The following is a 144,179-nucleotide window of genomic DNA, read 5'->3' as shown; positions in this document are numbered from 1 at the left end:
AGTTGCAAAATGTTTAATTCACATTGCAAAACGTTCTAACGGGTCTCAAAACGTTTATTATAGTCTGATAAGTAAATAATAAAAGTATAACAGTCAACCAATGAAAGGTTTCTCTGTTATCGTTAAAAGAACTTAACTAAAACATTTGCACTATACATTAGTTATATAGGTCCTAAAAAGTGCCTTGTGAACTATATGGTGCAAAATGTTTAATTCACATTGCAACAAGTTTGAACGGGTCTCAAAATGTTTATTAGAATCTAATAAGTAAATAATAAAAGTATAACAGTCAACCAATATAAGATTTGTCTGTTATCGTTAAAAGAACTTAACTAAAACATTTGCACTATACATTAGTTATATAGGTCCTAAAAAGTGCCTTGTGAACTACTGTATATGGTGCAAAATGTTTAATTCACATTGCAAAAAGTTCTAACGGGTCTCAAAATGTTTATTAGAGTCTAATAAGTAAATAATAAAAGTATAACAGTCAACCAATGAAAGGTTTGTCTGTTATCGTTAAAAGAACTTAACTAAAACATTTGCATTATACATTAGTTATATAGGTCTTAAAAAGTGCCTTGTGAACTACTTTATTATTTGCCAAATGTTTAATTCACATTGCAAAAAGTTCTAACGGGTCTCAAAATGTTTATTAGAGTCTTATAAGTAAATAATAAAAGTATAACAGTCAACCAATGAAAGGTTTCTCTGTTATCGTTAAAAGAACTTAACTAAAACATTTGCACTATACATTAGTTATATAGGTCTTAAATAGTGACTTGTGAACTACTGTATATGGTGCAAAATGTTTAATTCACATTGCAAAACGTTCTAACGGGTCTCAAAACGTTTATTATAGTCTGATAAGTAAATAATAAAAGTATAACAGTCAATCAATGAAATTTTTCTCTGTTATCGTTAAAAGAACTTAACTAAAACATTTGCACTATACATTAGTTATATAGGTCCTAAAAAGTGCCTTGTGAACTATATGGTGCAAAATGTTTAATTCACATTGCAAAAAGTTCTAACGGGTCTCAAAATGTTTATTAGAGTCTATTAAGTAAATAATAAAAGTATAACAGTCAACCAATGAAAGGTTTGACTGTTATTTTCAAAAGAACCTAACTAAAACATTTGCACTATACATTAGTTTTATAGGTCCTAAAACTTGACTTGTGAACTTGTATATGGTGCAAAATGTTTAATTCACATTGCAACAAGTTTGAACGGGTCTCAAAATGTTTATTAGAATCTAATAAGTAAATAATAAAAGTATAACAGTCAACCAATCTAAGATTTGTCTGTTATCGTTAAAAGAACTTAACTAAAACATTTTCACTATACATTAGTTATATAGGTCGTAAAAAGTGCCTTGTGAACTACTGTATATGGTGCAAAATGTTTAATTCACATTGCAAAACGTTCTAACGGGTCTCAAAACGTTTATTATAGTCTGATAAGTAAATAATAAAAGTATAACAGTCAACCAATGAAATTTTTCTCTGTTATCGTTAAAAGAACTTAACTAAAACATTTGCACTATACATTAGTTATATAGGTCTTAAAAAGTGACTTGTGAACTACTTTATTAGTTGCAAAATGTTTAATTCACATTGCAAAACGTTCTAACGGGTCTCAAAACGTTTATTATAGTCTGATAAGTAAATAATAAAAGTATAACAGTCAACCAATGAAAGGTTTCTCTGTTATCGTTAAAAGAACTTAACTAAAACATTTGCACTATACATTAGTTATATAGGTCCTAAAAAGTGCCTTGTGAACTATATGGTGCAAAATGTTTAATTCACATTGCAACAAGTTTGAACGGGTCTCAAAATGTTTATTAGAATCTAATAAGTAAATAATAAAAGTATAACAGTCAACCAATATAAGATTTGTCTGTTATCGTTAAAAGAACTTAACTAAAACATTTTCACTATACATTAGTTATATAGGTCCTAAAAAGTGCCTTGTGAACTACTGTATATGGTGCAAAATGTTTAATTCACATTGCAAAAAGTTCTAACGGGTCTCAAAATGTTTATTAGAGTCTAATAAGTAAATAATAAAAGTATAACAGTCAACCAATGAAAGGTTTGTCTGTTATCGTTAAAAGAACTTAACTAAAACATTTGCACTATACATTAGTTATATAGGTCTTAAAAAGTGCCTTGTGAACTACTTTATTATTTGCAAAATGTTTAATTCACATTGCAAAAAGTTCTAACGGGTCTCAAAATGTTTATTAGAGTCTATTAAGTAAATAATACAATTATAACAGTCAACCAATGAAAGGTTTGACTGTTATTTTCAAAAGAACCTAACTAAAACATTTGCACTATACATTAGTTTTATAGGTCCTAAAACGTGACTTGTGAACTTGTATATGGTGCAAAATGTTTAATTCACATTGCAACAAGTTTGAACGGGTCTCAAAATGTTTATTAGAATCTAATAAGTAAATAATAAAAGTATAACAGTCAACCAATCTAAGATTTGTCTGTTATCGTTAAAAGAACTTAACTAAAACATTTTCACTATACATTAGTTATATAGGTCCTAAAAAGTGCCTTGTGAACTACTGTATATGGTGCAAAATGTTTAATTCACATTGCAAAACGTTCTAACGGGTCTCAAAACGTTTATTATAGTCTGATAAGTAAATAATAAAAGTATAACAGTCAATCAATGAAATTTTTCTCTGTTATCCTTAAAAGAACTTAACTAAAACATTTGCACTATACATTAGTTATATAGGTCCTAAAAAGTGCCTTGTGAACTATATGGTGCAAAATGTTTAATTCACATTGCAAAAAGTTCTAACGGGTCTCAAAATGTTTATTAGAGTCTATTAAGTAAATAATACAATTATAACAGTCAACCAATGAAAGGTTTGACTGTTATTTTCAAAAGAACCTAACTAAAACATTTGCACTATACATTAGTTTTATAGGTCCTAAAACGTGACTTGTGAACTTGTATATGGTGCAAAATGTTTAATTCACATTGCAAAAAGTTTGAACGGGTCTCAAAATGTTTATTAGAATCTAATAAGTAAATAATAAAAGTATAACAGTCAACCAATCTAAGATTTGTCTGTTATCGTTAAAAGAACTTAACTAAAACATTTTCACTATACATTAGTTATATAGGTCGTAAAAAGTGCCTTGTGAACTACTCTATATGGTGCAAAATGTTTAATTCACATTGCAAAACGTTCTAACGGGTCTCAAAACGTTTATTATAGTCTGATAAGTAAATAATAAAAGTATAACAGTCAACCAATGAAATTTTTCTCTGTTATCGTTAAAAGAACTTAACTAAAACATTTGCACTATACATTAGTTATATAGGTCTTAAAAAGTGACTTGTGAACTACTTTATTAGTTGCAAAATGTTTAATTCACATTGCAAAACGTTCTAACGGGTCTCAAAACGTTTATTATAGTCTGATAAGTAAATAATAAAAGTATAACAGTCAACCAATGAAAGGTTTCTCTGTTATCGTTAAAAGAACTTAACTAAAACATTTGCACTATACATTAGTTATATAGGTCCTAAAAAGTGCCTTGTGAACTATATGGTGCAAAATGTTTAATTCACATTGCAACAAGTTTGAACGGGTCTCAAAATGTTTATTAGAGTCTAATAAGTAAATAATAAAAGTATAACAGTCAACCAATGAAAGGTTTGTCTGTTATCGTTAAAAGAACTTAACTAAAACATTTGCATTATACATTAGTTATATAGGTCTTAAAAAGTGCCTTGTGAACTACTTTATTATTTGCCAAATGTTTAATTCACATTGCAAAAAGTTCTAACGGGTCTCAAAATGTTTATTAGAGTCTATTAAGTAAATAATAAAATTATAACAGTCAACCAATGAAAGGTTTCTCTGTTATCTTCAAAAGAACCTAACTAAAACATTTGCACTATACATTAGTTTTATAGGTCCTAAAACGTGACTTTTGAATTTGTATATGGTGCAAAATGTATAATTCACTTTGCAACAAGTTTGAACGGGTCTCAAAATGTTTATTAGAATCTAATAAGTAAATAATAAAAGTATAACAGTCAACCAATAAAAGATTTGTCTGTTATCGTTAAAAGAACTTAACTAAAACATTTTCACTATACATTAGTTATACTGTATAGGTCCTAAAAAGTGCCTTGTGAACTATATGGTGCAAAATGTTTAATTCACATTGCAAAAAGTTATAACGGGTCTCAAAACGTTTATTATAGTCTAATAAGTAAATAATAAAAGTATAACAGTTAACCAATGAAATGTTTTCCTGTTATCGTTAAAAGAACTTAACTAAAACATTTGCACTATACATTAGTTATATAGGTCCTAAAAAGTGCCTTGTGAACTATATGGTGCAAAATGTTTAATTCACATTGCAAAAAGTTCTAACGTGTCTAAAAATGTTTATAAGAGTCTAATAAGTAAGTAATAAAAGTATAACAGTCAAGCATTGAAAGTTTTGTCTGTTATCCTTAAAAGAACTTAACTAAAACATTTGCACTATACATTAGTTATATAGGTCCTAAAAAGTGCCTTGTGAACTATATGGTGCAAAATGTTTAATTCACATTGCAAAAAGTTCTAACGGGTCTCAAAATGTTTATTAGAATCTAATAAGTAAATAATAAAAGTATAACAGTCAACCAATGAAAGGTTTGTCTGTTATCGTTAAAAGAACTTAACTAAAACATTTGCACTATACATTAGTTATATAGGTCTTAAAAAGTGACTTGTGAACTACTGTATATGGTGCAAAATGTTTAATTCACATTGCAAAAAGTTCTAACGGGTCTCAAAATGTTTATTAGAGTCTTATAAGTAAATAATAAAAGTATAACAGTCAACCAATGAAAGGTTTCTCTGTTATCGTTAAAAGAACTTAACTAAAACATTTGCACTATACATTAGTTATATAGGTCTTAAATAGTGACTTGTGAACTACTATATATGGTGCAAAATGTTTAATTCACATTGCAAAACGTTCTAACGGGTCTCAAAACGTTTATTATAGTCTGATAAGTAAATAATAAAAGTATAACAGTCAATCAATGAAATTTTTCTCTGTTATCCTTAAAAGAACTTAACTAAAACATTTGCACTATACATTAGTTATATAGATCTTAAAAAGTGCCTTGTGAACTATATGGTGCAAAATGTTTAATTCACATTGCAAAAAGTTCTAACGGGTCTCAAAATGTTTATTAGAGTCTATTAAGTAAATAATACAATTATAACAGTCAACCAATGAAAGGTTGGTCTGTTAATTTCAAAAGAACCTAACTAAAACATTTGCACTATACATTAGTTTTATAGGTCCTAAAACGTGACTTGTGAACTTGTATATGGTGCAAAATGTTTAATTCACATTGCAACAAGTTTGAACGGGTCTCAAAATGTTTATTAGAATCTAATAAGTAAATAATAAAAGTATAACAGTCAACCAATATAAGATTTGTCTGTTATCGTTAAAAGAACTTAACTAAAACATTTTCACTATACATTAGTTATATAGGTCCTAAAAAGTGCCTTGTGAACTATTTGGTGCAAAATGTTTAATTCACATTGCAAAAAGTTCTAACGGATCTCAAAATGTTTATTATAATCTAATAAGTAAATAATAAAAGTATAACAGTCAACCAATGAAAGGTTTTACTGTTTTCGTTAAAAGAACTTAACTAAAACATTTGCACTATACATTAGTTATATAGGTCTTAAAAAGTGACTTGTGAACTACTGTATATGGTGCAAAATGTTTAATTCACATTGCAAAACGTTCTAACGGGTCTCAAAACGTTTATTACAGTCTGATAAGTAAATAATAAAAGTATAACAGTCAACCAATGAAATTTTTCTCTGTTATCGTTAAAAGAACTTAACTAAAACATTTGCACTATACATTAGTTATATAGGTCTTAAAAAGTGACTTGTGAACTACTTTATTAGTTGCAAAATGTTTAATTCACATTGCAAAACGTTCTAACGGGTCTCAAAACGTTTATTATAGTCTGATAAGTAAATAATAAAAGTATAACAGTTAACCAATGAAAGGTTTCTCTGTTATCGTTAAAAGAACTTAACTAAAACATTTGCACTATACATTAGTTATATAGGTCCTAAAAAGTGCCTTGTGAACTATATGGTGCAAAATGTTTAATTCACATTGCAAAACGTTCTAACGGGTCTCAAAACGTTTATTATAGTCTGATAAGTAAATAATAAAAGTATAACAGTCAACCAATGAAAGGTTTGTCTGTTATCGTTAAAAGAACCTAACTAAAACATTTGCACTATACGTTAGTTTTATAGGTCCTAAAACGTGACTTGTGAACTACTGTATATGGTGCAAAATGTTTAATTCACATTGCAACAAGTTTGAACGGGTCTCAAAATGTTTATTAGAATCTAATAAGTAAATAATAAAAGTATAACAGTCAACCAATATAAGATTTGTCTGTTATCGTTAAAAGAACTTAACTAAAACATTTTCACTATACATTAGTTATATAGGTCCTAAAAAGTTCCTTGTGAACTACTGTATATGGTGCAAAATGTTTAATTCACATTGCAAAAAGTTCTAACGGGTCTCAAAATGTTTATTAGAGTCTAATAAGTAAATAATAAAAGTATAACAGTCAACCAATGAAAAGTTTATCTGTTATCGTTAAAAGAACTTAACTAAAACATTTGCACTATACATTAGTTATATAGGTCCTAAAAAGTGATTTGTGAACTACTGTATATGGTGCAAAATGTTTAATTCACATTGCAAAACGTTCTTACGGGTCTCAAAATGTTTATTATAGTCTGATAAGTAAATAATAAAAGTATAACAGTCAACCATTGAAATTTTTCTCTGTTATCCTTAAAAGAACTTAACTAAAACATTTGCACTATACATTAGTTATATAGGTCCTAAAAAGTGCCTTGTGAACTACTGTATATGGTGCAAAATGTTTAATTCACATTGCAAAAAGTTCTAACGGGTCTCAAAATGTTTATTAGAGTCTAATAAGTAAATAATAAAAGTATAACAGTCAACCAATGAAAGGTTTGTCTGTTATCGTTAAAAGAACTTAACTAAAACATTTGCATTATACATTAGTTATATAGGTCTTAAAAAGTGCCTTGTGAACTACTTTATTATTTGCCAAATGTTTAATTCACATTGCAAAAAGTTCTAACGGGTCTCAAAATGTTTATTAGAGTCTTATAAGTAAATAATAAAAGTATAACAGTCAACCAATGAAAGGTTTCTCTGTTATCGTTAAAAGAACTTAACTAAAACATTTGCACTATACATTAGTTATATAGGTCTTAAATAGTGACTTGTGAACTACTGTATATGGTGCAAAATGTTTAATTCACATTGCAAAACGTTCTAACGGGTCTCAAAACGTTTATTATAGTCTGATAAGTAAATAATAAAAGTATAACAGTCAATCAATGAAATTTTTCTCTGTTATCCTTAAAAGAACTTAACTAAAACATTTGCACTATACATTAGTTATATAGGTCCTAAAAAGTGCCTTGTGAACTATATGGTGCAAAATGTTTAATTCACATTGCAAAAAGTTCTAACGGGTCTCAAAATGTTTATTAGAGTCTATTAAGTAAATAATAAAAGTATAACAGTCAACCAATGAAAGGTTTGACTGTTATTTTCAAAAGAACCTAACTAAAACATTTGCACTATACATTAGTTTTATAGGTCCTAAAACTTGACTTGTGAACTTGTATATGGTGCAAAATGTTTAATTCACATTGCAACAAGTTTGAACGGGTCTCAAAATGTTTATTAGAATCTAATAAGTAAATAATAAAAGTATAACAGTCAACCAATCTAAGATTTGTCTGTTATCGTTAAAAGAACTTAACTAAAACATTTTCACTATACATTAGTTATATAGGTCGTAAAAAGTGCCTTGTGAACTACTGTATATGGTGCAAAATGTTTAATTCACATTGCAAAACGTTCTAACGGGTCTCAAAACGTTTATTATAGTCTGATAAGTAAATAATAAAAGTATAACAGTCAACCAATGAAATTTTTCTCTGTTATCGTTAAAAGAACTTAACTAAAACATTTGCACTATACATTAGTTATATAGGTCTTAAAAAGTGACTTGTGAACTACTTTATTAGTTGCAAAATGTTTAATTCACATTGCAAAACGTTCTAACGGGTCTCAAAACGTTTATTATAGTCTGATAAGTAAATAATAAAAGTATAACAGTCAACCAATGAAAGGTTTCTCTGTTATCGTTAAAAGAACTTAACTAAAACATTTGCACTATACATTAGTTATATAGGTCCTAAAAAGTGCCTTGTGAACTATATGGTGCAAAATGTTTAATTCACATTGCAACAAGTTTGAACGGGTCTCAAAATGTTTATTAGAATCTAATAAGTAAATAATAAAAGTATAACAGTCAACCAATATAAGATTTGTCTGTTATCGTTAAAAGAACTTAACTAAAACATTTTCACTATACATTAGTTATATAGGTCCTAAAAAGTGCCTTGTGAACTACTGTATATGGTGCAAAATGTTTAATTCACATTGCAAAAAGTTCTAACGGGTCTCAAAATGTTTATTAGAGTCTAATAAGTAAATAATAAAAGTATAACAGTCAACCAATGAAAGGTTTGTCTGTTATCGTTAAAAGAACTTAACTAAAACATTTGCACTATACATTAGTTATATAGGTCTTAAAAAGTGCCTTGTGAACTACTTTATTATTTGCAAAATGTTTAATTCACATTGCAAAAAGTTCTAACGGGTCTCAAAATGTTTATTAGAGTCTATTAAGTAAATAATACAATTATAACAGTCAACCAATGAAAGGTTTGACTGTTATTTTCAAAAGAACCTAACTAAAACATTTGCACTATACATTAGTTTTATAGGTCCTAAAACGTGACTTGTGAACTTGTATATGGTGCAAAATGTTTAATTCACATTGCAACAAGTTTGAACGGGTCTCAAAATGTTTATTAGAATCTAATAAGTAAATAATAAAAGTATAACAGTCAACCAATCTAAGATTTGTCTGTTATCGTTAAAAGAACTTAACTAAAACATTTTCACTATACATTAGTTATATAGGTCCTAAAAAGTGCCTTGTGAACTACTGTATATGGTGCAAAATGTTTAATTCACATTGCAAAACGTTCTAACGGGTCTCAAAACGTTTATTATAGTCTGATAAGTAAATAATAAAAGTATAACAGTCAATCAATGAAATTTTTCTCTGTTATCCTTAAAAGAACTTAACTAAAACATTTGCACTATACATTAGTTATATAGGTGCTAAAAAGTGCCTTGTGAACTATATGGTGCAAAATGTTTAATTCACATTGCAAAAAGTTCTAACGGGTCTCAAAATGTTTATTAGAGTCTATTAAGTAAATAATACAATTATAACAGTCAACCAATGAAAGGTTTGACTGTTATTTTCAAAAGAACCTAACTAAAACATTTGCACTATACATTAGTTTTATAGGTCCTAAAACGTGACTTGTGAACTTGTATATGGTGCAAAATGTTTAATTCACATTGCAAAAAGTTTGAACGGGTCTCAAAATGTTTATTAGAATCTAATAAGTAAATAATAAAAGTATAACAGTCAACCAATCTAAGATTTGTCTGTTATCGTTAAAAGAACTTAACTAAAACATTTTCACTATACATTAGTTATATAGGTCGTAAAAAGTGCCTTGTGAACTACTCTATATGGTGCAAAATGTTTAATTCACATTGCAAAACGTTCTAACGGGTCTCAAAACGTTTATTATAGTCTGATAAGTAAATAATAAAAGTATAACAGTCAACCAATGAAATTTTTCTCTGTTATCGTTAAAAGAACTTAACTAAAACATTTGCACTATACATTAGTTATATAGGTCTTAAAAAGTGACTTGTGAACTACTTTATTAGTTGCAAAATGTTTAATTCACATTGCAAAACGTTCTAACGGGTCTCAAAACGTTTATTATAGTCTGATAAGTAAATAATAAAAGTATAACAGTCAACCAATGAAAGGTTTCTCTGTTATCGTTAAAAGAACTTAACTAAAACATTTGCACTATACATTAGTTATATAGGTCCTAAAAAGTGCCTTGTGAACTATATGGTGCAAAATGTTTAATTCACATTGCAACAAGTTTGAACGGGTCTCAAAATGTTTATTAGAGTCTAATAAGTAAATAATAAAAGTATAACAGTCAACCAATGAAAGGTTTGTCTGTTATCGTTAAAAGAACTTAACTAAAACATTTGCATTATACATTAGTTATATAGGTCTTAAAAAGTGCCTTGTGAACTACTTTATTATTTGCCAAATGTTTAATTCACATTGCAAAAAGTTCTAACGGGTCTCAAAATGTTTATTAGAGTCTATTAAGTAAATAATAAAATTATAACAGTCAACCAATGAAAGGTTTCTCTGTTATCTTCAAAAGAACCTAACTAAAACATTTGCACTATACATTAGTTTTATAGGTCCTAAAACGTGACTTTTGAATTTGTATATGGTGCAAAATGTATAATTCACTTTGCAACAAGTTTGAACGGGTCTCAAAATGTTTATTAGAATCTAATAAGTAAATAATAAAAGTATAACAGTCAACCAATAAAAGATTTGTCTGTTATCGTTAAAAGAACTTAACTAAAACATTTTCACTATACATTAGTTATACTGTATAGGTCCTAAAAAGTGCCTTGTGAACTATATGGTGCAAAATGTTTAATTCACATTGCAAAAAGTTATAACGGGTCTCAAAACGTTTATTATAGTCTAATAAGTAAATAATAAAAGTATAACAGTTAACCAATGAAATGTTTTCCTGTTATCGTTAAAAGAACTTAACTAAAACATTTGCACTATACATTAGTTATATAGGTCCTAAAAAGTGCCTTGTGAACTATATGGTGCAAAATGTTTAATTCACATTGCAAAAAGTTCTAACGTGTCTAAAAATGTTTATAAGAGTCTAATAAGTAAGTAATAAAAGTATAACAGTCAAGCATTGAAAGTTTTGTCTGTTATCCTTAAAAGAACTTAACTAAAACATTTGCACTATACATTAGTTATATAGGTCCTAAAAAGTGCCTTGTGAACTATATGGTGCAAAATGTTTAATTCACATTGCAAAAAGTTCTAACGGGTCTCAAAATGTTTATTAGAATCTAATAAGTAAATAATAAAAGTATAACAGTCAACCAATGAAAGGTTTGTCTGTTATCGTTAAAAGAACTTAACTAAAACATTTGCACTATACATTAGTTATATAGGTCTTAAAAAGTGACTTGTGAACTACTGTATATGGTGCAAAATGTTTAATTCACATTGCAAAAAGTTCTAACGGGTCTCAAAATGTTTATTAGAGTCTTATAAGTAAATAATAAAAGTATAACAGTCAACCAATGAAAGGTTTCTCTGTTATCGTTAAAAGAACTTAACTAAAACATTTGCACTATACATTAGTTATATAGGTCTTAAATAGTGACTTGTGAACTACTATATATGGTGCAAAATGTTTAATTCACATTGCAAAACGTTCTAACGGGTCTCAAAACGTTTATTATAGTCTGATAAGTAAATAATAAAAGTATAACAGTCAATCAATGAAATTTTTCTCTGTTATCCTTAAAAGAACTTAACTAAAACATTTGCACTATACATTAGTTATATAGATCTTAAAAAGTGCCTTGTGAACTATATGGTGCAAAATGTTTAATTCACATTGCAAAAAGTTCTAACGGGTCTCAAAATGTTTATTAGAGTCTATTAAGTAAATAATACAATTATAACAGTCAACCAATGAAAGGTTGGTCTGTTAATTTCAAAAGAACCTAACTAAAACATTTGCACTATACATTAGTTTTATAGGTCCTAAAACGTGACTTGTGAACTTGTATATGGTGCAAAATGTTTAATTCACATTGCAACAAGTTTGAACGGGTCTCAAAATGTTTATTAGAATCTAATAAGTAAATAATAAAAGTATAACAGTCAACCAATATAAGATTTGTCTGTTATCGTTAAAAGAACTTAACTAAAACATTTTCACTATACATTAGTTATATAGGTCCTAAAAAGTGCCTTGTGAACTATTTGGTGCAAAATGTTTAATTCACATTGCAAAAAGTTCTAACGGATCTCAAAATGTTTATTATAATCTAATAAGTAAATAATAAAAGTATAACAGTCAACCAATGAAAGGTTTTACTGTTTTCGTTAAAAGAACTTAACTAAAACATTTGCACTATACATTAGTTATATAGGTCTTAAAAAGTGACTTGTGAACTACTGTATATGGTGCAAAATGTTTAATTCACATTGCAAAACGTTCTAACGGGTCTCAAAACGTTTATTACAGTCTGATAAGTAAATAATAAAAGTATAACAGTCAACCAATGAAATTTTTCTCTGTTATCGTTAAAAGAACTTAACTAAAACATTTGCACTATACATTAGTTATATAGGTCTTAAAAAGTGACTTGTGAACTACTTTATTAGTTGCAAAATGTTTAATTCACATTGCAAAACGTTCTAACGGGTCTCAAAACGTTTATTATAGTCTGATAAGTAAATAATAAAAGTATAACAGTCAACCAATGAAAGGTTTCTCTGTTATCGTTAAAAGAACTTAACTAAAACATTTGCACTATACATTAGTTATATAGGTCCTAAAAAGTGCCTTGTGAACTATATGGTGCAAAATGTTTAATTCACATTGCAAAACGTTCTAACGGGTCTCAAAACGTTTATTATAGTCTGATAAGTAAATAATAAAAGTATAACAGTCAACCAATGAAAGGTTTGTCTGTTATCGTTAAAAGAACCTAACTAAAACATTTGCACTATACGTTAGTTTTATAGGTCCTAAAACGTGACTTGTGAACTACTGTATATGGTGCAAAATGTTTAATTCACATTGCAACAAGTTTGAACGGGTCTCAAAATGTTTATTAGAATCTAATAAGTAAATAATAAAAGTATAACAGTCAACCAATATAAGATTTGTCTGTTATCGTTAAAAGAACTTAACTAAAACATTTTCACTATACATTAGTTATATAGGTCCTAAAAAGTGCCTTGTGAACTACTGTATATGGTGCAAAATGTTTAATTCACATTGCAAAAAGTTCTAACGGGTCTCAAAATGTTTATTAGAGTCTAATAAGTAAATAATAAAAGTATAACAGTCAACCAATGAAAAGTTTATCTGTTATCGTTAAAAGAACTTAACTAAAACATTTGCACTATACATTAGTTATATAGGTCCTAAAAAGTGATTTGTGAACTACTGTATATGGTGCAAAATGTTTAATTCACATTGCAAAACGTTCTTACGGGTCTCAAAATGTTTATTATAGTCTGATAAGTAAATAATAAAAGTATAACAGTCAACCATTGAAATTTTTCTCTGTTATCCTTAAAAGAACTTAACTAAAACATTTGCACTATACATTAGTTATATAGGTCCTAAAAAGTGCCTTGTGAACTATATGGTGCAAAATGTTTAATTCACATTGCAAAAAGTTCTAACGGGTCTCAAAATGTTTATTAGAGTCTATTAAGTAAATAATAAAATTATAACAGTCAACCAATGAAAGGTTTGTCTGTTATCTTCAAAAGAACCTAACTAAAACATTTGCACTATACATTAGTTTTATAGGTCCTAAAACGTGACTTGTGAACTTGTATATGGTGCAAAATGTTTAATTCACATTGCAACAAGTTTGAACGGGTCTCAAAATGTTTATTAGAGTCTAATAAGTAAATAATAAAAGTATAACAGTCAACCAATATAAGATTTGTCTGTTATCGTTAAAAGAACTTAACTAAAACATTTTCACTATACATTAGTTATATAGGTTCTAAAAAGTGCCTTGTGAACTACTGTATATGGTGCAAAACGTTTAATTCACATTGAAAAAAGTTCTAACGGGTCTCAAAATGTTTATTAGATTCTAATAAGTACATAATAAAATTATAACAGTCAACCAATGAAAGGTTTCTCTGTTATCGTTAAAAGAACTTAACTAAAACATTTGCACTATACATTAGTTATATAGGTCTTAAAAAGTGCCTTGTGAACTACTGTATATGGTGCAAAGTGTTTAATTCACATTGCAAAACGTTCTAACGGGTCTCAAAACGTTTATTATAGTCTGATAAGTAAATAATAAAAGTATAACAGTCAACCAATGAAAGGTTTGTCTGTTATCGTTAAAAGAACTTACTAAAACATTTGCACTATACATTAGTTATATAGGTCTTAAAAAGTGACTTGTGAACAACTTTATTAGTTGCAAAATGTTTAATTCACATTGCAAAAAGTTCCTACGGGTCTCAAAATGTTTATTATTGTCTAATAAGTAAATAATAAAAGTATAACAGTTAACCAATGAAAGGTTTGTCTGTTATCGTTAAAAGAACTTACTAAAACATTTGCACTATACATTAGTTATATAGGTCCTAAAAAGGGCCTTGTGAACTATTTGGTGCAAAATGTTTAATTCACATTGCAAAAAGTTCTAACGGGTCTAAAATTGTTTATTAGAGTCTAAAAATAAATAATAAAAGTATAACAGCTAACCAAAAAAAGATTTGTCTGTTATCGTTAAAAGAACTTAACTAAAACATTTGCACTATACATTAGTTATATAGGTCCGAAGAACTTCCTTGTGAAGTATATGGTGCAAAATGTTTAATTCATATTGCAAAAAGTTCTAACGTGTCTCAAAATGTTTATTAAAGTCTAATAAGTAAATAATCAAAGTATAACAGTTAACCAATGAAAGGTTTTTCTGTTATCGTTAAAAGAACTTAACTAAAACATTTGCACTATACATTAGATATATACGTCTTAAAAAGTGACTTGTGAACTACTGTATATGGTGCAAAGTGTTTAATTCACATTGCAAAACGTTCTAACGGGTCTCAAAACGTTTATTATAGTCTGATAAGTAAATAATAAAAGTATAACAGTCAACCAATGAAAGGTTTGTCTGTTATCGTTAAAAGAACTTACTAAAACATTTGCACTATACATTAGTTATATAGGTCTTAAAAAGTGACTTGTGAACTACTTTATTAGTTGCAAAATGTTTAATTCACATTGCAAAAAGTTCTAACGGGTCTCAAAATGTTTATTATAGTCTAATAAGTAAATAATAAAAGTATAACAGTTAACCAATGAAAGGTTTGTCTGTTATCGTTAAAAGAACTTAACTAAAACATTTTCACTATACATTAGTTATATAGGTCCTAAAAAGTGCCTTGTGAACTACTGTATATGGTGCAAAATGTTTAATTCACATTGCAAAAAGTTCTAACAGGTCTCAAAATGTTTATTAGAGTCTAATAAGTAAATAATAAAAGTATAACAGTCAACCAATGAAAAGTTTCTCTGTTATCGTTAAAAGAACTTAACTAAAACATTTGCACTATACATTAGTTATATAGGTCCTAAAAAGTGCCTTGTGAACTACTGTATATGGTGCAAAATGTTTAATTCACATTGCAAAAAGTTCTAACGGGTCTCAAAATGTTTATTAGAGTCTAATAAGTAAATAATAAAAGTATAACAGTCAACCAATGAAAAGTTTCTCTGTTATCGTTAAAAGAACTTAACTAAAACATTTGCACTATACATTAGTTATATAGGTCCTAAAAAGTGATTTGTGAACTACTGTATATGGTGCAAAATGTTTAATTAACATTGCAAAACGTTCTTACGGGTCTCAAAATGTTTATTATAGTCTGATAAGTAAATAATAAAAGTATAACAGTCAACCAATGAAATTTTTCTCTGTTATCCTTAAAAGAACTTAACTAAAACATTTGCACTATACATTAGTTATATAGGTCCTAAAAAGTGCCTTGTGAACTATATGGTGCAAAATGTTTAATTCACATTGCAAAAAGTTCTAACGGGTCTCAAAATGTTTATTAGAGTCTAATAAGTAAATAATAAAAGTATAACAGTCAACCAATGAAAAGTTTCTCTGTTATCGTTAAAAGAACTTAACTAAAACATTTGCACTATACATTAGTTATATAGGTCCTAAAAAGTGCCTTGTGAACTACTGTATATGGTGCAAAATGTTTAATTCACATTGCAAAAAGTTCTAACGGGTCTCAAAATGTTTATTAGAGTCTAATAAGTAAATAATAAAAGTATAACAGTCAACCAATGAAAAGTTTCGCTGTTATCGTTAAAAGAACTTAACTAAACATTTGCACTATACATTAGTTATATAGGTCCTAAAAAGTGATTTGTGAACTACTGTATATGGTGCAAAATGTTTAATTAACATTGCAAAACGTTCTTACGGGTCTCAAAATGTTTATTATAGTCTGATAAGTAAATAATAAAAGTATAACAGTCAACCAATGAAATTTTTCTCTGTTATCCTTAAAAGAACTTAACTAAAACATTTGCACTATACATTAGTTATATAGGTCCTAAAAAGGGCCTTGTGAACTATATGGTGCAAAATGTTTAATTCACATTGCAAAAAGTTCTAACGGGTCTCAAAATGTTTATTAGAGTCTATTAAGTAAATAATAAAATTATAACAGTCAACCAATGAAAGGTTTGTCTGTTATCTTCAAAAGAACCTAACTAAAACATTTGCACTATACATTAGTTTTATAGGTCCTAAAACGTGACTTGTGAACTTGTATATGGTGCAAAATGTTTAATTCACATTGCAACAAGTTTGAACGGGTCTCAAAATGTTTATTAGAGTCTAATAAGTAAATAATAAAAGTATAACAGTCAACCAATATAAGATTTGTCTGTTATCGTTAAAAGAACTTAACTAAAACATTTTCACTATACATTAGTTATATAGGTTCTAAAAAGTGCCTTGTGAACTACTGTATATGGTGCAAAACGTTTAATTCACATTGAAAAAAGTTTTAACGGGTCTCAAAATGTTTATTAGAGTCTAATAAGTACATAATAAAATTATAACAGTCAACCAATGAAAGGTTTCTCTGTTATCGTTAAAAGAACTTAACTGAAACATTTGCACTATACATTAGTTATATAGGTCTTAAAAAGTGACTTATGAACTACTGTATATGGTGCAAAGTGTTTAATTCACATTGCAAAACGTTCTAACGGGTCTCAAAACGTTTATTATAGTCTGATAAGTAAATAATAAAAGTATAACAGTCAACCAATGAAAGGTTTGTCTGTTATCGTTAAAAGAACTTACTAAAACATTTGCACTATACATTAGTTATATAGGTCTTAAAAAGTGACTTGTGAACTACTTTATTAGTTTCAAAATGTTTAATTCACATTGCAAAAAGTTCCTACGGGTCTCAAAATGTTTATTATTGTCTAATAAGTAAATAATAAAAGTATAACAGTTAACCAATGAAAGGTTTGTCTGTTATCGTTAAAAGAACTTACTAAAACATTTGCACTATACATTAGTTATATAGGTCCTAAAAAGGGCCTTGTGAACTATTTGGTGCAAAATGTTTAATTCACATTGCAAAAAGTTCTAACGGGTCTCAAATTGTTTATTAGAGTCTAAAAATAAATAATAAAAGTATAACAGCTAACCAAAAAAAGATTTGTCTGTTATCGTTAAAAGAACTTAACTAAAACATTTGCACTATACATTAGTTATATAGGTCCGAAGAACTTCCTTGTGAAGTATATGGTGCAAAATGTTTAATTCATATTGCAAAAAGTTCTAACGTGTCTCAAAATGTTTATTAAAGTCTAATAAGTAAATATTCAAAGTATAACAGTTAACCAATGAAAGGTTTTTCTGTTATCGTTAAAAGAACTTAACTAAAACATTTGCACTATACATTAGTTATGAACGTCTTAAAAAGTGACTTGTGAACTACTGTATATGGTGCAAAGTGTTTAATTCACATTGCAAAACGTTCTAACGGGTCTCAAAACGTTTATTATAGTCTGATAAGTAAATAATAAAAGTATAACAGTCAACCAATGAAAGGTTTGTCTGTTATCGTTAAAAGAACTTACTAAAACATTTGCACTATACTTTAGTTATATAGGTCTTAAAAAGTGACTTGTGAACTACTTTATTAGTTGCAAAATGTTTAATTCACATTGCAAAAAGTTCCTACGGGTCTCAAAATGTTTATTATTGTCTAATAAGTAAATAATAAAAGTATAACAGTTAACCAATGAAAGGTTTGTCTGTTATCGTTAAAAGAACTTACTAAAACATTTGCACTATACATTAGTTTTATAGGTCCTAAAAAGTGCCTTGTGAACTATATGGTGCAAAATGTTTAATTCACATTGCAAGAAATTCTAACGGGTCTCAAAATGTTTATTAGAGTCTATTAAGTAAATAATAAAATTATAACAGTCAACCAATGAAAAGTTTCTCTGTTATCTTCAAAAGAACCTAACTAAAACATTTGCACTATACATTAGTTATATAGGTCTTAAAAAGTGACTTATGAACTACTGTATATGGTGCAAAGTGTTTAATTCACATTGCAAAACGTTCTAACGGGTCTCAAAACGTTTATTATAGTCTGATAAGTAAATAATAAAAGTATAACAGTCAACCAATGAAAGGTTTGTCTGTTATCGTTAAAAGAACTTACTAAAACATTTGCACTATACATTAGTTATATAGGTCTTAAAAAGTGACTTGTGAACTACTTTATTAGTTTCAAAATGTTTAATTCACATTGCAAAAAGTTCCTACGGGTCTCAAAATGTTTATTATTGTCTAATAAGTAAATAATAAAAGTATAACAGTTAACCAATGAAAGGTTTGTCTGTTATCGTTAAAAGAACTTACTAAAACATTTGCACTATACATTAGTTATATAGGTCCTAAAAAGGGCCTTGTGAACTATTTGGTGCAAAATGTTTAATTCACATTGCAAAAAGTTCTAACGGGTCTCAAATTGTTTATTAGAGTCTAAAAATAAATAATAAAAGTATAACAGCTAACCAAAAAAAGATTTGTCTGTTATCGTTAAAAGAACTTAACTAAAACATTTGCACTATACATTAGTTATATAGGTCCGAAGAACTTCCTTGTGAAGTATATGGTGCAAAATGTTTAATTCATATTGCAAAAAGTTCTAACGGGTCTCAAAATGTTTATTAAAGTCTAATAAGTAAATATTCAAAGTATAACAGTTAACCAATGAAAGGTTTTTCTGTTATCGTTAAAAGAACTTAACTAAAACATTTGCACTATACATTAGTTATGAACGTCTTAAAAAGTGACTTGTGAACTACTGTATATGGTGCAAAGTGTTTAATTCACATTGCAAAACGTTCTAACGGGTCTCAAAACGTTTATTATAGTCTGATAAGTAAATAATAAAAGTATAACAGTCAACCAATGAAAGGTTTGTCTGTTATCGTTAAAAGAACTTACTAAAACATTTGCACTATACTTTAGTTATATAGGTCTTAAAAAGTGACTTGTGAACTACTTTATTAGTTGCAAAATGTTTAATTCACATTGCAAAAAGTTCCTACGGGTCTCAAAATGTTTATTATTGTCTAATAAGTAAATAATAAAAGTATAACAGTTAACCAATGAAAGGTTTGTCTGTTATCGTTAAAAGAACTTACTAAAACATTTGCACTATACATTAGTTTTATAGGTCCTAAAAAGTGCCTTGTGAACTATATGGTGCAAAATGTTTAATTCACATTGCAAAAAATTCTAACGGGTCTCAAAATGTTTATTAGAGTCTATTAAGTAAATAATAAAATTATAACAGTCAACCAATGAAAAGTTTCTCTGTTATCTTCAAAAGAACCTAACTAAAACATTTGCACTATACATTAGTTTTATAGGTCCTAAAACGTGACTTGTGAACTTGTATATGGTGCAAAATGTTTAATTCACATTGCAACAAGTTTGAACGGGTCTCAAAATGTTTATTAGAGTCTAATAAGTAAATAATAAAAGTATAACAGTCAACCAATATAAGATTTGTCTGTTATCGTTAAAAGAACTTAACTAAAACATTTTCACTATACATTAGTTATATAGGTTCTAAAAAGTGCCTTGTGAACTACTGTATATGGTGCAAAACGTTTAATTCACATTGAAAAAAGTTCTAACGGGTCTCAAAATGTTTATTAGAGTCTAATAAGTACATAATAAAATTATAACAGTCAACCAATGAAAGGTTTGTCTGTTATCGTTAAAAGAACTTACTAAAACATTTGCACTATACATTAGTTATATAGGTCCTAAAAAGGGCCTTGTGAACTATTTGGTGCAAAATGTTTAATTCACATTGCAAAAAGTTCTAACGGGTCTCAAATTGTTTATTAGAGTCTAAAAATAAATAATAAAAGTATAACAGCTAACCAAAAAAAGATTTGTCTGTTATCGTTAAAAGAACTTAACTAAAACATTTGCACTATACATTAGTTATATAGGTCCGAAGAACTTCCTTGTGAAGTATATGGTGCAAAATGTTTAATTCATATTGCAAAAAGTTCTAACGTGTCTCAAAATGTTTATTAAAGTCTAATAAGTAAATAATCAAAGTATAACAGTTAACCAATGAAAGGTTTTTCTGTTATCGTTAAAAGAACTTAACTAAAACATTTGCACTATACATTAGTTATATACGTCTTAAAAAGTGACTTGTGAACTACTGTATATGGTGCAAAATGTTTAATTCACATTGCAAAACGTTCTAACGGGTCTCAAAACGTTTATTATAGTCTGATAAGTAAATAATAAAAGTATAACAGTCAACCAATGAAAGGTTTGTCTGTTATCGTTAAAAGAACTTACTAAAACATTTGCACTATACATTAGTTATATAGGTCTTAAAAAGTGACTTGTGAACTACTTTATTAGTTGCAAAATGTTTAATTCACATTGCAAAAAGTTCCTACGGGTCTCAAAATGTTTATTATTGTCTAATAAGTAAATAATAAAAGTATAACAGTTAACCAATGAAAGGTTTGACTGTTATCGTTAAAAGAACTTACTAAAACATTTGCACTATACATTAGTTATATAGGTCCTAAAAAGGGCCTTGTGAACTATTTGGTGCAAAATGTTTAATTCACATTGCAAAAAGTTCTAACGGGTCTCAAATTGTTTATTAGAGTCTAAAAATAAATAATAAAAGTATAACAGCTAACCAAAAAAAGATTTGTCTGTTATCGTTAAAAGAACTTAACTAAAACATTTGCACTATACATTAGTTATATAGGTCCGAAGAACTTCCTTGTGAAGTATATGGTGCAAAATGTTTAATTCATATTGCAAAAAGTTCTAACGTGTCTCAAAATTTTTATTAAAGTCTAATAAGTAAATAATCAAAGTATAACAGTTAACCAATGAAAGGTTTTTCTGTTATCGTTAAAAGAACTTAACTAAAACCTTTGCACTATGTATTAGTTATATAGGTCTTAAAAAGTGACTTGTGAACTACTGTATATGGTGCAAAATGTTTACTTCACATTGCAAAAAGTTCTTACGGGTCTCAAAATGTTTATTATAGTCTAATAAGTAAATAATAAAAGTATAACAGTTAACCAATGAAAAGTTTTTCTGTTATCGTTAAAAGAACTTAACTAAAACCTTTGCACTATACATTAGTTATATAGGTCTTAAAAATTGACTTGTGAACTACAGTATATGGTGTAAAATGTTTAATTCACATTGCAAAAACGTTCTAACGGGTCTCAAAATGTTTATTAGGGACTAATAAGTAAATAGTAAAAGTATAACAGTCAACCAATGAAAGGTTTGTCTGTTATCGTTAAAAGAACTTACTAAAACATTTGCACTATACATTAGTTATATAGGTCTTAAAAAGTGACTTGTGAACTACTTTATTAGTTGCAAAATGTTTAATTCACATTGCAAAAAGTTCCTACGGGTCTCAAAATGTTTATTATTGTCTAATAAGTAAATAATAAAAGTATAACAGTTAACCAATGAAAGGTTTGTCTGTTATCGTTAAAAGAACTTACTAAAACATTTGCACTATACATTAGTTATATAGGTCCTAAAAAGGGCCTTGTGAACTATTTGGTGCAAAATGTTTAATTCACATTGCAAAAAGTTCTAACGGGTCTCAAATTGTTTATTAGAGTCTAAAAATAAATAATAAAAGTATAACAGCTAACCAAAAAAAGATTTGTCTGTTATCGTTAAAAGAACTTAACTAAAACATTTGCACTATACATTAGTTATATAGGTCCGAAGAACTTCCTTGTGAAGTATATGGTGCAAAATGTTTAATTCATATTGCAAAAAGTTCTAACGTGTCTCAAAATTGGATATTAAAGTCTAATAAGTAAATAATAAAAGTATAACAGTTAACCAATGAAAGGTTTTTCAGTTATCGTTAAAAGAACTTAACTAAAACATTTGCACTATACATTAGTTATATACGTCTTAAAAAGTGACTTGTGAACTACTGTATATGGTGCAAAGTGTTTAATTCACATTGCAAAACGTTCTAACGGGTCTCAAAACGTTTATTATAGTCTGATAAGTAAATAATAAAAGTATAACAGTCAACCAATGAAAGGTTTGTCTGTTATCGTTAAAAGAACTTACTAAAACATTTGCACTATACATTAGTTATATAGGTCTTAAAAAGTGACTTGTGAACTACTTTATTAGTTGCAAAATGTTTAATTCACATTGCAAAAAGTTCCTACGGGTCTCAAAATGTTTATTATTGTCTAATAAGTAAATAATAAAAGTATAACAGTTAACCAATGAAAGGTTTGTCTGTTATCGTTAAAAGTACTTACTAAAACATTTGCACTATACATTAGTTATATAGGTCCTAAAAAGGGCCTTGTGAACTATTTGGTGCAAAATGTTTAATTCACATTGCAAAAAGTTCTAACGGGTCTCAAATTGTTTATTAGAGTCTAAAAATAAATAATAAAAGTATAACAGCTAACCAAAAAAAGATTTGTCTGTTATCGTTAAAAGAACTTAACTAAAACATTTGCACTATACATTAGTTATATAGGTCCGAAGAACTTCCTTGTGAAGTATATGGTGCAAAATGTTTAATTCATATTGCAAAAAGTTCTAACGTGTCTCAAAATGTTTATTAAAGTCTAATAAGTAAATAATCAAAGTATAACAGTTAACCAATGAAAGGTTTTTCTGTTATCGTTAAAAGAACTTAACTAAAACCTTTGCACTATGTATTAGTTATATAGGTCCTAAAAAGTGACTTGTGAACTACTGTATATGGTGCAAAATGTTTAATTCACATTGCAAAAACGTTCTAACGGGTCTCAAAATGTTTATTAGAGTCTAATAAGTAAATAATAAAAGTATAACAGTTAACCAATGAAAGGTTTCTTTGTTATCGTTAAAAGAGATTAACTAAAACATTTGCACTATACATTAGTTATACTGTATAGGTCCTAAAAAGTGCCTTGTGAACTATATGGTGCAAAATGTTTAATTCACATTGCAAAAAATTATAACGGGTCTCAAAATGTTTATTATAGTCTAATAAGTAAATAATAAAAGTATAACAGTCAACCAATATAAGGTTTCTCTGTTATCGTTAAAAGAACTTAACTAAAACATTTGCACTATACATTAGTTATATAGGTCTTAAAAAGTGACTTGTGAACTACTGTATATGGTGCAAAGTGTTTAATTCACATTGCAAAACGTTCTAACGGGTCTCAAAACGTTTATTATAGTCTGATAAGTAAATAATAAAAATATAACAGTCAACCAATGAAAGGTTTGTCTGTTATCGTTAAAAGAACTTACTAAAACATTTGCACTATACATTAGTTATATAGGTCTTAAAAAGTGACTTGTGAACTACTTTATTAGTTGCAAAATGTTTAATTCACATTGCAAAAAGTTCCTACGGGTCTCAAAATGTTTATTATAGTCTAATAAGTAAATAATAAAAGTATAACAGTTAACCAATGAAAGGTTTGTCTGTTATCGTTAAAAGAACTTACTAAAACATTTGCACTATACATTAGTTATATAGGTCCTAAAAAGGGCCTTGTGAACTATTTGGTGCAAAATGTTTAATTCACATTGCAAAAAGTTCTAACGGGTCTCAAATTGTTTATTAGAGTCTAAAAATAAATAATAAAAGTATAACAGCTAACCAAAAAAAGATTTGTCTGTTATCGTTAAAAGAACTTAACTAAAACATTTGCACTATACATTAGTTATATAGGTCCGAAGAACTTCCTTGTGAAGTATATGGTGCAAAATGTTTAATTCATATTGCAAAAAGTTCTAACGTGTCTCAAAATGTTTATTAAAGTCTAATAAGTAAATAATCAAAGTATAACAGTTAACCAATGAAAGGTTTTTTTGTTATCGTTAAAAGAACTTAACTAAAACATTTGCACTATACATTAGTTATATACGTCTTAAAAAGTGAATTGTGAACTACTGTATATGGTGCAAAGTGTTTAATTCACATTGCAAAACGTTCTAACGGGTCTCAAAACGTTTATTATAGTCTGATAAGTAAATAATAAAAGTATAACAGTCAACCAATTAAAGGTTTGTCTGTTATCGTTAAAAGAACTTACTAAAACATTTGCACTATACATTAGTTATATAGGTCTTAAAAAGTGACTTGTGAACTACTTTATTAGTTGCAAAATGTTTAATTCACATTGCAAAAAGTTCCTACGGGTCTCAAAATGTTTATTATTGTCTAATAAGTAAATAATAAAAGTATAACAGTTAACCAATGAAAGGTTTGTCTGTTATCGTTAAAAGAACTTACTAAAACATTTGCACTATACATTAGTTATATAGGTCCTAAAAAGGGCCTTGTGAACTATTTGGTGCAAAATGTTTAATTCACATTGCAAAACGTTCTAACGGGTCTCAAAATGTTTATTATAGTCTAATAAGTAAATAATAAAAGTATAACAGTTAACCAATGAAAAGTTTTTCTGTTATCGTTAAAAGAACTTAACTAAAACCTTTGCACTATACATTAGTTATATAGGTCTTAAAAATTGACTTGTGAACTACAGTATATGGTGTAAAATGTTTAATTCACATTGCAAAAAGTTCTTACGGGTCTCAAAATGTTTATTATAGTCTAATAAGTAAATAATAAAAGTATAACAGTTAACCAATGAAAAGTTTTTCTGTTATCGTTAAAAGAACTTAACTAAAACCTTTTCACTATACATTAGTTATATAGGTCTTAAAAATTGACTTGTGAACTACAGTATATGGTGTAAAATGTTTAATTCACATTGCAAAAACGTTCTAACGGGTCTCAAAATGTTTATTAGAGTCTAATAAGTAAATATTAAAAGTATAACAGTTAACCAATGAAAGGTTTCTTTGTTATCGTTTAAAGAGATTAACTAAAACATTTGCACTATACATTAGTTATACTGTATAGGTCCTAAAAAGTGCCTTGTGAACTATATGGTGCAAAATGTTTAATTCACATTGCAAAAAGTTATAACGGGTCTCAAAATGTTTATTATAGTCTAATAAGTAAATAATAAAAGTATAACATTTAACCAATAAAAAATTTTTCTGTTATCGCTAAAAGAACTTAACTAAAACATTTGCACTATACATTAGTTATATAGGTCCTAAAAAGTGCCTTGTGAACTATATGGTGCAAAATGTTTAATTCATATTGCAAAAAGTTATAACGGGTCTCAAATTGTTTATTATAGTCTAATAAGTAAATAATAAAATTATAACAGTCAACCAATGAAAGGTTTGTCTGTTATCTTCAAAAGAACCTAAGTAAAACATTTGCACTATACATTAGTTTTATAGGTCCTAAAACGTGACTTGTGAACTGCTGTATATAGTGCAAAATGTTTAATTCACATTGCAACAAGTTTTAACGTGTCTCAAAATGTTTATTAGAATCTAATAAGTAAATAATACAAATATAACAGTCAACCATTAAAATATTTGTCTGTTATCGTTAAAAGAACTTAACTAAAACATTTGCACTATACATTAGTTATATAGGTCCTAAAAAGTGCCTTGTGAACTATATGGTGCAAAATGTTTAATTCACATTGCAAAAAGTTCTAACAGGTCTCAAAATGTTTATTAGAGTCAAATAAGTAAATAATAAAAGTATAACATTCAACCAATGAAAGATTTCTCTGTTATCGTTAAAAGAAATTCACTGAAACATTTGCATTATACATTAGTTATATAGGTCTTAAGAAGTGCCTTGTGAACTATATGGTGCAAAATGTTTAATTGGCATTGCAAAAAGTTCTAACGGGTCTCAAAATGTTTATTAGAGTCTAATAAGTAAATAATAAAAGTATAACAGTCAACCAATGCAAAGGTTTGTCTGTTATCTTATAAAGAACTAACTAAAACATTTGCACTATACATTAGTTATATAGGTCCTAAAACGTGCCTTGTGAACTACTGTATATGGTGCAAAATTTTTAATTCACATTGCAAAAAGTTCTAACGTGTCTCAATATGTTTATTAGAGTCTAATAAGTAAATAATAAAGTATAACAGTGAACCAATAAAAGAATTGTCTGTTATCGTTAAAAGAACTTACTAAAACATTTGCACTATACATTAGTTATATAGGTCTTAAAAAGTGACTTGTGAACTACTTTATTAGTTGCAAAATGTTTAATTCACATTGCAAAAAGTTCCTACGGGTCTCAAAATGTTTATTATTGTCTAATAAGTAAATAATAAAAGTATAACAGTTAACCAATGAAAGGTTTGTCTGTTATCGTTAAAAGAACTTACTAAAACATTTGCACTATACATTAGTTTTATAGGTCCTAAAAAGTGCCTTGTGAACTATATGGTGCAAAATGTTTAATTCACATTGCAAAAAATTCTAACGGGTCTCAAAATGTTTATTAGAGTCTATTAAGTAAATAATAAAATTATAACAGTCAACCAATGAAAAGTTTCTCTGTTATCTTCAAGAGAACCTAACTAAAACATTTGCACTATACATTAGTTTTATAGGTCCTAAAACGTGACTTGTGAACTTGTATATGGTGCAAAATGTTTAATTCACATTGCAACAAGTTTGAACGGGTCTCAAAATGTTTATTAGAGTCTAATAAGTAAATAATAAAAGTATAACAGTCAACCAATATAAGATTTGTCTGTTATCGTTAAAAGAACTTAACTAAAACATTTTCACTATACATTAGTTATATAGGTTCTAAAAAGTGCCTTGTGAACTACTGTATATGGTGCAAAACGTTTAATTCACATTGAAAAAAGTTCTAACGGGTCTCAAAATGTTTATTAGAGTCTAATAAGTACATAATAAAAGTATAACAGTCAACCAATGAAAGGTTTGTCTGTTATCGTTAAAAGAACTTACTAAAACATTTGCACTATACATTAGTTATATAGGTCCTAAAAAGGGCCTTGTGAACTATTTGGTGCAAAATGTTTAATTCACATTGCAAAAAGTTCTAACGGGTCTCAAATTGTTTATTAGAGTCTAAAAATAAATAATAAAAGTATAACAGCTAACCAAAAAAAGATTTGTCTGTTATCGTTAAAAGAACTTAACTAAAACATTTGCACTATACATTAGTTATATAGGTCCGAAGAACTTCCTTGTGAAGTATATGGTGCAAAATGTTTAATTCATATTGCAAAAAGTTCTAACGTGTCTCAAAATGTTTATTAAAGTCTAATAAGTAAATAATCAAAGTATAACAGTTAACCAATGAAAGGTTTTTCTGTTATCGTTAAAAGAACTTAACTAAAACATTTGCACTATACATTAGTTATATACGTCTTAAAAAGTGACTTGTGAACTACTGTATAAGGTGCAAAGTGTTTAATTCACATTGCAAAACGTTCTAACGGGTTTCAAAACGTTTATTATACTCTGATAAGTAAATAGTAAAAGTATAACAGTCAACCAATGAAAGGTTTGTCTGTTATCGTTAAAAGAACTTACTAAAACATTTGCGCTATACATTAGTTATATAGGTCTTAAAAAGTGACTTGTGAACTACTTTATTAGTTGCAAAATGTTTAATTCACATTGCAAAAAGTTCCTACGGGTCTCAAAATGTTTATTATTGTCTAATAAGTAAATAATAAAAGTATAACAGTTAACCAATGAAAGGTTTGTCTGTTATCGTTAAAAGAACTTACTAAAACATTTGCACTATACATTAGTTATATAGGTCCTAAAAAGGGCCTTGTGAATTATTTGGTGCAAAATGTTTAATTCACATTGCAAAAAGTTCTAACGGGTCTCAAATTGTTTATTAGAGTCTAAAAATAAATAATAAAAGTATAACAGCTAACCAAAAAAAGATTTGTCTGTTATCGTTAAAAGAACTTAACTAAAACATTTGCACTATACATTAGTTATATAGGTCCGAAGAACTTCCTTGTGAAGTATATGGTGCAAAATGTTTAATTCATATTGCAAAAAGTTCTAACGTGTCTCAAAATTTTTATTAAAGTCTAATAAGTAAATAATCAAAGTATAACAGTTAACCAATGAAAGGTTTTTCTGTTATCGTTAAAAGAACTTAACTAAAACCTTTGCACTATGTATTAGTTATATAGGTCCTAAAAAGTGACTTGTGAACTACTGTATATGGTGCAAAATGTTTAATTCACATTGCAAAAAGTTCTTACGGGTCTCAAAATGTTTATTATAGTCTAATAAGTAAATAATAAAAGTATAACAGTTAACCAATGAAAAGTTTTTCTGTTATCGTTAAAAGAACTTAACTAAAACATTTGCACTATACATTAGTTATATAGGTCCGAAGAACTTCCTTGTGAAGTATATGATGCAAAATGTTTAATTCACATTGCAAAACGTTCTAACGGGTCTCAAAACTTTTATTATAGTCTGATAAGTAAATAATAAAAGTATAACAGTCAACCAATGAAAGGTTTGTCTGTTATCGTTAAAAGAACTTACTAAAACATTTGCACTATACATTAGTTATATAGGTCTTAAAAAGTGACTTGTGAACTACTTTATTAGTTGCAAAATGTTTAATTCACATTGCAAAAAGTTCCTACGGGTCTCAAAATGTTTATTATTGTCTAATAAGTAAATAATAAAAGTATAACAGTTAACCAATGAAAGGTTTGTCTGTTATCGTTAAAAGAACTTACTAAAACATTTGCACTATACATTAGTTATATAGGTCCTAAAAAGTGCCTTGTGAACTATTTGGTGCAAAATGTTTAATTCACATTGCAAAAAGTTCTAACGGGTCTCAAATTGTTTATTAGAGTCTAAAAATAAATAATAAAAGTATAACAGCTAACCAAAAAAAGATTTGTCTGTTATCGTTAAAAGAACTTAACTAAAACATTTGCACTATACATTAGTTATATAGGTCCGAAGAACTTCCTTGTGAAGTATATGGTGCAAAATGTTTAATTCATATTGCAAAAAGTTCTAACGTGTCTCAAAATGTTTATTAAAGTCTAATAAGTAAATAATCAAAGTATAACAGTTAACCAATGAAAGGTTTTTCTGTTTTCGTTAAAAGAACTTAACTAAAACATTTGCACTATACATTAGTTATATACGTCTTAAAAAGTGACTTGTGAACTACTGTATATGGTGCAAAATGTTTAATTCACATTGCAAAAAGTTCTAACGGGTCTCAAAATGTTTATTATAGTCTAATAAGTAAATAATAAAAGTATAACAGTTAACCAATGAAAAGTTTTTCTGTTATCGTTAAAGAAACTTAACTAAAACCTTTGCACTATACATTAGTTATATAGGTCTTAAAAATTGACTTGTGAACTACAGTTTATGGTGTAAAATGTTTAATTCACATTGCAAAAACGTTCTAACGGGTCTCAAAATGTTTATTAGAGTCTAATAAGTAAATAATAAAAGTATAACAGTTAACCAATGAAAGGTTTCTTTGTTATCGTTAAAAGAGATTAACTAAAACATTTGCACTATACATTAGTTATACTGTATAGGTCCTAAAAAGTGCCTTGTGAACTATATGGTGCAAAATGTTTAATTCACATTGCAAAAAGTTATAACGGGTCTCAAAATGTTTATTATAGTCTAATAAGTAAATAATAAAAGTATAACAGTCAACCAATATAAGGTTTCTCTGTTATCGTTAAAAGAACTTAACTAAAACATTTGCACTATACATTAGTTATATAGGTCTTAAAAAGTGACTTGTGAACTACTGTATATGGTGCAAAATGTTTAATTCACATTGCAAAACGTTCTAACGGGTCTCAAAACGTTTATTATAGTCTGATAAGTAAATAATAAAAGTATAACAGTCAACCAATGAAAGGTTTGTCTGTTATCGTTAAAAGAACTTACTAAAACATTTGCACTATACATTAGTTATATAGGTCTTAAAAAGTGACTTGTGAACTACTTTATTAGTTGCAAAATGTTTAATTCACATTGCAAAAAGTTCCTACGGGTCTCAAAATTTTTATTATTGTCTAATAAGTAAATAATAAAAGTATAACAGTTAACCAATGAAAGGTTTGTCTGTTATCGTTAAAAGAACTTACTAAAACATTTGCACTATACATTAGTTATATAGGTCCTAAAAAGGGCCTTGTGAACTATTTGGTGCAAAATGTTTAATTCACATTGCAAAAAGTTCTAACGGGTCTCAAATTGTTTATTAGAGTCTAAAAATAAATAATAAAAGTATAACAGCTAACCAAAAAAAGATTTGTCTGTTATCGTTAAAAGAACTTAACTAAAACATTTGCACTATACATTAGTTATATAGGTCCGAAGAACTTCCTTGTGAAGTATATGGTGCAAAATGTTTAATTCATATTGCAAAAAGTTCTAACGTGTCTCAAAATGTTTATTAGAGTCTAATAAGTAAATAATAAAAGTATAACAGTCAACCAATGAAAGGTTTGTCTGTTATCTTCTAAAGAACTTAACTAAAACATTTGCACTAAACAATAGTTTTAGTGGTCCTAAAACGTGCCTTGTGTACTACTTTATATCGTGCAAAATGTTTAATTCACATTGCAAAACGTTCTAACGGGTCTCAAAATGTTTATTAGAGTCTAATAAGTAAATAATAAAAGTATAACAGTCAAGCATTGAAAGGTTTGTCTGTTATCTTCAAAAGAACTTAACTAAAACATTTGCACTATACATTAGTTTTATAGGTCCTAAAACGTACCTTCTGTACTACTTTATATGGTACAAAATGTTTAATTCACATTGCAAAACGTTCTTACGCGTCGCAAAATGTTTATTAGAGTCGAATAAGTAAATAATAAAAGTATAACAGTTACCTAATGAAAGGTTTCTTTGTTATCGTTAAAACAACTTAACTAAAACATTTGCACTATACATTAGTTATATAGGTCCAAAAAATTTCCTTGTGAACTATATGGTGCAAAATGTTTAATTGGCATTGCAAAAAGTTCTAACGGGTCTCAAAATGTTTATTAGAGTCTAATAAGTAAATAATAAAAGTATAACAGTCAACCAATGCAAAGGTTTGTCTGTTATCTTATAAAGAACTAACTAAAACATTTGCACTATACATTAGTTATATAGGTCCTAAAACGTGCCTTGTGAACTACTGTATATGGTGCAAAATTTTTAATTCACATTGCAAAAAGTTCTAACGTGTCTCAATATGTTTATTAGAGTCTAATAAGTAAATAATAAAGTATAACAGTGAACCAATAAAAGAATTGTCTGTTATCGTTAAAAGAACTTAACTAAAACATTTGCACTATACATTAGTTATGTAATAAATGATGCCGTTATTCTTAGCTTTATTTAACGTAAATCATTCACCTGAAATATTAGAATAATAGTAAAACAATTATAGTAGAAAAGTCACACAAACTCACAGCTCAAAGGATGTTCGTTTGTGACAATACGAACCGTGGAGTAATCTTAGTCTACAACTAAGGAATGTGCGAAGCAGACAAACACAAGTAATCAAGATAAACGAGGCGAGTTTAACACAGGAATTTTCATTAGATTCACCTGGCCCATAATAATTTTTGTCTAATACTGTGATTGTACATTGGACATGGTATGATACATTGGCTTGGGCTTGCAATAAGCACGTACACAAAATAACATATACTGAACACGTATCGTATACGTGCTGATAGGTAACACAAGTTAGTCTACAAACGAAATATTTCACTGTTCGCCATAACGAGCTGGAGTTACCCCTTTGTTGGTTCGGCTTGATCGGCGAAGATTTCTTTCTGTCGGCATGTTCTCTATTTCTGGTTCGTCCGTGACAGGGGCATCGTTTTCAACTTCAATGTTTGGTGAAGGACTGCTTATAAAATTTTCTGCGACGGGTATTTCGTCCCTGTTTGGCGCTTCTTGAGGGCATGGAGAGAGATCGTTCAAAGACACTGTAGATTCCTGTCCGTCTGGCCGTCGGACGCGTGCATACGTTGGATTTGTATCTATCAATTCAACTTCGTCTACCAAGGGATCGTATTTACTGTTGCGTACAAAACGTCGGAGGTACACTTTATTGGGAGGGATCAGCCACGATGGCATTGAAGGTCCCGAGGTAGAGCGTCGGTCAAAGGAGAAAAATCTTTGGTGAAGAGTCACGTTTGATGCCGTGCAGAGCAGCGATCTTATGGAATGCAGGGCTTCAGGTAGCACTAGTTCCCACTGGGGTAATGGAAGTTTCCTTGACTTGAGTATTAGCGTTTTCTGTTTTCCATTGACTGTTTTCCAGATGATACCGTTGTATCTCTCCACTTGGGAATTTCCAGTGGGGTGATAAGAGGTTGTTGATGAACTTGTTACAATTCCCAAGTTTCGAAGGTGAGTACGAAGTTCGTGTGATATAAGAGAGGGTCCACGCCTCCACGGTCAGAGTGAATATAACTGGGTAATCCAGTGAGGGTAAACAGTTGATTCAGGCCCTGAATCACTGTTGTCGAGTTCATATTTGGACACGGCACAGCGAACGGAAATCGTGAGTACTCGTCGATTATGGTTAAGATATACTTGTTCTTAGATGATGAAGGTATCGGTCCTTTGAAGTCGATGCTAATTCGTTCCATTGGCTTTGTAGCTTTTATTAACGCCGTCTCGGGAGCTCTGTAAAATCGTGGTTTATTTTCAGCGCATATCTTACAGTTCGAACATACCTTCCGTATTTCGTCGGTTGAAAAAGGTAAATTCTTCATGCGAATAAAGTGCAACATTCTGGTGACTCCAGGATGGCCCAGGTTATTATGGATGTCTTCTAGTTGACTTGGTTGATAGATAGAGGCGCTGGTTGATCTTGAGAGACAGTCTGCGACCGGGTTCATTTTGCCAGGACGGTAGCGAATTGAGTAATTAAGAGCGGCAAGTTCCAAACGCCAAGTTTGGATTTTATTGTTTTTGATTTTCGTGCGACGACGATTGTCAAGCATGTAAGCTACGGATCGCTGGTCAGTTACTAGTTCGAAGCTTTGGCGTTGTAAAAGATCTTTCCATTTCCGAGTAGCTTCGATGATTGCAGTCGCTTCTTTTTCTATAGCTGGATACTTCAATTCACTTCCGTGCAACTTACGTGACATGAAAGCGACCGGTCGTCCACCTTGATTTAGAGATGCTGATATCGCAACATCTGAAGCGTCACACTCTACAACAAATGGCGTAGTCTCATCAATGGATTGTAATGAGGTAGTGGCCAGTTCCGTTAGAAGCTGGTGAAACGCTTGCTCCGCCTCTTCACTGAGGGGAAAGGACTGGACTGTCGTTAGTGGTTTCACTTTGTCGGAAAACCGTGGAATCCACTTCGAATAGTAAGACAAGAAGCCAAGAAGGCGTTGTAGAGCCTTTTTGTTCTGTGGGAGAGTATAATCTTGAAGTGGCTGTAGTCGGTCAGGATCTGGTTTGATTGTTTTGTGTTGGACTTGGTAACCAAGAACGTTGATTTGAGAAATCGATTTGACAGTCTTGCTTTCATTGAATGTTAAGTTTCGGCGTTTGAATACGCTAAGCAGTTTTTGGACATTATCGTCATGTTCTTGTTGTGTCCTGCCACAGACCGTGACGTCATCTTGGTATGCGAAAACGTCGTTCAGATTTTCTTCATCAATGATGCGGTTAATTGCTCTCTGGAAGTTGATCCCTCCGTTTGTGACACCATATGGAATTCTTTTGTATTGCCATAACTTGCCATTAGCTTCAAACGCTGTGTAGACACGGTCGGTTTCCAATATCGGAATCTGATGATATGCGGATTTCAAGTCGAATTTTGAGAAGACGGAATACTTAGCAAGTTTATTTATCAGGTCATCTATCCTTGGAAATGGATATGCATCTACGTGAGTGTAAAGGTTAATCGTTTGCGAGTAGTCCACATACATTCGGGTTTTTCCTTCAGTGCGAACAACTACTATCTGTGCTCGCCACGGAGACCGACTGAGTTCAATTACACCATCATCTTGCATTTTGTTGATTTCTTCTCGAATAAATTGTTCATCAGGTTTGCTATAGCGCCGTGATTTGACTGCAATAGGTTTGCAAGACTTTGGTAACTGTGGAAATAAGGTTTCCATTGCAATAGTGGCCGCTGGTAGGCCTAAAGCACAGACTATGGGTCTGGATAAGGTAAAGTCTTCCTCAATACCACCATATTTGATTATAAGCCGATTATGCCGTTTCTGGAATGCTTGACCTAAGATCACGTCGCTGCATAAGTTGTCCATGACACCGAGTTGAACGTTTTCGTATTTGCGGTTGTTAACGACGATGTTGGTTGTGCAGGAACCTAACATTGTAGATCTTAAGCTGCTTTGTGCCATGGATACTTCTTGGCGTGTTGGGGTTATTGGAAGATTCAGTGATTTTGCGGTGACGGCATTGATGTAGTTATCGGAACTTCCAGAGTCAACCAGAGCGCATAGGTTTTGATCACGTATTGATATCATTAACGCCGCTTCAAGTAGGTTGTGCGGATAAATGGCGCACAAGGTCGGTGTAGCTTTTGTTACTGTAGCGACGCTTTTCGAAGGGTATTTACTTTTACATACCTTGAGGAAATGTCCAATTTTTCCACATTTGTTGCACGTGAGATTTCGCGCTGGACAAGATCTCCTGTCATGAAAGTCATAACCGCAAAAGTAGCACTTTTTCTTTTTGAAAGAAGCTGCGATGTACGTCGTTGTCTCGAGCTCTCCTCTATTCTCTATTTCAATTTTACTATGAAGACTTTGCGGGCTTGTGGAGGCCGATGAGCATGTTGTATGCGGAGGCATTCTTGATTGCCATGTCTAACGCATTTGCTTGGTCTACTGCTGATTCGAGCGAAAGGGTTGTATTCTCTAGAAGTCTTTGACGGATCGAGGGAGATGCGAGACCGTTAATAAATGCATCTCTACAGAGTTCTTTGCGATATTGTTCCGCAGTCACATCTTTGCACTGGCAGTTTTTTCTGAGTATTTGCAACTTTTGCATAAACTGCGATGGGGACTCGCTTGGTTGCTGCTTTCTCGTTGCCAATAAGTGGCGAGAAAAGATTTCGTTCGGTTTCTTGACGAGTAAATTTTGTAGGATTTCAACAGTAGAGTCGTACGTATTGCAATCTTCTATGAATTCAAATATCTCCGCCGACACGAAATTCGTCAATAGTTGAAGTTTGTTGATGGGAGGAGCTGTAGAAGTTTGTTCTCGTTTTGTTCTCAGGTTATAGGTCCTAAAATGTGCCTTGTGAACTATATGGTGCAAAATGTTTAATTCACATTGCAAAAAGTTCTAACGGATCTGAAAATGTTTATTATAGTCTAATAAGTAAATGATAAAAGTTTAACAGTTAACCAATGAAAGGTTTCTCTGTTATCGTTAAAAGAACTTAACTAAAACATTTGCACTATACATTAGTTATATAGGTCTTAAAAAGTGACTTGTGAACTACTGTATATGGTGCAAAATGTTTAATTCACATTGCAAAAGGTTCTAACGGGTCTCAAAATGTTTATTAGAGTCTAATAAGTAAATAATAAAAGTATAACAGTTAACCAATGAAAGATTTCTCTGTTATCGTTAAAAGAACTTAACTAAAACATTTGCACTATACATTAGTTATAAAGGTCTTAAAAAGTGACTTGTGAACTACTGTATATGGTGCAAAATGTTTAAATCACATTGCAAAAAGTTCTTACAGGTCTCCAAATGTTTATTATAGTCTAATAAGTAAATAATAAAAGTATAACAGTTAAACAATGAAAAGTTTATCTGTTATCGTTAAAAGAACTTAACTAAAACATTTCCACTATACATTAGTTATATAGGTCATAAAAATTGACTTGTGAACTACAGTACAGTATATGGTGCAAAATGTTTAATTCACATTGCAAAAAGTTCTAACGGGTCTCAAAATGTTTATTAGAGTCTAATAAGTAAATAATAAAAGTATAACAGTTAAACAATGAAAGGTTTCTTTGTTATCGTTAAAAAAGCTTATCTAAAACATTTGCACTATACATTAGTTATATAGGTCCTAAAAAGTGCCTTGTGAACTATATGGTGCAAAATGTTTAATTCACATTGCAAAAAGTTCTTACGGGTCTCAAAATGTTTATTATAGTCTAAAAAGGAAATAATAAAAGTATAACAGTTAACCAATGAAATGTTTTTCTGTTATCGTTAAAAGAACTTAACTAAAACATTTGCACTATACATTAGTTATATAGGTCCTAAAAAGTGCCTTGTTAACTATATGGTGCAAAATGTTTAATTCACATTGCAAAAAGTTCTAACGAGTCTAAAAATGTTTATTAGAGTCTAATAAGTAAATAATAAAAGTATAACAGTTAACCAATAAAAGGTTTGTCTGTTATCGTTAAAAGAACTTAACTAAAACTTTTGCACTATACATTAGTTATATAGGTCCAAAAAACTTCCTTGTGAACTATATGGTGCAAAATGTTTAATTCACATTGCAAAAAGTTCTAACAGGTCTCAAAATGTTTATTAGAGTCTAATAAGTAAATAATAAAAGTATAACAGTTAACCAATAAAAGGTTTGTCTGTTATCGTTAAAAGAACTTAACTAAAACATTTGCACTATACATTAGTTATATAGGTCTTAAAAAGTGACTTGTGAACTACTGTATATGGTGCAAAATGTTTAATTCACATTGCAAAAAGTTCTTACGGGTCTCAAAATGTTTATTATAGTCTAATAAGTAAATAATAAAAGTATAACAGTCAACCAATGAAAGATTTGTCTGTTATCGTTAAAAGAACTTAACTAAAACATTTGCACTATACATTAGTTATATAGGTCCAAAAAAGTGCCTTGTGGACTACTTTATATGGTGCAAAATGTTTAATTCACATTGCAAAAAGTTCTTACGGGTCTCAAAATGTTTATTATAGTCTAATAAGTAAATAATAAAAGTATAACAGTCAACCAATGAAAGATTTGTCTGTTATCGTTAAAAGAACTTAACTAAAACATTTGCACTATACATTAGTTAGATAGGTCCAAAAAAGTGCCTTGTGGACTATATGGTGCAAAATGTTTAATTCACATTGCAAAAAGTTCTTACGGGTCTCAAAATGTTTATTATAGTCTAATAAGTAAATAATAAAAGTATAACAGTCAACCAATAAAAGATTAGTCTGTTATCATTAAAAGAACTTAACTAAAACATTTGCACTATACATTAGTTATATAGGTCTTAAAAATTGACTTGTGAACTACAGTATATGGTGCAAAATGTTTAATTCACATTGCAAAAAGTTCAAACAGGTCTCAAAAAGTTTATTAGAGTCTAATAAGTAAATAATAAAAGTATAACAGTTAACCAATAAAAGGGTTGTCTGTTATCGTTAAAAGAACTTAACTAAAACATTTGCACTATACATTAGTTATACTGTATAGGTCCGAAAAAGTGCATTGTGAACTATATGGTGCAAAATGTTTAATTCACATTGCAAAAAGTTCTAAGGTGTCTCAAAATGTGTGTCAATTAAATAGTCTAATAGGTAATAAAATGTGCCTTGTGAACTATATGGTGCAAAATGTTTAATTCACATTGCAAAAAGTTCTAACGTGTCTCAAGATGTTTATTAGAGTCTAATAAGTAAATAATAAAAGTATAACAGTTAACCAATAAAAGGTTTGTCTGTTATCGTTAAAAGAAATTAACTAAAACATTTGCACTATACATTAGTTATATAGGTCCAAAAAACTTCCTTGTGAATTATATGGTGCAAAAAGGTTTAATTCACATTACAAAAAGCTCTAACGGGTCACAAATTGTTTATTAGAGTCTAATAAGTAAATAATAAAAGTATAACAGTTAATCAATAAAAGGTTTCTTTGTTATCTTCTAAAGAACTTAACTAAAACATTTACACTAAACATTAGTTTTATAGGTCCTAAAACGTGCTTTGTGCACTACTGTATATGGTGCAAAATGTTTAATTCACATTGCAAAACGTGCTAACGGGTCTCAAAATGTTTATTAGAGTCTAATAAGTAAATAATAAATGTATAAGAGTTACCTAATGAAAGGTTTCTTTGTTATCGTTAAAAGAACTTAACTAAAACATTTGCACTATACATTAGTTTTATAGGTCCTAAAACGTGCCTTATGCACTACTCTATATGGTGCAAAATGTTTAATTCACATTGCAAAAAGTTCCTACGGGTATCAAAATGTTTATTATAGTCTAATGGTCTAATGGTCTATAGGGTCTCAAAATGTTTATTATAGTCTAATAAGTAAATAATAAAAGTATAACAGTTAACCAATAAAAGGTTTCTCTGTTATCTTCTAAAGAACTTAACTAAAACATTTACACTAAACATTAGCTTTATAGGTCCTAAAACGTGCCTTGTGCACTACTGTATATGGTGCAAAATGTTTAATTCACATTGCAAAACGTGCTAACGGGTCTCAAAATGTTTATTAGAGTCTAATAAGTAAATAATAAAAGTATAACAGTTACCTAATTAAAAGTTTCTTTGTTATCGTTAAAAGAACTTAACTAAAACATTTGCACTATACATTAGTTATATAGGTCCTAAAAACTTCCTTGTGAACTATATGGTGGAAAATGTTTAATTCACATTGCAAAAAGGTCTAACGGGTCTCAAAATGTTTATTTGAGTCTAATAAGTAAATAATAAAAGTGTAACAGTTAACCAATAAAAGATTTGTCTGTTATCATTAAAAGAACTTAACTAAAACATTTGCACTATACATTAGTTATATAGGTCCGAAAAACTTCCTTGTGAACTATATGGTGCAAAATGTTTAATTCACATTGCAAAAAGTTCTAACGTGTCTCAAGATGTTTATTAGAGTCTAATAAGTAAATAATAAAAGTATAACAGTTAACCAATGAAAGGTTTGTCTGTTATCGTTAAAAGAACTTAACTAAAACATTTGCACTATACATTAGTTATATAGGTCCTAAAAACTTCCTTGTGAACTATATGGTGCAAAAAGGTTTAATTCACATTACAAAAAGCTCTAACGGGTCACAAAATGTTTATTAGAGTCTAATAAGTAAATAATAAAAGTATAACAGTTAACCAATAAAAGGTTTCTCTGTTATCTTCTAAAGAACTTAACTAAAACATTTGCACTAAACATTAGTTTTATAGGTCCTAAAACGTGCCTTGTGCAGTACTGTATATGGTGCAAAATGTTTAATTCACATTGCAAAACGTTCTAACGGGTCTCAAAATGTTTATTAGAGTCTAATAAGTAAATAATAAAAGTATAACAGTTAACCAATGAAAGGTTTCTCTGTTATCGTTAAAATAACTTAACTAAAACATTTGCACTATACATTAGTTATATAGGTCCTAAAAAGTGCCTTGTGAACTATATGGTGCAAAATGTTTAATTCACATTGCAAAAAGTTCTAACGTGTCTCAAAATGTTTATTAGAGTCTAATAAGTAAATAATAAAAGTATAACAGTCAACCAATGAAAGGTTTGTCTGTTATCTTCTAAAGAACTTAACTAAAACATTTGCACTAAACATTAGTTTTATAGGTCCTAAAACGTGCCTTGTGCAGTACTGTATATGGTGCAAAATGTTTAATTCACATTGCAAAACGTTCTAACGGGTCTCAAAATGTTTATTAGAGTCTAATAAGTAAATAATAAAAGTATAACAGTTAACCAATGAAAGGTTTCTCTGTTATCGTTAAAATAACTTAACTAAAACATTTGCACTATACATTAGTTATATAGGTCCTAAAAAATGCCTTGTGAACTATATGGTGCAAAATGTTTAATTCACATTGCAAAAAGTTCTAACGTGTCTCAAAATGTTTATTAGAGTCTAATAAGTAAATAATAAAAGTATAACAGTCAACCAATGAAAGGTTTGTCTGTTATCTTCTAAAGAACTTAACTAAAACATTTGCACTAAACAATAGTTTTAGTGGTCCTAAAACGTACCTTCTGTACTACTTTATATGGTACAAAATGTTTAATTCACATTGCAAAACGTTCTTACGCGTCGCAAAATGTTTATTAGAGTCGAATAAGTAAATAATAAAAGTATAACAGTTACCTAATGAAAGGTTTCTTTGTTATCGTTAAAACAACTTAACTAAAACATTTGCACTATACATTAGTTATATAGGTCCAAAAAACTTCCTTGTGAACTATATGGTGCAAAATGTTTAATTCACATTGCAAAAAGTTCTAACGTGTCTCAAGATGTTTATTAGAGTCTAATAAGTAAATAATAAAAGTATAACAGTTAACCAATGAAAGTTTTCTCTGTTATCGTTAAAAGAACTTAACTAAAACATTTGCACTATATATCAGTTCTACTGTGTAGGTCCGAAATATTGCCTTGTGAACTATAGTATATGGTGCAAAATGTTTAATTCATATTGCAAAAAGTTCTAACGTGTCTCAAAATGTGTATTAAAGTCTAATAAGTAAATAATAAAATTATAACAGTCAACCAATGCAAGGTTTGTCTGTTATCTTCAAAAGAACTTAACTAAAACATGTGCACTATACATTAGTTTTATAGGTCCTAAAACGTGCCTTGTGTACTACTTTGTATGGTGAAAAATGTTTAATTCACATTGCAAAAAGGTCTAACGGGTCTCAAAATGTTTATTATAGTCTAATAAGTAAATAATAAAAGTATAACAGTTAACCAATGAAATGTTTTTCTGTTATCGTTAAAAGAACTTAACTAAAACATTTGCACTATACATTAGTTATATAGGTCCTAAAAAGTGCCTTGTGAACTATATGGTGCAAAATGTTTAATTCACATTGCAAAAAGTTCTTACGGGTCTCAAAATGTTTATTATAGTCCAATAAGTAAATAATAAAAGTATAACAGTTAACCAATGAAATGTTTTTCTGTTATCGTTAAAAGAACTTAACTAAAACATTTGCACTATACATTAGTTATATAGGTCCTAAAAAGTGCCTTGTTAACTATATGGTGCAAAATGTTTAATTCACATTGCAAAAACGTTCTAACGGGTCTCAAAATGTTTATTAGAGTCTAATAAGTAAATAATAAAAGTATAACAGTTAACCAATAAAACCTTTGTCTGTTATCGTTAAAAGAACTTAACTAAAACATTTGCACTATACATTAGTTATATAGGTCTTAAAAAGTGACTTGTGAACTACTGTATATGGTGCAAAATGTTTAATTCACATTGCAAAAAGTTCTAACGGGTCTCAAAATGTTTATTATAGTCTAATAAGTAAATAATAAAAGTATAACAGTCAACCAATGAAAGATTTTTCTGTTATCGTTAAAAGAACTTAACTAAAACATTTGCACTATACATTAGTTATATAGGTCCAAAAAAGTGCCTTGTGGACTACTTTATATGGTGCAAAATGTTTAATTCACATTGCAAAACGTTATTACAGGTCTCAAAATGTTTATTAGAGTCTAATAAGTAAATAATAAAAGTATAACAGTTAACCAATGAAAGGTTTCTTTGTTATCGTTAACAGAACTTAACTAAAACATTTGCACTATACATTAGTTATATAGGTCCTAAAAACTTCCTTGTGAACTATATGGTGCAAAATGTTTAATTCACATTGCAAAAAGGTCTAACGGGTCTCAAAATGTTTATTTGAGTCTAATAAGTAAATAATAAAAGTGTAACAGTTAACCAATAAAAGATTTGTCTGTTATCATTAAAAGAACTTAACTAAAACATTTGCACTATACATTAGTTATATAGGTCCGAAAAACTTCCTTGTGAACTATATGGTGCAAAATGTTTAATTCACATTGCAAAAAGTTCTAACGTGTCTCAAGATGTTTATTAGAGTCTAATAAGTAAATAATAAAAGTATAACTGTTAACCAATGAAAGGTTTGTCTGTTATCGTTAAAAGAACTTAACTAAAACATTTGCACTATACATTAGTTATATAGGTCCAAAAAACTTCCTTGTGAACTATATGGTGCAAAAAGGTTTAATTCACATTACAAAAAGCTCTAACGGGTCACAAAATGTTTATTAGAGTCTAATAAGTAAATAATAAAAGTATAACAGTTAACCAATAAAAGGTTTCTCTGTTATCTTCTAAAGAACTTAACTAAAACATTTGCACTAAACATTAGTTTTATAGGTCCTAAAACGTGCCTTGTGCAGTACTGTATATGGTGCAAAATGTTTAATTCACATTGCAAAACGTTCTAACGGGTCTCAAAATGTTTATTAGAGTCTAATAAGTAAATAATAAAAGTATAACAGTTAACCAATGAAAGGTTTCTCTGTTATCGTTAAAATAACTTAACTAAAACATTTGCACTATACATTAGTTATATAGGTCCTAAAAAGTGCCTTGTGAACTATATGGTGCAAAATGTTTAATTCACATTGCAAAAAGTTCTAACGTGTCTCAAAATGTTTATTAGAGTCTAATAAGTAAATAATAAAAGTATAACAGTCAAGCATTGAAAGGTTTGTCTGTTATCTTCTAAAGAACTTAACTAAAACATTTGCACTAAACAATAGTTTTAGTGGTCCTAAAACGTGCCTTGTGTACTACTTTATATCGTGCAAAATGTTTAATTCACATTGCAAAACGTTCTAACGGGTCTCAAAATGTTTATTAGAGTCTAATAAGTAAATAATAAAAGTATAACAGTCAAGCATTGAAAGGTTTGTCTGTTATCTTCAAAAGAACTTAACTAAAACATTTGCACTAAACAAAACATTGCAAAACGTTATTACAGGTCTCAAAATGTTTATTAGAGTCTAATAAGTAAATAATAAAAGTATAACAGTTAACCAATGAAAGGTTTCTTTGTTATCGTTAACAGAACTTAACTAAAACATTTGCACTATACATTAGTTAGATAGGTCCAAAAAAGTGCCTTGTGGACTATATGGTGCAAAATGTTTAATTCACATTGCAAAAAGTTCGAACTGGTCTCAAAATGTTAATTTGAGTCTAATAGGTAAATAATAAAAGTATAACAGTCAACCAATAAAAGATTAGTCTGTTATCATTAAAAGAACTTAACTAAAACATTTGCACTATACATTAGTTATATAGGTCTTAAAAATTGACTTGTGAACTACAACATATGGTGCAAAATGTTTAATTCACATTGCAAAAAGTTCAAACAGGTCTCAAAATGTTTATTAGAGTCTAATAAGTAAATAATAAAAGTATAACAGTTAACCAATAAAAGGGTTGTCTGTTATCGTTAAAAGAACTTAACTAAAACATTTGCACTATACATTAGTTATACTGTATAGGTCCGAAAAAGTGCATTGTGAACTATATGGTGCAAAATGTTTAATTCACATTGCAAAAAGTTCTAAGGTGTCTCAAAATGTTTATTAGAGTCTAATAAGTAAATAATAAAAGTATAACAGTCAGCCAATGCAAGGTTTGTCTGTTATCTTCAAAAGAACTTAACTAAAACATTTGCATTATACATTAGTTTTATAGGTCCTAAAACGTGCCTTTTGTACAACTTTATATGGTGAAAAATGTTTAATTCACATTGCAAAAAGTTCAAACGGGTCTCAAAATGTTTATTAGAGTCTAATAAGTAAATAATAAAAGTATAACAGTTAACCAATAAAAGATTTGTCTGTTATCATTAAAGGAACTTAACTAAAACATTTGCACTATACATTAGTTATATAGGTCTGAAAAACTTCCTTGTAAACTATATGGTGCAAAATGTTTAATTCACTTTACAAAAAGTTCTAACTGGTCTCAAAATGTTTATTAGAGTCTAATAAGTAAATAATAAAAGTATAACAGTCAACCAATAAAAGATTTGTCTGTTATCTTCTAAAGAACTTAACTAAAACATTTGCAATAAACATTAATTTTATAGGTCTTAAAACGTGCCTTAGGCACAACTCTATATGGTGCAAAATGTTTAATTCACATTGCAAAAAGTTCTAACGGGTATCAAAATGTTTATTAGAGTCTAATAAGTAAATAATAAAAGTATAACAGTCAACCAATGAAAGGTTTCTCTGTTATCGTTAAAAGAACTTAACTAAAACATTTGCACTATACATTAGTTATATAGGTAATAAAATGTGCCTTGTGAACTATATGGTGCAAAATGTTTAATTCACATTGCAAAAAGTTCTAACGTGTCTCAAGATGTTTATTAGAGTCTAATAAGTAAATAATAAAAGTATAACAGTTAACCAATAAAAGGTTTGTCTGTTATCGTTAAAAGAAATTAACTAAAACATTTGCACTATACATTAGTTATATAGGTCCAAAAAACTTCCTTGTGAACTATATGGTGCAAAAAGGTTTAATTCACATTACAAAAAGCTCTAACGGGTCACAAATTGTTTATTAGAGTCTAATAAGTAAATAATAAAAGTATAACAGTTAATCAATAAAAGGTTTCTCTGTTATCTTCTAAGGAACTTAACTAAAACATTTACACTAAACATTAGTTTTATAGGTCCTAAAACGTGCTTTGTGCACTACTGTATATGGTACAAAATGTTTAATTCACATTGCAAAACGTGCTAACGGGTCTCAAAATGTTTATTGGAGTCTAATAAGTAAATAATAAAAGTATAACAGTTACCTAATGAAAGGTTTCTTTGTTATCGTTAAAAGAACTTAACTAAAACATTTGCACTATACATTAGTTATATAGGTCCTAAAAAGTGCCTTGTGAACTATATGGTGCAAAATGTTTAATTCACATTGCAAAAAGTTCTAACGGGTCTCAAAATGTTTATTTGAGTCTAATAAGTAAATAATAAAAGTGTAACAGTTAACCAATAAAAGATTTGTCTGTTATCATTAAAAGAACTTAACTAAAACATTTGCACTATACATTAGTTATATAGGTCCGAAAAACTTCCTTGTGAACTATATGGTGCAAAATGTTTAATTCACATTACAAAAAGTTCTAACGGGTCTCAAAATGTTTATTAGAGTCTAATAAGTAAATATTAAAAGTATAACAGTCAACCAATAAAAGATTTGTCTGTTATCCTCTAAAAAACTTAACTAAAACATTTGCAATAAACATTAGTTTTATAGGTCCTAAAACGTGCCTTATGCACTACTCTATATGGTGCAAAATGTTTAATTCACATTGCAAAAAGTTCCTACGGGTATCAAAATGTTTATTAGAGTCTAATAAGTGAATAATAAAAGTATAACAGTCAACCAATGAAAGGTTTCTCTGTTATCGTTAAAAGAACTTAACTAAAACATTTGCACTATACATTAGTTATATAAGTCCTAAAAAGTGCCTTGTGAACTACTATGGTGCAAAATGTTTAATTCACATTGCAAAAAGTTCTAACGGGTCTCAAAATGTTTATTTGAGTCTAATAAGTAAATAATAAAAGTGTAACAGTTAACCAATAAAAGATTTGTCTGTTATCATTAAAAGAACTTAACTAAAACATTTGCACTATACATTAGTTATATAGGTCCGAAAAACTTCCTTGTGAACTATATGGTGCAAAATGTTTAATTCACATTACAAAAAGTTCTAACGGGTCTCAAAATGTTTATTAGAGTCTAATAAGTAAATATTAAAAGTATAACAGTCAACCAATAAAAGATTTGTCTGTTATCCTCTAAAAAACTTAACTAAAACATTTGCAATAAACATTAGTTTTATAGGTCCTAAAACGTGCCTTATGCACTACTCTATATGGTGCAAAATGTTTAATTCACATTGCAAAAAGTTCCTACGGGTATCAAAATGTTTATTAGAGTCTAATAAGTGAATAATAAAAGTATAACAGTCAACCAATGAAAGGTTTCTCTGTTATCGTTAAAAGAACTTAACTAAAACATTTGCACTATACATTAGTTATATAAGTCCTAAAAAGTGCCTTGTGAACTACTATGGTGCAAAATGTTTAATTCACATTGCAAAAAATTCTAACGGGTCTCAAAATGTTTATTATAGTCTAATAAGTAAATAATAAAAGTATAACAGTTAACCAATAAAAGATTTGTCTGTTATCATTAAAAGAACTTAACTAAAACATTTGCACTATACATTAGTTATATAGGTTCGAAAAACTTCCTTGTGAACTTTATGGTGCAAAATGTTTAATTTACATTGCAAAAAGTTCTAACGTGTCTCAAGATGTTTATTAGAGTCTAATAAGTAAATATTAAAAGTATAACAGATAACCAATAAAAGGTTTGTCTGTTATCGTTAAAAGAAATTAACTAAAACATTTGCACTATACATTAGTTATATAGGTCATAAAAACTTCCTTGTGAACTAAATGGTGCAAAATGTTTAATTCACATTACAAAAAGCTCTAACGGGTCACAAATTGTTTATTAGAGTCTAATAAGTAAATAATAAAAGTATAACAGTTAACCAATAAAAGGTTTCTCTGTTATCTTTTAAAGAACTTAACTAAAACATTTACACTAAACATTAGCTTTATAGGTCCTAAAACGTGCCTTGTGCACTACTGTATATGGTGCAAAATGTTTAATTCACATTGCAAAACGTTCTAACGGGTCTCAAAATGTTTATTAGAGTCTAATAAGTAAATAATAAAAGTATAACAGTTAACCAATGAAAGGTTTCTCTGTTATCGTTAAAATAACTTAACTAAAACATTTGCACTATACATTAGTTATATAGGTCCTAAAAAGTGCCTTGTGAACTATATGGTGCAAAATGTTTAATTCACATTGCAAAAAGTTCTAACGTGTCTCAAAATGTTTATTAGAGTCTAATAAGTAAATAATAAAAGTATAACAGTCAACCAATGAAAGGTTTGTCTGTTATCTTCTAAAGAACTTAACTAAAACATTTGCACTAAACAATAGTTTTAGTGGTCCTAAAACGTACCTTCTGTACTACTTTATATGGTACAAAATGTTTAATTCACATTGCAAAACGTTCTTACGCGTCGCAAAATGTTTATTAGAGTCGAATAAGTAAATAATAAAAGTATAACAGTTACCTAATGAAAGGTTTCTTTGTTATCGTTAAAACAACTTAACTAAAACATTTGCACTATACATTAGTTATATAGGTCCAAAAAACTTCCTTGTGAACTATATGGTGCAAAATGTTTAATTCACATTGCAAAAAGTTCTAACGTGTCTCAAGATGTTTATTAGAGTCTAATAAGTAAATAATAAAAGTATAACAGTTAACCAATGAAAGTTTTCTCTGTTATCGTTAAAAGAACTTAACTAAAACATTTGCACTATATATCAGTTCTACTGTGTAGGTCCGAAATATTGCCTTGTGAACTATAGTATATGGTGCAAAATGTTTAATTCATATTGCAAAAAGTTCTAACGTGTCTCAAAATGTGTATTAAAGTCTAATAAGTAAATAATAAAATTATAACAGTCAACCAATGCAAGGTTTGTCTGTTATCTTCAAAAGAACTTAACTAAAACATGTGCACTATACATTAGTTTTATAGGTCCTAAAACGTGCCTTGTGTACTACTTTGTATGGTGAAAAATGTTTAATTCACATTGCAAAAAGGTCTAACGGGTCTCAAAATGTTTATTATAGTCTAATAAGTAAATAATAAAAGTATAACAGTTAACCAATGAAATGTTTTTCTGTTATCGTTAAAAGAACTTAACTAAAACATTTGCACTATACATTAGTTATATAGGTCCTAAAAAGTGCCTTGTGAACTATATGGTGCAAAATGTTTAATTCACATTGCAAAAAGTTCTTACGGGTCTCAAAATGTTTATTATAGTCCAATAAGTAAATAATAAAAGTATAACAGTTAACCAATGAAATGTTTTTCTGTTATCGTTAAAAGAACTTAACTAAAACATTTGCACTATACATTAGTTATATAGGTCCTAAAAAGTGCCTTGTTAACTATATGGTGCAAAATGTTTAATTCACATTGCAAAAACGTTCTAACGGGTCTCAAAATGTTTATTAGAGTCTAATAAGTAAATAATAAAAGTATAACAGTTAACCAATAAAACCTTTGTCTGTTATCGTTAAAAGAACTTAACTAAAACATTTGCACTATACATTAGTTATATAGGTCTTAAAAAGTGACTTGTGAACTACTGTATATGGTGCAAAATGTTTAATTCACATTGCAAAAAGTTCTTACGGGTCTCAAAATGTTTATTATAGTCTAATAAGTAAATAATAAAAGTATAACAGTCAACCAATGAAAGATTTTTCTGTTATCGTTAAAAGAACTTAACTAAAACATTTGCACTATACATTAGTTATATAGGTCCAAAAAAGTGCCTTGTGGACTACTTTATATGGTGCAAAATGTTTAATTCACATTGCAAAACGTTATTACAGGTCTCAAAATGTTTATTAGAGTCTAATAAGTAAATAATAAAAGTATAACAGTTAACCAATGAAAGGTTTCTTTGTTATCGTTAACAGAACTTAACTAAAACATTTGCACTATACATTAGTTATATAGGTCCTAAAAACTTCCTTGTGAACTATATGGTGCAAAATGTTTAATTCACATTGCAAAAAGGTCTAACGGGTCTCAAAATGTTTATTTGAGTCTAATAAGTAAATAATAAAAGTGTAACAGTTAACCAATAAAAGATTTGTCTGTTATCATTAAAAGAACTTAACTAAAACATTTGCACTATACATTAGTTATATAGGTCCGAAAAACTTCCTTGTGAACTATATGGTGCAAAATGTTTAATTCACATTGCAAAAAGTTCTAACGTGTCTCAAGATGTTTATTAGAGTCTAATAAGTAAATAATAAAAGTATAACAGTTAACCAATGAAAGGTTTGTCTGTTATCGTTAAAAGAACTTAACTAAAACATTTGCACTATACATTAGTTATATAGGTCCAAAAAACTTCCTTGTGAACTATATGGTGCAAAAAGGTTTAATTCACATTACAAAAAGCTCTAACGGGTCACAAAATGTTTATTAGAGTCTAATAAGTAAATAATAAAAGTATAACAGTTAACCAATAAAAGGTTTCTCTGTTATCTTCTAAAGAACTTAACTAAAACATTTGCACTAAACATTAGTTTTATAGGTCCTAAAACGTGCCTTGTGCAGTACTGTATATGGTGCAAAATGTTTAATTCACATTGCAAAACGTTCTAACGGGTCTCAAAATGTTTATTAGAGTCTAATAAGTAAATAATAAAAGTATAACAGTTAACCAATGAAAGGTTTCTCTGTTATCGTTAAAATAACTTAACTAAAACATTTGCACTATACATTAGTTATATAGGTCCTAAAAAGTGCCTTGTGAACTATATGGTGCAAAATGTTTAATTCACATTGCAAAAAGTTCTAACGTGTCTCAAAATGTTTATTAGAGTCTAATAAGTAAATAATAAAAGTATAACAGTCAAGCATTGAAAGGTTTGTCTGTTATCTTCTAAAGAACTTAACTAAAACATTTGCACTAAACAATAGTTTTAGTGGTCCTAAAACGTGCCTTGTGTACTACTTTATATCGTGCAAAATGTTTAATTCACATTGCAAAACGTTCTAACGGGTCTCAAAATGTTTATTAGAGTCTAATAAGTAAATAATAAAAGTATAACAGTCAAGCATTGAAAGGTTTGTCTGTTATCTTCAAAAGAACTTAACTAAAACATTTGCACTAAACAAAACATTGCAAAACGTTATTACAGGTCTCAAAATGTTTATTAGAGTCTAATAAGTAAATAATAAAAGTATAACAGTTAACCAATGAAAGGTTTCTTTGTTATCGTTAACAGAACTTAACTAAAACATTTGCACTATACATTAGTTAGATAGGTCCAAAAAAGTGCCTTGTGGACTATATGGTGCAAAATGTTTAATTCACATTGCAAAAAGTTCGAACTGGTCTCAAAATGTTAATTTGAGTCTAATAGGTAAATAATAAAAGTATAACAGTCAACCAATAAAAGATTAGTCTGTTATCATTAAAAGAACTTAACTAAAACATTTGCACTATACATTAGTTATATAGGTCTTAAAAATTGACTTGTGAACTACAACATATGGTGCAAAATGTTTAATTCACATTGCAAAAAGTTCAAACAGGTCTCAAAATGTTTATTAGAGTCTAATAAGTAAATAATAAAAGTATAACAGTTAACCAATAAAAGGGTTGTCTGTTATCGTTAAAAGAACTTAACTAAAACATTTGCACTATACATTAGTTATACTGTATAGGTCCGAAAAAGTGCATTGTGAACTATATGGTGCAAAATGTTTAATTCACATTGCAAAAAGTTCTAAGGTGTCTCAAAATGTTTATTAGAGTCTAATAAGTAAATAATAAAAGTATAACAGTCAGCCAATGCAAGGTTTGTCTGTTATCTTCAAAAGAACTTAACTAAAACATTTGCATTATACATTAGTTTTATAGGTCCTAAAACGTGCCTTTTGTACAACTTTATATGGTGAAAAATGTTTAATTCACATTGCAAAAAGTTCAAACGGGTCTCAAAATGTTTATTAGAGTCTAATAAGTAAATAATAAAAGTATAACAGTTAACCAATAAAAGATTTGTCTGTTATCATTAAAGGAACTTAACTAAAACATTTGCACTATACATTAGTTATATAGGTCTGAAAAACTTCCTTGTAAACTATATGGTGCAAAATGTTTAATTCACTTTACAAAAAGTTCTAACTGGTCTCAAAATGTTTATTAGAGTCTAATAAGTAAATAATAAAAGTATAACAGTCAACCAATAAAAGATTTGTCTGTTATCTTCTAAAGAACTTAACTAAAACATTTGCAATAAACATTAATTTTATAGGTCTTAAAACGTGCCTTAGGCACAACTCTATATGGTGCAAAATGTTTAATTCACATTGCAAAAAGTTCTAACGGGTATCAAAATGTTTATTAGAGTCTAATAAGTAAATAATAAAAGTATAACAGTCAACCAATGAAAGGTTTCTCTGTTATCGTTAAAAGAACTTAACTAAAACATTTGCACTATACATTAGTTATATAGGTAATAAAATGTGCCTTGTGAACTATATGGTGCAAAATGTTTAATTCACATTGCAAAAAGTTCTAACGTGTCTCAAGATGTTTATTAGAGTCTAATAAGTAAATAATAAAAGTATAACAGTTAACCAATAAAAGGTTTGTCTGTTATCGTTAAAAGAAATTAACTAAAACATTTGCACTATACATTAGTTATATAGGTCCAAAAAACTTCCTTGTGAACTATATGGTGCAAAAAGGTTTAATTCACATTACAAAAAGCTCTAACGGGTCACAAATTGTTTATTAGAGTCTAATAAGTAAATAATAAAAGTATAACAGTTAATCAATAAAAGGTTTCTCTGTTATCTTCTAAGGAACTTAACTAAAACATTTACACTAAACATTAGTTTTATAGGTCCTAAAACGTGCTTTGTGCACTACTGTATATGGTACAAAATGTTTAATTCACATTGCAAAACGTGCTAACGGGTCTCAAAATGTTTATTGGAGTCTAATAAGTAAATAATAAAAGTATAACAGTTACCTAATGAAAGGTTTCTTTGTTATCGTTAAAAGAACTTAACTAAAACATTTGCACTATACATTAGTTATATAGGTCCTAAAAAGTGCCTTGTGAACTATATGGTGCAAAATGTTTAATTCACATTGCAAAAAGTTCTAACGGGTCTCAAAATGTTTATTTGAGTCTAATAAGTAAATAATAAAAGTGTAACAGTTAACCAATAAAAGATTTGTCTGTTATCATTAAAAGAACTTAACTAAAACATTTGCACTATACATTAGTTATATAGGTCCGAAAAACTTCCTTGTGAACTATATGGTGCAAAATGTTTAATTCACATTACAAAAAGTTCTAACGGGTCTCAAAATGTTTATTAGAGTCTAATAAGTAAATATTAAAAGTATAACAGTCAACCAATAAAAGATTTGTCTGTTATCCTCTAAAAAACTTAACTAAAACATTTGCAATAAACATTAGTTTTATAGGTCCTAAAACGTGCCTTATGCACTACTCTATATGGTGCAAAATGTTTAATTCACATTGCAAAAAGTTCCTACGGGTATCAAAATGTTTATTAGAGTCTAATAAGTGAATAATAAAAGTATAACAGTCAACCAATGAAAGGTTTCTCTGTTATCGTTAAAAGAACTTAACTAAAACATTTGCACTATACATTAGTTATATAAGTCCTAAAAAGTGCCTTGTGAACTACTATGGTGCAAAATGTTTAATTCACATTGCAAAAAGTTCTAACGGGTCTCAAAATGTTTATTTGAGTCTAATAAGTAAATAATAAAAGTGTAACAGTTAACCAATAAAAGATTTGTCTGTTATCATTAAAAGAACTTAACTAAAACATTTGCACTATACATTAGTTATATAGGTCCGAAAAACTTCCTTGTGAACTATATGGTGCAAAATGTTTAATTCACATTACAAAAAGTTCTAACGGGTCTCAAAATGTTTATTAGAGTCTAATAAGTAAATATTAAAAGTATAACAGTCAACCAATAAAAGATTTGTCTGTTATCCTCTAAAAAACTTAACTAAAACATTTGCAATAAACATTAGTTTTATAGGTCCTAAAACGTGCCTTATGCACTACTCTATATGGTGCAAAATGTTTAATTCACATTGCAAAAAGTTCCTACGGGTATCAAAATGTTTATTAGAGTCTAATAAGTGAATAATAAAAGTATAACAGTCAACCAATGAAAGGTTTCTCTGTTATCGTTAAAAGAACTTAACTAAAACATTTGCACTATACATTAGTTATATAAGTCCTAAAAAGTGCCTTGTGAACTACTATGGTGCAAAATGTTTAATTCACATTGCAAAAAATTCTAACGGGTCTCAAAATGTTTATTATAGTCTAATAAGTAAATAATAAAAGTATAACAGTTAACCAATAAAAGATTTGTCTGTTATCATTAAAAGAACTTAACTAAAACATTTGCACTATACATTAGTTATATAGGTTCGAAAAACTTCCTTGTGAACTTTATGGTGCAAAATGTTTAATTTACATTGCAAAAAGTTCTAACGTGTCTCAAGATGTTTATTAGAGTCTAATAAGTAAATATTAAAAGTATAACAGATAACCAATAAAAGGTTTGTCTGTTATCGTTAAAAGAAATTAACTAAAACATTTGCACTATACATTAGTTATATAGGTCATAAAAACTTCCTTGTGAACTAAATGGTGCAAAATGTTTAATTCACATTACAAAAAGCTCTAACGGGTCACAAATTGTTTATTAGAGTCTAATAAGTAAATAATAAAAGTATAACAGTTAACCAATAAAAGGTTTCTCTGTTATCTTTTAAAGAACTTAACTAAAACATTTACACTAAACATTAGCTTTATAGGTCCTAAAACGTGCCTTGTGCACTACTGTATATGGTGCAAAATGTTTAATTCACATTGCAAAACGTGCTAACGGGTCTCAAAATGTTTATTAGAGTCTAATAAGTAAATAATAAAAGTATAACAGTTACCTAATTAAAGGTTTCTTTGTTATCGTTAAAAGAACTTAACTAAAACATTTGCACTATACATTAGTTATATAGGTCCTAAAAACTTCCTTGTGAACTATATGGTGCAAAATGTTTAATTCACATTGCAAAAAGTTCTAACGTGTCTCAAGATGTTTATTAGAGTCTAATAAGTAAATAATAAAAGTATAACAGTTAACCAATGAAAGTTTTCTCTGTTATCGTTAAAAGAACTTAACTAAAACAATTGCACTACATATCAGTTATACTGTGTAGGTCCGAAATATTGCCTTGTGAACTATAGTATATGGTGCAAAATGTTTAATTCATATTGCAAAAAGTTCTAACGTGTCTCAAAATGTGTATTAAAGTCTAATAAGTAAATAATAAAATTATAACAGTCAACCAATGCAAGGTTTGTCTGTTATCTTCAAAAGAACTTAACTAAAACATGTGCACTATACATTAGTTTTATAGGTCCTAAAACGTGCCTTGTGTACTACTTTGTATGGTGAAAAATGTTTAATTCACATTGCAAAAAGGTCTAACGGGTCTCAAAATGTTTATTATAGTCTAATAAGTAAATAATAAAAGTATAACAGTTAACCAATGAAATGTTTTTCTGTTATCGTTAAAACAACTTAACTAAAACATTTGCACTATACATTAGTTATATAGGTCCTAAAAAGTGCCTTGTGCACTATATGGTGCAAAATGTTTAATTCACATTGCAAAAAGTTCTTACGGGTCTCAAAATGTTTATTATAGTCTAATAAGTAAATAATAAAAGTATAACAGTTAACCAATGAAATGTTTTTCTGTTATCGTTAAAAGAACTTAACTAAAACATTTGCACTATACATTAGTTATATAGGTCCTAAAAAGTGCCTTGTTAACTATATGGTGCAAAATGTTTAATTCACATTGCAAAAAGTTCTAACGAGTCTAAAAATGTTTATTAGAGTCTAATAAGTAAATAATAAAAGTATAACAGTTAACCAATAAAAGGTTTGTCTGTTATCGTTAAAAGAACTTAACTAAAACTTTTGCACTATACATTAGTTATATAGGTCCAAAAAACTTCCTTGTGAACTATATGGTGCAAAATGTTTAATTCACATTGCAAAACGTTCTAACGGGTCTCAAAATGTTTATTAGAGTCTAATAAGTAAATAATAAAAGTATAACAGTTAACCAATAAAAGGTTTGTCTGTTATCGTTAAAAGAACTTAACTAAAACATTTGCACTATACATTAGTTATATAGGTCTTAAAAAGTGACTTGTGAACTACTGTATATGGTGCAAAATGTTTAATTCACATTGCAAAAAGTTCTTACGGGTCTCAAAATGTTTATTATAGTCTAATAAGTAAATAATAAAAGTATAACAGTCAAGGAATGAAAGATTTCTCTGTTATCGTTAAAAGAACTTAACTAAAACATTTGCACTATACATTAGTTATATAGGTCCAAAAAAGTGCCTTGTGGACTACTTTATATGGTGCAAAATGTTTAATTCACATTGCAAAACGTTATTACAGGTCTCAAAATGTTTATTAGAGTCTAATAAGTAAATAATAAAAGTATAACAGTCAACCAATGAAAGATTTCTCTGTTATCGTTAAAAGAACTTAACTAAAACATTTGCACTATACATTAGTTTTATAGGTCCAAAAAAGTGCCTTGTGGAATATATGGTGCAAAATGTTTAATTCACATTGCAAAAAGTTCGAACTGGTCTCAAAATGTTAATTTGAGTCTAATAGGTAAATAATAAAAGTATAACAGTCAACCAATAAAAGATTAGTCTGTTATCATTAAAAGAACTTAACTAAAACATTTGCACTATACATTAGTTATATAGGTCTTAAAAATTGACTTTTGAACTACAGTATATGGTGCAAAATGTTTAATTCACATTGCAAAAAGTTCAAACAGGTCTCAAAATGTTTATTAGAGTCTAATAAGTAAATAATAAAAGTATAACAGTTAACCAATAAAAGGGTTGTCTGTTATCGTTAAAAGAACTTAACTAAAACATTTGCACTATACATTAGTTATACTGTATAGGTCCGAAAAAGTGCATTGTGAACTATATGGTGCAAAATGTTTAATTCACATTGCAAAAAGTTCTAAGGTGTCTCAAAATGTTTATTAGAGTCTAATAAGTAAATAATAAAAGTATAACAGTCAGCCAATGCAAGGTTTGTCTGTTATCTTCAAAAGAACTTAACTAAAACATTTGCACTATACATTAGTTTTATAGGTCCTAAAACGTGCCTTTTGTACAAATTTATATGGTGAAAAATGTTTAATTCACATTGCAAAAAGTTCAAACGGGTCTCAAAATGTTTATTAGAGTCTAATAAGTAAATAATAAAAGTATAACAGTTAACCAATAAAAGATTTGTCTGTTATCATTAAAGGAACTTAACTAAAACATTTGCACTATACATTAGTTATATAGGTCCGAAAAACTTCCTTGTAAACTATATGGTGCAAAATGTTTAATTCACTTTACAAAAAGTTCTAACGGGTCTCAAAATGTTTATTAGAGTCTAATAAGTAAATAATAAAAGTATAACAGTCAACCAATAAAAGATTTGTCTGTTATCTTCTAAAGAACTTAACTAAAACATTTGCAATAAACATTAGTTTTATAGGTCTTAAAACGTGCCTTAGGCACAACTCTATATGTTGCAAAATGTTTAATTCACATTGCAAAAAGTTCTAACGGGTATCAAAATGTTTATTAGAGTCTAATAAGTAAATAATAAAAGTATAACAGTCAACCAATGAAAGGTTTCTCTGTTATCGTTAAAAGAACTTAACTAAAACATTTGCACTATACATTAGTTATATAGGTAATAAAATGTGCCTTGTGAACTATATGGTGCAAAATGTTTAATTCACATTGCAAAAAGTTCTAACGGGTCTCAAAATGTTTATTATAGTCTAATAAGTAAATAATAAAAGTATAACAGTTAACCAATAAACGATTTGTCTGTTATCATTAAAAGAACTTAACTAAAACATTTGCACTATACATTAGTCATATACGTTCGAGAAACTTCCTTGTGAACTATATGGTGCAAAATGTTTAATTCACATTGCAAAAAGTTCTAACGTGTCTCAAGATGTTTATTAGAGTCTAATAAGTAAATAATAAAAGTATAACAGTTAACCAATAAAAGGTTTGTCTGTTATCGTTAAAAGAACTTAACTAAAACATTTGCACTATACATTAGTTATATAGGTCCAAAAAACTTCCTTGTGAACTATATGGTGCAAAAAGGTTTAATTCACATTACAAAAAGCTCTAACGGGTCACAAATTGTTTATTAGAGTCTAATAAGTAAATAATAAAAGTATAACAGTTAATCAATAAAAGGTTTCTCTGTTATCTTCTAAAGAACTTAACTAAAACATTTACACTAAACATTAGTTTTATAGGTCCTAAAACGTGCTTTGTGCACTACTGTATATGGTGCAAAATGTTTAATTCACATTGCAAAACGTGCAAACGGGTCTCAAAATGTTTATTAGAGTCTAATAAGTAAATAATAAAAGTATAACAGTTACCTAATGAAAGGTTTCTTTGTTATCGTTAAAAGAACTTAACTAAAACATTTGCACTATACATTAGTTGTATAGGTCCGAAAAAGTGCCTTGTGAACTATATGGTGCAAAATGTTTAATTCACATTGCAAAAAGGTCTAACGGGTCTCAAAATGTTTATTTGAGTCTAATAAGTAAATAATAAAAGTGTAACAGTTAACCAATAAAAGATTTGTCTGTTATCATTAAAAGAACTTAACTAAAACATTTGCACTATACATTAGTTATATAGGTCCGAAAAACTTCCTTGTGAACTATATGGTGCAAAATGTTTAATTCACATTACAAAAAGTTCTAACGGGTCTCAAAATGTTTATTAGAGTCTAATAAGTAAATAATAAAAGTATAACAGTCAACCAATAAAAGATTTGTCTGTTATCTTCTAAAGAACTTAACTAAAACATTTGCAATAAACATTAGTTTTATAGGTCCTAAAACGTGCCTTATGCACTACTCTATATGGTGCAAAATGTTTAATTCACATTGCAAAAAGTTCCTACGGGTATCAAAATGTTTATTAGAGTCTAATAAGTAAATAATAAAAGTATAACAGTCAACCAATGAAACGTTTCTCTGTTATCGTTAAAAGAACTTAACTAAAACATTTGCACTATACATTAGTTATATAGGTCCTAAAATGTGCCTTGTGAACTACTATGGTGCAAAATGTTTAATTCACATTGCAAAAAATTCTAACGGGTCTCAAAATGTTTATTATAGTCTAATAAGTAAATAATAAAAGTATAACAGTTAACCAATAAAAGATTTGTCTGTTATCATTAAAAGAACTTAACTAAAACATTTGCACTATACATTAGTTATATAGGTTCGAAAAACTTCCTTGTGAACTATATGGTGCAAAATGTTTAATTCACATTGCAAAAAGTTCTAACGTGTCTCAAGATGTTTATTAGAGTCTAATAAATAAATATTAAAAGTATAACAGATAACCAATAAAAGGTTTGTCTGTTATCATTAAAAGAAATTAACTAAAACATTTGCACTATACATTAGTTATATAGGTCCAAAAAACTTCCTTGTGAACTAAATGGTGCAAAAAGGTTTAATTCACATTGCAAAAAGTTCTAACGTGTCTCAAGATGTTTATTAGAGTCTAATAACTAAATAATAAAAGTATAACAGTTAACCAATAAAAGGTTTCTCTGTTATCTTCTAAAGAACTTAACTAAAACATTTACACTAAACATTAGCTTTATAGGTCCTAAAACGTGCCTTGTGCACTACTGTATATGGTGCAAAATGTTTAATTCACATTGCAAAACGTGCTAACGGGTCTCAAAATGTTTATTAGAGTCTAATAAGTAAATAATAAAAGTATAACAGTTACCTAATTAAAGGTTTCTTTGTTATCGTTAAAAGAACTTAACTAAAACATTTGCACTATACATTAGTTATATAGGTCCTAAAAACTTCCTTGTGAACTATATGGTGCAAAATGTTTAATTCACATTGCAAAAAGGTCTAACGGGTCTCAAAATGTTTATTTGAGTCTAATAAGTAAATAATAAAAGTGTAACAGTTAACCAATAAAAGATTTGTCTGTTATCATTAAAAGAACTTAACTAAAACATTTGCACTATACATTAGTTATATAGGTCCGAAAAACTTCCTTGTGAACTATATGGTGCAAAATGTTTAATTCACATTGCAAAAAGTTCTAACGTGTCTCAAGATGTTTATTAGAGTCTAATAAGTAAATAATAAAAGTATAACAGTTAACCAATGAAAGGTTTGTCTGTTATCGTTAAAAGAACTTAACTAAAACATTTGCACTATACATTAGTTATATAGGTCCAAAAAACTTCCTTGTGAACTATATGGTGCAAAAAGGTTTAATTCACATTACAAAAAGCTCTAACGGGTCACAAAATGTTTATTAGAGTCTAATAAGTAAATAATAAAAGTATAACAGTTAACCAATAAAAGGTTTCTCTGTTATCTTCTAAAGAACTTAACTAAAACATTTGCACTAAACATTAGTTTTATAGGTCCTAAAACGTGCCTTGTGAACTACTGTATATGGTGCAAAATGTTTAATTCACATTGCAAAACGTTCTAACGGGTCTCAAAATGTTTATTAGAGTCTAATAAGTAAATAATAAAAGTATAACAGTTAACCAATGAAAGGGTTCTCTGTTATCGTTAAAATAACTTAACTAAAACATTTGCACTATACATTAGTTATATAGGTCCAAAAAAGTGCCTTGTGATTTATATGGTGCAAAATGTTTAATTCACATTGCAAAAAGTTCTAACGTGTCTCAAAATGTTTATTAGAGTCTAATAAGTAAATAATAAAAGTATAACAGTCAACCAATGAAAGGTTTGTCTGTTATCTTCTAAAGAACTTAACTAAAACATTTGCACTAAACAATAGTTTTAGTGGTCCTAAAACGTGCCTTGTGTACGACTTTATATCGTGCAAAATGTTTAATTCACATTGCAAAACGTTCTAATGGGTCTCAAAATGTTTATTAGAGTCTAATAAGTAAATAATAAAAGTATAACAGTCAAGCATTGAAAGGTTTGTCTGTTATCTTCAAAAGAACTTAACTAAAACATTTGCACTATACATTAGTTTTATAGGTCCTAAAACGTACCTTCTGTACTACTTTATATGGTACAAAATGTTTAATTCACATTGCAAAACGTTCTTACGCGTCGCAAAATGTTTATTAGAGTCGAATAAGTAAATAATAAAAGTATAACAGTTACCTAATGAAAGGTTTCTTTGTTATCGTTAAAAGAACTTAACTAAAACATTTGCACTATACATTAGTTATATAGGTCCGAAAAACTTCCTTGTGAACTATATGGTGCAAAATGTTTAATTCACATTGCAAAAAGTTCTAACGTGTCTCAAGATGTTTATTACAGTCTAATAAGTAAATAATAAAAGTATAACAGTTAACCAATGAAAGTTTTCTCTGTTATCGTTAAAAGAACTTAACTAAAACATTTGCACTATATATCAGTTATACTGTGTAGGTCCGAAATATTGCCTTGTGAACTATGGTATATGGTGCAAAATGTTTAATTCATATTGCAAAAAGTTCTAACGTGTCTCAAAATGTGTATTAAAGTCTAATAAGTAAATAATAAAATTATAACAGTCAACCAATGCAAGGTTTGTCTGTTATCTTCAAAAGAACTTAACTAAAACATGTGCACTATACATTAGTTTTATACGTCCTAAAACGTGCCTTGTGTACTACTTTGTATGGTGAAAAATGTTTAATTCACATTGCAAAAAGTTCTAACGGGTCTCAAAATGTTTATTATAGTCTAACAAGTAAATAATAAAAGTATAACAGTTAACCAATAAAATGGTTGTCTGTTATCGTTAAAAGAACTTAACTAAAACATTTGCACTATACATTAGTTATACTGTATAGGTCCGAAAAAGTGCCTTGTGAACTATATGGTGCAAAATGTTTAATTCACATTGCAAAAAGTTCTAACGTGTCTTAAATGTTTATTAGAGTCTAATAAGTAAATAATAAAAGTATAACAGTCAAGCATTGAAAGGTTTGTCTGTTATCTTCAAAAGAACTTAACTAAAACATTTGCACTAAACATTAGTTTTATAGATCCTAAAACGTGCCTTGTGCAGTACTGTATATGGTGCAAAATGTTTAATTCACATAGCAAAACGTTCTAACGGGTCTCAAAATGTTTATTAGAGTCTAATAAGTAAATAATAAAAGTATAGCAGTTAACCAATGAAAGGTTTCTCTGTTATCGTTAAAAGAACTTAACTAAAACATATGCAGTATACATTAGTTATATAGGTCCTAAAAAGTGCCTTGTGAACTATATGGTGCAAAATGTTTAATTCACATTGCAAAAAGTTCTAACGTGTCTCAAAATGTTTATTAGAGTCTAATAAGTAAATAATAAAAGTATAACAGTCAACCAATGAAAGGTTTGTCTGTTATCTTCAAAAGAACTTAACTAAAACATTTGCACTAAACAATAGTTTTAGAGGTCCTAAAACGTGCCTTGTGTGCTACTTTATATCGTGCTAATTGTTTAATTCATATTGCAAAAAGTTCTAACGGGTCTTAAAATGTTTATTAGAGTCTAATAAGTAAATAATAAAAGTATAACAGTTAACCAATAAAAGGGTTGTCTGTTATCGTTAAAACAACTTAACTAAAACATTTGCACTATACATTAGTTATACTGTATAGGTCCGAAAAAGTGCCTTGTGGACTATATGGTGCAAAATGTTTAATTCACATTGCAAAACGTTCTTACGCGTCTCAAAATGTTTATTAGAGTCTAATAAGTAAATAATAAAAGTATAACAGTCAAGCATTGAAAGGTTTGTCTGTTATCTTCAAAAGAACTTAACTAAAACATTTGCACTATACATTAGTTTTATAGGTCCTAAAACGTACCTTCTGTACGACTTTATATGGTACAAAATGTTTAATTCACATTGCAAAACGTTCTTACGCGTCGCAACATGTTTATTAGAGTCGAATAAGTAAATAATAAAAGTATAACAGTTACCTAATGAAAGGTTTCTTTGTTATCGTTAAAAGAACTTAACTAAAACATTTGCACTATACATTAGTTATATAGGTCCTAAAAAGTGCCTTGTGAACTATATGGTGCAAAATGTTTAATTCACATTGCAAAAAGTTCTAACGGGTCTCAAATTGTTTATTTGAGTCTAATAAGTAAATAATAGAAGTATAACAGCTAACCAGTAAAAGATTTGTCTGTTATCATTAAAAGAACTTAACTAAAACATTTGCACTATACATTAGTTATATAGGTCCGAAAAACTTCCTTGTGAACTATATGGTGCAAAATGTTTAATTCACATTGCAAAAAGTTCTAACGGGTCTCAAAATGTTTATTAGAGTCTAATAAGTAAATAATAAAAGTATAACAGTCAACCAATAAAAGATTTGTCTGTTATCCTCTAAAGAACTTAACTAAAACAATTGCAATAAACATTAGTTTTATAGGTCTTAAAACGTGCCTTAGGCACAACTCTGAATGGTGCAAAATGTTTAATTCACATTGCAAAAAGTTCTAACGGGTATCAAAATGTTTATTAGAGTCTAATAAGTAAATAATAAAAGTATAACAGTCAACCAATGAAAGGTTTCTCTGTTATCGTTAAAAGAACTTAACTAAAACATTTGCACTATACATTAGTTATATAGGTAATAAAATGTGCCTTGTGAACTATATGGTGCAAAATGTTTAATTCACATTGCAAAAAGTTCTAACGGGTATCAAAATGTTTATTATAGTCTAATAAGTAAATAATAAAAGTATAACAGTTAACCAATAAAAGATTTGTCTGTTATCATTAAAAGAACTTAACTAAAACATTTGCACTATACATTAGTTATATAGGTCCTAAAAAGTGCTTTGTGAACTATATGGTGCAAAATGTTTAATTCACATTGCAAAACGTTCTAACGGGTCTCAAAATGTTTATTAGAGTCTAATAAGTAAATAATAAAAGTATAACAGTTAACCAATGAAAGGTTTCTCTGTTATCGTTAAAATAACTTAACTAAAACATTTGCACTATACATTAGTTATATAGGTCCTAAAAAGTGCCTTGTGAACTATATGGTGCAAAATGTTTAATTCACATTGCAAAAAGTTCTAACGTGTCTCAAAATGTTTATTAGAGTCTAATAAGTAAATAATAAAAGTATAACAGTCAACCAATGAAAGGTTTGTCTGTTATCTTCTAAAGAACTTAACTAAAACATTTGCACTAAACAATAGTTTTAGTGGTCCTAAAACGTGCCTTGTGTACTACTTCATATCGTGCAAAATGTTTAATTCATATTGCAAAACATTCTAACGGGTCTCAAAATGTTTATTAGAGTCTAATAAGTAAATAATAAAAGTATAACAGTCAAGCATTGAAAGGTTTGTCTGTTATCTTCAAAAGAACTTAACTAAAACATTTGCACCATACATTAGTTTTATAGGTCCTAAAACGTACCTTCTGTACTACTTTATATGGTACAAAATGTTTAATTCACATTGCAAAACGTTCTTACGCGTCGCAAAATGTTTATTAGAGTCGAATAAGTAAATAATAAAAGTATAACAGTTACCTAATGAAAGGTTTCTTTGTTATCGTTAAAAGAACTTAACTAAAACATTTGCACTATACATTAGTTATATAGGTCCGAAAAACTTCCTTGTGAACTATATGGTGCAAAATGTTTAATTCACATTGCAAAATGTTCTAACGTGTCTCAAGATGTTTATTAGAGTCTAATAAGTAAATAATAAAAGTATAACAGTTAACCAATGAAAGTTTTCTCTGTTATCGTTAAAAGAACTTAACTAAAACATTTGCACTATATATCAGTTATACTGTGTAGGTCCGAAAAATTGCCTTGTGAACTATAATATATGGTGCAAAATGTTTAATTCATATTGCAAAAAGTTCTAACGTGTCTCAAAATGTGTATTAAAGTCTAATAAGTAAATAATAAAATTATAACAGTCAACCAATGCAAGGTTTGTCTGTTATCTTCAAAAGAACTTAACTAAAACATGTGCACTATACATTAGATTTATAGGTAATAAAACGTGCCTTGTGTACTACTTTGTATGGTGAAAAATGTTTAATTCACATTGCAAAAAGTTCTAACGGGTCTCAAAATGTTTATTATAGTCTAATAAGTAAATAATAAAAGTATAACAGTTAACCAATAAAATGGTTGTCTGTTATCGTTAAAAGAACTTAACTAAAACATTTGCACTATACATTAGTTATATAGGTCCTAAAAAGTGCCTTGTGAACTATATGGTGCAAAATGTTTAATTCACATTGCAAAACGTTCTAACGGGTCTCAAAATGTTTATTAGAGTCTAATAAGTAAATAATAAAAGTATAACAGTCAACCAATGAAAGGTTTGTCTGTTATCTTCTAAAGAACTTAACTAAAACATTTGCACTAAACAATAGTTTTAGTGGTCCTAAAACGTGCCTTGTGTACTACTTTATATCGTGCAAAATGTTTAATTCATATTGCAAATCGTTCTAACGGGTCTCAAAATGTTTATTAGAGTCTAATAAGTAAATAATAAAAGTATAACAGTTACCTAATGAAAGGTTTCTTTGTTATAGTTAAAACAACTTAACTAAAACATTTGCACTATACATTAGTTATATAGGTACGAAAAACTTCCTTGTGAACTATATGGTGCAAAATGTTTAATTCACATTGCAAAACGTGCTAACATGTCTAAAGATGTTTATTAGAGTCTAATAAGTAAATAATAAAAGTATAACAGTTAACCAATAAAAGGTTTGTCTGTTATCGTTAAAAAAATTAACTAAAACATTTGCACTATACATTAGTTATATAGGTCCAAAAAACTTCCTTGTGTACTATATGGTGCAAAAAGGTTTAATTCACATTACAAAAAGCTCTAACGGGTCACAAAATGTTTATTAGAGTCTAATAAGTAAATAATAAAAGTATAACAGTTAACCAATGAAAGGTTTCTCTGTTATCGTTAAAAGAACTTAACTAAAACATATGCACTATACATTAGTTATATAGGTCCTAAAAAGTGCCTTGTGAACTATATGGTGCAAAATGTTTAATTCACATTGCAAAAAGTTCTAACGTGTCTCAAAATGTTTATTAGAGTCTAATAAGTAAATAATAAAAGTATAACAGTCAACCAATGTAAGGTTTGTCTGTTATCTTCAAAAGAATTTAACTAAAACATTTGCACTATACATTAGTTTTAGTGGTCCTAAAACGTGCCTTGTGTACTACTTTATATCGTGCAAAATGTTTAATTCATATTGCAAATCGTTCTAACGGGTCTCAAAATGTTTATTAGAGTCTAATAAGTAAATAATAAAAGTTTAACAGTCAAGCATTGAAAGGTTTGTCTGTTATCTTCAAAAGAACTTAACTAAAATATATGCACTATACATTAGTTTTATAGGTCCTAAAACGTACCTTCTGTACGACTTTATATGGTACAAAATGTTTAATTCACATTGCAAAACGTTCTTACGCGTCGCAAAATGTTTATTAGAGTCTAATAAGTAAATAATAAAAGTATAACAGTTACCTAATGAAAGGTTTCTTTGTTATCGTTAAAAGAACTTAACTAAAACATTTGCACTATACATTAGTTATATAGGTCCTAAAAAGTGCCTTGTGAACTATATGGTGCAAAATGTTTAATTCACATTGCAAAAAGTTCTAACCGGTCTCAAATTGTTTATTTGAGTCTATTAAGTAAATAATAAAAGTATAACAGCTAACCAGTAAAAGATTTGTCTGTTATCATTAAAAGAACTTAACTAAAACATTTGCACTAAACATTAGTTATATAGGTCCGAAAAACTTCCTTGTGAACTATATGGTGCAAAATGTTTAATTCACATTGCAAAAAGTTCTAACGTGTCTCAAGATGTTTATTAGAGTCTAATAAGTAAATTATAAAAGTATAACAGTTAACCATTGAAAGTTTTCTCTGTTATCGTTAAAAGAACTTAACTAAAACATTTGCACTATTTATCAGTTATACTGTGTAGGTCCGAAAAATTTCCTTGTGAACTATATGGTGCAAAATGTTTAATTCACATTGCAAAAAGTTCTAACGGGTCTCAAAATGTTTATTAGAGTCTAATAAGTAAATAATAAAAGTATAACAGTCAACCAATAAAAGATTTGTCTGTTATCTTCTAAAGAACTTAACTAAAACATTTGCAATAAACATTAGTTTTATAGGTCTTAAAACGTGCCTTAGGCACAACTCTATATGGTTCAAAATGTTTAATTCACATTGCAAAAAGTTCTAACGGGTATCAAAATGTTTATTAGAGTCTAATAAGTAAATAATAAAAGTATAACAGTCAACCAATGAAAGGTTTCTCTGTTATCGTTAAAAGAACTTAACTAAAACATTTGCACTATACATTAGTTATATAGGTAATAAAATGTGCCTTGTGAACTATATGGTGCAAAATGTTTAATTCATATTGCAAAAAGTTCTAACGGGTCTCAAAATGTTTATTATAGTCTAATAAGTAAATAATAAAAGTATAACAGTTAACCAAAAAAAGATTTGTCTGTTATCATTAAAAGAACTTAACTAAAACATTTGCACTATACATTAGTTATATAGGTCCTAAAAAGTGCCTTGTGAACTATATGGTGCAAAATGTTTAATTCACATTGCAAAAAGTTCTAACTTGTCTCAAGATTTTTATTAGAGTCTAATAAGTAAATAATAAAAGTATAACAGTTAACCAATGAAAGTTTTGTCTGTTATCGTTAAAAGAACTTAACTAAAACATTTGCACTATATGTCAGTTATACTGTGTAGGTCCGAAATATTGCCTTGTGAACTATAGTATATGGTGCAAAATGTTTAATTCACATTGCAAAAAGTTCTAACGGGTCTCAAAATGTTTATTAGAGTCTAATAAGTAAATAATAAAAGTATAACAGTCAACCAATGCAAGGTTTGTCTGTTATCTTCAAAAGAACTTAACTAAAACATTTGCAATAAACATTAGTTTTATAGGTCTTAAAACGTGCCTTAGGCACAACTCTATATGGTGCAAAATGTTTAATTCACATTGCAAAAAGTTCTAACGGGTATCAAAATGTTTATTAGAGTCTAATAAGTAAATAATAAAAGTATAACAGTCAACCAATGAAAGGTTTCTCTGTTATCGTTAAAAGAACTTAACTAAAACATTTGCACTATACATTAGTTATATAGGTAATAAAATGTGCCTTGTGAACTATATGGTGCAAAATGTTTAATTCACATTGCAAAAAGTTCTAACGGGTCTCAAAATGTTTATTATAGTCTAATAAGTAAATAATAAAAGTATAACAGTTAACCAATAAAAGATTTGTCTGTTATCATTAAAAGAACTTAACTAAAACATTTGCACTATACATTAGTCATATACGTTCGAGAAACTTCCTTGTGAACTATATGGTGCAAAATGTTTAATTCACATTGCAAAAAGTTCTAACGTGTCTCAAGATGTTTATTAGAGTCTAATAAGTAAATAATAAAAGTATAACAGTTAACCAATAAAAGGTTTGTCTGTTATCGTTAAAAGAACTTAACTAAAACATTTGCACTATACATTAGTTATACTGTATAGGTCCGAAAAAGTGCCTTGTGAACTATATGGTGCAAAATGTTTAATTCACATTGCAAAAAGTTCTAACGTGTCTTAAATGTTTATTAGAGTCTAATAAGTAAATATTAAAAGTATAACAGTCAAGCATTGAAAGGTTTGTCTGTTATCTTCAAAAGAACTTAACTAAAACATTTGCACTATACATTACTTTTATAGGTCCTAAAACGTACCTTGTGTACTACTTTATACAATGCAAAATGTTTAATTCACATTGCAAAAAGTTCTTACAGGTCTCAAAATGTTTATTAGAGTCTAATAAGTAAATAATAAAAGTTTAACAGTTAACCAATAAAAGGTTTCTCTGTTATCTTCTAAAGAACTTAACTAAAACATTTGCACTAAACATTAGTTTTATAGGTCCTAAAACGTGCCTTGTGCAGTACTGTATATGGTGCAAAATGTTTTATTCACATTGCAAAACGTTCTAACGGGTCTCAAAATGTTTATTAGAGTCTAATAAGTAAATAATAAAAGTATAACAGTCAACCAATGAAAGGTTTGTCTGGTATCTTCTAAAGAACTTAACTAAAACATTTGCACTAAACAATAGTTTTAGTGGTCCTAAAACGTGCCTTGTGTACTACTTTATATCGTGCAAAATGTTTAATTCATATTGCAAATCGTTCTAACGGGTCTCAAAATGTTTATTAGAGTCTAATAAGTAAATAATAAAAGTATAACAGTTACCTAATGAAAGGTTTCTTTGTTATCGTTAAAACAACTTAACTAAAACATTTGCACTATACATTAGTTATATAGGTCCGAAAAACTTCCTTGTGAACTATATGGTGCAAAATGTTTAATTCACATTGCAAAAAGTTCTAACGTGTCTCAAGATGTTTATTAGAGTCTAATAAGTAAATTATAAAAGTATAACAGTTAACCATTGAAAGTTTTCTCTGTTATCGTTAAAAGAACTTAACTAAAACATTTGCACTATTTATCAGTTATACTGTGTAGGTCCGAAAAATTTCCTTGTGAACTATATGGTGCAAAATGTTTAATTCACATTGCAAAAAGTTCTAACGGGTCTCAAAATGTTTATTAGAGTCTAATAAGTAAATAATAAAAGTATAACAGTCAACCAATAAAAGATTTGTCTGTTATCTTCTAAAGAACTTAACTAAAACATTTGCAATAAACATTAGTTTTATAGGTCTTAAAACGTGCCTTAGGCACAACTCTATATGGTTCAAAATGTTTAATTCACATTGCAAAAAGTTCTAACGGGTATCAAAATGTTTATTAGAGTCTAATAAGTAAATAATAAAAGTATAACAGTCAACCAATGAAAGGTTTCTCTGTTATCGTTAAAAGAACTTAACTAAAACATTTGCACTATACATTAGTTATATAGGTAATAAAATGTGCCTTGTGAACTATATGGTGCAAAATGTTTAATTCATATTGCAAAAAGTTCTAACGGGTCTCAAAATGTTTATTATAGTCTAATAAGTAAATAATAAAAGTATAACAGTTAACCAATAAAAGATTTGTCTGTTATCATTAAAAGAACTTAACTAAAACATTTGCACTATACATTAGTTATATAGGTCCTAAAAAGTGCCTTGTGAACTATATGGTGCAAAATGTTTAATTCACATTGCAAAAAGTTCTAACTTGTCTCAAGATTTTTATTAGAGTCTAATAAGTAAATAATAAAAGTATAACAGTTAACCAATGAAAGTTTTGTCTGTTATCGTTAAAAGAACTTAACTAAAACATTTGCACTATATGTCAGTTATACTGTGTAGGTCCGAAATATTGCCTTGTGAACTATAGTATATGGTGCAAAATGTTTAATTCACATTGCAAAAAGTTCTAACGGGTCTCAAAATGTTTATTAGAGTCTAATAAGTAAATAATAAAAGTATAACAGTCAACCAATGCAAGGTTTGTCTGTTATCTTCAAAAGAACTTAACTAAAACATTTGCAATAAACATTAGTTTTATAGGTCTTAAAACGTGCCTTAGGCACAACTCTATATGGTGCAAAATGTTTAATTCACATTGCAAAAAGTTCTAACGGGTATCAAAATGTTTATTAGAGTCTAATAAGTAAATAATAAAAGTATAACAGTCAACCAATGAAAGGTTTCTCTGTTATCGTTAAAAGAACTTAACTAAAACATTTGCACTATACATTAGTTATATAGGTAATAAAATGTGCCTTGTGAACTATATGGTGCAAAATGTTTAATTCACATTGCAAAAAGTTCTAACGGGTCTCAAAATGTTTATTATAGTCTAATAAGTAAATAATAAAAGTATAACAGTTAACCAATAAAAGATTTGTCTGTTATCATTAAAAGAACTTAACTAAAACATTTGCACTATACATTAGTCATATACGTTCGAGAAACTTCCTTGTGAACTATATGGTGCAAAATGTTTAATTCACATTGCAAAAAGTTCTAACGGGTATCAAAATGTTTATTAGAGTCTAATAAGTAAATAATAAAAGTATAACAGTCAACCAATGAAAGGTTTCTCTGTTATCGTTAAAAGAACTTAACTAAAACATTTGCACTATACATTAGTTATATAGGTAATAAAATGTGCCTTGTGAACTATATGGTGCAAAATGTTTAATTCACATTGCAAAAAGTTCTAACGGGTCTCAAAATGTTTATTATAGTCTAATAAGTAAATAATAAAAGTATAACAGTTAACCAATAAAAGATTTGTCTGTTATCATTAAAAGAACTTAACTAAAACATTTGCACTATACATTAGTCATATACGTTCGAGAAACTTCCTTGTGAACTATATGGTGCAAAATGTTTAATTCACATTGCAAAAAGTTCTAACGTGTCTCAAGATGTTTATTAGAGTCTAATAAGTAAATTATAAAAGTATAACAGTTAACCATTGAAAGTTTTCTCTGTTATCGTTAAAAGAACTTAACTAAAACATTTGCACTATTTATCAGTTATACTGTGTAGGTCCGAAAAATTTCCTTGTGAACTATATGGTGCAAAATGTTTAATTCACATTGCAAAAAGTTCTAACGGGTCTCAAAATGTTTATTAGAGTCTAATAAGTAAATAATAAAAGTATAACAGTCAACCAATAAAAGATTTGTCTGTTATCTTCTAAAGAACTTAACTAAAACATTTGCAATAAACATTAGTTTTATAGGTCTTAAAACGTGCCTTAGGCACAACTCTATATGGTTCAAAATGTTTAATTCACATTGCAAAAAGTTCTAACGGGTATCAAAATGTTTATTAGAGTCTAATAAGTAAATAATAAAAGTATAACAGTCAACCAATGAAAGGTTTCTCTGTTATCGTTAAAAGAACTTAACTAAAACATTTGCACTATACATTAGTTATATAGGTAATAAAATGTGCCTTGTGAACTATATGGTGCAAAATGTTTAATTCATATTGCAAAAAGTTCTAACGGGTCTCAAAATGTTTATTATAGTCTAATAAGTAAATAATAAAAGTATAACAGTTAACCAATAAAAGATTTGTCTGTTATCATTAAAAGAACTTAACTAAAACATTTGCACTATACATTAGTTATATAGGTCCTAAAAAGTGCCTTGTGAACTATATGGTGCAAAATGTTTAATTCACATTGCAAAAAGTTCTAACTTGTCTCAAGATTTTTATTAGAGTCTAATAAGTAAATAATAAAAGTATAACAGTTAACCAATGAAAGTTTTGTCTGTTATCGTTAAAAGAACTTAACTAAAACATTTGCACTATATGTCAGTTATACTGTGTAGGTCCGAAATATTGCCTTGTGAACTATAGTATATGGTGCAAAATGTTTAATTCACATTGCAAAAAGTTCTAACGGGTCTCAAAATGTTTATTAGAGTCTAATAAGTAAATAATAAAAGTATAACAGTCAACCAATGCAAGGTTTGTCTGTTATCTTCAAAAGAACTTAACTAAAACATTTGCAATAAACATTAGTTTTATAGGTCTTAAAACGTGCCTTAGGCACAACTCTATATGGTGCAAAATGTTTAATTCACATTGCAAAAAGTTCTAACGGGTATCAAAATGTTTATTAGAGTCTAATAAGTAAATAATAAAAGTATAACAGTCAACCAATGAAAGGTTTCTCTGTTATCGTTAAAAGAACTTAACTAAAACATTTGCACTATACATTAGTTATATAGGTAATAAAATGTGCCTTGTGAACTATATGGTGCAAAATGTTTAATTCACATTGCAAAAAGTTCTAACGGGTCTCAAAATGTTTATTATAGTCTAATAAGTAAATAATAAAAGTATAACAGTTAACCAATAAAAGATTTGTCTGTTATCATTAAAAGAACTTAACTAAAACATTTGCACTATACATTAGTCATATACGTTCGAGAAACTTCCTTGTGAACTATATGGTGCAAAATGTTTAATTCACATTGCAAAAAGTTCTAACGTGTCTCAAGATGTTTATTAGAGTCTAATAAGTAAATAATAAAAGTATAACAGTTAACCAATAAAAGGTTTGTCTGTTATCTTCAAAAGAACTTAACTAAAACATTTGCACTATACATTACTTTTATAGGTCCTAAAACGTACCTTGTGTACTACTTTATACAATGCAAAATGTTTAATTCACATTGCAAAAAGTTCTTACAGGTCTCAAAATGTTTATTAGAGTCTAATAAGTAAATAATAAAAGTTTAACAGTTAACCAATAAAAGGTTTCTCTGTTATCTTCTAAAGAACTTAACTAAAACATTTGCACTAAACATTAGTTTTATAGGTCCTAAAACGTGCCTTGTGCAGTACTGTATATGGTGCAAAATGTTTTATTCACATTGCAAAACGTTCTAACGGGTCTCAAAATGTTTATTAGAGTCTAATAAGTAAATAATAAAAGTATAACAGTCAACCAATGAAAGGTTTGTCTGGTATCTTCTAAAGAACTTAACTAAAACATTTGCACTAAACAATAGTTTTAGTGGTCCTAAAACGTGCCTTGTGTACTACTTTATATCGTGCAAAATGTTTAATTCATATTGCAAATCGTTCTAACCGGTCTCAAAATGTTTATTAGAGTCTAATAAGTAAATAATAAAAGTATAACAGTTACCTAATGAAAGGTTTCTTTGTTATCGTTAAAACAACTTAACTAAAACATTTGCACTATACATTAGTTATATAGGTACGAAAAACTTCCTTGTGAACTATATGGTGCAAAATGTTTAATTCACATTGCAAAACGTGCTAACATGTCTAAAGATGTTTATTAGAGTCTAATAAGTAAATAATAAAAGTATAACAGTTAACCAATAAAAGGTTTGTCTGTTATCGTTAAAAAAATTAACTAAAACATTTGCACTATACATTAGTTATATAGGTCCAAAAAACTTCCTTGTGTACTATATGGTGCAAAAAGGTTTAATTCACATTACAAAAAGCTCTAACGGGTCACAAAATGTTTATTAGAGTCTAATAAGTAAATAATAAAAGTATAACAGTTAACCAATGAAAGGTTTCTCTGTTATCGTTAAAAGAACTTAACTAAAACATATGCACTATACATTAGTTATATAGGTCCTAAAAAGTGCCTTGTGAACTATATGGTGCAAAATGTTTAATTCACATTGCAAAAAGTTCTAACGTGTCTCAAAATGTTTATTAGAGTCTAATAAGTAAATAATAAAAGTATAACAGTCAACCAATGTAAGGTTTGTCTGTTATCTTCAAAAGAATTTAACTAAAACATTTGCACTATACATTAGTTTTAGTGGTCCTAAAACGTGCCTTGTGTACTACTTTATATCGTGCAAAATGTTTAATTCACATTGCAAAAAGTTCTAACGGGTCTCAAAATGTTTATTATAGTCTAATAAGTAAATAATAAAAGTATAACAGTTAACCAATAAACGATTTGTCTGTTATCATTAAAAGAACTTAACTAAAACATTTGCACTATACATTAGTCATATACGTTCGAGAAACTTCCTTGTGAACTATATGGTGCAAAATGTTTAATTCACATTGCAAAAAGTTCTAACGTGTCTCAAGATGTTTATTAGAGTCTAATAAGTAAATAATAAAAGTATAACAGTTAACCAATAAAAGGTTTGTCTGTTATCGTTAAAAGAACTTAACTAAAACATTTGCACTATACATTAGTTATATAGGTCCAAAAAACTTCCTTGTGAACTATATGGTGCAAAAAGGTTTAATTCACATTACAAAAAGCTCTAACGGGTCACAAATTGTTTATTAGAGTCTAATAAGTAAATAATAAAAGTATAACAGTTAATCAATAAAAGGTTTCTCTGTTATCTTCTAAAGAACTTAACTAAAACATTTACACTAAACATTAGTTTTATAGGTCCTAAAACGTGCTTTGTGCACTACTGTATATGGTGCAAAATGTTTAATTCACATTGCAAAACGTGCAAACGGGTCTCAAAATGTTTATTAGAGTCTAATAAGTAAATAATAAAAGTATAACAGTTACCTAATGAAAGGTTTCTTTGTTATCGTTAAAAGAACTTAACTAAAACATTTGCACTATACATTAGTTGTATAGGTCCGAAAAAGTGCCTTGTGAACTATATGGTGCAAAATGTTTAATTCACATTGCAAAAAGGTCTAACGGGTCTCAAAATGTTTATTTGAGTCTAATAAGTAAATAATAAAAGTGTAACAGTTAACCAATAAAAGATTTGTCTGTTATCATTAAAAGAACTTAACTAAAACATTTGCACTATACATTAGTTATATAGGTCCGAAAAACTTCCTTGTGAACTATATGGTGCAAAATGTTTAATTCACATTACAAAAAGTTCTAACGGGTCTCAAAATGTTTATTAGAGTCTAATAAGTAAATAATAAAAGTATAACAGTCAACCAATAAAAGATTTGTCTGTTATCTTCTAAAGAACTTAACTAAAACATTTGCAATAAACATTAGTTTTATAGGTCCTAAAACGTGCCTTATGCACTACTCTATATGGTGCAAAATGTTTAATTCACATTGCAAAAAGTTCCTACGGGTATCAAAATGTTTATTAGAGTCTAATAAGTAAATAATAAAAGTATAACAGTCAACCAATGAAACGTTTCTCTGTTATCGTTAAAAGAACTTAACTAAAACATTTGCACTATACATTAGTTATATAGGTCCTAAAATGTGCCTTGTGAACTACTATGGTGCAAAATGTTTAATTCACATTGCAAAAAATTCTAACGGGTCTCAAAATGTTTATTATAGTCTAATAAGTAAATAATAAAAGTATAACAGTTAACCAATAAAAGATTTGTCTGTTATCATTAAAAGAACTTAACTAAAACATTTGCACTATACATTAGTTATATAGGTTCGAAAAACTTCCTTGTGAACTATATGGTGCAAAATGTTTAATTCACATTGCAAAAAGTTCTAACGTGTCTCAAGATGTTTATTAGAGTCTAATAAATAAATATTAAAAGTATAACAGATAACCAATAAAAGGTTTGTCTGTTATCATTAAAAGAAATTAACTAAAACATTTGCACTATACATTAGTTATATAGGTCCAAAAAACTTCCTTGTGAACTAAATGGTGCAAAAAGGTTTAATTCACATTACAAAAAGCTCTAACGGGTCACAAATTGTTTATTAGAGTCTAATAACTAAATAATAAAAGTATAACAGTTAACCAATAAAAGGTTTCTCTGTTATCTTCTAAAGAACTTAACTAAAACATTTACACTAAACATTAGCTTTATAGGTCCTAAAACGTGCCTTGTGCACTACTGTATATGGTGCAAAATGTTTAATTCACATTGCAAAACGTGCTAACGGGTCTCAAAATGTTTATTAGAGTCTAATAAGTAAATAATAAAAGTATAACAGTTACCTAATTAAAGGTTTCTTTGTTATCGTTAAAAGAACTTAACTAAAACATTTGCACTATACATTAGTTATATAGGTCCTAAAAACTTCCTTGTGAACTATATGGTGCAAAATGTTTAATTCACATTGCAAAAAGGTCTAACGGGTCTCAAAATGTTTATTTGAGTCTAATAAGTAAATAATAAAAGTGTAACAGTTAACCAATAAAAGATTTGTCTGTTATCATTAAAAGAACTTAACTAAAACATTTGCACTATACATTAGTTATATAGGTCCGAAAAACTTCCTTGTGAACTATATGGTGCAAAATGTTTAATTCACATTGCAAAAAGTTCTAACGTGTCTCAAGATGTTTATTAGAGTCTAATAAGTAAATAATAAAAGTATAACAGTTAACCAATGAAAGGTTTGTCTGTTATCGTTAAAAGAACTTAACTAAAACATTTGCACTATACATTAGTTATATAGGTCCAAAAAACTTCCTTGTGAACTATATGGTGCAAAAAGGTTTAATTCACATTACAAAAAGCTCTAACGGGTCACAAAATGTTTATTAGAGTCTAATAAGTAAATAATAAAAGTATAACAGTTAACCAATAAAAGGTTTCTCTGTTATCTTCTAAAGAACTTAACTAAAACATTTGCACTAAACATTAGTTTTATAGGTCCTAAAACGTGCCTTGTGAACTACTGTATATGGTGCAAAATGTTTAATTCACATTGCAAAACGTTCTAACGGGTCTCAAAATGTTTATTAGAGTCTAATAAGTAAATAATAAAAGTATAACAGTTAACCAATGAAAGGGTTCTCTGTTATCGTTAAAATAACTTAACTAAAACATTTGCACTATACATTAGTTATATAGGTCCTAAAAAGTGCCTTGTGATTTATATGGTGCAAAATGTTTAATTCACATTGCAAAAAGTTCTAACGTGTCTCAAAATGTTTATTAGAGTCTAATAAGTAAATAATAAAAGTATAACAGTCAACCAATGAAAGGTTTGTCTGTTATCTTCTAAAGAACTTAACTAAAACATTTGCACTAAACAATAGTTTTAGTGGTCCTAAAACGTGCCTTGTGTACGACTTTATATCGTGCAAAATGTTTAATTCACATTGCAAAACGTTCTAATGGGTCTCAAAATGTTTATTAGAGTCTAATAAGTAAATAATAAAAGTATAACAGTCAAGCATTGAAAGGTTTGTCTGTTATCTTCAAAAGAACTTAACTAAAACATTTGCACTATACATTAGTTTTATAGGTCCTAAAACGTACCTTCTGTACTACTTTATATGGTACAAAATGTTTAATTCACATTGCAAAACGTTCTTACGCGTCGCAAAATGTTTATTAGAGTCGAATAAGTAAATAATAAAAGTATAACAGTTACCTAATGAAAGGTTTCTTTGTTATCGTTAAAAGAACTTAACTAAAACATTTGCACTATACATTAGTTATATAGGTCCGAAAAACTTCCTTGTGAACTATATGGTGCAAAATGTTTAATTCACATTGCAAAAAGTTCTAACGTGTCTCAAGATGTTTATTACAGTCTAATAAGTAAATAATAAAAGTATAACAGTTAACCAATGAAAGTTTTCTCTGTTATCGTTAAAAGAACTTAACTAAAACATTTGCACTATATATCAGTTATACTGTGTAGGTCCGAAATATTGCCTTGTGAACTATAGTATATGGTGCAAAATGTTTAATTCATATTGCAAAAAGTTCTAACGTGTCTCAAAATGTGTATTAAAGTCTAATAAGTAAATAATAAAATTATAACAGTCAACCAATGCAAGGTTTGTCTGTTATCTTCAAAAGAACTTAACTAAAACATGTGCACTATACATTAGTTTTATACGTCCTAAAACGTGCCTTGTGTACTACTTTGTATGGTGAAAAATGTTTAATTCACATTGCAAAAAGTTCTAACGGGTCTCAAAATGTTTATTATAGTCTAACAAGTAAATAATAAAAGTATAACAGTTAACCAATAAAATGGTTGTCTGTTATCGTTAAAAGAACTTAACTAAAACATTTGCACTATACATTAGTTATACTGTATAGGTCCGAAAAAGTGCCTTGTGAACTATATGGTGCAAAATGTTTAATTCACATTGCAAAAAGTTCTAACGTGTCTTAAATGTTTATTAGAGTCTAATAAGTAAATAATAAAAGTATAACAGTCAAGCATTGAAAGGTTTGTCTGTTATCTTCAAAAGAACTTAACTAAAACATTTGCACTAAACATTAGTTTTATAGATCCTAAAACGTGCCTTGTGCAGTACTGTATATGGTGCAAAATGTTTAATTCACATAGCAAAACGTTCTAACGGGTCTCAAAATGTTTATTAGAGTCTAATAAGTAAATAATAAAAGTATAGCAGTTAACCAATGAAAGGTTTCTCTGTTATCGTTAAAAGAACTTAACTAAAACATATGCAGTATACATTAGTTATATAGGTCCTAAAAAGTGCCTTGTGAACTATATGGTGCAAAATGTTTAATTCACATTGCAAAAAGTTCTAACGTGTCTCAAAATGTTTATTAGAGTCTAATAAGTAAATAATAAAAGTATAACAGTCAACCAATGAAAGGTTTGTCTGTTATCTTCAAAAGAACTTAACTAAAACATTTGCACTAAACAATAGTTTTAGAGGTCCTAAAACGTGCCTTGTGTGCTACTTTATATCGTGCTAATTGTTTAATTCATATTGCAAAAAGTTCTAACGGGTCTTAAAATGTTTATTAGAGTCTAATAAGTAAATAATAAAAGTATAACAGTTAACCAATAAAAGGGTTGTCTGTTATCGTTAAAACAACTTAACTAAAACATTTGCACTATACATTAGTTATACTGTATAGGTCCGAAAAAGTGCCTTGTGGACTATATGGTGCAAAATGTTTAATTCACATTGCAAAACGTTCTTACGCGTCTCAAAATGTTTATTAGAGTCTAATAAGTAAATAATAAAAGTATAACAGTCAAGCATTGAAAGGTTTGTCTGTTATCTTCAAAAGAACTTAACTAAAACATTTGCACTATACATTAGTTTTATAGGTCCTAAAACGTACCTTCTGTACGACTTTATATGGTACAAAATGTTTAATTCACATTGCAAAACGTTCTTACGCGTCGCAACATGTTTATTAGAGTCGAATAAGTAAATAATAAAAGTATAACAGTTACCTAATGAAAGGTTTCTTTGTTATCGTTAAAAGAACTTAACTAAAACATTTGCACTATACATTAGTTATATAGGTCCTAAAAAGTGCCTTGTGAACTATATGGTGCAAAATGTTTAATTCACATTGCAAAAAGTTCTAACGGGTCTCAAATTGTTTATTTGAGTCTAATAAGTAAATAATAGAAGTATAACAGCTAACCAGTAAAAGATTTGTCTGTTATCATTAAAAGAACTTAACTAAAACATTTGCACTATACATTAGTTATATAGGTCCGAAAAACTTCCTTGTGAACTATATGGTGCAAAATGTTTAATTCACATTGCAAAAAGTTCTAACGGGTCTCAAAATGTTTATTAGAGTCTAATAAGTAAATAATAAAAGTATAACAGTCAACCAATAAAAGATTTGTCTGTTATCCTCTAAAGAACTTAACTAAAACAATTGCAATAAACATTAGTTTTATAGGTCTTAAAACGTGCCTTAGGCACAACTCTGAATGGTGCAAAATGTTTAATTCACATTGCAAAAAGTTCTAACGGGTATCAAAATGTTTATTAGAGTCTAATAAGTAAATAATAAAAGTATAACAGTCAACCAATGAAAGGTTTCTCTGTTATCGTTAAAAGAACTTAACTAAAACATTTGCACTATACATTAGTTATATAGGTAATAAAATGTGCCTTGTGAACTATATGGTGCAAAATGTTTAATTCACATTGCAAAAAGTTCTAACGGGTCTCAAAATGTTTATTATAGTCTAATAAGTAAATAATAAAAGTATAACAGTTAACCAATAAAAGATTTGTCTGTTATCATTAAAAGAACTTAACTAAAACATTTGCACTATACATTAGTTATATAGGTCCTAAAAAGTGCTTTGTGAACTATATGGTGCAAAATGTTTAATTCACATTGCAAAACGTTCTAACGGGTCTCAAAATGTTTATTAGAGTCTAATAAGTAAATAATAAAAGTATAACAGTTAACCAATGAAAAGTTTCTCTGTTATCGTTAAAATAACTTAACTAAAACATTTGCACTATACATTAGTTATATAGGTCCTAAAAAGTGCCTTGTGAACTATATGGTGCAAAATGTTTAATTCACATTGCAAAAAGTTCTAACGTGTCTCAAAATGTTTATTAGAGTCTAATAAGTAAATAATAAAAGTATAACAGTCAACCAATGAAAGGTTTGTCTGTTATCTTCTAAAGAACTTAACTAAAACATTTGCACTAAACAATAGTTTTAGTGGTCCTAAAACGTGCCTTGTGTACTACTTCATATCGTGCAAAATGTTTAATTCATATTGCAAAACATTCTAACGGGTCTCAAAATGTTTATTAGAGTCTAATAAGTAAATAATAAAAGTATAACAGTCAAGCATTGAAAGGTTTGTCTGTTATCTTCAAAAGAACTTAACTAAAACATTTGCACTATACATTAGTTTTATAGGTCCTAAAACGTACCTTCTGTACTACTTTATATGGTACAAAATGTTTAATTCACATTGCAAAACGTTCTTACGCGTCGCAAAATGTTTATTAGAGTCGAATAAGTAAATAATAAAAGTATAACAGTTACCTAATGAAAGGTTTCTTTGTTATCGTTAAAAGAACTTAACTAAAACATTTGCACTATACATTAGTTATATAGGTCCGAAAAACTTCCTTGTGAACTATATGGTGCAAAATGTTTAATTCACATTGCAAAATGTTCTAACGTGTCTCAAGATGTTTATTAGAGTCTAATAAGTAAATAATAAAAGTATAACAGTTAACCAATGAAAGTTTTCTCTGTTATCGTTAAAAGAACTTAACTAAAACATTTGCACTATATATCAGTTATACTGTGTAGGTCCGAAAAATTGCCTTGTGAACTATAATATATGGTGCAAAATGTTTAATTCATATTGCAAAAAGTTCTAACGTGTCTCAAAATGTGTATTAAAGTCTAATAAGTAAATAATAAAATTATAACAGTCAACCAATGCAAGGTTTGTCTGTTATCTTCAAAAGAACTTAACTAAAACATGTGCACTATACATTAGATTTATAGGTAATAAAACGTGCCTTGTGTACTACTTTGTATGGTGAAAAATGTTTAATTCACATTGCAAAAAGTTCTAACGGGTCTCAAAATGTTTATTATAGTCTAATAAGTAAATAATAAAAGTATAACAGTTAACCAATAAAATGGTTGTCTGTTATCGTTAAAAGAACTTAACTAAAACATTTGCACTATACATTAGTTATATAGGTCCTAAAAAGTGCCTTGTGAACTATATGGTGCAAAATGTTTAATTCACATTGCAAAACGTTCTAACGGGTCTCAAAATGTTTATTAGAGTCTAATAAGTAAATAATAAAAGTATAACAGTCAACCAATGAAAGGTTTGTCTGTTATCTTCTAAAGAACTTAACTAAAACATTTGCACTAAACAATAGTTTTAGTGGTCCTAAAACGTGCCTTGTGTACTACTTTATATCGTGCAAAATGTTTAATTCATATTGCAAATCGTTCTAACGGGTCTCAAAATGTTTATTAGAGTCTAATAAGTAAATAATAAAAGTATAACAGTTACCTAATGAAAGGTTTCTTTGTTATAGTTAAAACAACTTAACTAAAACATTTGCACTATACATTAGTTATATAGGTACGAAAAACTTCCTTGTGAACTATATGGTGCAAAATGTTTAATTCACATTGCAAAACGTGCTAACATGTCTAAAGATGTTTATTAGAGTCTAATAAGTAAATAATAAAAGTATAACAGTTAACCAATAAAAGGTTTGTCTGTTATCGTTAAAAAAATTAACTAAAACATTTGCACTATACATTAGTTATATAGGTCCAAAAAACTTCCTTGTGTACTATATGGTGCAAAAAGGTTTAATTCACATTACAAAAAGCTCTAACGGGTCACAAAATGTTTATTAGAGTCTAATAAGTAAATAATAAAAGTATAACAGTTAACCAATGAAAGGTTTCTCTGTTATCGTTAAAAGAACTTAACTAAAACATATGCACTATACATTAGTTATATAGGTCCTAAAAAGTGCCTTGTGAACTATATGGTGCAAAATGTTTAATTCACATTGCAAAAAGTTCTAACGTGTCTCAAAATGTTTATTAGAGTCTAATAAGTAAATAATAAAAGTATAACAGTCAACCAATGTAAGGTTTGTCTGTTATCTTCAAAAGAATTTAACTAAAACATTTGCACTATACATTAGTTTTAGTGGTCCTAAAACGTGCCTTGTGTACTACTTTATATCGTGCAAAATGTTTAATTCATATTGCAAATCGTTCTAACGGGTCTCAAAATGTTTATTAGAGTCTAATAAGTAAATAATAAAAGTATAACAGTCAAGCATTGAAAGGTTTGTCTGTTATCTTCAAAAGAACTTAACTAAAATATATGCACTATACATTAGTTTTATAGGTCCTAAAACGTACCTTCTGTACGACTTTATATGGTACAAAATGTTTAATTCACATTGCAAAACGTTCTTACGCGTCGCAAAATGTTTATTAGAGTCTAATAAGTAAATAATAAAAGTATAACAGTTACCTAATGAAAGGTTTCTTTGTTATCGTTAAAAGAACTTAACTAAAACATTTGCACTATACATTAGTTATATAGGTCCTAAAAAGTGCCTTGTGAACTATATGGTGCAAAATGTTTAATTCACATTGCAAAAAGTTCTAACCGGTCTCAAATTGTTTATTTGAGTCTATTAAGTAAATAATAAAAGTATAACAGCTAACCAGTAAAAGATTTGTCTGTTATCATTAAAAGAACTTAACTAAAACATTTGCACTAAACATTAGTTATATAGGTCCGAAAAACTTCCTTGTGAACTATATGGTGCAAAATGTTTAATTCACATTGCAAAAAGTTCTAACGTGTCTCAAGATGTTTATTAGAGTCTAATAAGTAAATTATAAAAGTATAACAGTTAACCATTGAAAGTTTTCTCTGTTATCGTTAAAAGAACTTAACTAAAACATTTGCACTATTTATCAGTTATACTGTGTAGGTCCGAAAAATTTCCTTGTGAACTATATGGTGCAAAATGTTTAATTCACATTGCAAAAAGTTCTAACGGGTCTCAAAATGTTTATTAGAGTCTAATAAGTAAATAATAAAAGTATAACAGTCAACCAATAAAAGATTTGTCTGTTATCTTCTAAAGAACTTAACTAAAACATTTGCAATAAACATTAGTTTTATAGGTCTTAAAACGTGCCTTAGGCACAACTCTATATGGTTCAAAATGTTTAATTCACATTGCAAAAAGTTCTAACGGGTATCAAAATGTTTATTAGAGTCTAATAAGTAAATAATAAAAGTATAACAGTCAACCAATGAAAGGTTTCTCTGTTATCGTTAAAAGAACTTAACTAAAACATTTGCACTATACATTAGTTATATAGGTAATAAAATGTGCCTTGTGAACTATATGGTGCAAAATGTTTAATTCATATTGCAAAAAGTTCTAACGGGTCTCAAAATGTTTATTATAGTCTAATAAGTAAATAATAAAAGTATAACAGTTAACCAATAAAAGATTTGTCTGTTATCATTAAAAGAACTTAACTAAAACATTTGCACTATACATTAGTTATATAGGTCCTAAAAAGTGCCTTGTGAACTATATGGTGCAAAATGTTTAATTCACATTGCAAAAAGTTCTAACTTGTCTCAAGATTTTTATTAGAGTCTAATAAGTAAATAATAAAAGTATAACAGTTAACCAATGAAAGTTTTGTCTGTTATCGTTAAAAGAACTTAACTAAAACATTTGCACTATATGTCAGTTATACTGTGTAGGTCCGAAATATTGCCTTGTGAACTATAGTATATGGTGCAAAATGTTTAATTCACATTGCAAAAAGTTCTAACGGGTCTCAAAATGTTTATTAGAGTCTAATAAGTAAATAATAAAAGTATAACAGTCAACCAATGCAAGGTTTGTCTGTTATCTTCAAAAGAACTTAACTAAAACATTTGCAATAAACATTAGTTTTATAGGTCTTAAAACGTGCCTTAGGCACAACTCTATATGGTGCAAAATGTTTAATTCACATTGCAAAAAGTTCTAACGGGTATCAAAATGTTTATTAGAGTCTAATAAGTAAATAATAAAAGTATAACAGTCAACCAATGAAAGGTTTCTCTGTTATCGTTAAAAGAACTTAACTAAAACATTTGCACTATACATTAGTTATATAGGTAATAAAATGTGCCTTGTGAACTATATGGTGCAAAATGTTTAATTCACATTGCAAAAAGTTCTAACGGGTCTCAAAATGTTTATTATAGTCTAATAAGTAAATAATAAAAGTATAACAGTTAACCAATAAAAGATTTGTCTGTTATCATTAAAAGAACTTAACTAAAACATTTGCACTATACATTAGTCATATACGTTCGAGAAACTTCCTTGTGAACTATATGGTGCAAAATGTTTAATTCACATTGCAAAAAGTTCTAACGTGTCTCAAGATGTTTATTAGAGTCTAATAAGTAAATAATAAAAGTATAACAGTTAACCAATAAAAGGTTTGTCTGTTATCGTTAAAAGAACTTAACTAAAACATTTGCACTATACATTAGTTATACTGTATAGGTCCGAAAAAGTGCCTTGTGAACTATATGGTGCAAAATGTTTAATTCACATTGCAAAAAGTTCTAACGTGTCTTAAATGTTTATTAGAGTCTAATAAGTAAATATTAAAAGTATAACAGTCAAGCATTGAAAGGTTTGTCTGTTATCTTCAAAAGAACTTAACTAAAACATTTGCACTATACATTACTTTTATAGGTCCTAAAACGTACCTTGTGTACTACTTTATACAATGCAAAATGTTTAATTCACATTGCAAAAAGTTCTTACAGGTCTCAAAATGTTTATTAGAGTCTAATAAGTAAATAATAAAAGTTTAACAGTTAACCAATAAAAGGTTTCTCTGTTATCTTCTAAAGAACTTAACTAAAACATTTGCACTAAACATTAGTTTTATAGGTCCTAAAACGTGCCTTGTGCAGTACTGTATATGGTGCAAAATGTTTTATTCACATTGCAAAACGTTCTAACGGGTCTCAAAATGTTTATTAGAGTCTAATAAGTAAATAATAAAAGTATAACAGTCAACCAATGAAAGGTTTGTCTGGTATCTTCTAAAGAACTTAACTAAAACATTTGCACTAAACAATAGTTTTAGTGGTCCTAAAACGTGCCTTGTGTACTACTTTATATCGTGCAAAATGTTTAATTCATATTGCAAATCGTTCTAACGGGTCTCAAAATGTTTATTAGAGTCTAATAAGTAAATAATAAAAGTATAACAGTTACCTAATGAAAGGTTTCTTTGTTATCGTTAAAACAACTTAACTAAAACATTTGCACTATACATTAGTTATATAGGTCCGAAAAACTTCCTTGTGAACTATATGGTGCAAAATGTTTAATTCACATTGCAAAAAGTTCTAACGTGTCTCAAGATGTTTATTAGAGTCTAATAAGTAAATTATAAAAGTATAACAGTTAACCATTGAAAGTTTTCTCTGTTATCGTTAAAAGAACTTAACTAAAACATTTGCACTATTTATCAGTTATACTGTGTAGGTCCGAAAAATTTCCTTGTGAACTATATGGTGCAAAATGTTTAATTCACATTGCAAAAAGTTCTAACGGGTCTCAAAATGTTTATTAGAGTCTAATAAGTAAATAATAAAAGTATAACAGTCAACCAATAAAAGATTTGTCTGTTATCTTCTAAAGAACTTAACTAAAACATTTGCAATAAACATTAGTTTTATAGGTCTTAAAACGTGCCTTAGGCACAACTCTATATGGTTCAAAATGTTTAATTCACATTGCAAAAAGTTCTAACGGGTATCAAAATGTTTATTAGAGTCTAATAAGTAAATAATAAAAGTATAACAGTCAACCAATGAAAGGTTTCTCTGTTATCGTTAAAAGAACTTAACTAAAACATTTGCACTATACATTAGTTATATAGGTAATAAAATGTGCCTTGTGAACTATATGGTGCAAAATGTTTAATTCATATTGCAAAAAGTTCTAACGGGTCTCAAAATGTTTATTATAGTCTAATAAGTAAATAATAAAAGTATAACAGTTAACCAATAAAAGATTTGTCTGTTATCATTAAAAGAACTTAACTAAAACATTTGCACTATACATTAGTTATATAGGTCCTAAAAAGTGCCTTGTGAACTATATGGTGCAAAATGTTTAATTCACATTGCAAAAAGTTCTAACTTGTCTCAAGATTTTTATTAGAGTCTAATAAGTAAATAATAAAAGTATAACAGTTAACCAATGAAAGTTTTGTCTGTTATCGTTAAAAGAACTTAACTAAAACATTTGCACTATATGTCAGTTATACTGTGTAGGTCCGAAATATTGCCTTGTGAACTATAGTATATGGTGCAAAATGTTTAATTCACATTGCAAAAAGTTCTAACGGGTCTCAAAATGTTTATTAGAGTCTAATAAGTAAATAATAAAAGTATAACAGTCAACCAATGCAAGGTTTGTCTGTTATCTTCAAAAGAACTTAACTAAAACATTTGCAATAAACATTAGTTTTATAGGTCTTAAAACGTGCCTTAGGCACAACTCTATATGGTGCAAAATGTTTAATTCACATTGCAAAAAGTTCTAACGGGTATCAAAATGTTTATTAGAGTCTAATAAGTAAATAATAAAAGTATAACAGTCAACCAATGAAAGGTTTCTCTGTTATCGTTAAAAGAACTTAACTAAAACATTTGCACTATACATTAGTTATATAGGTAATAAAATGTGCCTTGTGAACTATATGGTGCAAAATGTTTAATTCACATTGCAAAAAGTTCTAACGGGTCTCAAAATGTTTATTATAGTCTAATAAGTAAATAATAAAAGTATAACAGTTAACCAATAAAAGATTTGTCTGTTATCATTAAAAGAACTTAACTAAAACATTTGCACTATACATTAGTCATATACGTTCGAGAAACTTCCTTGTGAACTATATGGTGCAAAATGTTTAATTCACATTGCAAAAAGTTCTAACGTGTCTCAAGATGTTTATTAGAGTCTAATAAGTAAATAATAAAAGTATAACAGTTAACCAATAAAAGGTTTGTCTGTTATCGTTAAAAGAACTTAACTAAAACATTTGCACTATACATTAGTTATACTGTATAGGTCCGAAAAAGTGCCTTGTGAACTATATGGTGCAAAATGTTTAATTCACATTGCAAAAAGTTCTAACGTGTCTTAAATGTTTATTAGAGTCTAATAAGTAAATATTAAAAGTATAACAGTCAAGCATTGAAAGGTTTGTCTGTTATCTTCAAAAGAACTTAACTAAAACATTTGCACTATACATTACTTTTATAGGTCCTAAAACGTACCTTGTGTACTACTTTATACAATGCAAAATGTTTAATTCACATTGCAAAAAGTTCTTACAGGTCTCAAAATGTTTATTAGAGTCTAATAAGTAAATAATAAAAGTTTAACAGTTAACCAATAAAAGGTTTCTCTGTTATCTTCTAAAGAACTTAACTAAAACATTTGCACTAAACATTAGTTTTATAGGTCCTAAAACGTGCCTTGTGCAGTACTGTATATGGTGCAAAATGTTTTATTCACATTGCAAAACGTTCTAACGGGTCTCAAAATGTTTATTAGAGTCTAATAAGTAAATAATAAAAGTATAACAGTCAACCAATGAAAGGTTTGTCTGGTATCTTCTAAAGAACTTAACTAAAACATTTGCACTAAACAATAGTTTTAGTGGTCCTAAAACGTGCCTTGTGTACTACTTTATATCGTGCAAAATGTTTAATTCATATTGCAAATCGTTCTAACGGGTCTCAAAATGTTTATTAGAGTCTAATAAGTAAATAATAAAAGTATAACAGTTACCTAATGAAAGGTTTCTTTGTTATCGTTAAAACAACTTAACTAAAACATTTGCACTATACATTAGTTATATAGGTACGAAAAACTTCCTTGTGAACTATATGGTGCAAAATGTTTAATTCACATTGCAAAACGTGCTAACATGTCTAAAGATGTTTATTAGAGTCTAATAAGTAAATAATAAAAGTATAACAGTTAACCAATAAAAGGTTTGTCTGTTATCGTTAAAAAAATTAACTAAAACATTTGCACTATACATTAGTTATATAGGTCCAAAAAACTTCCTTGTGTACTATATGGTGCAAAAAGGTTTAATTCACATTACAAAAAGCTCTAACGGGTCACAAAATGTTTATTAGAGTCTAATAAGTAAATAATAAAAGTATAACAGTTAACCAATGAAAGGTTTCTTTGTTATCGTTAAAACAACTTAACTAAAACATTTGCACTATACATTAGTTATATAGGTCCGAAAAACTTCCTTGTGAACTATATGGTGCAAAATGTTTAATTCACATTGCAAAAAGTTCTAACGTGTCTCAAGATGTTTATTAGAGTCTAATAAGTAAATTATAAAAGTATAACAGTTAACCATTGAAAGTTTTCTCTGTTATCGTTAAAAGAACTTAACTAAAACATTTGCACTATTTATCAGTTATACTGTGTAGGTCCGAAAAATTTCCTTGTGAACTATATGGTGCAAAATGTTTAATTCACATTGCAAAAAGTTCTAACGGGTCTCAAAATGTTTATTAGAGTCTAATAAGTAAATAATAAAAGTATAACAGTCAACCAATAAAAGATTTGTCTGTTATCTTCTAAAGAACTTAACTAAAACATTTGCAATAAACATTAGTTTTATAGGTCTTAAAACGTGCCTTAGGCACAACTCTATATGGTTCAAAATGTTTAATTCACATTGCAAAAAGTTCTAACGGGTATCAAAATGTTTATTAGAGTCTAATAAGTAAATAATAAAAGTATAACAGTCAACCAATGAAAGGTTTCTCTGTTATCGTTAAAAGAACTTAACTAAAACATTTGCACTATACATTAGTTATATAGGTAATAAAATGTGCCTTGTGAACTATATGGTGCAAAATGTTTAATTCATATTGCAAAAAGTTCTAACGGGTCTCAAAATGTTTATTATAGTCTAATAAGTAAATAATAAAAGTATAACAGTTAACCAATAAAAGATTTGTCTGTTATCATTAAAAGAACTTAACTAAAACATTTGCACTATACATTAGTTATATAGGTCCTAAAAAGTGCCTTGTGAACTATATGGTGCAAAATGTTTAATTCACATTGCAAAAAGTTCTAACTTGTCTCAAGATTTTTATTAGAGTCTAATAAGTAAATAATAAAAGTATAACAGTTAACCAATGAAAGTTTTGTCTGTTATCGTTAAAAGAACTTAACTAAAACATTTGCACTATATGTCAGTTATACTGTGTAGGTCCGAAATATTGCCTTGTGAACTATAGTATATGGTGCAAAATGTTTAATTCACATTGCAAAAAGTTCTAACGGGTCTCAAAATGTTTATTAGAGTCTAATAAGTAAATAATAAAAGTATAACAGTCAACCAATGCAAGGTTTGTCTGTTATCTTCAAAAGAACTTAACTAAAACATTTGCAATAAACATTAGTTTTATAGGTCTTAAAACGTGCCTTAGGCACAACTCTATATGGTGCAAAATGTTTAATTCACATTGCAAAAAGTTCTAACGGGTATCAAAATGTTTATTAGAGTCTAATAAGTAAATAATAAAAGTATAACAGTCAACCAATGAAAGGTTTCTCTGTTATCGTTAAAAGAACTTAACTAAAACATTTGCACTATACATTAGTTATATAGGTAATAAAATGTGCCTTGTGAACTATATGGTGCAAAATGTTTAATTCACATTGCAAAAAGTTCTAACGGGTCTCAAAATGTTTATTATAGTCTAATAAGTAAATAATAAAAGTATAACAGTTAACCAATAAAAGATTTGTCTGTTATCATTAAAAGAACTTAACTAAAACATTTGCACTATACATTAGTCATATACGTTCGAGAAACTTCCTTGTGAACTATATGGTGCAAAATGTTTAATTCACATTGCAAAAAGTTCTAACGTGTCTCAAGATGTTTATTAGAGTCTAATAAGTAAATAATAAAAGTATAACAGTTAACCAATAAAAGGTTTGTCTGTTATCGTTAAAAGAACTTAACTAAAACATTTGCACTATACATTAGTTATACTGTATAGGTCCGAAAAAGTGCCTTGTGAACTATATGGTGCAAAATGTTTAATTCACATTGCAAAAAGTTCTAACGTGTCTTAAATGTTTATTAGAGTCTAATAAGTAAATATTAAAAGTATAACAGTCAAGCATTGAAAGGTTTGTCTGTTATCTTCAAAAGAACTTAACTAAAACATTTGCACTATACATTACTTTTATAGGTCCTAAAACGTACCTTGTGTACTACTTTATACAATGCAAAATGTTTAATTCACATTGCAAAAAGTTCTTACAGGTCTCAAAATGTTTATTAGAGTCTAATAAGTAAATAATAAAAGTTTAACAGTTAACCAATAAAAGGTTTCTCTGTTATCTTCTAAAGAACTTAACTAAAACATTTGCACTAAACATTAGTTTTATAGGTCCTAAAACGTGCCTTGTGCAGTACTGTATATGGTGCAAAATGTTTTATTCACATTGCAAAACGTTCTAACGGGTCTCAAAATGTTTATTAGAGTCTAATAAGTAAATAATAAAAGTATAACAGTCAACCAATGAAAGGTTTGTCTGGTATCTTCTAAAGAACTTAACTAAAACATTTGCACTAAACAATAGTTTTAGTGGTCCTAAAACGTGCCTTGTGTACTACTTTATATCGTGCAAAATGTTTAATTCATATTGCAAATCGTTCTAACGGGTCTCAAAATGTTTATTAGAGTCTAATAAGTAAATAATAAAAGTATAACAGTTACCTAATGAAAGGTTTCTTTGTTATCGTTAAAACAACTTAACTAAAACATTTGCACTATACATTAGTTATATAGGTACGAAAAACTTCCTTGTGAACTATATGGTGCAAAATGTTTAATTCACATTGCAAAACGTGCTAACATGTCTAAAGATGTTTATTAGAGTCTAATAAGTAAATAATAAAAGTATAACAGTTAACCAATAAAAGGTTTGTCTGTTATCGTTAAAAAAATTAACTAAAACATTTGCACTATACATTAGTTATATAGGTCCAAAAAACTTCCTTGTGTACTATATGGTGCAAAAAGGTTTAATTCACATTACAAAAAGCTCTAACGGGTCACAAAATGTTTATTAGAGTCTAATAAGTAAATAATAAAAGTATAACAGTTAACCAATGAAAGGTTTCTCTGTTATCGTTAAAAGAACTTAACTAAAACATATGCACTATACATTAGTTATATAGGTCCTAAAAAGTGCCTTGTGAACTATATGGTGCAAAATGTTTAATTCACATTGCAAAAAGTTCTAACGTGTCTCAAAATGTTTATTAGAGTCTAATAAGTAAATAATAAAAGTATAACAGTCAACCAATGTAAGGTTTGTCTGTTATCTTCAAAAGAATTTAACTAAAACATTTGCACTATACATTAGTTTTAGTGGTCCTAAAACGTGCCTTGTGTACTACTTTATATCGTGCAAAATGTTTAATTCATATTGCAAATCGTTCTAACGGGTCTCAAAATGTTTATTAGAGTCTAATAAGTAAATAATAAAAGTATAACAGTCAAGCATTGAAAGGTTTGTCTGTTATCTTCAAAAGAACTTAACTAAAATATATGCACTATACATTAGTTTTATAGGTCCTAAAACGTACCTTCTGTACGACTTTATATGGTACAAAATGTTTAATTCACATTGCAAAACGTTCTTACGCGTCGCAAAATGTTTATTAGAGTCTAATAAGTAAATAATAAAAGTATAACAGTTACCTAATGAAAGGTTTCTTTGTTATCGTTAAAAGAACTTAACTAAAACATTTGCACTATACATTAGTTATATAGGTCCTAAAAAGTGCCTTGTGAACTATATGGTGCAAAATGTTTAATTCACATTGCAAAAAGGTTTAACCGGTCTCAAATTGTTTATTTGAGTCTATTAAGTAAATAATAAAAGTATAACAGCTAACCAGTAAAAGATTTGTCTGTTATCATTAAAAGAACTTAACTAAAACATTTGCACTAAACATTAGTTATATAGGTCCGAAAAACTTCCTTGTGAACTATATGGTGCAAAATGTTTAATTCACATTGCAAAAAGTTCTAACGTGTCTCAAGATGTTTATTAGAGTCTAATAAGTAAATTATAAAAGTATAACAGTTAACCATTGAAAGTTTTCTCTGTTATCGTTAAAAGAACTTAACTAAAACATTTGCACTATTTATCAGTTATACTGTGTAGGTCCGAAAAATTTCCTTGTGAACTATATGGTGCAAAATGTTTAATTCACATTGCAAAAAGTTCTAACGGGTCTCAAAATGTTTATTAGAGTCTAATAAGTAAATAATAAAAGTATAACAGTCAACCAATAAAAGATTTGTCTGTTATCTTCTAAAGAACTTAACTAAAACATTTGCAATAAACATTAGTTTTATAGGTCTTAAAACGTGCCTTAGGCACAATTCTATATGGTTCAAAATGTTTAATTCACATTGCAAAAAGTTCTAACGGGTATCAAAATGTTTATTAGAGTCTAATAAGTAAATAATAAAAGTATAACAGTCAACCAATGAAAGGTTTCTCTGTTATCGTTAAAAGAACTTAACTAAAACATTTGCACTATACATTAGTTATATAGGTAATAAAATGTGCCTTGTGAACTATATGGTGCAAAATGTTTAATTCACATTGCAAAAAGTTCTAACGGGTCTCAAAATGTTTATTATAGTCTAATAAGTAAATAATAAAAGTATAACAGTTAACCAATAAAAGATTTGTCTGTTATCATTAAAAGAACTTAACTAAAACATTTGCACTATACATTAGTCATATACGTTCGAGAAACTTCCTTGTGAACTATATGGTGCAAAATGTTTAATTCACATTGCAAAAAGTTCTAACTTGTCTCAAGATGTTTATTAGAGTCTAATAAGTAAATAATAAAAGTATAACAGTTAACCAATGAAAGTTTTGTCTGTTATCGTTAAAAGAACTTAACTAAAACATTTGCACTATATGTCAGTTATACTGTGTAGGTCCGAAATATTGCCTTGTGAACTATAGTATATGGTGCAAAATGTTTAATTCACATTGCAAAAAGTTCTAACGGGTCTCAAAATGTTTATTAGAGTCTAATAAGTAAATAATAAAAGTATAACAGTCAACCAATGCAAGGTTTGTCTGTTATCTTCAAAAGAACTTAACTAAAACATTTGCAATAAACATTAGTTTTATAGGTCTTAAAACGTGCCTTAGGCACAACTCTATATGGTGCAAAATGTTTAATTCACATTGCAAAAAGTTCTAACGGGTATCAAAATGTTTATTAGAGTCTAATAAGTAAATAATAAAAGTATAACAGTCAACCAATGAAAGGTTTCTCTGTTATCGTTAAAAGAACTTAACTAAAACATTTGCACTATACATTAGTTATATAGGTAATAAAATGTGCCTTGTGAACTATATGGTGCAAAATGTTTAATTCACATTGCAAAAAGTTCTAACGGGTCTCAAAATGTTTATTATAGTCTAATAAGTAAATAATAAAAGTATAACAGTTAACCAATAAAAGATTTGTCTGTTATCATTAAAAGAACTTAACTAAAACATTTGCACTATACATTAGTCATATACGTTCGAGAAACTTCCTTGTGAACTATATGGTGCAAAATGTTTAATTCACATTGCAAAAAGTTCTAACGTGTCTCAAGATGTTTATTAGAGTCTAATAAGTAAATAATAAAAGTATAACAGTTAACCAATAAAAGGTTTGTCTGTTATCGTTAAAAGAACTTAACTAAAACATTTGCACTATACATTAGTTATACTGTATAGGTCCGAAAAAGTGCCTTGTGAACTATATGGTGCAAAATGTTTAATTCACATTGCAAAAAGTTCTAACGTGTCTTAAATGTTTATTAGAGTCTAATAAGTAAATATTAAAAGTATAACAGTCAAGCATTGAAAGGTTTGTCTGTTATCTTCAAAAGAACTTAACTAAAACATTTGCACTATACATTACTTTTATAGGTCCTAAAACGTACCTTGTGTACTACTTTATACAATGCAAAATGTTTAATTCACATTGCAAAAAGTTCTTACATGTCTCAAAATGTTTATTAGAGTCTAATAAGTAAATAATAAAAGTATAACAGTCAAGCATTGAAAGGTTTGTCTGTTATCTTCAAAAGAACTTAACTAAAACATTTGCACTAAACATTAGTTTTATAGATCCTAAAACGTGCCTTGTGCAGTACTGTATATGGTGCAAAATGTTTTATTCACATTGCAAAAAGTTCTTACGGGTCTCAAAATGTTTATTAGAGTCTAATAAGTAAATAATAAAAGTGTAACAGTTAACCAATAAAAGATTTGTCTGTTATCATTAAAAGAACTTAACTAAAACATTTGCACTATACATTAGTTATATAGGTACGAAAAACTTCCTTGTGAACTATATGGTGCAAAATGTTTAATTCACATTGCAAAACGTTCTAACGTGTCTAAAGATGTTTATTAGAGTCTAATAAGTAAATAATAAAAGTATAACAGTTAACCAATAAAAGGTTTCTCTGTTATCGTTAAAAAAATTAACTAAAACATTTGCACTATACATTAGTTATATAAGTCCAAAAAACTTCCTTGTGTACTATATGGTGCAAAAAGGTTTAATTCACATTACAAAAAGCTCTAACGGGTCTCAAAATGTTTATTAGAGTCTAATAAGTAAATAATAAAAGTATAACAGTTAACCAATGAAAGGTTTCACTGTTATCGTTAAAAGAACTTAACTAAAACATTTGCACTATACATTAGTCATATACGTTCGAGAAACTTCCTTGTGAACTATATGGTGCAAAATGTTTAATTCACATTGCAAAAAGTTCTAACTTGTCTCAAGATGTTTATTAGAGTCTAATAAGTAAATAATAAAAGTATAACAGTTAACCAATAAAAGGTTTGTCTGTTATCGTTAAAAGAACTTAACTAAAACATTTGCACTATACATTAGTTATATAGGTCCAAAAAACTTCCTTGTGAACTATATGGTGCAAAAAGGTTTAATTCACATTACAAAAAGCTCTAACGGGTCACAAATTGTTTATTAGAGTCTAATAAGTAAATAATAAAAGTATAACAGTTAATCAATAAAAGGTTTCTCTGTTATCTTCTAAAGAACTTAACTAAAACATTTACACTAAACATTAGTTTTATAGGTCCTAAAACGTGCTTTGTGCACTACTGTATATGGTGCAAAATGTTTAATTCACATTGCAAAACGTGCTAACGGGTCTCAAAATGTTTATTAGAGTCTAATAAGTAAATAATAAAAGTATAACAGATACCTAATGAAAGGTTTCTTTGTTATCGTTAAAAGAACTTAACTAAAACATTTGCACTATACATTAGTTATATAGGTCCTAAAAAGTGCCTTGTGAACTATATGGTGCAAAATGTTTAATTCACATTGCAAAAAGGTCTAACGGGTCTCAAAATGTTTATTTGAGTCTAATAAGTAAATAATAAAAGTGTAACATTTAACCAATAAAAGATTTGTCTGTTATCGTTAAAAGAACTTAACTAAAACATTTGCACTATATATCAGTTATACTGTGTAGGTCCGAAAAATTTCCTTGTGAACTATATGGTGCAAAATGTTTAATTCACATTGCAAAAAGTTCTAACGGGTCTCAAAATGTTTATTAGAGTCTAATAAGTAAATAATAAAAGTATAACAGTCAACCAATGCAAGGTTTGTCTGTTATCTTCAAAAGAACTTAACTAAAACATTTGCAATAAACATTAGTTTTATAGGTCTTAAAACGTGCCTTAGGCACAACTCTATATGGTGCAAAATGTTTAATTCACATTGCAAAAAGTTCTAACGGGTATCAAAATGTTTATTAGAGTCTAATAAGTAAATAATAAAAGTATAACAGTCAACCAATGAAAGGTTTCTCTGTTATCGTTAAAAGAACTTAACTAAAACATTTGCACTATACATTAGTTTTATAGGTCCTAAAACGTACCTTCTGTACGACTTTATATGGTGCAAAATGTTTAATTCACATTGCAAAACGTTCTTACGCGTCGCAAAATGTTTATTAGAGTCTAATAAGTAAATAATAAAAGTATAACAGTTACCTAATGAAAGGTTTCTTTGTTATCGTTAAAAGAACTTAACTAAAACATTTGCACTATACATTAGTTATATAGGTCCTAAAAAGTGCCTTGTGAACTATATGGTGCAAAATGTTTAATTCACATTGCAAAAAGGTTTTACCGGTCTCAAATTGTTTATTTGAGTCTAATAAGTAAATAATAAAAGTATAACAGCTAACCAGTAAAAGATTTGTCTGTTATCATTAAAAGAACTTAACTAAAACATTTGCACTATACATTAGTTATATAGGTCCGAAAAACTTCCTTGTGAACTATATGGTGCAAAATGTTTAATTCACATTGCAAAAAGTTCTAACGTGTCTCAAGATGTTTATTAGAGTCTAATAAGTAAATAATAAAAGTATAACAGTTAACCAATGAAAGTTTTCTCTGTTATCGTTAAAAGAACTTAACTAAAACATTTGCACTATATACATCAGTTATACTGTGTAGGTCCGAAAAATTTCCTTGTGAACTATATGGTGCAAAATGTTTAATTCACATTGCAAAAAGTTCTAACGGGTCTCAAAATGTTTATTAGAGTCTAATAAGTAAATAATAAAAGTATAACAGTCAACCAATAAAAGATTTGTCTGTTATCTTCTAAAGAACTTAACTAAAACATTTGCAATAAACATTAGTTTTATAGGTCTTAAAACGTGCCTTAGGCACAACTCTATATGGTGCAAAATGTTTAATTCACATTGCAAAAAGTTCTAACGGGTATCAAAATGTTTATTAGAGTCTAATAAGTAAATAATAAAAGTATAACAGTCAACCAATGAAAGGTTTCTCTGTTATCGTTAAAAGAACTTAACTAAAACATTTGCACTATACATTAGTTATATAGGTAATAAAATGTGCCTTGTGAACTATATGGTGCAAAATGTTTAATTCACATTGCAAAAAGTTCTAACGGGTCTCAAAATGTTTATTATAGTCTAATAAGTAAATAATAAAAGTATAACAGTTAACCAATAAAAGATTTGTCTGTTATCATTAAAAGAACTTAACTAAAACATTTGCACTATACATTAGTCATATACGTTCGAGAAACTTCCTTGTGAACTATATGGTGCAAAATGTTTAATTCACATTGCAAAAAGTTCTAACGTGTCTCAAGATGTTTATTAGAGTCTAATAAGTAAATAATAAAAGTATAACAGTTAACCAATGAAAGTTTTCTCTGTTATCGTTAAAAGAACTTAACTAAAACATTTGCACTATATATCAGTTATACTGTGTAGGTCCGAAAAATTTCCTTGTGAACTATATGGTGCAAAATGTTTAATTCACATTGCAAAAAGTTCTAACGGGTCTCAAAATGTTTATTAGAGTCTAATAAGTAAATAATAAAAGTATAACAGTCAACCAATGCAAGGTTTGTCTGTTATCTTCAAAAGAACTTAACTAAAACATTTGCAATAAACATTAGTTTTATAGGTCTTAAAACGTGCCTTAGGTACAACTCTATATGGTGCAAAATGTTTAATTCACATTGCAAAAAGTTCTAACGGGTATCAAAATGTTTATTAGAGTCTAATAAGTAAATAATAAAAGTATAACAGTCAACCAATGAAAGGGGTCTCTGTTATCGTTAAAAGAACTTAACTAAAACATTTGCACTATACATTAGTCATATACGTTCGAGAAACTTCCTTGTGAACTATATGGTGCAAAATGTTTAATTCACATTGCAAAAAGTTCTAACTTGTCTCAAGATGTTTATTAGAGTCTAATAAGTAAATAATAAAAGTATAACAGTTAACCAATAAAAGGTTTGTCTGTTATCGTTAAAAGAACTTAACTAAAACATTTGCACTATACATTAGTCATATACGTTCGAGAAACTTCCTTGTGAACTATATGGTGCAAAATGTTTAATTCACATTGCAAAAAGTTCTAACTTGTCTCAAGATGTTTATTAGAGTCTAATAAGTAAATAATAAAAGTATAACAGTTAACCAATAAAAGGTTTGTCTGTTATCGTTAAAAGAACTTAACTAAAACATTTGCACTATACATTAGTTATATAGGTCCAAAAAACTTCCTTGTGAACTATATGGTGCAAAAAGGTTTAATTCACATTACAAAAAGCTCTAACGGGTCACAAATTGTTTATTAGAGTCTAATAAGTAAATAATAAAAGTATAACAGTTAATCAATAAAAGGTTTCTCTGTTATCTTCTAAAGAACTTAACTAAAACATTTACACTAAACATTAGTTTTATAGGTCCTAAAACGTGCTTTGTGCACTACTGTATATGGTGCAAAATGTTTAATTCACATTGCAAAACGTGCTAACGGGTCTCAAAATGTTTATTAGAGTCTAATAAGTAAATAATAAAAGTATAACAGATACCTAATGAAAGGTTTCTTTGTTATCGTTAAAAGAACTTAACTAAAACATTTGCACTATACATTAGTTATATAGGTCCTAAAAAGTGCCTTGTGAACTATATGGTGCAAAATGTTTAATTCACATTGCAAAAAGGTCTAACGGGTCTCAAAATGTTTATTTGAGTCTAATAAGTAAATAATAAAAGTGTAACATTTAACCAATAAAAGATTTGTCTGTTATCGTTAAAAGAACTTAACTAAAACATTTGCACTATATATCAGTTATACTGTGTAGGTCCGAAAAATTTCCTTGTGAACTATATGGTGCAAAATGTTTAATTCACATTGCAAAAAGTTCTAACGGGTCTCAAAATGTTTATTAGAGTCTAATAAGTAAATAATAAAAGTATAACAGTCAACCAATGCAAGGTTTGTCTGTTATCTTCAAAAGAACTTAACTAAAACATTTGCAATAAACATTAGTTTTATAGGTCTTAAAACGTGCCTTAGGCACAACTCTATATGGTGCAAAATGTTTAATTCACATTGCAAAAAGTTCTAACGGGTATCAAAATGTTTATTAGAGTCTAATAAGTAAATAATAAAAGTATAACAGTCAACCAATGAAAGGTTTCTCTGTTATCGTTAAAAGAACTTAACTAAAACATTTGCACTATACATTAGTTTTATAGGTCCTAAAACGTACCTTCTGTACGACTTTATATGGTGCAAAATGTTTAATTCACATTGCAAAACGTTCTTACGCGTCGCAAAATGTTTATTAGAGTCTAATAAGTAAATAATAAAAGTATAACAGTTACCTAATGAAAGGTTTCTTTGTTATCGTTAAAAGAACTTAACTAAAACATTTGCACTATACATTAGTTATATAGGTCCTAAAAAGTGCCTTGTGAACTATATGGTGCAAAATGTTTAATTCACATTGCAAAAAGGTTTTACCGGTCTCAAATTGTTTATTTGAGTCTAATAAGTAAATAATAAAAGTATAACAGCTAACCAGTAAAAGATTTGTCTGTTATCATTAAAAGAACTTAACTAAAACATTTGCACTATACATTAGTTATATAGGTCCGAAAAACTTCCTTGTGAACTATATGGTGCAAAATGTTTAATTCACATTGCAAAAAGTTCTAACGTGTCTCAAGATGTTTATTAGAGTCTAATAAGTAAATAATAAAAGTATAACAGTTAACCAATGAAAGTTTTCTCTGTTATCGTTAAAAGAACTTAACTAAAACATTTGCACTATATACATCAGTTATACTGTGTAGGTCCGAAAAATTTCCTTGTGAACTATATGGTGCAAAATGTTTAATTCACATTGCAAAAAGTTCTAACGGGTCTCAAAATGTTTATTAGAGTCTAATAAGTAAATAATAAAAGTATAACAGTCAACCAATAAAAGATTTGTCTGTTATCTTCTAAAGAACTTAACTAAAACATTTGCAATAAACATTAGTTTTATAGGTCTTAAAACGTGCCTTAGGCACAACTCTATATGGTGCAAAATGTTTAATTCACATTGCAAAAAGTTCTAACGGGTATCAAAATGTTTATTAGAGTCTAATAAGTAAATAATAAAAGTATAACAGTCAACCAATGAAAGGTTTCTCTGTTATCGTTAAAAGAACTTAACTAAAACATTTGCACTATACATTAGTTATATAGGTAATAAAATGTGCCTTGTGAACTATATGGTGCAAAATGTTTAATTCACATTGCAAAAAGTTCTAACGGGTCTCAAAATGTTTATTATAGTCTAATAAGTAAATAATAAAAGTATAACAGTTAACCAATAAAAGATTTGTCTGTTATCATTAAAAGAACTTAACTAAAACATTTGCACTATACATTAGTCATATACGTTCGAGAAACTTCCTTGTGAACTATATGGTGCAAAATGTTTAATTCACATTGCAAAAAGTTCTAACGTGTCTCAAGATGTTTATTAGAGTCTAATAAGTAAATAATAAAAGTATAACAGTTAACCAATGAAAGTTTTCTCTGTTATCGTTAAAAGAACTTAACTAAAACATTTGCACTATATATCAGTTATACTGTGTAGGTCCGAAAAATTTCCTTGTGAACTATATGGTGCAAAATGTTTAATTCACATTGCAAAAAGTTCTAACGGGTCTCAAAATGTTTATTAGAGTCTAATAAGTAAATAATAAAAGTATAACAGTCAACCAATGCAAGGTTTGTCTGTTATCTTCAAAAGAACTTAACTAAAACATTTGCAATAAACATTAGTTTTATAGGTCTTAAAACGTGCCTTAGGTACAACTCTATATGGTGCAAAATGTTTAATTCACATTGCAAAAAGTTCTAACGGGTATCAAAATGTTTATTAGAGTCTAATAAGTAAATAATAAAAGTATAACAGTCAACCAATGAAAGGGGTCTCTGTTATCGTTAAAAGAACTTAACTAAAACATTTGCACTATACATTAGTCATATACGTTCGAGAAACTTCCTTGTGAACTATATGGTGCAAAATGTTTAATTCACATTGCAAAAAGTTCTAACTTGTCTCAAGATGTTTATTAGAGTCTAATAAGTAAATAATAAAAGTATAACAGTTAACCAATAAAAGGTTTGTCTGTTATCGTTAAAAGAACTTAACTAAAACATTTGCACTATACATTAGTCATATACGTTCGAGAAACTTCCTTGTGAACTATATGGTGCAAAATGTTTAATTCACATTGCAAAAAGTTCTAACTTGTCTCAAGATGTTTATTAGAGTCTAATAAGTAAATAATAAAAGTATAACAGTTAACCAATAAAAGGTTTGTCTGTTATCGTTAAAAGAACTTAACTAAAACATTTGCACTATACATTAGTTATATAGGTCCAAAAAACTTCCTTGTGAACTATATGGTGCAAAAAGGTTTAATTCACATTACAAAAAGCTCTAACGGGTCACAAATTGTTTATTAGAGTCTAATAAGTAAATAATAAAAGTATAACAGTTAATCAATAAAAGGTTTCTCTGTTATCTTCTAAAGAACTTAACTAAAACATTTACACTAAACATTAGTTTTATAGGTCCTAAAACGTGCTTTGTGCACTACTGTATATGGTGCAAAATGTTTAATTCACATTGCAAAACGTGCTAACGGGTCTCAAAATGTTTATTAGAGTCTAATAAGTAAATAATAAAAGTATAACAGTTACCTAATGAAAGGTTTCTTTGTTATCGTTAAAAGAACTTAACTAAAACATTTGCACTATACATTAGTTATATAGGTCCTAAAAAGTGCCTTGTGAACTATATGGTGCAAAATGTTTAATTCACATTGCAAAAAGGTCTAACGGGTCTCAAAATGTTTATTTGAGTCTAATAAGTAAATAATAAAAGTGTAACATTTAACCAATAAAAGATTTGTCTGTTATCGTTAAAAGAACTTAACTAAAACATTTGCACTATATATCAGTTATACTGTGTAGGTCCGAAAAATTTCCTTGTGAACTATATGGTGCAAAATGTTTAATTCACATTGCAAAAAGTTCTAACGGGTCTCAAAATGTTTATTAGAGTCTAATAAGTAAATAATAAAAGTATAACAGTCAACCAATACAAGGTTTGTCTGTTATCTTCAAAAGAACTTAACTAAAACATTTGCAATAAACATTAGTTTTATAGGTCTTAAAACGTGCCTTAGGCACAACTCTATATGGTGCAAAATGTTTAATTCACATTGCAAAAAGTTCTAACGGGTATCAAAATGTTTATTATAGTCTAATAAGTAAATAATAAAAGTATAACAGTCAACCAATGAAAGGTTTCTCTGTTATCGTTAAAAGAACTTAACTAAACCATTTGCACTATACATTAGTTATATAGGTCCTAAAAAGTGCCTTGTGAACTATATGGTGCAAAATGTTTAATTCACATTGCAAAAAGGTCTAACGGGTCTCAAAATGTTTATTTGAGTCTAATAAGTAAATAATAAAAGTGTAACAGTTAACCAATAAAAGATTTGTCTGTTATCATTAAAAGAACTTAACTAAAACATTTGCACTATACATTAGTTATATAGGTCCTAAAAAGTGCCTTGTGAACTACTGTATATGGTGCAAAATGTTTAATTCACATTGCAAAAAGTTCTAACGGGTCTCAAAATGTTTATTAGAGTCTAATAAGTAAATAATAAAAGTTTAACAGTTAACCAATAAAAGGTTTCTCTGTTATCTTCTAAAGAACTTAACTAAAACATTTGCACTAAACATTAGTTTTATAGGTCCTAAAACGTGCCTTGTGCAGTACTGTATATGGTGCAAAATGTTTTATTCACATTGCAAAAAGTTCTTACGGGTCTCAAAATGTTTATTAGAGTCTAATAAGTAAATAATAAAAGTGTAACAGTTAACCAATAAAAGATTTGTCTGTTATCATTAAAAGAACTTAACTAAAACATTTGCACTATACATTAGTTATATAGGTACGAAAAACTTCCTTGTGAACTATATGGTGCAAAATGTTTAATTCACATTGCAAAACGTTCTAACGTGTCTAAAGATGTTTATTAGAGTCTAATAAGTAAATAATAAAAGTATAACAGTTAACCAATAAAAGGTTTGTCTGTTATCGTTAAAAAAATTAACTAAAACATTTGCACTATACATTAGTTATATAGGTCCAAAAAACTTCCTTGTGTACTATATGGTGCAAAAAGGTTTAATTCACATTACAAAAAGCTCTAACGGGTCACAAAATGTTTATTAGAGTCTAATAAGTAAATAATAAAAGTATAACAGTTAACCAATGAAAGGTTTCTCTGTTATCGTTAAAAGAACTTAACTAAAACATATGCACTATACATTAGTTATATAGGTCCTAAAAAGTGCCTTGTGAACTATATGGTGCAAAATGTTTAATTCACATTGCAAAAAGTTCTAACGTGTCTCAAAATGTTTATTAGAGTCTAATAAGTAAATAATAAAAGTATAACAGTCAACCAATGAAAGGTTTGTCTGTTATCTTCAAAAGAACTTAACTAAAACATTTGCACTATACAATAGTTTTAGAAGTCCTAAAACGTGCCTTGTGTGCTACTTTATATCGTGCTTATTGTTTAATTCATATTGCAAAAAGTTCTAACGGGTCTCAAAATGTTTATTAGAGTCTAATAAGTAAATAATAAAAGTATAACAGTCAAGTATTGAAAGGTTTGTCTGTTATCTTCAAAAGAACTTAACTAAAACATTTGCACTATACATTAGTTTTATAGGTCCTAAAACGTACCTTCTGTACGACTTTATATGGTGCAAAATGTTTAATTCACATTGCAAAACGTTCTTACGCGTCGCAAAATGTTTATTAGAGTCTAATAAGTAAATAATAAAAGTATAACAGTTACCTAATGAAAGGTTTCTTTGTTATCGTTAAAAGAACTTAACTAAAACATTTGCACCATACATTAGTTATATAGGTCCTAAAAAGTGCCTTGTGAACTATATGGTGCAAAATGTTTAATTCACATTGCAAAAAGGTTTAACCGGTCTCAAATTGTTTATTTGAGTCAAATAAGTAAATAATAAAAGTATAACAGCTAACCAGTAAAAGATTTGTCTGTTATCATTAAAAGAACTTAACTAAAATATTTGCACTATACATTAGTTATATAGGTCCGAAAAACTTCCTTGTGAACTATATGGTGCAAAATGTTTAATTCACATTGCAAAAAGTTCTAACGTGTCTCAAGATGTTTATTAGAGTCTAATAAGTAAATAATAAAAGTATAACAGTTAACCAATGAAAGTTTTCTCTGTTATCGTTAAAAGAACTTAACTAAAACATTTGCACTATATATATCAGTCATACTGTGTAGGTCCGAAAAATTTCCTTGTGAACTATATGGTGCAAAATGTTTAATTCACATTGCAAAAAGTTCTAACGGGTCTCAAAATGTTTATTAGAGTCTAATAAGTAAATAATAAAAGTATAACAGTCAACCAATAAAAGATTTGTCTGTTATCTTCTAAAGAACTTAACTAAAACATTTGCAATAAACATTAGTTTTATAGGTCTTAAAACGTGCCTTAGGCACAACTCTATATGGTGCAAAATGTTTAATTCACATTGCAAAAAGTTCTAACGGGTATCAAAATGTTTATTAGAGTCTAATAAGTAAATAATAAAAGTATATCAGTCAACCAATGAAAGGTTTCTCTGTTATCGTTAAAAGAACTTAACTAAAACATTTGCACTATACATTAGTTATATAGGTAATAAAATGTGCCTTGTGAACTATATGGTGCAAAATGTTTAATTCACATTGCAAAAAGTTCTAACGGGTCTCAAAATGTTTATTATAGTCTAATAAGTAAATAATAAAAGTATAACAGTTAACCAATAAAAGATTTGTCTGTTATCATTAAAAGAACTTAACTAAAACATTTGCACTATACATTAGTCATATACGTTCGAGAAACTTCCTTGTGAACTATATGGTGCAAAATGTTTAATTCACATTGCAAAAAGTTCTAACGTGTCTCAAGATGTTTATTAGAGTCTAATAAGTAAATAATAAAAGTATAACAGTTAACCAATGAAAGTTTTCTCTGTTATCGTTAAAAGAACTTAACTAAAACATTTGCACTATATATCAGTTATACTGTGTAGGTCCGAAAAATTTCCTTGTGAACTATATGGTGCAAAATGTTTAATTCACATTGCAAAAAGTTCTAACGGGTCTCAAAATGTTTATTAGAGTCTAATAAGTAAATAATAAAAGTATAACAGTCAACCAATAAAAGATTTGTCTGTTATCTTCTAAAGAACTTAACTAAAACATTTGCAATAAACATTAGTTTTATAGGTCTTAAAACGTGCCTTAGGCACAACTCTATATGGTGCAAAATGTTTAATTCACATTGCAAAAAGTTCTAACGGGTATCAAAATGTTTATTAGAGTCTAATAAGTAAATAATAAAAGTATATCAGTCAACCAATGAAAGGTTTCTCTGTTATCGTTAAAAGAACTTAACTAAAACATTTGCACTATACATTAGTTATATAGGTAATAAAATGTGCCTTGTGAACTATATGGTGCAAAATGTTTAATTCACATTGCAAAAAGTTCTAACGGGTCTCAAAATGTTTATTATAGTCTAATAAGTAAATAATAAAAGTATAACAGTTAACCAATAAAAGATTTGTCTGTTATCATTAAAAGAACTTAACTAAAACATTTGCACTATACATTAGTCATATACGTTCGAGAAACTTCCTTGTGAACTATATGGTGCAAAATGTTTAATTCACATTGCAAAAAGTTCTAACGTGTCTCAAGATGTTTATTAGAGTCTAATAAGTAAATAATAAAAGTATAACAGTTAACCAATGAAAGGTTTCTCTGTTATCGTTAAAAGAACTTAACTAAAACATTTGCACTATATATCAGTTATACTGTGTAGGTCCGAAAAATTTCCTTGTGAACTATATGGTGCAAAATGTTTAATTCACATTGCAAAAAGTTCTAACGGGTCTCAAAATGTTTATTAGAGTCTAATAAGTAAATAATAAAAGTATAACAGTCAACCAATGCAAGGTTTGTCTGTTATCTTCAAAAGAACTTAACTAAAACATTTGCAATAAACATTAGTTTTATAGGTCTTAAAACGTGCCTTAGGTACTACTCTATATGGTGCAAAATGTTTAATTCACATTGCAAAAAGTTCTAACGGGTATCAAAATGTTTATTAGAGTCTAATAACTAAATAATAAAAGTATAACAGTCAACCAATGAAAGGTTTCTCTGTTATCGTTAAAAGAACTTAACTAAAACATTTGCACTATACATTAGTCATATACGTTAGAGAAACTTCCTTGTGAACTATATGGTGCAAAATGTTTAATTCACATTGCAAAAAGTTCTAACTTGTCTCAAGATGTTTATTAGAGTCTAATAAGTAAATAATAAAAGTATAACAGTTAACCAATAAAAGGTTTGTCTGTTATCGTTAAAAGAACTTAACTAAAACATTTGCACTATACATTAGTCATATACGTTCGAGAAACTTCCTTGTGAACTATATGGTGCAAAATGTTTAATTCACATTGCAAAAAGTTCTAACTTGTCTCAAGATGTTTATTAGAGTCTAATAAGTAAATAATAAAAGTATAACAGTTAACCAATAAAAGGTTTGTCTGTTATCGTTAAAAGAACTTAACTAAAACATTTGCACTATACATTAGTTATATAGGTCCAAAAAACTTCCTTGTGAACTATATGGTGCAAAAAGGTTTAATTCACATTACAAAAAGCTCTAACGGGTCACAAATTGTTTATTAGAGTCTAATAAGTAAATAATAAAAGTATAACAGTTAATCAATAAAAGGTTTCTCTGTTATCTTCTAAAGAACTTAACTAAAACATTTACACTAAACATTAGTTTTATAGGTCCTAAAACGTGCTTTGTGCACTACTGTATATGGTGCAAAATGTTTAATTCACATTGCAAAACGTGCTAACGGGTCTCAAAATGTTTATTAGAGTCTAATAAGTAAATAATAAAAGTATAACAGATACCTAATGAAAGGTTTCTTTGTTATCGTTAAAAGAACTTAACTAAAACATTTGCACTATACATTAGTTATATAGGTCCTAAAAAGTGCCTTGTGAACTATATGGTGCAAAATGTTTAATTCACATTGCAAAAAGGTCTAACGGGTCTCAAAATGTTTATTTGAGTCTAATAAGTAAATAATAAAAGTGTAACATTTAACCAATAAAAGATTTGTCTGTTATCGTTAAAAGAACTTAACTAAAACATTTGCACTATATATCAGTTATACTGTGTAGGTCCGAAAAATTTCCTTGTGAACTATATGGTGCAAAATGTTTAATTCACATTGCAAAAAGTTCTAACGGGTCTCAAAATGTTTATTAGAGTCTAATAAGTAAATAATAAAAGTATAACAGTCAACCAATGCAAGGTTTGTCTGTTATCTTCAAAAGAACTTAACTAAAACATTTGCAATAAACATTAGTTTTATAGGTCTTAAAACGTGCCTTAGGCACAACTCTATATGGTGCAAAATGTTTAATTCACATTGCAAAAAGTTCTAACGGGTATCAAAATGTTTATTAGAGTCTAATAAGTAAATAATAAAAGTATAACAGTCAACCAATGAAAGGTTTCTCTGTTATCGTTAAAAGAACTTAACTAAAACATTTGCACTATACATTAGTTATATAGGTCCTAAAAAGTGCCTTGTGAACTATATGGTGCAAAATGTTTAATTCACATTGCAAAAAGGTCTAACGGGTCTCAAAATGTTTATTTGAGTCTAATAAGTAAATAATAAAAGTGTAACAGTTAACCAATAAAAGATTTGTCTGTTATCATTAAAAGAACTTAACTAAAACATTTGCACTATACATTAGTTATATAGGTCCGAAAAACTTCCTCGTGAACTATATGGTGCAAAATGTTTAATTTACATTACAAAAAGTTCTAACGGGTCTCAAAATGTTTATTAGAGTCTAATAAGTAAATAATAAAATTATAACAGTCAACCAATAAAAGATTTGTCTGTTATCTTCTAAAGAACTTAACTAAAACATTTGCAATAAACATTAGTTTTATAGGTCCTAAAACGTGCCTTATGCACTACTCTATATGTTGCAAAATGTTTAATTCACATTGCAAAAAGTTTTAACGGGTATCAAAATGTTTATTAGAGTCTAATAAGTAAATAATAAAAGTATAACAGTCAACCAATGAAAGGTTTCTCTGTTATCATTAAAAGAACTTAACTAAAACATTTGCACTATACATTAGTTATATAGGTCCGAAAAACTTCCTTGTGAACTATATGGTGCAAAATGTTTAATTCACATTACAAAAAGTTCTAACGGGTCTCAAAATGTTTATTAGAGTCTAATAAGTAAATAATAAAAGTATAACAGTCAACCAATAAAAGATTTGTCTGTTATCTTCTAAAGAACTTAACTAAAACATTTGCAATAAACATTAGTTTTATAGGTCTTAAAACGTGCCTTAGGCACAACTCTATATGGTGCAAAATGTTTAATTCACATTGCAAAAAGTTCTAACGGGTATCAAAATGTTTATTAGAGTCTAATAAGTAAATAATAAAAGTATAACAGTCAACCAATGAAAGGTTTCTCTGTTATCGTTAAAAGAACTTAACTAAAACATTTGCACTATACATTAGTTATATAGGTAATAAAATGTGCCTTGTGAACTATATGGTGCAAAATGTTTAATTCACATTGCAAAAAGTTCTAACGGGTCTCAAAATGTTTGTTATAGTCTAAAAATTAAATAATAAAAGTATAACAGTCAAGCATTGAAAGGTTTGTCTGTTATCATTAAAAGAACTTAACTAAAACATTTGCACTATACATTAGTCATATACGTTCGAGAAACTTCCTTGTGAACTATATGGTGCAAAATGTTTAATTCACATTGCAAAAAGTTCTAACGTGTCTCAAGATGTTTATTATAGTCTAATAAGTAAATAATAAAAGTATAACAGTTAACCAATGAAAGTTTTCTCTGTTATCGTTAAAAGAACTTAACTAAAACATTTGCACTATATATCAGTTATACTGTGTAGGTCCGAAAAATTTCCTTGTGAACTATATGGTGCAAAATGTTTAATTCACATTGCAAAAAGTTCTAACGGGTCTCAAAATGTTTATTAGAGTCTAATAAGTAAATAATAAAAGTATAACAGTCAACCAATGAAAGGTTTGTCTGTTATCTTCAAAAGAACTTAACTAAAACATTTGCAATAAACATTAGTTTTATAGGTCTTAAAACGTACCTTAGGCACAACTCTATATGGTGCAAAATGTTTAATTCACATTGCAAAAAGTTCTAACGGGTATCAAAATGTTTATTAGAGTCTAATAAGTAAATAATAAAAGTATAACAGTCAACCAATGAAAGGTTTCTCTGTTATCGTTAAAAGAACTTAACTAAAACATTTGCACTATACATTAATTATAATGTATAGGTAATAAAATGTGCCTTGTGAACTATATGGTGCAAAATGTTTAATTCACATTGCAAAAAGTTCTAACGTGTCACAAATTGTTTATTAGAGTCTAATAAGTAAATAATAAAAGTATAACAGTTAATCATTAAAAGGTTTCTCTGTTATCTACTAAAGAACTTAACTAAAACATTTACACTAAACATTAGTAATATAGGTCCTAAAAAGTGCCTTGTGAACTATATGGTGCAAAATGTTTAATTCACATTGCAAAAAGTTCTAACGTGTCTCAAAATGTTTATTAGAGTCTAATAAGTAAATAATAAAAGTATAACAGTCAACCAATGAAAGGTTTGTCTGTTATCTTCTAAAGAACTTAACTAAAACATTTGCACTAAACAATAGTTTTAGTGGTCCTAAAACGTGCCTTGTGTACTACTTTATATCGTGCAAAATGTTTAATTCATATTGCAAAACGTTCTAACGGGTCTCAAAATGTTTATTAGAGTCTAATAAGTAAATAATAAAAGTATAACAGTTAACCAATGAAAGTTTTCTCTGTTATCGTTAAAAGAACTTAACTAAAACATTTGCACTATATATCAGTTATACTGTGTAGGTCCTAAAAAGTGCCTTGTGAACTATAGTATATGGTGCAAAATGTTTAATTCATATTGCAAAAAGTTCTAACGTGTCTCAAAATGTGTATTAAAGTCTAATAAGTAAATAATAAAATTATAACAGTCAACCAATGCAAGGTTTGTCTGTTATCTTCAAAAGAACTTAACTAAAACATGTGCACTATACATTAGTTTTATAGGTCCTAAAACGTGCCTTGTGTACTACTTTGTATGGTGAAAAATGTTTAATTCACATTGCAAAAAGTTCTAACGGGTCTCAAAATGTTTATTATAGTCTAATAAGTAAATAATAAAAGTATAACAGTTAACCAATAAAATGGTTGTCTGTTATCGTTAAAAGAACTTAACTAAAACATTTGCACTATACATTAGTTATACTGTATAGGTCCGAAAAAGTGCCTTGTGAACTATATGGTGCAAAATGTTTAATTCACATTGCAAAAAATTCTAACGTGTCTTAAATGTTTATTAGAGTCTAATAAGTAAGTAATAAAAGTATAACAGTCAACCAATGAAAGGTTTCTCTGTTATCATTAAAAGAACTTAACTAAAACATTTGCACTATACATTAGTTATATAGGTCCGAAAAACTTCCTTGTGAACTATATGGTGCAAAATGTTTAATTCACATTACAAAAAGTTCTAACTGGTCTCAAAATGTTTATTAGAGTCTAATAAGTAAATAATAAAAGTATAACAGTCAACCAATAAAAGATTTGTCTGTTATCTTCTAAAGAACTTAACTAAAACATTTGCAATAAACATTAGTTTTATAGGTCTTAAAACGTGCCTTAGGCACAACTCTATATGGTGCAAAATGTTTAATTCACATTGCAAAAAGTCCTAACGGGTATCAAAATGTTTATTAGAGTCTAATACGTAAATAATAAAAGTATAACAGTCAACCAATGCAAGGTTTCTCTGTTATCGTTAAAAGAACTTAACTAAAACATTTGCACTATACATTAGTTATATAGGTAATAAAATGTGCCTTGTGAACTATATGGTGCAAAATGTTTAATTCACATTGCAAAAAGTTTTAACGGGATACAAAATGTTTATTATAGTCTAATAAGTAAATAATAAAAGTATAACAGTTAACCAATAAAAGATTTGTCTGTTATCATTAAAAGAACTTAACTAAAACATTTGCACTATACATTAGTCATATACGTTCGAGAAACTTCCTTGTGAACTATATGGTGCAAAATGTTTAATTCACATTGCAAAAAGTTCTAACGTGTCTCAAGATGTTTATTAGAGTCTAATAAGTAAATATTAAAAGTATAACAGTTAACCAATAAAAGGTTTGTCTGTTATCGTTAAAAGAACTTAACTAAAACATTTGCACTATACATTAGTTATATAGGTCCAAAAAACTTCCTTGTGAACTATATGGTGCAAAAAGGTTTAATTCACATTACAAAAAGCTCTAACGGGTCACAAATTGTTTATTAGAGTCTAATAAGTAAATAATAAAAGTATAAAAGTTAATCAATAAAAGATTTCTCTGTTATTTTCTAAAGAACTTAACTAAAACATTTACACTAAACATTAGTTTTATAGGTCCTAAAACGTGCTTTGTGCACTACTGTATATGGTGCAAAATGTTTAATTCACATTGCAAAACGTGCTAACGGGTCTCAAAATGTTTATTAGAGTCTAATAAGTAAATAATAAAAGTATAACAGTTACCTAATGAAAGGTTTCTTTGTTATCGTTAAAAGAACTTAACTAAAACATTTGCACTATACATCAGTTATATAGGTCCTAAAAAGTGCCTTGTGAACTATATGGTGCAAAATGTTTAATTCACATTGCAAAAAGGTCTAACGGGTCTCAAAATGTTTATTTGAGTCTAATAAGTAAATAATAAAAGTGTAACAGTTAACCAATAAAAGATTTGTCTGTTATTGTTAAAAGAACTTAACTAAAACATTTGCACTATATATCAGTAATACTGTGTAGGTCCGAAAAATTTCCTTGTGAACTATATGGTGCAAAATGTTTAATTCACATTGCAAAAAGTTCTAACGGGTCTCAAAATGTTTATTAAAGTCTAATAAGTAAATAATAAAAGTATAACAGTCAACCAATGCAAGGTTTGTCTGTTATCTTCAAAAGAACTTAACTAAAACATTTGCAATAAACATTAGTTTTATAGGTCTTAAAACGTGCCTTAGGCACAACTCTATATGGTGCAAAATGTTTAATTCACATTGCAAAAAGTTCTAACGGGTATCAAAATGTTTATTAGAGTCTAATAAGTAAATAATAAAAGTATAACAGTCAACCAATGAAAGGTTTCTCTGTTATCGTTAAAAGAACTTAACTAAAACATTTGCACTATACATTAGTTATATAGGTCCTAAAAAGTGCCTTGTGAACTATATGGTGCAAAATGTTTAATTCACATTGCAAAAAGGTCTAACGGGTCTCAAAATGTTTATTTGAGTCTAATAAGTAAATAATAAAAGTATAACAGTTAACCAATAAAAGATTTGTCTGTTATCATTAAAAGAACTTAACTAAAACATTTGCACTATACATTAGTTATATAGGTCCGAAAAACTTCCTTGTGAACTATATGGTGCAAAATGTTTAATTCACATTACAAAAAGTTCTAACGGGTCTCAAAATGTTTATTAGAGTCTAATAAGTAAATAATAAAATTATAACAGTCAACCAATAAAAGATTTGTCTGTTATCTTCTAAAGAACTTAACTAAAACATTTGCAATAAACATTAGTTTTATAGGTCCTAAAACGTGCCTTTTGCAGTACTGTATATGGTGCAAAATGTTTAATTCACATTGCAAAACGTTCTAACAGGTCTCAAAATGTTTATTAGAGTCTAATAAGTAAATAATAAAAGTATAACAGTCAAGCATTGAAAGGTTTGTCTGTTATCTTCAAAAGAACTTAACTAAAACATTTGCACTATACATTAGTTATATAGGTCCTAAAAAGTGCCTTGTGAACTATATGGTGCAAAATGTTTAATTTACATTGCAAAAAGTTCTAACGTGTCTTAAATGTTTATTAGAGTCTAATAAGTAAATAATAAAAGTTTAACAGTTAACCAATAAAAGGTTTCTCTGTTATCTTCTAAAGAACTTAACTAAAACATTTGCACTAAACATTAGTTTTATAGGTCCTAAAACGTGCCTTGTGCAGTACTGTATATGGTGCAAAATGTTTTATTCACATTGCAAAAAGTTCTTACGGGTCTCAAAATGTTTATTAGAGTCTAATAAGTAAATAATAAAAGTGTAACAGTTAACCAATAAAAGATTTGTCTGTTATCATTAAAAGAACTTAACTAAAACATTTGCACTATACATTAGTTATATAGGTACGAAAAACTTCCATGTGAACTATATGGTGCAAAATGTTTAATTCACATTGCAAAACGTTCTAACGTGTCTAAAGATGTTTATTAGAGTCTAATAAGAAAATAATAAAAGTATAACAGTCAACCAATGAAAGGTTTGTCTGTTATCGTTAAAAGAACTTAACTAAAACATATGCACTATACATTAGTTATTTAGGTCCTAAAAAGTGCCTTGTGAACTATATGGTGCAAAATGTTTAATTCACATTGCAAAAAGTTCTAACGTGTCTCAAAATGTTTATTAGAGTCTAATAAGTAAATAATAAAAGTATAACAGTCAACCAATGAAAGGTTTGTCTGTTATCTTCAAAAGAACTTAACTAAAACATTTGCACTATACAATAGTTTTAGAGGTCCTAAAACGTGCCTTGTGTGCTACTTTATATCGTGCTAATTGTTTAATTCATATTGCAAAAAGTTCTAACGGGTCTCAAAATGTTTATTAGAGTCTAATAAGTAAATAATAAAAGTATAACAGTTAACCAATAAAAGGGTTGTCTGTTATCGTTAAAACAACTTAACTAAAACATTTGCACTATACATTAGTTATACTGTATAGGTCCGAAAAAGTGCCTTGTGGACTATATGGTGCAAAATGTTTAATTCACATTGCAAAACGTTCTTACGCGTTTCAAAATGTTTATTAGAGTCTAATAAGTAAATAATAAAATTATAACAGTCAAGCATTGAAAGGTTTGTCTGTTATCTTCAAAAGAACTTAACTAAAACATTTGCACTATACATTAGTTTTATAGGTCCTAAAACGTACCTTCTGTACGACTTTATATGGTACAAAATGTTTAATTCACATTGCAAAACGTTCTTACGCGTCGCAAAATGTTTATTAGAGTCGAATAAGTAAATAATAAAAGTATAACAGTTACCTAATGAAAGGTTTCTTTGTTATCGTTAAAAGAACTTAACTAAAACATTTGCACTATACATTAGTTATATAGGTCCTAAAACGTGCCTTGTGAACTATATGGTGCAAAATGTTTAATTCACATTGCAAAAAGGTTTAACCGGTCTCAAATTGTTTATCTGAGTCTAATAAGTAAATAATAAAAGTATAACAGCTAACCAGTAAAAGATTTGTCTGTTATCATTAAAAGAACTTAACTAAAACATTTGCACTATACATTAGTTATATAGGTCCGAAAAACTTCCTTGTGAACTATATGGTGCAAAATGTTTAATTCACATTGCAAAAAGTTCTAACGTGTCTCAAGATGTTTATTAGAGTCTAATAAGTAAATAATAAAAGTATAACAGTTAACCAATGAAAGTTTTCTCTGTTATCGTTAAAAGAACTTAACTAAAACATTTGCACTATATATCAGTTATACTGTGTAGGTCCGAAAAATTTCCTTGTGAACTATATGGTGCAAAATGTTTAATTCACATTGCAAAAAGTTCTAACGGGTCTCAAAATGTTTATTATAGTCTAATAAGTAAATAATAAAAGTATAACAGTTAACCAATAAAAGATTTGTCTGTTATCATTAAAAGAACTTAACTAAAACATTTGCACTATACATTAGTCATATACGTTCGAGAAACTTCCTTGTGAACTATATGGTGCAAAATGTTTAATTCACATTGCAAAAAGTTCTAACGTGTCTCAAGATGTTTATTAGAGTCTAATAAGTAAATAATAAAAGTATAACAGTTAACCAATGAAAGTTTTCTCTTTTATCGTTAAAAGAACTTAACTAAAACATTTGCACTATATATCAGTTATACTGTGTAGGTCCGAAAAATTTCCTTGTGAACTATATGGTGCAAAATGTTTAATTCACATTGCAAATAGTTCTAACGTGTCTCAAGATGTTTATTAGAGTCTAATAAGTAAATAATAAAAGTATAACAGTTAACCAATAAAAGGTTTGTCTGTTATCGTTAAAAGAACTTAACTAAAACATTTGCACTATACATTAGTTATATAGGTCCAAAAAACTTCCTTGTGAACTATATGGTGCAAAAAGGTTTAATTCACATTACAAAAAGCTCTAACGGGTCACAAATTGTTTATTAGAGTCTAATAAGTAAATAATAAAAGTAAAACAGTTAATCAATAAAAGATTTGTCTGTTATCTTCTAAAGAACTTAACTAAAACATTTGCAATAAACATTAGTTTTATAGGTCCTAAAACGTGCCTTATGCACTACTCTATATGGTGCAAAATGTTTAATTCACATTGCAAAAAGTTCTAACGGGTATCAAAATGTTTATTAGAGTCTAATAAGTAAATAATAAAAGTATAACAGTCAACCAATGAAAGGTTTCTCTGTTATCATTAAAAGAACTTAACTAAAACATTTGCACTATACATTAGTTATATAGGTCCGAAAAACTTCCTTGTGAACTATATGGTGCAAAATGTTTAATTCACATTGCAAAAAGTTCTAACGTGTCTCAAGATGTTTATTAGAGTCTAATAAGTAAATAATAAAAGTATAACAGTTAACCAATGAAAGTTTTGTCTGTTATCGTTAAAAGAAATTAACTAAAACATTTGCACTATACATTAGTTATATAGGTCCAAAAAACTTCCTTGTGAACTATATGGTGCAAAAAGGTTTAATTCACATTACAAAAAGCTCTAACGGGTCACAAAATGTTTATTAGAGTCTAATAAGTAAATAATAAAAGTATAACAGTTAACCAATAAAAGGTTTCTCTGTTATCTTCTAAAGAACTTAACTAAAACATTTGCACTAAACATTAGTTTTATAGGTCCTAAAACGTGCCTTGGGCAGTACTGTATATGGTGCAAAATGTTTAATTCACATTGCAAAACGTTCTAACGGGTCTCAAAATGTTTATTAGAGTCTAATAAGTAAATAATAAAAGTATAACAGTTAAACAATGAAAGTTTTCCCTGTTATCGTTAAAATAACTTAACTAAAACATTTGCACTATACATTAGTTATATAGGTCCTAAAAAGTGCCTTGTGAACTATATGGTGCAAAATGTTTAATTCACATTGCAAAAAGTTCTAACGTGTCTCAAAATGTTTATTAGAGTCTAATAAGTAAATAATAAAAGTATAACAGTCAACCAATGAAAGGTTTGTCTGTTATCTTCTAAAGAACTTAACTAAAACATTTGCACTAAACAATAGTTTTAGTGGTCCTAAAACGTGCCTTGTGTACTACTTTATATCGTGCAAAATGTTTAATTCATATTGCAAAACGTTCTAACGGGTCTCAAAATGTTTATTAGAGTCTAATAAGTAAATAATAAAAGTATAACAGTCAAGCATTGAAAGGTTTGTCTGTTATCTTCAAAAGAACTTAACTAAAACATTTGCACTATACATTAGTTTTATAGGTCCTAAAACGTACCTTCTGTACTACTTTATATGGTACAAAATGTTTAATTCACATTGCAAAACGTTCTTACGCGTCGCAAAATGTTTATTAGAGTCGAATAAGTAAATAATAAAAGTATAACAGTTACCTAATGAAAGGTTTCTTTGTTATCGTTAAAAGAACTTAACTAAAACATTTGCACTATACATTAGTTATATAGGTCCGAAAAACTTCCTTGTGAACTATATGGTGCAAAATGTTTAATTCACAATGCAAAAAGTTCTAACGTGTCTCAAGATGTTTATTAGAGTCTAATAAGTAAATAATAAAAGTATAACAGTTAACCAATGAAAGTTTTCTCTGTTATCGTTAAAAGAATTTAACTAAAACATTTGCACTATATATCAGTTATACTGTGTAGGTCCGAAATATTGCCTTGTGAACTATAGTATATGGTGCAAAATGTTTAATTCATATTGCAAAAAGTTCTAACGTGTCTCAAAATGTGTATTAAAGTCTAATAAGTAAATAATAAAATTATAACAGTTAACCAATGCAAGGTTTGTCTGTTATCTTCAAAAGAACTTAACTAAAACATGTGCACTATACATTAGTTTTATAGGTCCTAAAACGTGCCTTGTGTACTACTTTGTATGGTGAAAAATGTTTAATTCACATTGCAAAAAGTTCTAACGGGTCTCAAAATGTTTATTATAGTCTAATAAGTAAATAATAAAAGTATAACAGTTAACCAATAAAATGGTTGTCTGTTATCGTTAAAAGAACTTAACTAAAACATTTGCACTATACATTAGTTATACTGTATAGGTCCGAAAAAGTGCCTTGTGAACAATATGGTGCAAAATGTTTAATTCACATTGCAAAAAGTTCTAACGTGTCTCAAGATGTTTATTAGAGTCTAATAAGTAAATAAAAAAAGTATAACAGTTAGCCAATGAAAGTTTTGTCTGTTATCGTTAAAAGAAATTAACTAAAACATTTGCACTATACATTAGTTTTATAGGTCCAAAAAACTTCCTTGTGAACTATATGGTGCAAAAAGGTTTAATTCACATTACAAAAAGCTCTAACGGGTCACAAAATGTTTATTAGAGTCTAATAAGTAAATAATAAAAGTATAACAGTTAACCAATAAAAGGTTTCTCTGTTATCTTCTAAAGAACTTAACTAAAACATTTGCACTAAACATTAGTTTTATAGGTCCTAAAACGTGCCTTGGGCAGTACTGTATATGGTGCAAAATGTTTAATTCACATTGCAAAACGTTCTAACGGGTCTCAAAATGTTTATTAGAGTCTAATAAGTAAATAATAAAAGTATAACAGTTAAACAATGAAAGGTTTCCCTGTTATCGTTAAAATAACTTAACTAAAACATTTGCACTATACATTAGTTATATAGGTCCTAAAAAGTGCCTTGTGAACTATATGGTGCAAAATGTTTAATTCACATTGCAAAAAGTTCTAACGTGTCTCAAAATGTTTATTAGAGTCTAATAAGTAAATAATAAAAGTATAACAGTCAACCAATAAAAGGTTTGTCTGTTATCGTTAAAAGAACTTAACTAAAACATTTGCACTAAACAATAGTTTTAGTGGTCCTAAAACGTGCCTTGTGTACTACTTTATATCGTGCAAAATGTTTAATTCATATTGCAAAACGTTCTAACGGGTCTCAAAATGTTTATTAGAGTCTAATAAGTAAATAATAAAAGTATAACAGTCAAGCATTGAAAGGTTTGTCTGTTATCTTCAAAAGAACTTAACTAAAACATTTGCACTATACATTAGTTTTATAGGTCCTAAAACGTACCTTCTGTACTACTTTATATGGTACAAAATGTTTAATTCACATTGCAAAACGTTCTTACGCGTCGCAAAATGTTTATTAGAGTCTAATAAGTAAATAATAAAAGTATAACAGTTAACCAATGAAAGTTTTCTCTGTTATCGTTAAAAGAACTTAACTAAAACATTTGCACTATATATCAGTTATACTGTGTAGGTCCGAAAAAATTCCTTGTGAACTATATGGTGCAAAAAGGTTAATTCACATTGCAAATAGTTCTAACGTGTCTCAAGATGTTTATTAGAGTCTAATAAGTAAATAATAAAAGTATAACAGTTAACCAATAAAAGGTTTGTCTGTTATCGTTAAAAGAACTTAACTAAAACATTTGCACTATACATTAGTTATATAGGTCCAAAAAACTTCCTTGTGAACTATATGGTGCAAAAAGGTTTAATTCACATTACAAAAAACTCTAACGGGTCACAAATTGTTTATTAGAGTCTAATAAGTAAATAATAAAAGTAAAACAGTTAATAAATAAAAGGTTTTTCTGTTATCTTCTAAAGAACTTAACTAAAACATTTACACTAAACATTAGTTTTATAGGTCCTAAAACGTGCTTTGTGCACTACTGTATATGGTGCAAAATGTTTAATTCACATTGCAAAACGTGCTAACGGGTCTCAAAATGTTTATTAGAGTCTAATAAGTAAATAATAAAAGTATAACAGTTACCTAATGAAAGGTTTCTTTGTTATCGTTAAAAGAACTTAACTAAAACATTTGCACTATACATTAGTTATATAGGTCCTAAAAAGTGCCTTGTGAACTATATGGTGCAAAATGTTTAATTCACATTGCAAAAAGGTCTAACGGGTCTCAAAATGTTTATTAGAGTCTAATAAGTAAATAATAAAATTATAACAGTCAACCAATAAAAGATTTGTCTGTTATCTTCTAAAGAACTTAACTAAAACATTTGCAATAAACATTAGTTTTATAGGTCCTAAAACGTGCCTTATGCACTACTCTATATGGTGCAAAATGTTTAATTCACATTGCAAAAAGTTCTAACGGGTATCAAAATGTTTATTAGAGTCTAATAAGTAAATAATAAAAGTATAACAGTCAACCAATGAAAGGTTTCTCTGTTATCATTAAAAGAACTTAACTAAAACATTTGCACTATACATTAGTTATATAGGTCCGAAAAACTTCCTTGTGAACAATATGGTGCAAAATGTTTAATTCACATTGCAAAAAGTTCTAACGTGTCTCAAGATGTTTATTAGAGTCTAATAAGTAAATAATAAAAGTATAACAGTTAACCAATGAAAGTTTTGTCTGTTATCGTTAAAAGAAATTAACTAAAACATTTGCACTATACATTAGTTATATAGGTCCAAAAAACTTCCTTGTGAACTATATGGTGCAAAATGTTTAATTCACATTACAAAAAGCTCTAACGGGTCACAAAATGTTTATTAGAGTCTAATAAGTAAATAACAAAAGTATAACAGTTAACCAATAAAAGGTTTCTCTGTTATCTTCTAAAGAACTTAACTAAAACATTTGCACTAAACAATAGTTTTAGAGGTCCTAAAACGTGCCTTGTGTGCTACTTTATATCGTGCTAATTGTTTAATTCATATTGCAAAAAGTTCTAACGGGTCTCAAAATGTTTATTAGAGTCTAATAAGTAAATAATAAAAGTATAACAGTTAACCAATAAAAGGGTTGTCTGTTATCGTTAAAACAACTTAACTAAAACATTTGCACTATACATTAGTTATACTGTATAGGTCCGAAAAAGTGCCTTGTGGACTATATGGTGCAAAATGTTTAATTCACATTGCAAAACGTTCTTACGCGTTTCAAAATGTTTATTAGAGTCTAATAAGTAAATAATAAAAGTATAACAGTCAAGCATTGAAAGGTTTCTTTGTTATCGTTAAAAGAACTTAACTAAAACATATGCAGTTTACATTAGTTATATAGGTCCTAAAACGTGCCTTGTGCAGTACTGTATATGGTGCAAAATGTTTAATTCACATTGCAAAACGTTCTAACGGGTCTCAAAATGTTTATTAGAGTCTAATAAGTAAATAATAAAAGTATAACAGTTAAACAATGAAAGGTTTCCTTGTTATCGTTAAAATAACTTAACTAAAACATTTGCACTATACATTAGTTATATAGGTCCTAAAAAGTGCCTTGTGAACTATATGGTGCAAAATGTTTAATTCACATTGCAAAAAGTTCTAACGTGTCTCAAAATGTTTATTATAGTCTAATAAGTAAATAATAAAAGTATAACAGTCAAGCATTGAAAGGTTTGTCTGTTATCTTCAAAAGAACTTAACTAAAACATTTGCACTAAACAATAGTTTTAGTGGTCCTAAAACGTGCCTTGTGTACTACTTTATATCGTGCAAAATGTTTAATTCATATTGCAAAACGTTCTAACGGGTCTCAAAATGTTTATTAGAGTCTAATAAGTAAATAATAAAAGTATAACAGTCAAGCATTGAAAGGTTTGTCTGTTATCTTCAAAAGAACTTAACTAAAACATTTGCACTATACATTAGTTTTATAGGTCCTAAAACGTACCTTCTGTACTACTTTATATGGTACAAAATGTTTAATTCACATTGCAAAACGTTCTTACGCGTCGCAAAATGTTTATTAGAGTCGAATAAGTAAATAATAAAAGTATAACAGTTACCTAATGAAAGGTTTCTTTGTTATCGTTAAAAGAACTTAACTAAAACATTTGCACTATACATTAGTTATATAGGTCCGAAAAACTTCCTTGTGAACTATATGGTGCAAAATGTTTAATTCACATTGCAAAAAGTTCTAACGTGTCTCAAAATGTTTATTAGAGTCTAATAAGTAAATAATAAAAGTATAACAGTTAACCAATGAAAGTTTTCTCTGTTATCGTTAAAAGAACTTAACTGAAACATGTGCACTATACATTAGTTTTATAGGTCCTAAAACGTGCCTTGTGTACTACTTTGTATGGTGAAAAAAGTGTTTAATTCACATTGCAAAAAGTTCTAACGAGTCTCAAAATGTTTATTATAGTCTAATAAGTAAATAATAAAAGTATAACAGTCAAGCATTGAAAGGTTTGTCTGTTATCTTCAAAAGAACTTAACTAAAACATTTGCACTATACATTACTTTTATAGGTACTAAAACGTACATTGTGTACTACTTTATACGGTGCAAAATGTTTAATTCACATTGCAAAAACTTCTTACAGGTCTCAAAATGTTTATTAGAGTTTAATAAGTAAATAATAAAAGTTTAACAGTTAACCAATAAAAGGTTTCTCTGTTATCTTCTAAAGAACTTAACTAAAACTTTTGCACTAAACATTAGTTTTATAGGTCCTAAAACGTGCCTTGTGCAGTACTGTATATGGTGCAAAATGTTTAATTCACATTGCAAAACGTTCTAACGGGTCTCAAAATGTTTATTAGAGTCTAATAAGTAAATAATAAAAGTATAACAGTTAACCAATGAAAGGTTTCTCTGTTATCGTTAAAAGAACTTAACTAAAACATATGCAGTTTACATTAGTTATATAGGTCCTAAAACGTGCCTTGTGCAGTACTGTATATGGTGCAAAATGTTTAATTCACATTGCAAAACGTTCTAACGGGTCTCAAAATGTTTATTTGAGTCTAATAAGTAAATAATAAAAGTATAATAGCTAACCAATAAAAGATTTGTCTGTTATCATTAAAATAACTTAACTAAAACATTTGCACTATACATTAGTTATATAGGTCCGAAAAACTTCCTTGTGAAGTATATGGTGCAAAATGTTTAATTCACATTGCAAAACGTTCTAACGAGTCTTAAAACGTTTTTTAGAGTCTAATACGTAAATAATAAAATTATAACAGTCAACCAATGAAAGGTTTGTCTGTTATCGTTAAATGAACTTAACTAAAACATTTGCACTAAACATTAGTTATATAGGTATTAAAACGTGCCTTGTGAACTATATGGTGCAAAATGTGTAATTCACATTGCAAAAAGTTCTAACCTGTCTTAAAATGTTTATTAGAGTCTAATACGCATATAATAAAAGTATAACAGTTAACCAATAAAAGGTTTGTCTTTTATCGTTAAAAGAAATTAACTAAAACATTTGCACTACACATTACTTTTATAGGTCCTAAAACGTACCTTGTGTACTACTTTATACGATGCAAAATGTTTTATTCACATTGCAAAAAGTTCTTACGGGTCTCAAAATGTTTATTAGAGTCTAATAAGTAAATAATAAAAGTATAACAGTCAACCAATGAAAGGTTTGTCTGTTATCTTCAAAAGAACTTAACTAAAACAATTGCACTAAACAATAGTTTTAGAGGTCCTAAAACGTGCCTTGTGTGCTACTTTATATCGTGCTAATTGTTTAATTCATATTGCAAAAAGTTCTAACGGGTCTCAAAATGTTTATTAGAGTCTAATAAGTAAATAATAAAAGTATAACAGTTAACCAATAAAAGGGTTGTCTGTTATCGTTAAAACAACTTAACTAAAACATTTGCACTATACATTAGTTATACTGTATAGGTCCGAAAAAGTGCCTTGTGGACTATATGGTGCAAAATGTTTAATTCACATTGCAAAACGTTCTTACGCGTTTCAAAATGTTTATTAGAATATAATAAGTAAATAATAAAAGTATAACAGTCAAGCATTGAAAGGTTTGTCTGTTATCTTCAAAAGAACTTAACTAAAACATTTGCACTATACATTAGTTTTATAGGTCCTAAAACGTACCTTCTGTACGACTTTATATGGTACAAAATGTTTAATTCACATTGCAAAACGTTCTTACGCGTCCCAAAATGTTTCTTAGAGTCGAATAAGTAAATAATAAAAGTATAACAGTTACCTAATGAAAGGTTTCTTTGTTATCGTTAAAAGAACTTAACTAAAACATTTGCACTATACATTAGTTATATAGGTCCTAAAAAGTGCCTTGTGAACTATATGGTGCAAAATGTTTAATTCACATTGCAAAAAGGTTTAACGGGTCTCAAATTGTTTATTTGAGTCTAATAAGTAAATAATAAAAGTATAACAGCTAACCAATAAAAGATTTGTCTGTTATCATTAAAAGAACTTAACTAAAACATTTGCACTATACATTAGTTATATAGGTCCGAAAAACTTCCTTGTGAACTATATGGTGCAAAATGTTTAATTCACATTGCAAAAAGTTCTAACGTGTCTCAAGATGTTTATTAGAGTCTAATAAGTAAATAATAAAAGTATAACAGTTAACCAATGAAAGTTTTCTCTGTTATCGTTAAAAGAACTTAACTAAAACATTTGCACTATATATCAGTTATACTGTGTAGGTCCGAAAAATTGCCTTGTGAACTATAGTATATGGTGCAAAATGTTTAATTCATATTGCAAAAAGTTCTAACGTGTCTCAAAATGTGTATTAAAGTCTAATAAGTAAATAATAAAATTATAACAGTCAACCAATGCAAGGTTTGTCTGTTATCTTCAAAAGAACTTAACTTAAACATTTGCACTATACATTAGTTTTATAGGTCCTAAAACGTGCCTTGTGTACTACTTTGTATGGTGAAAAATGTTTAATTCACATTGCAAAAAGTTCTAACGGGTCTCAAAATGTTTATTATAGTCTAATAAGTAAATAATAAAAGTATAACAGTTAACCAATAAAATGGTTGTCTGTTATCGTTAAAAGAACTTAACTAAAACATTTGCACTATACATTAGTTATACTGTATAGGTCCGAAAAAGTGCCTTGTGAACTATATGGTGCAAAATGTTTAATTCACATTGAAAAAAGTTCTAACGTGTCTTAAATGTTTATTAGAGTCTAATAAGTAAATAATAAAAGTATAACAGTCAAGCATTGAAAGGTTTGTCTGTTATCTTCAAAAGAACTTAACTAAAACATTTGCACTACACATTACTTTTATAGGTCCTAAAACGTACCTTGTGTACTACTTTATACGATGCAAAATGTTTTATTCACATTGCAAAAAGTTCTTACGGGTCTCAAAATGTTTATTAGAGTCTAATAAGTAAATAATAAAAGTATAACAGTTAACCAATAAAAGATTTGTCTGTTATCATTAAAAGAACTTAACTAAAACATTTGCACTATACATTAGTTATATAGGTACGAAAAACTTCCTTGTGAACTATATGGTGCAAAATGTTTAATTCACATTGCAAAACGTTCTAACGTGTCTGAAGATGTTTATTAGAGTCTAATAAGTAAATAATAAAAGTATAACAGTTAACCAATGAAAGGTTTCTCTCTTATCGTTAAAAGAACTTAACTAAAACATATGCACTATACATTAGTTATATAGGTCCTAAAAAGTGCCTTGTGAACTATATGGTGCAAAATGTTTAATTCACATTGCAAAAAGTTCTAACGTGTCTCAAAATGTTTATTAGAGTCTAATAAGTAAATAATAAAAGTATAACAGTCAACCAATGAAAGGTTTGTCTGTTATCTTCAAAAGAACTTAACTAAAACATTTGCACTAAACAATAGTTTTAGAGGTCCTAAAACGTGCCTTGTGTGCTACTTTATATCGTGCTAATTGTTTAATTCATATTGCAAAAAGTTCTAACGGGTTTCAAAATGTTTATTAGAGTCTAATAAGTAAATAATAAAAGTATAACAGTTAACCAATAAAAGGGTTGTCTGTTATCGTTAAAACAACTTAACTAAAACATTTGCACTATACATTAGTTATACTGTATAGGTCCGAAAAAGTGCCTTGTGGACTATATGGTGCAAAATGTTTAATTCACATTGCAAAACGTTCTTACGCGTTTCAAAATGTTTATTAGAGTCTAATAAGTAAATAATAAAAGTATAACAGTCAAGCATTGAAAGGTTTCTCTGTTATCGTTAAAAGAACTTAACTAAAACATATGCAGTTTACATTAGTTATATAGGTCCTAAAACGTGCCTTGTGCAGTACTGTATATGGTGCAAAATGTTTAATTCACATTGCAAAACGTTCTAACGGGTCTCAAAATGTTTATTTGAGTCTAATAAGTAAATAATAAAAGTATAATAGCTAACCAATAAAAGATTTGTCTGTTATCATTAAAATAACTTAACTAAAACATTTGCACTATACATTAGTTATATAGGTCCGAAAAACTTCCTTGTGAAGTATATGGTGCAAAATGTTTAATTCACATTGCAAAACGTTCTAACGAGTCTTAAAACGTTTTTTAGAGTCTAATACGTAAATAATAAAATTATAACAGTCAACCAATGAAAGGTTTGTCTGTTATCGTTAAATGAACTTAACTAAAACATTTGCACTAAACATTAGTTATATAGGTATTAAAACGTGCCTTGTGAACTATATGGTGCAAAATGTGTAATTCACATTGCAAAAAGTTCTAACCTGTCTTAAAATGTTTATTAGAGTCTAATACGCATATAATAAAAGTATAACAGTTAACCAATAAAAGGTTTGTCTTTTATCGTTAAAAGAAATTAACTAAAACATTTGCACTACACATTACTTTTATAGGTCCTAAAACGTACCTTGTGTACTACTTTATACGATGCAAAATGTTTTATTCACATTGCAAAAAGTTCTTACGGGTCTCAAAATGTTTATTAGAGTCTAATAAGTAAATAATAAAAGTATAACAGTCAACCAATGAAAGGTTTGTCTGTTATCTTCAAAAGAACTTAACTAAAACAATTGCACTAAACAATAGTTTTAGAGGTCCTAAAACGTGCCTTGTGTGCTACTTTATATCGTGCTAATTGTTTAATTCATATTGCAAAAAGTTCTAACGGGTCTCAAAATGTTTATTAGAGTCTAATAAGTAAATAATAAAAGTATAACAGTTAACCAATAAAAGGGTTGTCTGTTATCGTTAAAACAACTTAACTAAAACATTTGCACTATACATTAGTTATACTGTATAGGTCCGAAAAAGTGCCTTGTGGACTATATGGTGCAAAATGTTTAATTCACATTGCAAAACGTTCTTACGCGTTTCAAAATGTTTATTAGAATCTAATAAGTAAATAATAAAAGTATAACAGTCAAGCATTGAAAGGTTTGTCTGTTATCTTCAAAAGAACTTAACTAAAACATTTGCACTATACATTAGTTTTATAGGTCCTAAAACGTACCTTCTGTACGACTTTATATGGTACAAAATGTTTAATTCACATTGCAAAACGTTCTTACGCGTCCCAAAATGTTTATTAGAGTCGAATAAGTAAATAATAAAAGTATAACAGTTACCTAATGAAAGGTTTCTTTGTTATCGTTAAAAGAACTTAACTAAAACATTTGCACTATACATTAGTTATATAGGTCCTAAAAAGTGCCTTGTGAACTATATGGTGCAAAATGTTTAATTCACATTGCAAAAAGGTTTAACGGGTCTCAAATTGTTTATTTGAGTCTAATAAGTAAATAATAAAAGTATAACAGCTAACCAATAAAAGATTTGTCTGTTATCATTAAAAGAACTTAACTAAAACATTTGCACTATACATTAGTTATATAGGTCCGAAAAACTTCCTTGTGAACTATATGGTGCAAAATGTTTAATTCACATTGCAAAAAGTTCTAACGTGTCTCAAGATGTTTATTAGAGTCTAATAAGTAAATAATAAAAGTATAACAGTTAACCAATGAAAGTTTTCTCTGTTATCGTTAAAAGAACTTAACTAAAACATTTGCACTATATATCAGTTATACTGTGTAGGTCCGAAAAATTGCCTTGTGAACTATAGTATATGGTGCAAAATGTTTAATTCATATTGCAAAAAGTTCTAACGTGTCTCAAAATGTGTATTAAAGTCTAATAAGTAAATAATAAAATTATAACAGTCAACCAATGCAAGGTTTGTCTGTTATCTTCAAAAGAACTTAACTTAAACATTTGCACTATACATTAGTTTTATAGGTCCTAAAACGTGCCTTGTGTACTACTTTGTATGGTGAAAAATGTTTAATTCACATTGCAAAAAGTTCTAACGGGTCTCAAAATGTTTATTATAGTCTAATAAGTAAATAATAAAAGTATAACAGTTAACCAATAAAATGGTTGTCTGTTATCGTTAAAAGAACTTAACTAAAACATTTGCACTATACATTAGTTATACTGTATAGGTCCGAAAAAGTGCCTTGTGAACTATATGGTGCAAAATGTTTAATTCACATTGAAAAAAGTTCTAACGTGTCTTAAATGTTTATTAGAGTCTAATAAGTAAATAATAAAAGTATAACAGTCAAGCATTGAAAGGTTTGTCTGTTATCTTCAAAAGAACTTAACTAAAACATTTGCACTACACATTACTTTTATAGGTCCTAAAACGTACCTTGTGTACTACTTTATACGATGCAAAATGTTTTATTCACATTGCAAAAAGTTCTTACGGGTCTCAAAATGTTTATTAGAGTCTAATAAGTAAATAATAAAAGTATAACAGTTAACCAATAAAAGATTTGTCTGTTATCATTAAAAGAACTTAACTAAAACATTTGCACTATACATTAGTTATATAGGTACGAAAAAGTGCCTTGTGAACTATATGGTGCAAAATGTTTAATTCACATTGCAAAACGTTCTAACGTGTCTGAAGATGTTTATTAGAGTCTAATAAGTAAATAATAAAAGTATAACAGTTAACCAATGAAAGGTTTCTCTCTTATCGTTAAAAGAACTTAACTAAAACATATGCACTATACATTAGTTATATAGGTCCTAAAAAGTGCCTTGTGAACTATATGGTGCAAAATGTTTAATTCACATTGCAAAAAGTTCTAACGTGTCTCAAAATGTTTATTAGAGTCTAATAAGTAAATAATAAAAGTATAACAGTCAACCAATGAAAGGTTTGTCTGTTATCTTCCAAAGAACTTAACTAAAACATTTGCACTAAACAATAGTTTTAGAGGTCCTAAAACGTGCCTTGTGTGCTACTTTATATCGTGCTAATTGTTTAATTCATATTGCAAAAAGTTCTAACGGGTCTCAAAATGTTTATTAGAGTCTAATAAGTAAATAATAAAAGTATAACAGTTAACCATTAAAAGGGTTGTCTGTTATCGTTAAAACAACTTAACTAAAACATTTGCACTATACATTAGTTATACTGTATAGGTCCGAAAAAGTGCCTTGTGGACTATATGGTGCAAAATGTTTAATTCACATTGCAAAACGTTCTTACGCGTTTCAAAATGTTTATTAGAGTCTAATAAGTAAATAATAAAAGTATAACAGTCAAGCATTGAAAGGTTTGTCTGTTATCTTCAAAAGAACTTAACTAAAACATTTTCACTATACATTAGTTTTATAGGTCCTAAAACGTACCTTCTGTACGACTTTATATGGTACAAAATGTTTAATTCACATTGCAAAACGTTCTTAGGCGTCGCAAAATGTTTATTAGAGTCGAATAAGTAAATAATAAAAGTATAACAGTTACCTAATGAAAGGTTTCTTTGTTATCGTTAAAAGAACTTAACCAAAACATTTGCACTATACATTAGTTATATAGGTCCTAAAAAGTGCCTTGTGAACTATATGGTGCAAAATGTTTAATTCACATTGCAAAAAGGTTTAACGGGTCTCAAATTGTTTATTTGAGTCTAATAAGTAAATAATAAAAGTATAACAGCTAACCAGTAAAAGATTTGTCTGTTATCATTAAAAGAACTTAACTAAAACATTTGCACTATACATTAGTTATATAGGTCCGAAAAACTTATTTGTGAACTACTCTATATGGTGCAAAATGTTTAAATCACATTGCAAAAAGTTCTAACGTGTCTCAAGATGTTTATTAGAGTCTAATAAATAAATAATAAAAGTATAACAGTTAACCAATGAAAGTTTTCTCTGTTATCGTTAAAAGAACTTAACTAAAACATTTGCACTATATATCAGTTATACTGTGTAGGTCCGAAAAATTTCCTTGTGAACTATAGTATATGGTGCAAAATGTTTAATTCATATTGCAAAAAGTTCTAACGTGTCTCAAAATGTGTATTAAAGTCTAATAAGTAAATAATAAAATTATAACAGTCAACCAATGAAAGGTTTGTCTGTTATCTTCAACAGAACTTAACTTAAACATTTGCACTATACATTAGTTTTATAGGTCCTAAAACGTGCCTTGTGTACTACTTTGTATGGTGAAAAATGTTTAATTCACATTGCAAAAAGTTCTAACGGGTCTCAAAATGTTTATTAGAGTCTAATAAGTAAATAATAAAAGTATAACAGTTAACCAATAAAATGGTTGTCTGTTATCGTTAAAAGAACTTAACTAAAACATTTGCACTATACATTATTTATACTGTATAGGTCCGAAAAAGTGCCTATTGAACTATATGGTGCAAAATGTTTAATTCACATTGAAAAAAGTTCTAACGTGTCTTAAATGTTTATTAGAGTCTAATAAGTAAATAATAAAAGTATAACAGTCAAGCATTGAAAGGTTTGTCTGTTATCTTCAAAAGAACTTAACTAAAACATTTGCACTATACATTACTTTTATAGGTCCTAAAACGTACCTTGTGTACTACTTTATACGATGCAAGATGTTTTATTCACATTGCAAAAAGTTCTTACGGGTCTCAAAATGTTTATTAGAGTCTAATAAGTAAATAATAAAAGTGTAACAGTTAACCAACAAAAGATTTGTCTGTCATCATTAAAAGAACTTAACTAAAACATTTGCACTATACATTAGTTATATAGGTCCTAAAAAGTGCATTGGGAACTATATGGTGCAAAATGTTTAATTCACATTGAAAAAAGTTCTAAAGGGTCTCAAAATGTTTATTAGAGTCTAATAAGTAAATAATAAAAGTGTAACAGTTAACCAATGAAAGGTTTCATTGTTATCATTAAAAGAACTTAACTAAAACATTTGCACTAAACATTAGTTTTATAGGTCCTAAAACGTGCCTTGTGCACTACTCTATATGGTGCAAAATGTTTAATTCACATTGCAAAACGTGCTAACGGGTCTCAAAATGTTTATTAGAGTCTAATAAGTAAATAATAAAAGTATAACAGTTACCTAATGAAAGGTTTCTTTGTTATCGTTAAAAGAAATTAACTAAAACATTTGCACTATACATTAGTTACATAAGTCCTAAAAAGTGCCTTGTGAACTATATGGTGCAAAATGTTTAATTCACATTACAAAAAGGTCTAACGGGTCTCAAAATGTTTATTTGAGTCTAATAAGTAAATAATAAAAGTGTAACAGTTAACCAAGAAAAGATTTGTCTGTTATCATTAAAAGAACTTAACTAAACCATTTGCACTATACATTAGTTATATAGGTCCGAAAAACTTCCTTGTGAACTATATGGTGCAAAATGTTTAATTCACATTGCAAAAAGTTCTAACGTGTCTCAAGATGTTTATTAGAGTCTAATAAGTAAATAATAAAAGTATAACAGTTAACCAATGAAAGGTTTGTCTGTTATCTTTAAAAGAAATTAACTAAAACATTTGCACTATACATTAGTTATATAGGTCCAAAAAACTTCCTTGTGAACTATATGGTGCAAAAAGGTTTAATTCACATTACAAAAAGCTCTAACGGGTCACAAAATGTTTATTAGAGTCTAATAAGTAAATAATAAAAGTATAACAGTTAACCAATAAAATGTTTCTCTGTTATCTTCTAAAGAACTTAACTAAAACATTTGCACTAAACATTAGTTTTGTAGGTCCTAAAACGTGCCTTGTGCAGTACTGTATATGGTGCAAAATGTTTAATTCACATTGCAAAACGTTCTAACGGGTCTCAAAATGTTTATTAGAGTCTAATAAGTAAATAATAAAAGTATAACAGTTAACCAATGAAAGGTTTCTCTGTTATCGTTAAAATAACTTAACTAAAACATTTGCACTATACATTAGTTATATAGGTCCTAAAAAGTGCCTTGTGAACTATATGGTGCAAAATGTTTAATTCACATTGCAAAAAGTTCTAACGTGTCTCAAAATGTTTATTAGAGTCTAATAAGTAAATAATAAAAGTATAACAGTCAACCAATGAAAGGTTTGTCTGTTATCTTCTAAAGAACTTAACTAAAACATTTGCACTAAACAATAGTTTTAGTGGTCCTAAAACGTGCCTTGTGTACTACTTTATATCGTGCAAAATGTTTAATTCATATTCCAAAACGTTCTAACGGGTCTCAAAATATTTATTAGAGTCTAATAAGTAAATAATAAAAGTATAACAGTCAACCAATGCAAGGTTTGTCTGTTATCTTCAAAAGAAATTAACTAAAACATTTGCACTAAACAATAGTTTTAGAGGTCCAAAAACGTGCCTTGTGTGCTACTTTATATGGTGCTAATTGTTTAATTCATATTGCAAAACGTTCTAACGGGTCTCAAAATGTTTATTAGACTCTAATAAGTAAATAATAAAAGTATAACAGTCAAGCATTGAAAGGTTTGTCTGTTATCTTTAAAAGAACTTAACTAAAACATTTGCACTATACATTAGTTTTATAGGTCCTAAAACGTACCTTCTGTACTACTTTATATGGTACAAAATGTTTAATTCACATTGCAAAACGTTCTTACACGTCTCAAAATGTTTATTAGAGTCGAATAAGTAAATAATAAAAGTATAACAGTTACCTAATGAAAGATTTCTTTGTTATCGTTAAAAGAACTTAACTAAAACATTTGCACTATACATTAGTTATATAGGTCCTAAAAAGTGTTTTGTTAACTATATGGTGCAAAATGTTTAATTCACATTGCAAAAAGGTCTAACGGGTCTCAAAATGTGTATTTGAGTCTAATAAGTAAATAATAAAAGTATAACAGCTAACCAATAAAAGATTTGTCTGTTATCATTAAAAGAACTTAACAAAAACATTTGCACTATAAATTAGTTATATAGGTCCGAAAAACTTCCTTGTGAAGTATATGGTGCAAAATGTTTAATTCACATTGCAAAAAGTTCTAACGTGTCTCAAGATGTTTATTAGAGTCTAATAAGTAAATAATAAAAGTATAACAGTTAACCAGTGAAAGTTTTCTCTGTTATCGTTAAAAGAACTTAACTAAAACATTTGCACAATATATCAGTTATACTGTGTAGGTCCGAAAAATTGCCTTGTGAATTATAGTATATGGTGCAAAATGTTTAATTCATATTGCAAAAAGGTCTAACGTGTGTCAAAATGTGTATTAAAGTCTAATAAGTAAATAATAAAATTATAACAGTCAACCAATGCAAGGTTTGTCTGTTATCTTCAAAAGAACTTAACTTAAACATTTGCACTATACATTAGTTTTGTAGGTCCTAAAACGTGCCTTGTGTACTACTTTGTATGGTGAAAAATGTTTAATTCACATTGCAAAAAGTTCTAACGGGTCTCAAAATGTTTATTTGAGTCTAATAAGTAAATAATAAAAGTATAACAGTTAACCAATAAAATTGTTGTCTGTTATCGTTAAAAGAACTTAACTAAAACATTTGCACTATACATTAGTTATACTGCATAGGTCCGAAAAAGTGCCTTGTGAACTATATGGTGCAAAATGTTTAATTCACATTGAAAAAAGTTCTAACGTGTCTTAAATGTTTATTAGAGTCTAATAAGTAAATAAAAAAAGTATAACAGTCAAGCATTGAAAGGTTTGTCTGTTATCTTCAAAAGAACTTAACTAAAACATTTGCACTATACATTACTTTTATAGGTCCTAAAACGTACCTTGTGTACTACTTTATACGATGCAAAATGTTTTATTCACATTGCAAAAAGTTCTTACGGGTCTCAAAATGTTTATTAGAGTCTAATAAGTAAATAATAAAAGTGTAACAGTTAACCAATAAAAGATTTGTCTGTTATCATTAAAAGAACTTAACTAAAACATTTGCACTATACATTAGTTATATAGGTACGAAAAACTTCCTTGTGAACTATATGGTGCAAAATGTTTAATTCACATTGCAAAACGTTCTTAAGCGTCTCAAAATGTTTATTAGAGTTTAATAAGTAAATAATAAAAGTATAACAGTTACCTAATGAAAGGTTTCTTTGTTATCGTTAAAAGAACTTAACTAAAACATTTGCACTATACATTAGTTATATAGGTCCTAAAAAGTGCCTTGTTAACTATATGGTGCAAAATGTTTAATTCACATTGCAAAAAGGTCTAACGGGTCTCAAATTGTTTATTTGAGTCTAATAAGTAAATAATAAAAGTATAACAGTTAACCAATGAAAGGTTTCTCTGTTATCGTTAAAAGAACTTAACTAAAACATATGCACTATACATTAGTTATATAAGTCCTAAAAAGTGCCTTGTGAACTATATGGTGCAAAATGTTTAATTCACATTGCAAAAAGTTCTAACGTGTCTCAAAATGTTTATTAGAGTCTAATAAGTAAATAATAAAAGTATAACAGTCAACCAATGAAAGGTTTGTCTGTTATCTTCAAAAGAACTTAACTAAAACATTTGCACTAAACAATAGTTTTAGAGGTCCTAAAACGTGCCTTGTGTGCTACTTTATATCGTGCTAATTGTTTAATTCATATTGCAAAAAGTTCTAACGGGTCTCAAAATGTTTATTAGAGTCTAATAAGTAAATAATAAAAGTATAACAGTTAACCAATAAAAGGGTTGTCTGTTATCGTTAAAACAACTTAACTAAAACATTTGCACTATACATTAGTTATACTGTATAGGTCCGAAAAAGTGCCTTGTGGACTATATGGTGCAAAATGTTTAATTCACATTGCAAAACGTTCTTACGCGTTTCAAAATGTTTATTAGAGTCTAATAAGTAAATAATAAAAGTATAACAGTCAAGCATTGAAAGGTTTGTCTGTTATCTTCAAAAGAACTTAACTAAAACATTTGCACTATACATTAGTTTTATAGGTCCTAAAACGTACCTTCTGTACGACTTTATATGGTTCAAAATGTTTAATTCACAATGCAAAACGTTCTTACGCGTCGCAAAATGTTGATTAGAGTCGAATAAGTAAATAATAAAAGTATAACAGTTACCTAATGAAAGGTTTCTTTGTTATCGTTAAAAGAACTTAACTAAAACATTTGCACTATACATTAGTTATATAGGTCCTAAAAAGTGCCTTGTGAACTATATGGTGCAAAATGTATAATTTACATTGCAAAAAGGTTTAACGGGTCTCAAATTGTTTATTTGAGTCTAATAAGTAAATAATAAAAGTATAACAGCTAACCAATAAAAGATTTGTCTGTTATCATTAAAAGAACTTAACTAAAACATTTGCACTATACATTAGTTATATAGGTCCGAAAAACTTCCTTGTGAACTATATGGTGCAAAATGTTTAATTCACATTGCAAAAAGTTCTAACGTGTCTCAAGATGTTTATTAGAGTCTAGTAAGTAAATAATAAAAGTATAACAGTTAACCAATGAAAGTTTTCTCTGTTATCGTTAAAAGAACTTAACTAAAACATTTGCACTATATATCAGTTATACTGTGTAGGTCCGAAAAATTGCCTTGTGAACTTTAGTATATGGTGCAAAATGTTTAATTCATATTGCAAAAAGTTCTAACGTGTCTCAAAATGTGTATTAAAGTCTAATAAGTAAATAATAAAATTATAACAGTCAACCAATGCAAGGTTTGTCTGTTATCTTCAAAAGAACTTAACTTAAACATTTGCACTATACATTAGTTTTATAGGTCCTAAAACGTGCCTTGTGTACTACTTTGTATGGTGAAAAATGTTTAATTCACATTGCAAAAAGTTCTAACGGGTCTCAAAATGTTTATTATAGTCTAATAAGTAAATAATAAAAGTATAACAGTTAACCAATAAAATGGTTGTCTGTTATCGTTAAAAGAACTTAACTAAAACATTTGCACTATACATTAGTTATACTGTATAGGTCCGAAAAAGTGCCTTGTGAACTATATGGTGCAAAATGTTTAATTCACATTGAAAAAAGTTCTAACGTGTCTTAAATGTTTATTAGAGTCTAATAAGTAAATAATAAAAGTATAACAGTCAAGCATTGAAAGGTTTGTCTGTTATCTTCAAAAGAACTTAACTAAAACATTTGCACTACACATTACTTTTATAGGTCCTAAAACGTACCTTGTGTACTACTTTATACGATGCAAAATGTTTTATTCACATTGCAAAAAGTTCTTACGGGTCTTAAATGTTTATTAGAGTCTAATAAGTAAATAATAAAAGTGTAACAGTTAACCAATAAAAGATTTGTCTGTTATCATTAAAAGAACTTAACTAAAACATTTGCACTATACATTAGTTATATAGGTACGAAAAATTTCCTTGTGAACTATATGGTGCAAAATGTTTAATTCACATTGCAAAACGTTCTAACGTGTCTCAAGATGTTTATTAGAGTCTAATAAGTAAATAATAAAAGTATAACAGTCAACCAATAAAAGGTTTGTCTGTTATCGTTAAAAGAAATTAACTAAAACATTTGCACTATACATTAGTTATATAGGTCCTAAAAAGTGCCTTGTAAACTATATGGTGCAAATTGTTTAATTCACATTACAAAAAGTTCTAACGGGTCTCAAAATGTTTATTAGAGTCTAATAAGTAAAGTTTATTAGTTTATTAAAGTTTATTAAAGTTTATTTTATTAAAGTTTATTAAAGCACAAAATGTTTATTAGAGTCTAATAAGTAAATAATAAAAGTATAACAGTTAACCAATAAAAGGTTTGTCTGTTATCGTTAAAAGAACTTAACTAAAACATTTGCACTATACATTAGTTATATAGGTCCAAAAAACTTCCTTGTGTACTATAAGGTGCAAAAAGGTTTAATTCACATTACAAAAAGCTCTAATGGGTCACAAAATGTTTATTAGAGTCTAATAAGTAAATAATAAAAGTATAACAGTTAACCAATGAAAGGTTTCTCTGTTATCGTTAAAAGAACTTAACTAAAACATATGCACTATACATTAGTTATATAGGTCCTAAAAAGTGCCTTGTGAACTATATGGTGCAAAATGTTTAATTCACATTGCAAAAAGTCCTAACGTGTCTCAAAATGTTTATTAGAGTCTAATAAGTAAATAATAAAAGTATAACAGTCAACCAATGAAAGGTTTGTCTGTTATCATTAAAAGAACTTAACTAAAACATTTGCACTAAACAATAGTTTTAGAGGTCCTAAAACGTGCCTTGTGTGCTACTTTATATCGTGCTAATTGTTTAATTCATATTGCAAAAAGTTCTAACGGGTCTCAAAATGTTTATTAGAGTCTAAAATGTAAATAATAAAAGTATAACAGTTAACCAATAAAAAGGTTGTCTGTTATCGTTAAAACAACTTAACTAAAACATTTGCACTATACATTAGTTATACTGTATAGGTCCGAAAAAGTGCCTTGTTGACTATATGGTGCAAAATGTTTAATTCACATTGCAAAACGTTGTTACGCGTTTCAAAATGTTTATTAGAGTCTAATAAGTTAATAATAAAAGTATAACAGTCAAGCATTGAAAGGTTTGTCTGTTATCTTCAAAAGAACTTAACTAAAACATTTGCACTATACATTAGTTTTATAGGTCCTAAAACGTACCTTCTGTACGACTTTATATGGTACAAAATGTTTAATTCACATTGCAAAACGTTCTTACGCGTCGCAAAATGTTTATTAGAGTCGAATAAGTAAATAATAAAAGTATAACAGTTACCTAATGAAAGGTTTCTTTGTTATCGTTAAAAGAACTTAACTAAAACATTTGCACTATACATTAGTTATATAGGTCCTAAAAAGTGCCTTGTGAACTATATGGTGCAAAATGTTTAATTCACATTGCAAAAAGGTTTAACGGGTCTCAAATTGTTTATTTGAGTCTAATAAGTAAATAATAAAAGTATAACAGCTAACCAGTAAAAGATTTGTCTGTTATCATTAAAAGAACTTAACTAAAACATTTGCACTATATATCAGTTATACTGTGTAGGTCCGAAAAATTTCCTTGTGAACTACTCTATATGGTGCAAAATGTTTAATTCACATTGCAAAACGTTCTAACGTGTCTCAAGATGTTTATTAGAGTCTAATAAATAAATAATAAAAGTATAACAGTTAACCAATGAAAGTTTTCTCTGTTATCGTTAAAAGAACTTAACTAAAACATTTGCACTATATATCAGTTATACTGTGTAGGTCCGAAAAATTTCCTTGTGAACTATAGTATATGGTGCAAAATGTTTAATTCATATTGCAAAAAGTTCTAACGTGTCTCAAAATGTGTATTAAAGTCTAATAAGTAAATAATAAAATTATAACAGTCAACCAATGAAAGGTTTGTCTGTTATCTTCAACAGAACTTAACTTAAACATTTGCACTATACATTAGTTTTATAGGTCCTAAAACGTGCCTTGTGTACTACTTTGTATGGTGAAAAATGTTTAATTCACATTGCAAAAAGTTCTAACGTGTCTTAAATGTTTATTAGAGTCTAATAAGTAAATAAAAAAAGTATAACAGTCAAGCATTGAAAGGTTTGTCTGTTATCTTCAAAAGAACTTAACTAAAACATTTGCACTATACATTACTTTTATAGGTCCTAAAACGTACCTTGTGTACTACTTTATACGATGCAAAATGTTTTATTCACATTGCAAAAAGTTCTTACGGGTCTCAAAATGTTTATTAGAGTCTAATAAGTAAATAATAAAAGTGTAACAGTTAACCAATAAAAGATTTGTCTGTTATCATTAAAAGAACTTAACTAAAACATTTGCACTATACATTAGTTTTATAGGTACGAAAAACTTCCTTGTGAACTATATGGTGCAAAATGTTTAATTCACATTGCAAAACGTTCTTAAGCGTCTCAAAATGTTTATTAGAGTCTAATAAGTAAATAATAAAAGTATAACAGTTACCTAATGAAAGGTTTCTTTGTTATCGTTAAAAGAACTTAACTAAAACATTTGCACTATACATTAGTTATATAGGTCCTAAAAAGTGCCTTGTTAACTATATGGTGCAAAATGTTTAATTCACATTGCAAAAAGGTCTAACGGGTCTCAAATTGTTTATTTGAGTCTAATAAGTAAATAATAAAAGTATAACAGTTAACCAATGAAAGGTTTCTCTGTTATCGTTAAAAGAACTTAACTAAAACATATGCACTATACATTAGTTATATAAGTCCTAAAAAGTGCCTTGTGAACTATATGGTGCAAAATGTTTAATTCACATTGCAAAAAGTTCTAACGTGTCTCAAAATGTTTATTAGAGTCTAATAAGTAAATAATAAAAGTATAACAGTCAACCAATGAAAGGTTTGTCTGTTATCTTCAAAAGAACTTAACTAAAACATTTGCACTAAACAATAGTTTTAGAGGTCCTAAAACGTGCCTTGTGTGCTACTTTATATCGTGCTAATTGTTTAATTCATATTGCAAAAAGTTCTAACGGGTCTCAAAATGTTTATTAGAGTCTAATAAGTAAATAATAAAAGTATAACAGTTAACCAATAAAAGGGTTGTCTGTTATCGTTAAAACAACTTAACTAAAACATTTGCACTATACATTAGTTATACTGTATAGGTCCGAAAAAGTGCCTTGTGGACTATATGGTGCAAAATGTTTAATTCACATTGCAAAACGTTCTTACGCGTTTCAAAATGTTTATTAGAGTCTAATAAGTAAATAATAAAAGTATAACAGTCAAGCATTGAAAGGTTTGTCTGTTATCTTCAAAAGAACTTAACTAAAACATTTGCACTATACATTAGTTTTATAGTTCCTAAAACGTACCTTCTGTACGACTTTATATGGTTCAAAATGTTTAATTCACATTGCAAAACGTTCTTACGCGTCGCAAAATGTTGATTAGAGTCGAATAAGTAAATAATAAAAGTATAACAGTTACCTAATGAAAGGTTTCTTTGTTATCGTTAAAAGAACTTAACTAAAACATTTGCACTATACATTAGTTATATAGGTCCTAAAAAGTGCCTTGTGAACTATATGGTGCAAAATGTATAATTCACATTGCAAAAAGGTTTAACGGGTCTCAAATTGTTTATTTGAGTCTAATAAGTAAATAATAAAAGTATAACAGCTAACCAATAAAAGATTTGTCTGTTATCATTAAAAGAACTTAACTAAAACATTTGCACTATACATTAGTTATATAGGTCCGAAAAACTTCCTTGTGAACTATATGGTGCAAAATGTTTAATTCACATTGCAAAAAGTTCTAACGTGTCTCAAGATGTTTATTAGAGTCTAATAAGTAAATAATAAAAGTATAACAGTTAACCAATGAAAGTTTTCTCTGTTATCGTTAAAAGAACTTAACTAAAACATTTGCACTATATATCAGTTATACTGTGTAGGTCCGAAAAATTGCCTTGCGAACTATAGTATATGGTGCAAAATGTTTAATTCATATTGCAAAAAGTTCTAACGTGTCTCAAAATGTGTATTAAAGTCTAATAAGTAAATAAAAAAAGTATAACAGTCAAGCATTGAAAGGTTTGTCTGTTATCTTCAAAAGAACTTAACTAAAACATTTGCACTATACATTACTTTTATAGGTCCTAAAACGTACCTTGTGTACTACTTTATACGATGCAAAATGTTTTATTCACATTGCAAAAAGTTCTTACGGGTCTCAAAATGTTTATTAGAGTCTAATAAGTAAATAATAAAAGTGTAACAGTTAACCAATAAAAGATTTGTCTGTTATCATTAAAAGAACTTAACTAAAACATTTGCACTATACATTAGTTATATAGGTACGAAAAACTTCCTTGTGAACTATATGGTGCAAAATGTTTAATTCACATTGCAAAACGTTCTTAAGCGTCTCAAAATGTTTATTAGAGTTTAATAAGTAAATAATAAAAGTATAACAGTTACCTAATGAAAGGTTTCTTTGTTATCGTTAAAAGAACTTAACTAAAACATTTGCACTATACATTAGTTATATAGGTCCTAAAAAGTGCCTTGTTAACTATATGGTGCAAAATGTTTAATTCACATTGCAAAAAGGTCTAACGGGTCTCAAATTGTTTATTTGAGTCTAATAAGTAAATAATAAAAGTATAACAGTTAACCAATGAAAGGTTTCTCTGTTATCGTTAAAAGAACTTAACTAAAACATATGCACTATACATTAGTTATATAAGTCCTAAAAAGTGCCTTGTGAACTATATGGTGCAAAATGTTTAATTCACATTGCAAAAAGTTCTAACGTGTCTCAAAATGTTTATTAGAGTCTAATAAGTAAATAATAAAAGTATAACAGTCAACCAATGAAAGGTTTGTCTGTTATCTTCAAAAGAACTTAACTAAAACATTTGCACTAAACAATAGTTTTAGAGGTCCTAAAACGTGCCTTGTGTGCTACTTTATATCGTGCTAATTGTTTAATTCATATTGCAAAAAGTTCTAACGGGTCTCAAAATGTTTATTAGAGTCTAATAAGTAAATAATAAAAGTATAACAGTTAACCAATAAAAGGGTTGTCTGTTATCGTTAAAACAACTTAACTAAAACATTTGCACTATACATTAGTTATACTGTATAGGTCCGAAAAAGTGCCTTGTGGACTATATGGTGCAAAATGTTTAATTCACATTGCAAAACGTTCTTACGCGTTTCAAAATGTTTATTAGAGTCTAATAAGTAAATAATAAAAGTATAACAGTCAAGCATTGAAAGGTTTGTCTGTTATCTTCAAAAGAACTTAACTAAAACATTTGCACTATACATTAGTTTTATAGGTCCTAAAACGTACCTTCTGTACGACTTTATATGGTTCAAAATGTTTAATTCACATTGCAAAACGTTCTTACGCGTCGCAAAATGTTGATTAGAGTCGAATAAGTAAATAATAAAAGTATAACAGTTACCTAATGAAAGGTTTCTTTGTTATCGTTAAAAGAACTTAACTAAAACATTTGCACTATACATTAGTTATATAGGTCCTAAAAAGTGCCTTGTGAACTATATGGTGCAAAATGTATAATTTACATTGCAAAAAGGTTTAACGGGTCTCAAATTGTTTATTTGAGTCTAATAAGTAAATAATAAAAGTATAACAGTTAACCAATAAAATGGTTGTCTGTTATCGTTAAAAGAACTTAACTAAAACATTTGCACTATACATTAGTTATACTGTATAGGTCCGAAAAAGTGCCTTGTGAACTATATGGTGCAAAATGTTTAATTCACATTGAAAAAAGTTCTAACGTGTCTTAAATGTTTATTAGAGTCTAATAAGTAAATAATAAAAGTATAACAGTCAAGCATTGAAAGGTTTGTCTGTTATCTTCAAAAGAACTTAACTAAAACATTTGCACTACACATTACTTTTATAGGTCCTAAAACGTACCTTGTGTACTACTTTATACGATGCAAAATGTTTTATTCACATTGCAAAAAGTTCTTACGGGTCTTAAATGTTTATTAGAGTCTAATAAGTAAATAATAAAAGTGTAACAGTTAACCAATAAAAGATTTGTCTGTTATCATTAAAAGAACTTAACTAAAACATTTGCACTATACATTAGTTATATAGGTACGAAAAATTTCCTTGTGAACTATATGGTGCAAAATGTTTAATTCACATTGCAAAACGTTCTAACGTGTCTCAAGATGTTTATTAGAGTCTAATAAGTAAATAATAAAAGTATAACAGTCAACCAATAAAAGGTTTGTCTGTTATCGTTAAAAGAAATTAACTAAAACATTTGCACTATACATTAGTTATATAGGTCCTAAAAAGTGCCTTGTAAACTATATGGTGCAAATTGTTTAATTCACATTACAAAAAGTTCTAACGGGTCTCAAAATGTTTATTAGAGTCTAATAAGTAAAGTTTATTAGTTTATTAAAGTTTATTAAAGTTTATTTTATTAAAGTTTATTAAAGCACAAAATGTTTATTAGAGTCTAATAAGTAAATAATAAAAGTATAACAGTTAACCAATAAAAGGTTTGTCTGTTATCGTTAAAAGAACTTAACTAAAACATTTGCACTATACATTAGTTATATAGGTCCAAAAAACTTCCTTGTGTACTATAAGGTGCAAAAAGGTTTAATTCACATTACAAAAAGCTCTAACGGGTCACAAAATGTTTATTAGAGTCTAATAAGTAAATAATAAAAGTATAACAGTTAACCAATGAAAGGTTTCTCTGTTATCGTTAAAAGAACTTAACTAAAACATATGCACTATACATTAGTTATATAGGTCCTAAAAAGTGCCTTGTGAACTATATGGTGCAAAATGTTTAATTCACATTGCAAAAAGTTCTAACGTGTCTCAAAATGTTTATTAGAGTCTAATAAGTAAATAATAAAAGTATAACAGTCAACCAATGAAAGGTTTGTCTGTTATCATTAAAAGAACTTAACTAAAACATTTGCACTAAACAATAGTTTTAGAGGTCCTAAAACGTGCCTTGTGTGCTACTTTATATCGTGCTAATTGTTTAATTCATATTGCAAAAAGTTCTAACGGGTCTCAAAATGTTTATTAGAGTCTAAAATGTAAATAATAAAAGTATAACAGTTAACCAATAAAAAGGTTGTCTGTTATCGTTAAAACAACTTAACTAAAACATTTGCACTATACATTAGTTATACTGTATAGGTCCGAAAAAGTGCCTTGTTGACTATATGGTGCAAAATGTTTAATTCACATTGCAAAACGTTGTTACGCGTTTCAAAATGTTTATTAGAGTCTAATAAGTTAATAATAAAAGTATAACAGTCAAGCATTGAAAGGTTTGTCTGTTATCTTCAAAAGAACTTAACTAAAACATTTGCACTATACATTAGTTTTATAGGTCCTAAAACGTACCTTCTGTACGACTTTATATGGTACAAAATGTTTAATTCACATTGCAAAACGTTCTTACGCGTCGCAAAATGTTTATTAGAGTCGAATAAGTAAATAATAAAAGTATAACAGTTACCTAATGAAAGGTTTCTTTGTTATCGTTAAAAGAACTTAAATAAAACATTTGCACTATACATTAGTTATATAGGTCCTAAAAAGTGCCTTGTGAACTATATGGTGCAAAATGTTTAATTCACATTGCAAAAAGGTTTAACGGGTCTCAAATTGTTTATTTGAGTCTAATAAGTAAATAATAAAAGTATAACAGCTAACCAGTAAAAGATTTGTCTGTTATCATTAAAAGAACTTAACTAAAACATTTGCACTATATATCAGTTATACTGTGTAGGTCCGAAAAATTTCCTTGTGAACTACTCTATATGGTGCAAAATGTTTAATTCACATTGCAAAACGTTCTAACGTGTCTCAAGATGTTTATTAGAGTCTAATAAATAAATAATAAAAGTATAACAGTTAACCAATGAAAGTTTTCTCTGTTATCGTTAAAAGAACTTAACTAAAACATTTGCACTATATATCAGTTATACTGTGTAGGTCCGAAAAATTTCCTTGTGAACTACTCTATATGGTGCAAAATGTTTAATTCACATTGCAAAACGTTCTAAC

The sequence above is a fragment of the Clavelina lepadiformis genome, chromosome 5 (assembly GCF_947623445.1).
Source record: "Clavelina lepadiformis chromosome 5, kaClaLepa1.1, whole genome shotgun sequence".
Taxonomy (NCBI): Eukaryota; Metazoa; Chordata; class Ascidiacea; order Aplousobranchia; family Clavelinidae; genus Clavelina; species Clavelina lepadiformis.
This window is presented reverse-complemented; position numbering follows the sequence as displayed.